The sequence below is a fragment of the Varanus komodoensis genome, unplaced genomic scaffold (genome assembly GCF_004798865.1).
Source record: "Varanus komodoensis strain SLA01 unplaced genomic scaffold, ASM479886v1 scaffold1, whole genome shotgun sequence".
In the NCBI taxonomy this organism is placed as follows: Eukaryota; Metazoa; Chordata; class Lepidosauria; order Squamata; family Varanidae; genus Varanus; species Varanus komodoensis.
Genome location: NW_025335268.1, coordinates 62,013,193 through 62,157,371, shown reverse-complemented (window position 1 = coordinate 62,157,371; position 144,179 = coordinate 62,013,193). Strand labels below are relative to the sequence as shown.

Genomic DNA, 144,179 nt, shown 5'->3' with positions numbered 1-144,179 from the left:
GACCTGCAGTTATACAGCACCAGCAAAGGCTTTCTGCACATGCGCACCAACATCTTTGTGCTATTCTTATGTCAGTGAAATGTTCCTGAGCAACACTTTGCCATTGAAAGCAATTACCGGAGTTAAGCCTTGGCTAGCCTTGATTCAAATTAATCCCAGTATAAATCACTGATAAACGTGGCAGAACTGCACCTTTTTGCTGCCCGCTGTGCCTGCTGCTGCCTGGCTAGAAGTGTGCACACATTGGCAGGAAGCCAATGCTCTGCAGGGTTCCGATGTTGCACACAGTGCTCCAGGCAGGTCCTCTCTTCTTTAGCTTTCCCCACTCTCTTCCATGTATGATTAGATTCCCCATGTTCATACCAGAACCTCAAGTAATTGCCCTTTATTGCTCTTTTTAATGCATTTTCAATTTGATTTTTCATTAGATAGTACATCTTTTTTTCAGGAGGAGATTAGGACGAGAGAGAGAGAGAGCAAGAACACTGAGGCATTCCAAATATCAACGTGACTGCACAGAATATCAAGTGTGTGATAGATGGGGTCAGTCTAGTCAGAGTTCAGCGTGTACACATTGAGAGGTTTGGCCACATAATTCTCCTATTGAAGCCAAGGGGCTAAGAAAATCTTTCCGAAAATTCCTTTTCTATGAGAAAACACAACAAAATTCTTTTCTATGAGAAAACACAACACTAAGAAACTTTTGAAATTGGACAATTTATGAATGCATGTTTAATGATTCTGCACAGTAGAGCAGTTATGAAAGAAAGCCCCCTAAAGAGAGAAATGCATATGAATGCAGTGATGCAAGACGCATGTACGTTCAGCAAAAGAAGGCGCAAAATGCAGCAACCTGTAATTCTAATTCTAATCACACCAAATCACACTTCCGAATGGCCACCCATTGGGTGTTAGGATTCCCCTGAGTCCGTCGTACTTTCGCAGTCTTCCTTTAACTTAAATAGACACATGCACATACCAGGTGATAGACTGGTGAGGGTTTCTGATTTTCCATTTTTAAGCCAGAGCAGCAACAAAAGCTTTTCCCCACCCAAGCTGGTGAAAAGACAGTAAGTCGGAACGAAGCAGGTTGCTCCTAGAGGAAGTGCTCCTAGTACCCCCGATCAGAAGATGTTATGCAGCTACTTTCCCCCCTTAACACATTTGCTGCATTTAGAAAAATTATGGGGAAGTGATATGAAAATTAAGGAAGGTTACAAAACATCACTGTCTGGAACCCTTTAAAATTCTGTGAATGAAGCAGGCAAAGAGCATGATAAAATTCTCATCAGCATTGTACAAGTTTGCAGAAAGTACTTCCATTTTAAAACATATTGTGTGTCAGTTTGCACAAGTTTGCAGAAAGTACTTCCATTTTAAAACGTATTGTATGTCAGTACTTGTATAGATAGTGCAATCTTTTGGATGATCTCTCTCCTTTTTCTATTTTGCTCAGAAGTTAATCTCTCTTTCCCCCTACTTTACTGATTCCCAGCATAGGAACAAACACAGTTACTGTTTATTTCATCTACAGAAGCTTGCAAAGAAACAAAGAAAATGCCCACCATGCCGAGGTTCACAATCTGAAATACAATAAACCATTAAAAGAGAAAAATGTATTGGGTTCTGGAAAAGAAAACTTCAGCTCTCATACCTATTGTTTTCTGAATGACAAAGGATATGGATCAGCAAAGAGAGAGCAGCATTTGAGGGGAAAGTGTCGGAGCAGTGAGAAAGCTAAGCAAAGAAAGGGTACAATTGAATGGATGGTAGCTATTCTTTGCCAGCAGGGCAGAATGAATCCAGAGCAAACAAAACTATAGGTTAGTTGGGGTGGTTGGATCTGAAACTGCCTAATCAAAAAAGCAAACTAAACAGCAGCCATTTGCATTTCAAAATAATGTTAGGTGGCAGTCACGGTGTGTATTTTATCTAACCCATTCAGAAAGACAGACTGCAAATGGCATACTCGAGAGTCCCACTAAATCAAAATTCTTCCAGTGTTTGACAAAGAATGCATTTGAAAGTCTGAACACATTCTTTCCTAAGATGTTTGTTTTTCTTTCTCTTTCCACATTGTTTTCCTGTAGTGCCACACTCTAGGGCACTTTTCTGCTCGAATGGCTGCTATTAATGAAAGACAGTGTGAGAGGGGAGAGCATGCGATTGGATTGCCCACCCTTCATTCTGGCAAAACTCTGGTACCTTTAACTGGTACATGATGGCCAGAAATTTAACAATGGAAAAACTTTTCCACCAGTAAGATAAAATATGTGGGAAACTTGATACGGTGAATTTTGCCTGTTATGATGGCCATCCTACCAAACAGATATACTCTACTGAAATTCTCTCAGCTTGCAACCTAATTGTAACCCATTCAGATATGGGCAATCTACACTGGGTTCTTCATAGGGATAACCTGTTTCCCTCAAACAGCTCTGGGAGGAGCTGCAGACAATTGGTGTTGCATATGATTTGCATGCAGAAAGTTGCAGTTTTTTTAAGTTGGACAGAATTTTCCATTGGACAAAATGCAATCATTCGGGGGAATGCTGGGGTGTGTACTAATCATCTGCTTTACTAGTGATCTGCTCCATAAGCTGCTTAAACTGAAGTGCTTAAACCAATTGGCACCCTGATTCTAAATGTATCAACAGGGAATGAAAATCAATTGAACTTCCATATACCATGCAGAGAATCAGCCTATTAGCATTATTGACTTCAGTCAGACTTAATTGGTTTAAATCTAAGTGGCTTCTGGATTGGACACTAATGCAAATATTTTTACATTCCAATCCTAAACACATTACGCAGAATCCAAAAGTGTAATTATTGGCTAGTGAAGATAAAAGACCCATTCTACAGCCAGCAATAGAAAAACTATGATGCACAGATGGATTCATTCTGCTGGATAACAGCCATTGCATGGAACAAATGCTGGAGATTTCAGAAAATTCGTGAAATATTTCATAGCTGTTCTTGAAGAATAGATATATAGTCCATGCAAGTCAATGGGAACCAAAAGAAAATGAAAATGGTGGCCCGCTTCTAGTTGCAGACATGTTTTGGGGATTAGTGAAAACAACAAACATTTTCATCAGTTTCAGTCAGGAGTGTATGAATGTGGGGATGTGAAAGCAAACATCATTATTTTCCCAGCTTTTCCAGTTCATCTAAAAAAATGTTTTAGTACATTTTAGATCTTAGCAGTGCTGCTGGTTGGTTACTTCTTGGTTACAACAGTGGAACCAGTTGCCTAGAGAGCTTGTAGGATTCAGAGGGAATTCAGGGATAATTTTGAGGGAGATGGACAATTAGGTGGAGTTTATAAACTGCAGATGGATACAGGAGTGAAATCATTCAAGTTTCCCAAGAGGAAATTATTGGTACCTTTAATACAACCTCTGAAAGAAAGGCTGCAAGGTCTATAAGGGTGGAGAATTATTCAACCAGTACAGACAAGTACAGACTGGATAAGCAGCCTGGTCATGATTTGAAGGCCATCAGGGAAACGTAGGATCCAAAGCCCTTATATGAAGTACTGAGGTCATTTTTCACTGTTCACTATTGAAGATACATCTCTGCATCTGTCAAAAGCAAAACTGTTCTCCATCTGTGATGTCAAAAGTGGATTCTGGCATAACGTCCTGGATGAAGAGCCCAGTTATTTGACAACATTTGACACTCCCTTTGGGAGATGTATTGGTCACCATACCAGTGGACATCAGTCTTGCCTCTGATTTATTTCAAAGCAGGCTGACACAAGCGTTGGAGAGTGAAGGAATCTGGGCAATGCTGCTGCTGCTGCTGAAGGCAGTGGGAGGGGGTGAAGGCTTGCCACAAGCACAGCACGACCATAGACATTAACCTATAGCATTGCAGAAAGATGCAGAGAACAGAATATCAGATTGAATTAGGGAAGTGCGAGGAATCAATTCGGGAAGGAAGATCTCCCTGGGTTCCTGGGTTCACTTTCCCACCTTTGCAGCAGCACAGAATCCAAGTTCATGTCAATGTGCCAACATGGGCAAATCTGGTTTGTTTGAGCTCAACAGATTTCCTATCTGATCTGAAAGCAGTCCAAGTCAGGGTTTTCATTTTTAACAAATTTGCATAGATCAGAAGCTGAAAACACTGTTTTAGCATGATTTGTGCAAATTTCACTAGAATGACATAGTGTTTGGCTTCTGGTTTGCACAATTCACTTTATTGCACAAATTGTGCTAGCTTAATTTCCATATAGTGTATGATTTGCACAAAATGTCTTACTTAAAAAATGTGAAGATGGTGACCAGTCTTTAGGAAGGAGTCCACAACTTGGATTGACTTCTGTGATAGTACACTGGGAATAGCACCAGAATCTTTGGCATGGGGATGGGGAATCATGAAAATTCAGCAGATGTTCCCCTCTCATATTCATCAACCAAAAGATGATGTGTAAAGTTCCCTATTTTATTTTATGTATTATTTTCTTTTTCAAAGGTGAAGGGTTGTAACAATACGAAAGAGCAAGAAGATTTAGCTGGAGTGCTTCCTGAGAGGAACAGGAAATGGTAAGGGCAACACCCACCACTTCTGGCTAGAAGAAGTGGCGCCGCTTGAGAGAGTTCTGCGTGGAAGGCCTTGTTTAAATAAAACTTTAAGTTTGTTGTAAAACAGAGTCTGGTTGGATCTGTGGGTTGCAATGCCCCAACTTTGAAACACCTTCCTTGTCTTGGCTCTTCTTTGCATATTGGCCTTTCTTTATTTCTACCTCAATGGAAACGTTTTGTGCCAAAGAAATAAACCACCACAAGACCTTGACACCCCGTTGAAATTGATCTTTAATTCTCAGAGTTCAATACATGGCCCTGTGGAGATGATATATACATTTCCTGTTTCATAGATTCGGGGTGGTGACAATTTAAGTTTAGACTGGTGAGGATGTTGGAGCGTTGCACAATATATTGCCTGACAGCAGTCATAAAAGAGGGCATTTGTTACTGCACTGTGTGCTTCATTTTGGCTAATGGTGTGTCCACAAATGCTTGCGAAACAAAAATACCAATATTTTAATAATGCATCAAATAAAACATTATATCCTGTTGACAAGAAAATATGATCCAGAACAACAGCAGTAGAATTTCAATGGAACGTTTTATAGAAGAGACTAGCAGAGGTTGCATATAAATATATATTCACTGGTATGCCACACTGAAACTATACGCTATGCAGCATCATGGTTATTTCCATCAGCTCCAGATGTCTTAGGCTTTTGCTTGCCTTTGTCATTATGAATGTATAATCACAGTTATGCATGGGATTCTTTTTCTGAGAAAATGTAATATCTCAAACAGGAAATAAATACCATAAAGATGTGGTATTATATAGGTGCAACGTAAAGACAGGATTTTTGCTTTTAAGCATCATCCCCTCCACGTGGAAGGCCACAGCATCCCTTCTCAGGAAGACCCTGTGAATATGTGTCGGGACAGAGGGGTGAGGAGCTGGCAGTTACCCTGAGCTCGGCCTCCATCAGCACAGAGGGTGTCCATGGAAAACTTAAGTGCGCATTGCAGGGGCTCTTCAGAGAAACTGGTATCTGCAACGCACCATGAAGACAGGAAACAAGCGGATAAGTAGCAAGCAGGCCATAAGCGACAGGTGCACATCCTATGGCTGGCCTGTCAAGCTGAGAGGTGCCCACCTGGGGGTAAGGGAAGGATTCCCTTTGTTATTACTAGCACTGAGAAGGGACAGCTGTTTTTTCAGGGGCTGGGGGAGGAGTGTGTCCACAAACTGGTCCCCAACCCCTCCATCTGAACACAGTCTTCGGGCAAAAAGGTTGTGCCCGACCTGACTCTATACAGGTCAGTGGCCAAGACAAGGTGTCTAGGGGTCAACCCTCCAGCCCAACACACAGTGCCTTTAGAGGGCATCTGAAAAAAGCTGATATCACAGTGCTTTGTAAAAGGGACTTAAAAGTGTCTCTGATGTTGGCCTTAGGGATCTGAATTTGTTAAGAGAACTGCAGCAATTCAGATGTCAGGTACACAGATTCAGGAAGAGGGAAAATCCGACCATGATATTTAAAGAGAAATATTATTTCAGATCAATAGCTTTCATGCCCAGTCCTAAGAATTGCTGTGTCAAAATGTAAATGCACATGTTAGGATACATCAAAAGAGAACAAAAGGAATTTATGGTGTGACTTGAATTTTTTTGATTGTGCTCCATGGCCACAATGCTACTAAAGTTAGTCATGTTTGACTCTACCACAATAGAACAGGCTAAAGCTTGTCACAACTAAAGTCTTCCACTGATTTCAGTGTTGCTTCATGGGATTAATTTTTGCTGGATTGGAGCCATTATGCTTATGAAATGCAGTTACTTCTCATGGTAGCAAACTGACAACCACCCTGTGAAAACACATTTGCTGACGTGCAGAGGTTCAGAATATTAAAATGAACCAATGAAACCCACTCATGTTCCACATATTGGAATGAAATATTTATTTATTAAATTTGTATAAAAACTGCCTATTAGCATAATGCTGTCAGGGTGGCCATTGCAATAAAATATCATAGCATTAATAAAACAATACAATTAAATTATTGTAATAAATAGACATAATAGAATACAATATGTATCTCAACAAATGGTTAAAATTTAATAGATTAAATCAAAATTAAATTAAAACCAGTGCTGTCATATAAATAGTTGAAGTATTGCCATGGGTGCATCTAAGAAGGAATGTTAAAATCCAATGAAGTATGTGCCTGATGGATCTCTGATGGCAAAGCATTTCTTTCATACTTGGGCTGCCACCACAGAAATAATTAATAACTGATCCTAGCCTTCATGTTCTGTTCTTTAACTGGACACTGACCCATAAGAGAACTTCCATGATGGCTATGTTTCCTCAGGAGTTTGTGGTGAGAAATTTTGTCAAAACCATTTTGAAAATCCAGGTAGGGTTTATCAAATCACCCCTATCCACATTTTATGGACACTGCCAGTGTCAGAAAACTGATAGTTTAGTGGGAGACAAAGTAACTTTGCAGAAGACATGTTAATTCTTTTTCAGCAGGACTCAACAATTTTCAAAGCATTTTAACTCAAGTACTCTTGGAGCCTGGTCTTTCATCTATACTAATTCTGTAGAGGATTTTGCTCCTTTTGAAGTTTCTAGGTTGTTTGATGCCGTGTCCTCATTTACATTGACACAGAGCAACACTGCCTCCAATATGCACTTCCAAGTCCTTGCTATGGAATTCGTATTCAGAGAAGACTGTATCCCATGGTTTCCATTCCACCAGGATTCCATTACATCCACTACTTCTATATTCTTCTTTAAAACTAAGCACTCTGACTGTTCCCTCTTGGCTTGGAGGCTTCTAATATTAGCAGAGAAACATTTGTACACCACCATCGCATTCCCTCATTGAGACATCTCAGCTTTACTTGGCCCTGACCATGTAACATGGGGCATTCCTGAGAACATTGCTCTGGGGGTCCTGGCTTCCAACCTCCTACATAACTTCCTACCTGGCTACCTAAATTAGACTTCCAGGGTCTCACGAGTATATTTCCCCTTGTCAGTCATATTACTGTATCCCATGATGACTGTCTCTGTCTCACTAGTATCTCCCAGGCTATCTAGATGGCATGAGAAATCTGTCGCTTTGGCACCAACCAAGCTAATCTCATATTACTGACATAGCTGAGAAAGTCCCCCATGTGGTCTACATGCCTATGAAAAATCTATGCCTCTAATGAAAAAATTGCCCACATACAATCCCTCTTCCTCCTGGAAGTACATATATCCTTGAAGTGAGAGGCCATCTGTTAATCCTCAATGAATGGTGTGCAGCTGTGGTGAAAAAGAGGCAAATTCAAATCTCTGGCACATTGCAGTTGAAGTCCTGCATTTGTAAAGTGTACACTTCTGGTCACCACACCTCAATAAGGATAGTGTCGAACCAGGGAAAGCACACAAAGGGCAACCGAAATGATCAGGGGCTGAAATAGTTGTCTTGGCCAGCATGGGTCTTCAGATGTTCCTTGGTTCTCATTCTAGCAACAGGGAACAGATTGATCTAGAACCTTTCTTCCTGATGTTCTGGATTGAAATCCATTGGTGTTTTTACTGGGAAAAGGGTTTTCCAAGAGCGAATATTTGCTTTGTGCCCAATAGCCATAACTGGCCACAATCCGATGCTAAACTGGATTGTAGCTACTAGACATAATCCAGCAAAAATGAAAACTCGCTTTTAATTGCCACTGACTTCATAACCTCATGGTCAATGTTGCCACACTGAAGACAGACATTCAAAGTGCTTACCACTGGCTGAGTCATATACCCACATTCTCTGCAAAATCGGATACAGACATGGCAGTCTAGAAATGATGAAATCTTCAACAGTAGATGGGAAAGCCGTGCTAGATGAGAAAACTGCATGCAAGAAGATTACGAACAAGATAAGGCAGAAAAAGAGGCACACTGCCTGTTTTATATTTTCCTTGGGAAAATGCAGGCTGTTCCTCCAAACAAATCTACAAAAATTCTTCCATTAGTCTCTCCAGGCAGTCCCTGAGGCTTTGTTCCTTGAGTAAAGTTGCTTCCACTTACATTCTCCTACTAATATGTAGCTCACACAAGCTCATATCAACTTTTACATTGCCTCTGTTTCTTGCTTCATAAGGGTCATTTTCTATCACAATTCCCAAATAGTTCCTAAGCAGCAATTCCCTCAGTGCTTGTCATGGCTGAATTTTCCAATCTGTTTGTCACAGTATCACCTTATACAGCTCCATCAGGACTACTAATTGCTTACTATATTTAAAGAGGTTCTTGAGAATTTGCTCAAAGACAATGCACAAGCATGTTTCTGAATTTCACATTGAAGGGGGGGGGGAGGATGTTATATTGATGTATGTGCTGCTTTTAACTAGTAGAAGTTAATTGACTGGATTTTGTAAAACTTTGCCAAAATGGCCATTTGCCACACACACATATTCCCAACCTTTTAAAAATTACATTTTTTCTGCTTTCCCATAACAACCTCCTGTCAATGATTTCATGGTCTAACTTCCAGCTCAGGTAAACAAGAACATGTATGAATGTTCTCCTTACGTGATGACTCAGTTATGATCAATTGAAATTTAGAAGATTTTCAAAGGAAAAAATTCCACTCCAAAAACTTTATTCCTGTGCCAAGTTAAAATGAGTGCAGCCTTTTGAAAGATTTCTCTTCTATTGCACTGAACAGCAATATTTTACTAAAACATCCACCCTCTCCATCACTCAGCAAGGCTGAAAATGATGGCACTAGGCCAGTTTGGTACTATCAATTTTTATTGTCCAAAGCATTTAAAATGTGAGAATATTGTCTTGATGAAGCTGTGGATAAATATACTAGAAGATGCCTAGCATCCTTCTTTAGATGAAAATTTGTGTAGAAATAGGGTGTGTTTACTTGAGGCTTTTATTGTGCAACTAATCTGCCTTATTTACAGAATTTTATGGATTTTCCAAGACATCATCTTCAATTGTAGACTTCTCATGTTTTCCCACCACTTTTTCCATCTTTTATTCTTACTGGAAAAGATCCATTAAAGAAGAAAAATGGAATAGCTGCACAAAACCTTTTGAACATTAGTGCCATGACCCCTCCATCTGGAAAGATCCCTGGTAAAGTCAGCTAATGTTATACCCTGTTACAACATAATGGAAAGGTCATTGCTTTCTTGCAGGAAAATGTAGTGTTACTGGTGAAAGAGACAAAGCCATAACTTTTCATTGTTTCAAAAATATTCAGGGGGCTATGTATGTTCAAGCCACTTAATGTAATGGCATGTGTTCTCAGCCTCTCAATTGCATAAAAATAGAACTTTCCAATGTTGGAATTATAGGGCAATACGTCATCCATCATTAGGGACTGTTCAGTAAGTGACCATAACATATGCAACCGCATTCTACACAAAGCTCACTTGGAGAATGGGGGGATCAACTGAAGGTAAACTGAAGGTATTCTTCCAGTGCCAAAAATCTAGAAGCAGATTGTTGAGGTTAGATCTTTTCTCTAGTGCTGTGCTAAAAAAATCTCTTCTAAATCAATTTTGACCATTCTTATTTAATTTAATAGGGGGAAAAATCCAAGTGAAATGTTTTTTTGAGAAATTCTCATGTGTTTAATGCAAATTCCTTGTGCTTACTTTACTTATGAGGTGGCTGAAAAATATGTATGACTGTTTTTCATTGTACAATTAGCTGCCTGCATGTGAATTAGAGACAAGATGTATCAACAGTCACTCCACAGAAAAGTACACTTAGAAGATCTTGGAGAATGTGTTGAACCCTAAAGAATTACTCTACAGCTGAGAAAAAAAATTCACAGAAGAGGTTTTTCTTGAAAAGTTCCTGAATTTTCTTTTTCTTTTCTTACCTCTGTACAAATAAAAAGGCATTTTTCAGAATTTCCTCATATTTTCTTCCCTATTGATGGGCAAGGCTTGCTTTCTGTCCCCTGAACTCCACTTACATTCTTTCAGAATGATGCTAATATGGGGTATTGTGAAGAATGTAAAATGCCTGCTAACACAGGGACAATTAAGTGCGCGCAGCACACGCACACAGACACCCTTATGAAAAAAGGAATGAAGCCAGACTATAACTAGGGGCTCATGGACTTTATTAAATCCATTCTGTCTTAAATTTGCTGTTTATCAGGCACCACTGTTGTCTGCTCATTCGTGGAATGGAATTTTGAGCAACTGTATTCATATGCATTTGCAAAGACTGGTACTACTGAAAATTCACAAATGTTCATTTTCATCCATTAGTCTTTGGGAGAAAGCACACATTTTTGGTCTTTTGCATTTTTCTACAAATAATTTGCATAAAACTATGGAAAATAAAGTCTGAAAGTCTACAGAATCCTTGCAACTTGGAAAAAGCCAGCCTGCTATAGAATTTGCAGGTCGGATTCTCAAAACCTGCATACATTTGAATACATTGTGGCTTTCTCCAGCATCACTAGTGCACATACATTCTGTCCCCTAGTTGGTGAGAAATGACCAAGCATTGGCAGTAAAGAAGGCTAAGGTATTGGGCTGCTGCTCTGAGTAGCCACTGGGTGAAGACATGACGTCACTTGCACCTCACCTGCCTTACATGCAGGCCTCTTCATCAGAACATGGACAGAAAAGTGAGTCTCAGTCAGTTTAGCAGAAAGCGTGACTCTGTGTGACAGAGAAGGGGTGAGAATTTTGGGAATCACAGATTCCAGCCCATTAGCTTTACTTGAAATCTGAGCCTTTTCACTTAGGAGAACTATGCATTGGGCTGTTAGTCAATACCTTGAGATAAGAGAGGAGACAGAGCTGATGTGCACACTATATATGTAACTGGTAAACTAGTGCAAAGAACCAGCAGTAGCCAAATATTGACATTATCAACCAATTCTGAACTACTCTATGATAAGAAATCCGGCACCTGCAGAAAGGTAGCACGGGGATCTAAGATTGTTTCAGAAATGTCAGCAGGAGCACTGTCACAGCTAGATAAATATCACACAAAAAACACATGGCCATACACTCAGAAATATCTCTGTTTACAAAGATTAAAGTGGGGAGGAGGAAGAAACACCAGGAAAAAGGCTGCTATTGAAAGTCTAAAAGATACTGCTACTTCATTTCCACTGGGGAAATCAATAGAAATCTTAAAAACAAGAGAAAAAAGCAGTTAGATTTTCAGAAAGACTATTAAAAAAACTTGTAGAGAATCAGGGCCAATTTTTTTTAAAAATCCTATGTTGTGAGTTATTGTTGAAGCTCCTCTGGCAGCAGGATTTTCAAAGCCTTTGCAAACTTTCCTGTTGAAAACAAAGAGGGCCAAAACTGAGTACTCTGACTTGGTTATTTGTATGGTCATATAAATAAGTAGAATTTGCTAAGGATGACTCAAATGACCAGATCTTATGCTATCAAAAACCATATTGCCTCCAACACTTTCTTTCGATTAGGGGTGTGGCTAGCTACTAGATTTAGTTTGGACCCCGACACAGTATTTCAGAAAATAGCCCAATTCAGCTGTGGGCTAAGTCTGAAGTGAAGTGCAAAAGTCTGATGCTTCATGTTTCTGATTTACTACCATCTGAAATCCACAAATAGCTGTAACTTTTTAACAGACCTTTATGTTCAGGCATAGACGACTCTTCTGAATGGATGAAACCTGAAATTTGTATAGAAATAGACACAGAAACTTTGACACTAGGCAGTTTTAAGGTTTCTTGTTACTTTAAAGGGAAAAGCCTATAACTTCTTTGTTGTTTTGACAATATTAACAGGGATTAGGTCTGCCCATTTTCAGGCAAATATGTTCAGGAGCTGTGGTACAGGGGAGGTCTTTACAGTTTTGAAGTGATTCAAACATATGTATATGTGTGTAGATACTCAAATCCCCACTATCGTTTGGTGGCCAATTGCTATTTACGTATATATATTGTTTGGTGGCCAATTGCTAGCCTTATTTCTATAACTCAATATAACAAAATTTGGATGGCTATGAACACAGTAGAAGCTGCAAGGCTGCCTGTTGGTAAGAAACCTGATACATTACTGGAGAACAGATATGGGCAATTTCTGACTCACTGGCATCAAAGATAATTCTGAGATGTAAAGAGGAAGTGCAAACCTTGGTTCAAATAAAATCTGTAGAACTCAGGTCAAACTCTATTTGTCCCTTCCAGGAGCTTCCAAGCTGGCAGGCAGAGGATGGGAGACAACCACACACGCTCTGTTGCAGAGGGACCCTTCCTCCTGCTCCATCCCTGCCCGGTCAAGGCTCCTTATTATTTACTCGTGCGGAAGTCCAGGTGTGATGTTAGCCAATGTCATAAAGCTATTGAGGCCTGCATAAGCCGCCCCTTCACGCAGTTTACAAAGCTGGGCTGGGGAGCTTACAAACACAAAATGTTGTAATAGTAAAACATTAATAATACCAAACTAATAAAATGCTTAAAGCATAAAATGGACATCTTTGGCAGAGAACAATAAAAGCACTTAACAGTGCACATTCCCAAACACTGATTGCTCAGATGTTGCTTAAGGCGCAAGTTGTTAAAAGGCCTTTAATAATAAAAAAGATATTCACTGGCACTGAAGAGGTGATAACGAAGTCACTAAATGGACTTGTGTGGAGGTCCTTCTTCCACTGCCAAGAAGTCACGATTAGTTCACTTGGGGAAAGACAGAAGAGGGCCTCTGAAGAAGACCTGAAGGTCCCAGATAAATATATATAGAAAGCAGTGGTCTTTCAGCTAAGTTGATCCAAGCTGCTCAGGACTTGAAAAGGGGAAATCTTCAAAACTGGAACTGGAAATGGACTGGGAGCCAAGGCTAATGAAGTAAGGCTTTTATACAGTAATTCAAATAGACGGCAACTCTAGACTGACTGCAATCTTCAGACTATTCTGAAAGTCAGCCCCATGCATACTGCATCACAATAGTCTAAAATTAATGGTAGCTTTCTCGCATGTTGTGCTGATGAAGTCGTCCTCCGTGGAAAGGTTCTCTAGCTGGGAGGTCAGTCGGCATGGCAACCAATCAGGCTGATTAACTTCCTTCCTTTCTCGTTGCTCTGACTGTGTCTTTTCCACCTGGACCCCCAAAGCTGTTTCAGAACAGAAAATGGGGTAGAGTAGATACACCTCCAAATGTGCAGAACCGTGTCTAGCTAAGGTCAGCTCTCCCAAATGAGCACTTGCGCAGCCAATATTGTGCATGCAACTCATCAGTGAGCATGCGGCCAGCAGCTGCGATGGGTGTGGCAGCTACACGGTTGTAAAAACCCGGCTGATGAGCCTCACATCAGTCACTCAGTGTGATGAGCTCAGCTAGGCAGTTTCACTGACTGTAGTATTTCAGTGATGACTGAGGACAGGTATAAGAGTGATTTATTTCACATATAATCTCTTTCCCCATGACTTAATCCCCAAAAGGACACTTCTGCTTTATTTGTCTCAATGGGTAGTCACCGGAGCTGGTCCTTAGAGTAGACACACTGAAATGAATGGGCCTATGTTAAAATAGGATACAGCCTGATATTTTAGGGGGAAAAATACTATGAATTTACTGCTGGTAGTACATCCCATCGAACTCTGTGCTTCTTATGTTTGAGATACGAAACATAGAATCATGCTCTGAAACCAAAATTCTGTGCACACTTGTTTGAGAGGGCTTTGAACTTTGCACACTTGGCCTCCAAGCAATCAGGCATAGAGTGCAAGTCAACTCCTAGACACAGTCAGGCCTGATGAGAGTGAAACCCAGTGAACTCAGTGGGGTCTCCTTCTGAGTAGATCTACACAAGATTGTGTGCTGATATGATAGAGCATCCCCACTGACCTCAATAGGACTTTCCTTCATGCAAACATGCAAAAGATTTGCCTGTGAGGTGGCAAATCCACCATCACTGCCTGTGCGAATACTGATACTCATAGAGGGTGCTGTGGCAGTCTAAGGGCAGGGGAGAGAGCTCTTTTCTTGTTCATTTGAAACATGTTTGCAAGTTTAGATCCACCGAAATAAATAAAAAGCATTGATTTATGCATGAAGTAAGCCAAGCTACCTCAGTCTAAATGCACAAATATGTAGCTGTTATGTTCATGTAAAACACAAGAGCTGGTAACATAGGTTTGCATGCCTTACATCTGAACATTTAAATCCAGAGGGTGTACTGGGCTGTGATCACGCATTTGTGCTAGCAAGCCACTAGGTTGCTGCTGGTTGCGACCTGTGTATACACTACAGATGCCCAGCCATGTATCTTTGTAGTCTGGAGAATGTTGTCTAAGCAGAAACATATGGGGCCACAACTTTGTCTTTTCCAATAGATATGCTCTGTACATGGTTTACCCTTATGAGAGGGAAGGAGGCAGAAGGGTAGGGTCAAAATTGCAAGTGAACTGGAGAAAAATCCCGGACTTCAAGGTCCTTAGATTTTGCAGTCACTGGCAGCAGTTGCTCTGTCAATCCTTTGTAGATAAGGATGAGAGCCAGTGTGGTACACTGGTTAGGAGTGTGGGAATGGGACTCAGACGACCTGAGTTCTACTCTCCCTCATCCATGCAGCTCACTGGGTGACTTGGGCCAGTCACAGACTCTCAGCCCAACCTACCTCACAGGGTTGTTGTTGTGAGGGTAAGATTGAGAGAAGGCAAATTATGGAAGTTGCCTTGAGTTCCTTGATAGGAAAAAGGCAGGATATAAATATAAAAAAATAGTTAGAGAAGGGCAGCTTTGCAGAAGGGCTGTGTCTTAGTGATAGAACCCCTTCTTTCCATGCAGAAGGTCCACCATTCAGTCCCCAGCATCTCAAGAAAAATTCCTGCCTCAGACTCTGAAGAGCTGCTGCCTGTCAGTGTCAACAATACAGAGGTAGATGAACCAAGACAAGCTTTTATGCAGTAGTGCACTTCTTTTTAAATATTATTATATTGTTTTATTATTTATTTAATTTATATGCTTCTTCATTAGCAATAAGCTCTCTGAGCAGTTCACAGTACCTTGTTCTCTCCAGAAACATTCCATTGCACAAGGCATTTAAATATACGATGGGATCTATACATCTTGCTGGATTCTGAGTATGAAGAGCCAGTTTATACATGACTCAGTTTGCATATAAAATGTTTCTCTTAAAAGTGTAAGGAGGATTTTTCTTCCTGTGGAAATTTATTTTCAAAGAGCTTCCCGCTCCCCAGGGAGGGGGAGGGAATTTCTGGGAAAAAGCAGTAGCAGAAACTCGCCTCTCCTGTAGCACAGTGGTGCTGATCCAAATTGGGGTTGCAACACCAACAGTTAGAGTAAAATGTCCGACAAACCTCAGCTATATAGTTATTGTAAAGCATGGTTAGGCAACAGGGTGCCTATGGGCACCAATGTCTTTTCTTGGCACTTGACATCATCCCCAGCCTTTCCCACTTAAACAACAACAACACCAACAAACTTTTTTCATGGGTTGCTGGACCTGCTGTGAAGTAGTTTCTATTCATGATGAAAACTGGTTTTGAAGGAGATCTGACCTCTGCCTTATGCTCAGTCCTTTGGGCAAGTTGTTCATCCTTTGCCAGGTTTTCACATGGAAGCCATTTTGTGATGGTGCCCAGGTTGGTACATCATACTATCGGATGCACCTATGACCCAAAAATGTTGCTTGGCCTACATAATGTATTGTTTGGATCCCAGTGAGCGATAGTAGATGAAATCTAATTGTGCCTGCTCATCAGTAGAGCAGCTGTCCTTCTCCTTGCGGTCCCCCTGATGTCTTTTCTAGGATTAGGAAACCCTTCAGAGCAGACCTAGGGGCATGAGAGAGCTGCAGGGGGAGCAGAGGACAGACGCATTCTGCTCCGCAAGTGGGGGTCACCAATGGTCCACCAGTCTTTGCTGGACCTGATGATACAGAGAAAAGGCTCTGAGAATCCACCAAAACTGAAAGTGAGACAGTCCCAGAGTGTTACTGTGGGAGGAAAGCTCCTGATTGGGATTAGACTGAAGAAACATAGGAAAGACATTTGGAAAGCATTAGACTGTTGGGTGGGAGAGATTTTAAAATAAAAGTTGCTTGCCAAATACTGCATGTTTGGCTGATTTTTTTAAAGCCCATGCTTGTCATAGAGGTTAATGTTATGATGTTTTCAATTAGTTTAAAAGCTTTTTTTATGACCCATTTTTACTCTAATTGTTTAGCTATTTTGTAACTTCTATTTGGAATAACTTGAAATGAATTAGATAATTTTGAAAAATACTCTGTGTTCTTTTCAAGCAGTCAAAATGGTGTATATGGAGTTTTTATAGGGACTAGAGTTTAAGTTTTTAAAGATAGCTAGACAGACAGACAGACAAATAGATGTTATGTATATGAAATATGACTTGAAAGAAATGTAAGGGCATTTGGAACTTAGCAGATGTTAGCCCATTGATTTGGATGCAAAATTTGTACAATCAGCATACTATTCAGTTATCAAAACAAAATAAACCCTGTGGTTTAATCGCAGAGTTAAGGCTACCTCATTAAAGCTACAAAGCCATGAAATTCAAAGTTAAGGCTGGTATCTTAACCTACATGCCCAATGATCATAATCATGTTGTGCACTGACACAAACTGCTTGCTTAAAACTAACCCTCTGCACAACTTTGAAATACCCTGATTTTCAAAAGGGAACTGCATTATAGTTTTCTAAACAAAATAAAATCACAAACTAAATGCTTTCTCTCTCACACACAGTTCATTAACTGAGTAGATATCTACAAATTTATAGATAGGGTTCCGCCATGTTTCGAGTAGCTTACTACAGAGTAAACTAGCACAAGACTCCAGGTAGCTCCTTCTTTTTCTTCCCTTTGTTCATTAATAGGAGTAATTGCCTCAGCTTTCAAAATTACCTTCCCTTTTCTCAATTGACAGCTTCTTTGCCAGTGTTAGAATGCTGAAAGGAGCAGCTGGATTTAAAACTCTGGAATTCTGGCAGCATACTAGCTTCATTATTAAACTGGGTGTGCCTGAAATGACTTTGCCTGCAGCCGCTGCTGCACAGTTTCATGGGACAGAAAAACCTGAGTAACTTTTAAACTGGCAGTTACAATGTCATCAAACCAAAGGAGAACTCAGCCTCCTGATGGAGCTGAATAAAGCTGAATAAAGTACCTCAGCAGTTTCCCAAGAGTTTGAAAGAAATATATGATATGCTGAGTGGAGTTTAATGTAAAAAGTACAAATGCATCCATTTTCTGCACTTCTTGGTTTGCTGTATCTGTGGCAATTTGTATTTGATTGGCTTGACTGTTTGCATTTTTGTAGACCTAGTCAGTTAGATGATGAATACCAAGTTTTAAGTTATGCTCTCCACAGCTGTCTTTTGTATAAGCAGTTGAATTATGAGGCCTATGATGGTAGACCCACCTGTTTTTGGATGCCTATAATGGTAGACTCACCTGTTCTTGCTTCTTCTACCTTGCTTTTCCCTAACTCCTATGCCCCTTTAACATGGTGGCTTAAGTCCTAGGGCCATTAACGCCCCTTATGGCCAAGAGGGAATGACTTGGAAGGTTAATTAGGGTTGTATTACCTAGCCAGGTAAAGTCCAGATTCATGGGGTGTATTGTCATGAGTGAGAGCTGTAGTCCCACTTCTGTGGGGCTTGGTTGCTCCTATAGGTTGAATCTCACAGTTGTTCCCTGAATCTTCCAACAGCACCTTCTTAGCTAGGGGAATCTCAGCAACATGGTTCACAGAACTGATTCTGGGCCAGTTTGCTATTTCTACCACCTCTCTGTTATTATTTACATCTTTAAGAAAATTGCAGTGTTGCTGATCTCCTTCAGATAAGAAAAGAGATGCTCAAAGATATATCTTACAAATCACTCAATCGTTAAAACATGTTCACAACAAGTGAAAAGCTCATTTTGAACCCATTTTTCCTGTTTTTGGACTACCTTGTGGAGTAGTGGTTACACCCATGCACAGCAACAGAGGAATCTGGAAGGCCAGCAGAGCTGCAATTGGCCAGTACAAATGCAACCCAAACAGCAACTAGCAGCAGCAATGAGAGGAGCTGTAGCTCTTTGTAGCTCAGAACTTACTTCCAAAAGACAGTACTGTTGATTTTTCCACTTAGTTTGTAAACATTAAACAAAAATCACTCTTCCAATCAAACAGGGTTCCCCATGATACTTTTCGTGTGTATGGGGAAGGGTGACATCACTATGACTGAGTTTGGGTTATGGTAGCTCAGCTAATGATCCTGTTCATGTTATGCTCATATTGCTCGGAGGGAGGGAGGGAGGGAGGGAAGGGGAGCCACATATGACACCTGGTGTGTGCATTTGGGAAGGGGAGTCATGAACCCTATGTAGCAACTAGAAAGAAAGATGGGAGGGAAAGCGTTAGGCCTTAATCCTATACTTACCCATCATTAGGCACAATGGGACTCACTTCTTAGAGAAAGGGATGAATTGTGCTTGTGATATCTACCATGAGAAAGGTACAAATCTATAGCTTTCAGGAAAGGATGGGAGCTGATTTCCCCTAAGTAAAATTATTTTTACATTGATTACCCTGGAAATCAGTGATGGAATTGTACAGCACACTGCCTGATCTGGTTTATGGGATCAGTTTTCATTATATGTGTCTGGTTTTAATACCATAAATTAACTCTCTGGGTTGGTGGGCCTGGCAATATGGTGGATCCACTTATACCTGCAGGTGCATTTTCAAAAAATTGTGGCAGGTATTGTTGCTCCCCTGTACAACATTTGAGTTATTGAGTTCCACAACATTTTTCATGCTTTTTACCATCCATGCGGAAGGTTGGCCTGGATTTTGGAGTAAAGTGCTATTGGTATGCTGATGGCATCTGATTCTACGGTATTCTTTTTACCATCTGGATCAGGTGACGCTAAGGAGTGGTCGAACCATATTCGGGGCTTGGTAATGGGCTGAATTGGGCTCAGTAAACTGAAGGTGGATCTTGCCATGACAAAGACCCTCTAAGTAGCTAGTTTTCCAGTCCAGGAAGCTGGTATGCAACCTGTTCTAAATTGATTCATATTCTGAAGGAGGAGGCTTACAACTTGGGTTCGTCTTGGATCCAGCATTGACACTTAAGATCACTTGAGCTTTAGAAGCTTTCACTAGCTTTGTTTGGGTTCTTCAGTTGTGATCTTTCCTGAATAAGAAAACACTGATCCATGCTGTGATAAAGTCCAGGTTGTTATCAGCTATACAGGGAGTCACAGCACAAGAGAGCAGTTCAAGGAAAGGAAAAGTTTAGGATGCAAGGTTTCAAGGTACTGGGAGCTGAAACAAGCAGCAGGTCTCAACTTTAGGTTGTCTAAGCAGGAGCTTTCCAGATTGCCAATTATGACTGATCTTCAGAGGCTTCTCAAGGAAGTCCTCGTAGGGTGAAACCTCCTCATAAGCAGTCCTTTACTTATGGGCATCCCTTTGCACAGGGATTCTTCTGGCCTGCCACCATTTTTGTGGCCTAGGCATAGTGTAGTTTTGTTTCAGAGAAAGACTGTTCTTTCCGCTGCAGGGATGGGCCCGCAGCTGTCTTCGCCATGGAGCCAGGCTCTTCCTTGCCGTATGGTATGCACTGCTCCTTGATTTCTCTGCCTCTAGGAGCACTAACCAAAGAGGATTCCTGCACTGTAGGCAGGGCACTGTAGAACAAGAGAACAAGAGGTTAGATATTGATGTCATTAGACTGGGTGCAGGGCAGGGAGAGAAATTTATGAGAGAATTGACTAAACAAAAGTATTTTTAGTGGATCTCTTCATGTAGTTCACAGCAGTCAATGAGAATTTCATCTAGTATAAGCAGTAAACATGAAAGAACTTTGTAGCTTTGCAGAATAGCTGGGTTTGTAGTTTAAAACAGTTTTAAGGTAATGAGGACAGTTTTCCATTGAAAGCAAGAGTTTTAAAAGGAAAAAGTGCTTGTACACATTACAATGCCAACTTGGAGTGTCTGGTGTGCTTGTTGCGCAGAAGGTCAAAATTTTTAATTTGACTTCTGAACCAGAAAAGAACTCCTGTGGTAAATGGTTCTCAATTCAGAATACAGGCATGCATTCTGAACTGAACTAATGTATATTCAGAGCAATCAAACAATGAACTCTGGTGGCTTCACTTTGAAAGCAATTGTTTATTAAAGCTGGCTTTATGTTTCTAATACAAACTTTAAAATTCAAAAAATATTAGAGGTTTGAAATGGGAAGAGACTAATAACTTATTTCTTTGTTTCCTTTCTCCCCAAGAAGCTCAAGGCATGGCATGCAGGATTCGCCTTCCTTCCATTTTATCCTCACAATACCCTTTGTGAGGTAGGTCCGTCTGACTGGCTCAAAGTCACTTAGTGGCTAAATGAGGACTGGAACCTTTATCTCCTGAATCCCAGTCCAGCCCTTTGACTGCCACCTCATGTTTCAACCAGGCATTCTGGATTTGTTTCTTCTTTTGCTGGAAGCAAGCAGAAAGCTTTCTACTTCTTTTATGCAACATTAACATCCAACTGGAAGAAGGAGAAGCTGTGCTCGGCTTTAACAATGTTGATAGGTACTTGTATTTAACAAAAGTAAAACATAAGAAGAGAACCAGTAATGAGAGGTTCTGATTTCACATGAATCCCACTGAAAATAAAGGGAGTTCCATAAGAACAGAACTTCAGAGAGAGTGAAAAGTTGTCAACGCTATCAATTAAGGCATATTTTTAATGATTCCCTTTTCCAAATTGCATCTCAGTGGCAAGGTGACTCAGAAAAAGAAAAAAAGCATTTCCAATCACAGTGTCCCTGTTAAATTCTTTAGCATTCTAATTTTCATCCACAGAATATAAAATCAGATCACAGAGCCACAAGTTCCCAAAGGGGGCAGGGCAGCAGGGAAGCAGAAGGAGAGAGAAAAGAAGAGAAAGACCATTACCAGGGGAAGCCATGTGTCATTAATTCAGTTATAAATTATTAGCTGAAAGCAGCCTCTCAGCATTTGTATTTGATGAACAAAAATTGATTTCTTCAAGGGCATTTCAATCCTTTTGATGTTACCATCTTTTAGTCTACCATGAATCTGAATCCTTAACAAAATGATTATAGCATTATAGTAATCCTAAGGGCCAATATTAAAGGATTTAGAAGAGCAACAGAGATCAATAGTTTGAAAAAAGAATGTCTTTTTGAGTTGACAGAGCTGTCTAGTCTGATGGTGAACCAGGAAAAATAGATGGGGGGCAAAGTACACAAGCAGCCATGCAGTCAGCTGGCTCTAGGATGAGGTGATGAGCTATTTCTCCAAAGTGCTGAATACATCATGGAGGTTGGAATACTTCCATGGGATTTAAGCAGAACTAAGGGCAACCAAAAGATATTTTGCCGACATTGTCCCCCAAAATCTTTTCAGACATATGTTGGGAGTGTTTTCGAAGTTTTATGGGCTATTCTGAAGATTGATTTTTTTCCCCAGCAAGGTCAACATTTAGACTTTGGCATAAAGCCTGAGTTTATTTGAATTGGGATTTAAGGTAACATGATTGTCTTTGCTTTTAGCTGCCTTGAAATCCATTATCTGGACCATATTCTAACACACTGATGAAAGCCCAGTCCCTTCATTGACTAGATTGTATTATGACATATTTACAGTAGACAGAAGAAATGAGAATTCTTACTCCAACACATTTTCAGGAGTCAAAGGAATGGTTAGACATAGTAAATCATACGTGAGGTTCATCAGATGAATGCTGAGTAAAAGTGTTTGGGTAATGTGACCAAGAAAATGAATGCCTCTTCAGCAGCTCAGGGATTAACATAAAATTATTCTGTAGAGGATGAAACAACAGCAATGCAACAGTGGAGCATTGTTAAAGAGCTCTTGCTGGATTAGAAGACACACACCAAATCCCCTCCCCCAAATATTTAAACAGAAAACTGGACTCCTGTAAAGTTTCATTGATAGTTCACAGTTCCTTTGGTGTCCTAAACAACAGATTGACTTGGTTGCATGCCAGTAAAAAAATCAGAGAACTTCATATGTGACATCTGGACAGCATCCGATAGCTAATGATGAATGAATGACTAAGTAATCTCTTTCTATGGCAAGACATGGGTTGGTAATTTATAGTTTGCAACAAGTGCTGTGAACCAGTCATTAATTCTAACATGAAACCTTTTAAAATAATTATGCAAAACATAAATATTCTGCTCTCAATAATCACACTTCTTTCATGAGACATACCTTATACACATACAGTAAGAGGACAAAGGCATATAACTTTGCAGTTTTTAAAAAGTGTTTTAAAGGTTCTTATGATCTTCAATAACAGGTCTAGGGGGAAAAGTGAAGAGTGCTCTTTTTAACTTATTACAGATGATTTTTGTCATGGGCCATAGTTGTGTGTGAGTGTGTGCTTGTGCGCACATGTTTTAGTGTGGCTTATGTTTTCACATCTGAAAGAGTGGCACAAATTAAATACACATTAAAGACACAGTTTTGGAGCATTGTGTTGGAACAGATTCAACCCATTTATTTTGAAGCTGTGCATGATAACATGTGATCTTTAAACTTAACCTTTATCTCAAGCTGTTTAAAATGTTTTGTAGCACCTATTGTCCAAGTGAATAAAAAGGAGGATAAGCAGGGACAGGCAGAAATATAGGTGCTTTTAAACAGACAGAGGAATTGATAACTCTACAAATGGTAGCCACCTGTACCAGTAAGCTAACAGGAAAAGGATGCATTACTTGGAGTAGAAGGACTGGAAACCTGATGCTAAGATTAAATATAAATGAAAAAATGTTTTTCTAAGCAGTAAGTGCCACCAGTAACTAGAAATAATCACTGAGAGGTAACAGTCCTTCAAGTGCATAATTTATTCACAAAGTTATTGAATTATTTCCCAGTTATAAAATGAAGAATATTTAAGAGGAGAGATCCTAAAACAACTTATTGTAGGTTCTCTTTCTTCCCACATTGCTACTGTAGTTGCTGTCTAATAAACAATGTAATAATAAGTTGTGTCAAATTTATACTTATTGATGTGCCCAGTGTGCAAAACTGACCTTGCTAACTGTAGTCCAGAGCTAACACCAGGATTTATTTTCATCAAAATACTAAAATGGTGCTGCAGTCAATGTCCATTTGCAAGCCTTCAAAATGTTTCCTGCAGAATTTGGAATAAATGACAATAATCAATATTTGATACAAAATACAAGATTCCTTCATTTTGGTTGTGTCTTCACACGGAATGAGCCTTGTGAATATAATCTTTCAATATATGGCTGTTAAATAGGTTCTACTGATTCACTTGGAGCTGAAGCCAGCGCGGCCGTAAGCAGCTGGGAAAGAATCAAGTGGAACAAAGCTATCTGAGAAAATCTGATGAAGGGCAGCTTTCCAGACACCATTTGTTGCAGATGCTCAGTTTTCAGTTTAATTTTGACCTGTGATTTCACTGTCAGAAGAATCAGGTTATGCACATCTCCTTTAATGTGGTTGCCCTTACAAACTCTTAGTTTACTCTTAGTTCAGAATCTTTATGCCTGTGTGGAAGACATCTATATTCGTGAAACAATGCCTGGCAGAAAGTTCACTCATGCTGTGTGTGACAATACTTACAAGTATATTAATATGTTCAACTGTAAACCTTGTTGGGCAGAAAGACTGTGATCTCACACAGATGGCAGGCTGTATATGTGCTTTTCCTTGCAACGTTGTATGTGATTTATACATTATGTTCCACTGTGCCTTGCTTTTCCTTACCTTTATCTTGCAGGATGGATTGGAAGCAGTGGGGTTCCGGGGCAAATACAAAGGCAATGTCATGTGTTGTGTTTTTGTATTAAAACAGCGAGGAATAAGAGCAGAAAGGGACATGGGCATGGAATGTCACTTAGAATATTCTGGGGTGCAGCATGCCGGACTCTCCATGAGTGTTTAATCCCCACGGAACTGCCTGGTGCCATTTTGAATGTACAACACCCAACCAGGCTACCATGGGTTATGTGATAATTTATAGTAATAATATATGAGGATTTTTAACCCTCAAATAATCCTCCATAGTGGATTTGCACAACATGAACCTCTACAGACAATCGTTCCAATCAGGGGTTGCCTTTGCTCCACCACAGCCCATGGTTCAGTAACAAGCCCCACTAAGGCCATATGTAACCTTAAGTATGGCTGGGTTTGCAAAACTGTGGAAGGAAAATTGGCTTCTTTTCCTTCCCCGGTTGCATGAAGCCACTCTATGCCCTGTCGTGGGAATGTCATCACTGTTTCATATCCTATTTGAGAACACTTACTGCTGAATTCAAAAGACAGTTACACTTGCTAAACCATAAAATACAGAGCACTTGCTAAATCATAAAACTGCAGAATTTTGATAGCTGATGATCGATTCATTAGCAGTGCATGCAAGACCATATTAGAAATATCAGTATTTTTTCTGTCACCCAGTGGAGGTCTATAAAACCCACAGAACAGGAATAGTCCTGCATAGTTGCTGAATGGGTGGATGGTTCTGAGCTGGAAGAGATGTCAACTCTCTACCCTTCTCTTTCTTTGATCCCGTCCTACCCAGCCCTGCCTCTCTATCAATGATTTGATATAAACTATCATTTATGATCAGAGCCTCTCAGTCAGTGTCCCCTGAAGACCCTTTTCTGCCACACTCATTTGCAGTATTAGGGGCAGCTCCCCTAGTACCACGCAATGTCCCTTCTTAGATTAGATTTTAAGGGTTGGGCTGCCTTTGCATGAAAAAATGGTTCAAAGCAGCTTGTAATATGCAAGCAGAACACAATATTTCTTTGATTTAAATCAAACCAATGCATTTTGACAAGACCACACTATCTTTACTTTATGTATTTTATTTTTTATTTTATAAACCATTTATTTAGTTTTTTTTTTAATTTTGTAAACCATTTTGAACCAGCACAGCTCTGTGTAAGTGGCTTTGAAAGAATGAGCAAAAGTATCAGAATGGGCTATCCAGTATGTGTTCAGGAATCCAACTCTGGAAGGACTCCAACTTCAGTCACTACAGGTAGTCTTTTCCACCCACGTCTATATAAATTGCAGTTGAAGGATGCAAGCCAACAATATTACGTTGACTTCTTTGAGAATAAATTCCCTTTAAAGCACTTCAACTTTAGGTAGGTTGGTTCCCCACCACCTCCCCAATATTTCCCAACATTTTAAATCCAGTCTTGACTATTTTAATTGCTGGTTTCCATACTCCACAATTCTGTTATGAAAAATCTCTGAAACTATCTGGTCATCACTAGCTGGCATTTCGTGGCCTTGCTGGAAATGATGCAAAAAGAGACTTTCTTGTGGTCTTTTGAAATTTATTTTCCTGACCAGTAATAGGAAGTGGAAATTAAAGTCTGCTCTGTTCTGTACCTCAACAGAAAAGACACTTCAAGTTTTGGGAAGGATTTCAGCTACATACTCTTTCTTCCAAATGATTGTTTCTAACATTCATTCCATATGTTTCCTGCATCTGCTACAACTAGCGTATGTATTCATCAGTATGCACCAAGGAAAGTATTGCTAAATCCCATGAAGTGGTGTACCACCAAAGCAACCAAATATACAAGGAAAAACAGCCACAGTGTCGCAGCCTCCGCACTCACACCAGCATGAGTGGTCAAATTTCATGGCTGGACAGCTCATCAGTGCAGAGGCCCTGAGCAAAGATAAATCTCAGCCCAGCATTGCCAGAAGAATATCCTGCACAGCTTTTATGCACAGAACAATGAACTGACTGGGAAAATGTTTGTGGTGGGGACCAAAGTGGGAAGCCCAAAGATTCACTGTTGACCTCTCACAATTCCAACTTACTTCTGAGAAAAGTAATCCTGATGCATTTAGTGGCCATTTTTAGCTAAGACTTCTTGAAACTCCCATTGTGTTAGATTCTGACTTCCATCATTCTCAGTTACTCAGGCTGGGGATCATTGGAGAAGGTACCGTGCTGGAGAAGGCTGGTCCAGATGAAAACTATTTGTGGGGACTGTGCCAGAATGCATAGTTTCTGAAGAAATTATGATGATATACATTTTAATCTATTTTATCTATTTCAAAGGATAAGGATGGAAACAATACACTTGAAATGGAAAATAAGATGGAATCTATGCAAAATCAGTTAGATTAAATTGATTAATAAATAGATCTAATAGATTAGATTAGATTAAAATAGATTAACCTGCTTTAATCTGTTAAATAAATCCCTTATTTAAAGGGAAAGCTCTGCAGCTCTGGACAGAAGGAAGTCATATTTTCATTTCCATCATTTAAAAATGGATGCTTTGAACATTCCTTCCTTCCTTTCTTTCCCCCTCTCTTGTTAAAACCATCGATCTAACTTTCCTCAGATCTGTCAATGACGATGTTAAAATTAGGAAGGATAATTTGATCAATTAGAACCATATGTGCTTTGATTTATAACCACAATGCCATATCTCAGATTTAGTGTATACTTGAGCCTACGAAGTAGTTTTTCACATAGACATCAGCACTAGAATAAAGGAGTCCAGGAAGAAGATCCATGGGTGGTCATCTTGATTGTAATTACTTGGTTATTACAAGGGAGAGAATTTGGTTCCAGTTTTCAGCAACAAACTGTACTTTTGCTCAAACACACTGATAAATGCAAAAGGTTATGGTGCAGCTAAAGAGATGAAGAAAGGACAAGCTGGACCCAGTTGCTAGCCAAAGAGGTCACACTTCTTGTCACTTAGCAGTACTATCAGCTAGAGAAAGATCTTGCACACTACCTAGTTATTTTAAACCAGCTTTGACAGATTCCTCTGCTTGTGACATCCTTACTAGGATCATTACAACTCTTCTAATCTAGGTTCTATGTGTGTGAGCAGGCAAACCCCACCTTTATGCAGGTGGCTTATGCATCCAGCATAATTTCTGCTTGTGAGAGGGAAGGAGGAACACCTAACAGCACAGCCTTGCTCAACAGGATACCCTGCAGTTGTGTTGTACTATAACTCCCACTATTCCAAGACAGCATGGCCATTCTGTTGACAAGAGCTGTTGTTGAATGACCGGTTGGAGAAAGGTGAGCAGAAAGGAATAGTAGATTAATGAAAATGAAGAATTTTTGAATGAAGCTTGCTATATTTTTCTGAAGAGATGCCTGTCTAATTGGGTAGAAGGAGACGCGAGCAATTGGTGCCTTGGTGCAAGCCACTGCAAAAACAAAACAAAACAAAACAAAACAACACACCTAAGCAATAGTATTAGCAGTGTTACTCTGCTTGTAGCATGTGAATTGGACACAACATGGGCAAAGCTTTGCCTGTGGAACTCCTTCGTGTCACACAGCTATGAAAGCCACAGGAGGCAGCCTGAGAAATAGCTCTATTTCTATGTAGCCCTAACACATCCACATGCAAGAGGCATATTGGCTGGGCCCATGGAGGACGAAAGAAGGTTCATAACACTGGCCTTGCTGTGTGCATTACTGCTGCTCAGACATAAGGCAAGCCAGTAATCCAAGATCTCTGGCCCAGAGCTAGCTAAACTCTAAAGCTGGTTTTTGCGTTTTGTGCGGGAGGGATTTAGGAGCATTTGACAAGGCTGCTGTACTTCTGCTCCCAATTAAGTAAGAGGGAAAGCTTGTTTGAATGGATCAAGCTTCATCACAGAGTTTTTCAGGCCCAGAAGGAACTTCGTGGCCTCCTAGGTTCAATTCATCATTAGCTTAAAGTTATTTGTACTACATTCCCTTTCATATCAAGTCATTGAACTCAAGGCTGGTAACTTCTCTTTTCCTCTAGCGTATGGAGACCTCTGTAATTTATATGGTTGCACAGATGCTAAAGTATATGGATCACCATTCTGTTACACATAACTTGTACTGTCTGTGGAAAATAAAAAGATAAGTGCAATCCATATTGCGCCAGCATCACAGCATGATGAATTTGCTGTTTTTTTCCCAGGTAATGCATCATCTTTGTGGAATTTATGTTGCTGTTGCAATAATGTCTGGTGGTGCACACCATGAATAATTTTGCACTAATTATATTTGGATTCTGGAGCTGAGACTGTTTATGAAGACAACATTATGGCACCCTTGATTACAACACTAAAACAGATACCTTAAGTGCAGGGTCTGGTGAATGCTAGTAAAATCAAACTAATGCATTTGAGCAAAATCAAGGCTAGGCTTTCATAACAAAATGCATTCATAAAACATTCTCGTCTGCCTTCTCCACAACCCCTTTCAAGCAACATATTTGGAATCTGGTAGCAATAAAAGTTGTTCTTGTTTTTAAAACCAATTGAGCTAAAAAGCAATGTAAAAACAAAACCGTCATAAATACAAGCACACAACCAGTAAAAACAAATTGAGAGTCAACACCCTCAGCTTAATTGGTTGATCCAGCAAGCTAGCAGGGGGAGGGGGCTTCCTTACCCCTTCTTCCCCATGGCAGTCATGCCAGCCTCCTGAAAACATTGCCCAGGGGGTCAGGAGACCTTGTTGAACGGACAGAGCTTTGATGGGGAATGAGATGCAGAACCACCTTCCATGAGTGGAGCCCTTCTGTGAATGGACAGCAGGCCCTAAAAGCAAATCTCTAATCTCAATTCATTTAGCAACAAAAATTCAATAAAATGGAGCCTCATTTCATGCAGGTTGTGCGAGTTCCTGCCTTTGGTCCAGTCCCACATGAGACTAATGCCGCTAGTATAGGAATAAGTGACATCTCTTACCTGATCAAATTTGTCAGTAATCCAAGATATAGGCAGATATCACCAGAAAAATAGATAGAACCATTCTTGTTTCTCAGCAGACTGTGCAAAGGGCTGATGGACTGACCCTTGTAGCAAAAGTAATCCTCTTGCTTGAAATGAATGAACACACACACACACACACACACACACAGCAAATTAAGCCTTTTTAAAAAGGCACTGAGGAAAAATGTAAGCAAATAAATGTACCAGGCACCTAAATGATCATCATGATTTAAAAGTCAAAAGCTTGCCAAGAACTTGGGAGAAAGGCGAAAATCTCTCCTACATTCAGAGCTGGGTATATGTGTCAGTACAAAAGTTGAGGGAGCCAAAAAAACCCCTCCTCAGCTCCTGGAGGGTGGCACATTCATAGCACACACACAGCAACAAAACCCTATTGATGTGGAGTTGTGCTAACATGAAAGCAAAGGATCAACCGGCTTCATTAAGAGTCCCCATGAAAAGGGAAATAACATTCAGCTATGTACTTCTGTGAATGGTTTTATGATAAATAAGCACGAGCAAGTCACCCAAATAAGCCACAAAAACAGAAACTTATTTGTACTGAAGTTTGAGGAAATTAATCACTTTTACTATGTGTGCATCTTCCCTTTCCTCACCCAGACACCATTCACATTCTTGACTACACTGTGTTTAGAATTCCAATTTCTCACTAAATGCTTTGGAGGCAGGAAGAGTGATGCATATGCTATTTAAAATGCAAACCATATTGCAATGTGTTCTGGCCCCTGTATTGCCTGCAATTAAATCAACTGGCAACAGTTTAAGCAAATTTTTACCTTCTATGAAAGCAACATGATGGGCTAGGAATTAATTAATTCACAAAGTGCTGCATTATGTGTATTTCAGGGCACTCAATAAAAATAGAACTTGAGGTCTGCCAACCAGAACATTTTGTAATAAATCTCAATGCCTTTGAAGACACCCTCTGCAGCCCACGAGCACAATGACTGTCCTTTCATCTTGTGTTTTGAAATAAAGTTGAAGTGAAGGTTGAAGAGCACTGCTGCCTCAAAATGGCTCAGAACATTGAGGTTCACAAAATGGAACCAGAACTTCTTCTTGGTGAGGAGTAGGCTATATAGGCATTAATTCAGCCTCCGAAAAGTCTTGGCCAGAATGATATAAATGCAAGTACTCCTAGGGATGTTTAGTTAGAGCAAGTCTGGCATAACGGATGGCCGACTGAGCTGCAGGCTAGCACATCCTTGGTTCACATCTCACCTCTGCTATGGCAGCAGCAGGAGTTTTATGCAACTCAGGTGCACCTAGAAAGCCTAACTGGAATGTATAAGGATAACAACAAACCTCTAACTGTGCTGCGTGAATTTGTGCATATTTTTTTCAAATACGATATGAACTCCTCCTAGCATGGTTTCCACTTTTCGTACTCAGTCCTCCCAATGTTGGCATGTTTCCCATCAGGCACTGTGCCTGAAATTCAGTCCCATGATGGACGGCTGGAAAAACCTCTGCAGTTGCTGATGTTCTTTCCAGGGTACGCTGTGGTAGTCGTATGCTAGGACTGCAGAAATCATGATGAAGTGTGGAAACCACAGAACAGACTGTTGTTTCTTAAGATGGTTTCTAAAAACCTAATGTACTGTTCTGAAATACCATACCAGGGTTTCAATGACAGACACCATCCTGAGCAAGAAATCATTGTGGCTTCTCAGTACACTGTCTCTGGTCTTTAAAATGGCCTTTTGATTATTCATTCAAACTCATTTCAGTTGGGAATGGGCAAACTGACAACTCTATTGTTCATAGTTGGTTTACCATGTTATGAACCTACTGTTTTAAGTTAGACAAAAATTTCTCTGCGGGGGTTCTCTGCTAAATTTCTCTGATTTCCAGGGAAGAACAATTTTAAACTATCAGTAACATTCAAAATGTTAACTTACAGTAACATCAAGGCCGTTTTTCATTATTTTATACAAGTTCTTGAAGGTAGAAGAATATGTGAGCGTTTTGGAAGCATAGTGTCACGATCCGTGTTTGTCCCTCTGAGCTGTATCAGTCTCACCAGAGTTTCCTTGCTTAATGATCCTTGTCGTTACACAGAGGCCCCTGAGCACTCACAGAGTGGAGCGCTGGCCCCTATTAACTGTCCTTCTCCAAAGCTGTCCTTGTGAGCCCTTCGTGTCTCACCCCTGGCGGAGGCACACCCTGGAGACAGGCATGCCTGCGCTCCTCCCATTGTATCCCCAACTAGGCCTCCCTCTGGGGTTGGCGACAATCCACCAGGTCTACCTCCTCAAGGGGCAGGGGCTGTCCATTGGAGCGATTTTGCGTGGCAGCGTCTCCTCCTGCGGGTTGTAACTCTTCAGCACTCCTAGGGTCAAGTTGATCTATCTCCCCATCTGCCCTTGAGCTAATCTCTTCCACTGCCCCACTTCCTGTTGGACCCCAGGGCCTTGAATCACAGCTGGAGGCGGTGGTGTTTTGAAAACAGTCTCATCCTCAAAATCGGAATCTGACTCGTCCATGCACCTGGCACAGGGAGTCTCCCATGAGTGTACCTGATGTTTGTCAGGACATATGATAGTGACACAAAGTCCCTGCCAGGTACCTTCGAAATGGGACTGTCATTGTCCTTGGACATCAGACTACATCCTCATATAAAATTGTTTCCAGAAGCAGTACAGAAGAAAGAAAAAGCTGGTAGTGCCCTGCTTACATAGCACCATTTCCCAACTTTTCCCATTAATCACACCTAACTGGGGTGTGCATTTTCCCTGCTGTCCTACGTAGAGGCACAAGATGCTTTCCCGCTAAAGAATTTTTGTTTAAGTATAGAAGAAAGTGTTCTAAAAGGCTAGTGTAAGTTTACTAAGAATCATCCCCACCAAATTATGCAGACTACTGAAGGCCAGCACAGAAAATACAATACAATTTGAATTAAGTTGTTTTAACATTCATTGGATTTAAAAGTCAGACTTTTATATATTCAATAGTACCAGCAATGTTATAAAGTGACTAATTTTGAGTTTCAGTGGAAGCACTAATTTCATCTGCCCCAGGAATATCATTTTAGAGATAACCTTGATATAATCCTTATTTATCCATGCTTGTATCATTGGCTTTTCCTTCCTCTTTGAGAGGAATTCAAGCACATGCTTGTTTCTTTTCTTTTCCTTTAACATTTTTTTAAATGTTCTTTTTATGCATATTTGTTTCCACATCTGTTTGTTCTTTTGCTTGCTTTCTGTTGTTTGGGGAAATCTGATGTCATTTTTCAGTGATCCCATAAGGAACTTGTCTGAGAGCCACTTTTTATGAATACCAAAGCCAATTAATGCCGGCAATGCTACCATATCTAATGGAAAAGTAACAATCACGATATGCAATATGTAAGCGATACAGCAAGTAGAACTGTATCAAATCTGCACAACACTGCCATAGTTTATAGTGCAATTGTTTACATGTCTTGGCAGAAGTAAATCCGGTTAGATCAGTGGAAAGAAAGGGATTCAGTGGGACTTACTTTTGAAGACACATACTTATCTTATTTAAAACATTTGTATTCCACTTTCGTGCCTTATAACAGGCCTCCGCACAAGCTTATTATTTTTTTTTAAAAGGGTTTTAAACACACACACACACACACACACACACACACAGCATTATTCTTTTTTTAAGATCCCATGCTACATGTGCTGCTCTGATATGCTAAGTGTATTGGATTTATCCAGAGAGGAAGCAGCTTGTTTTGGTTTCAATGAGATTTTTATTTCACATAACCCCTAAATGAGCACAGGTTATATCTGGGTTCCCAGCAAGGTACTCACATGCTTCTAAATGTTCTGTTGGACTGTGCTCACAGTCCATCTTTGCCATTGTGCTGCATTATGTCCAGCTACATAGCATTATCATCTGAACTATACAAGCTAGCTTGCTTGCAAGTGGCAAAGTTGTGTCCGACCCTTCACGACCCCATGGACAACACTCCTTCAGGCCTTCCTATCCTCCACCATCCCCCGGAGTCCACTCAAGCTCACACCAACTGGTTCAGTGACTCCATCCAGCCACCTCATCCTCTGCCGTCCCCTTCTTCTTCTGCCATCTATTGTGCCCGGCATTAGGCTCTTCTCCAGCGAGTCCTTCCTTCTCATTAGGTGGCCAAAGTAATGGAGTTTCATCTTCAGTATATGGCCTTCTAAAGAGCAGGAACAATACAAGGCAGCCTATAATTGCTGACAGATACTGATATTCTAAATGGCTGCAAAGCCTTTGTACCTCTGGGACAGGGACAGGAAGTCCTTTCCTTCCTTTACTCAAATCCTACATTGCCATAGAGTGGCCCTTCCCAACCTGGTGCACTCCAGATTTTTTGGACAACATCTCCCAGCATTGTCAGCCATTTTGGAGTGGAAATCCAAAATTATTTCTTCTGCCATAGAATTCACATTCGTATTAATACACTCATATTGTTCATGTTAAGATATAGACTAAAGGTACCATCCAATGAGGATGGTGCACGTGCTCCTCCTTCCCTGCAAAACACTTAGTCAGTTCATTTGGTCATCTCAGATTTTGCACCTACTCATGAGGAAGAGAGGTTGAGGTGGAGCCCTGATCCACCCCCACTCCCAGCTCCAAGGTTAGTCTTGCAGTCATAGAGATGCAGCTTGTGCAGGAAGAAAGACGCCGGCTCTGCAGGAGGAAGGAGGGAGCTCCACAGCTGGAAATAACAGTTCCAAAATTGGACCATATTTCCATGTTCGAAGCTGGAAATTGACCCTTTCCTATGGCCATCTAGATAGAATATTTTAAGGTACAAATGCAGTGTCTAATATACACATATAGTATCAAAAGTGACCTTAAAGGATCCTGAGTTGCAACCGATCTCTCAAATGCTGCTAATTTTGGCACAGTTTTTCATGCAGTGCAGCTTCCAAAAATAAGTTGTCTTGATATATTCCCAAATAAACTCTGAAGGCACTGAACTTTTCTTTGTTTTTTGAGGCAGGCAAATGTGCACTACAGAAAGCTAGCGGAAATCTTCTCTAGGAACTGCAAATAGCTTCCCGATGGGGTGCCACGTTTTGCCAAGATCCGTTTTAAGACCGATATTGGAGTAAGCTCAAATTAAGCTGCCATATGGACTTACTACATTTACCAATTTGCCCAAGAACAAACTTGAATGAATAATCTTATATACCAAATTCCTCATCAATGATTTGTTTGTATTTTTCCCACATGGTTCCAGGTTCCAGTCATAAACATCATCCCGATTCATTCAGAATGGAGAACCATGAAACTCCCAAGGAGTTGTACTTGTAGTCTGACTTTTCAGAGAATGCTACAAAGCGTAACCATATTCTCCGATTTGGACTCAGGCTGCCTCAAAGCTTGCAGACAATTGCAGTTTAGCATATTTACTACCGTACTTCGGAAGATTGATCACAGGAAGCCAAGGCTATTCTGTTGTCGAAAATCAAAATCAGCTGTTTTTCTTGGAGCAGTCTGCCTGATAACCACCCTAGGGATCATCTGGGCAATTCTTTTGTGATAAACTTGTCTTTTTCTGTGGCTGCAAAACAGCATCCTGGTAGCCTCAGGAAGTTGCCTCTAAGTTGGCACAACCCTGTTTTCAACCCGTATTACTACTTAGCACATGGGCCCAGCTTTGTAAGAGTTGTAACTGTCCTCAGTCTGGTGCAGTGAAGACTTCAAGCAGTTATGCAGCTGTTTGGGTTGGATACAGGGGGAGAATCCAACAGAGAGATGCACTTCTGATTCTCTCAAGCTCTGCATGGATCCTGTTCTGCAAGCAGTGGGTTCCACTGATTCTGTTGCACAAGTGGAATCACGACTGGCACAGCAGAAGTTCGCAAGAGGAAGCCCTAAAATGAGGGGAAATGCCCATTTCTCCATCGGGTCAGGTTGGCAGAGTTCCCTTCAGTGAGCTTTGCTGAGCTGCCCTGCATTTTCACTCATTTCTAATTGCCTGCAAGCATTCTGTCACCATTCTGCAAGCCGTGGGTGCAGTTTGCCGGTTGGGATTTTGGGGATGCAAACCAGCGAAGCAAAGGGGTGCCATACTTCTCACCCCCTCTGAGTGAAGCCAGACCTGCTGCCACTTCGTGGGGCAGCCCCTCCCTTGGGACATACTTTTAGTACTCTTCCGGTGCAGTACATCCCCTATGGAGAGGTGAAGAGGAGAGCTGTGTCACTCTGCTGTTCCAACTGTTCTCTTTTAGCTTTAAACCGTGCTGACTGTGAAGCTATTCACTGGTTAGAGAAGTCTGTAAACTAGTAACTGAAGAGGCATTGCAGGCTTCAAATGCATGGACACATTTCAATGAATTATGGTGCAATTCTGACATTGTCAGGAGGCCATAGGAATATTTGGAGTGACCTTGGAGTTGAGACGGCACAGCATATACCCCTGCCCTACCATGCAGCAGCCAGAGGTCTAATTCATGCGAATACGCAGCAAAACCAAAACCAGAAACCAGCTTCCCTGGCTGGTGCCATGCCTGACCTGAACTGCCTTGCCCTGTGCATGCTGCCTAATCATCTTCAGGATGTGGGCAGGGCAGACCTCCTGTTCTGCCCTGATGAGGGATAAGTAAACTGCTACCTGCTTTTGGTGTCACCTCAGGTGTGTGGAAGGCTGCACAAGCAGTTTTTGCACGTTTCCAGCCTTACAAACCAGGCCTCAGGACCAAGCAGCACCACTGGTAAAGCCCAGCGTGCGAGATCTCACTGTTGCTAGCTGTCGCTGATGATCCACGGCTGAAGCTATGTGGCAAAGGGGCACAATCAAGTGATAGTCAGTGCAGGGATAGTTCAGGCATGCGCTACTGCCCCACACTAGGAGGTTCATGTCTCCATGGAAGCAGCCATGTGTGAATGGGACAGTTTGCTCACCTCTACCGAGTTATTCGGTTAAAATGATGCCAGGACTGCACCAACTCTAAAAAGTCCTGGCATCATCATGGGAGCACTGTAATGGCAGTCCTAAGTTGATGCCACGTTTTGGCCAAAGCAAATTTCCAGATTCCCCCTAGGGCAAAATATCCGAGGAAATCTAAAGGGAGCAAAGAGAGTCCTCTAGACAAACTGCAGTGTGTTTAAATTCTCTTTGATGCAGGTACATACAGCATTTCTGCTTCACCTCCACCCATGTGTACCCCTTGCCACCAAATCTGTTCTGGAAGACATGCAAGGACTCTGTCTGTGATGTCCATTTGACTGGTGGTTGGCTGCAGCTGGATACAACTCTGAGGTTCCACACCTTTGTATAGTTCTTTAAATGGCATCGTGATTCATAAGGGGAAACACAAGTAGTGAAAAAGTCTCTGGGCAAATGAGAAATGTTTTGCTGTAAGCAGAATCAAGAAACCAGACAGAGACTACATAGTGGCAGCTGTATTTTTTAAAGAAAAAATCTTCACATAATAAATACATCTTATACACATTGACTTCAAATTTACTTCAGAAATCTATTTACAATATAAATAATTATAAATGGGAACAATTTTCAAGATATTGGCAACATCGCTAAGTTGAATTTCCTACATTACATTCCAAAGGAAAAGTTCAAATGACAGATGTGCTACAATGTCACTAGAACCTGGACATTGTCAGTCACAGTATTTGTAACGCTGGCCATCTTGTACTTCTGCCATCCATCCATGTAAGCCACTTTGGCTCTCTGATCCTGAAATGCATTTTCTCCAGTCCCACAATGGCACAGATGCTCTGAAGTGCTCACAAGAGCTTCCCCATGCACTTCAATGTATGCTTCCTTCACATGCACCGAGCATCCCTTCCATTGAAGTGAAAGGAAAGCCTGTCCATTAGAAGTGCCACATATGCTGTGGGGACTTCCATAGAACCCTGGATCAGTAGATGCCATATGGAGAAAAACCTACTGATTTCTGTGGAACCTATTTCCAAATAAACATGATTAGCATAATAGCCTTACAGGCTGTGCCAAGCATACTTATTTGCAAATAATTTCCTTTAGAATGAATGGGACTTCCTTTGAGTGAATTAAGGCACAACCTTATGCATGTGTTAGACTAAAAAAAGAAGCAACACTCCAAGGATGTTGGGACTTGTAGGCCTTTTCCAGTGAAAACATGCATATGTTTGTGCCCTTAGTGTGAGAACAGTCTGCTTTCTGTCAGTCAAAACACAAACATAGAATATATCATTTGGTGAGGAGTCTTTTTAAGCATAGTAATACATTTTAGACCTTTTAAAATCCCCCCTTTTGAGGGAAATAATTAAAAAAAAGTGTCAATACTTAACAGAAAAAAATTGTGCATAAGTTCTTTATCTTTTACAATGTATAACACTGCTCTTTTAGAATTAGCTTAGGTACTTGTTTGGTTTTAGAACATTTTTCCACTTGAAAAGTAAATCACATGCATTAAAATAAATAATAGTTTTTAACATGATTACAATAATAATTGAACACGCTTGCTTTGATGGTTAAAAGATGTTAGTAGTAGTGAATGGAACTGGAAACCTTGCTCCTTCAGCCTTATCCATCCTTCAGCAACCTGCTGCCCTCAGATCTTTTGGATTTCAGCTTCTGTCAGTCTCTGCCAACATAGCTAATAGTCAGGAATTTTGGGAGCTGTAGTCTAAAACATCCAGCAGGCAACAATTTGGAGAAAGGAGGGTTAATCCTATGCACATCATACAACTCATATCATCTGTCACCATAGACTATGCTGGCTGAGGGAATTGTAGTCCAGCACATTGGGAACGCCACAAGATGTCTGTCCCTGACAGAAGACAATTGACTTCAGTGGCTTAAGTGCTCCTCACATAGAAAGGATCAGGGTCTTTGGCTTGGGCCCAACTTAGGTTCCCTTCATGGATTGGGGCTGTCCTACCTTCCACTTCCTTCTGCACACATGTGTGCATGCAAACCTTCCTCCTCACAGCTGAGCGATCCCCCAGAACAAATGACACACGAACACCATGGCTTCTGGATTCAAGGGCTTGCCGTGAGTGTCAAATTTGCTCTTTCCCATGGAGAATACCAGAACAAGAGTGATTAATAATCCACAAGATTTCTGTGTGCATGAAATTAATGGCAATCATTGTTAGAGAGATCTTCTCACTGAAGGAAAACATGGAAAAAATTACACAGTAAATGAATCTTGGGGCAGTGGGAAGAGAATCCTTGCAGACATAGTAGCTCAAAATCCAGAGAAAGTTTAAATGCTGAATTTCATATTTTAGATTCATGTACTGTGTACAGTTTAGTATTAGGGACAGTTTTTGGTTTTCACAAAATACGCTGTATTAATGTTCAAACTGTGGTAAAAACTTTGTTTCAGTGAAAAGCATTTGAAATCCAAATATCAATGTTAAGTTGCTCCAAACATTCCCAGGGATGTTTCCATATGAGAAAGAGCATCACACTCAAATGTATTTTGTAAATTTAGTAAGTGCTCCAGAATCACAGCAAATGTAAAACCCAATTTAGGGGGTAAAATCTTAATTCAATTACATGCAAGATGCAATATAATGAGATGTGATATTAATATTATTATTAATAATAAAAATAAATAAAAGCTCTGAGAACAAGCCCAACAGCATTTCTGTGTGAATCAGCCCTACTGGTTCAGTGCTCACCAGCTTTTTTGGCCTGACTGCTATACAACCACATGTAATTCATCTGTAGACCTTTAAGAAAGCAGCATGTTTATTTCAGATTAACAGTCGGCAGTCAGTGGGGGAGACATTTCATGAACATTTCACTGTGAAGAGATCTAGCTGAGGGTTGAGCAGGCAGGCTTCCCAGCTTGCACAAAATGGATTATCTTTCATGCCTCATGCAGACCCTAAAGCAGGGTATCAAACTTCGATGACTTCTCTTGGCTTCCTTAGAATCTCAGCTTTTATTTGCATAAAGCACATGACTATCACAAGCCTAAAAATGCATATAGCTTGCAAGGGGGAGGGGGGGCGGACGACGGGTTGGGATTAGAGTGGTTTATCATTTCGTAAGAAGGTTCATTCCAAACACTCTTGAAAACACTTCACACAGGTCATCCCTACTAAAGAACACTGCGACATGGTGGAAAGAAATTCTGATCCAACGTAACTCAGCTGACTAGTGGCGTTTTTTCACAGTGATGTATACAACCACAGTGAGTGGGTCCACACACATTGACAGGCCATGGTGGAAGCCACTGTGGCACAGCTTCTCACTGTGTGTGAACTCAGCCAAGGTGGTGAAATGGTCTCGGAGGAACCACAGAGAGAAACAATGGCTTTACCATGATTGCTTGTGGTTGTCTGAAGCCAGCGTCCATGTTTCTGTGTGATTTCCACATGTCTGCCAGTGACTTTTGTGGCAAGAGCAGCTGTGGTTGCAGCAGCCTCTCCAGCCTACCCTCTCTACTTTCCAGTTCCGCCTGCTGAGGCAGCCAAAGCCATGCTGCGATTGGCCACTCTCTGCCTGAGCACTGCCTTCCGAATGCCCACCTGCAGCTTGGGCATCCTGGGGCAGCAGGGCCTTGCGGTGCACCGCCTGCGGTGGCAGCAGCCGTGGCGATGGCTGCGCTCGGCACGCCTGCCTGGTTGCTGCAGTTGACTGGAGTGGCACACTGAAACTGGTGCGCCCCGGTCTACCCTTAGAGGCAACACTCTCCCTTTGTGGAAGTTGCCCTACACAAGAGAAGCACACAGGATGTTCTCCGGCATTGCCAGCTGGGCACTTGCTCTGAAAGCCCATATGTCCCACCCTCTCTCCTGCCCTTTGCTCTTGCTCTGTCAACAAGCCTTGCTGCCCCCTTACACAGCTGCAGGACTGACCCAGTCCCAACAGCCAGCCAGGAAACCTTCCCAGCCGGTTGCACACATGTCCTCCCTCGGGAAATGCTTCCCAGCAGGGCATGCTACCTCTGTCCTTGGCATGGGTGCCTCTGCTGATGCCCTGTGTGCACCTGGCTGCAGCAGGAGGCAGCCCGTTGCACCAAGTGCAAGTCTTGTGCACTGGAGGACAGAGGGGCAGGGATGAGGTATGGGGCTAGGGGGGGTGTCTGCACATTGGCTTTGCCTGTGGCAGCAAAGGGAACTGCTACTCTAATGCTACTCTGTAGCAACATTGCTACTCTAGAGGGTAATTGGAAGGGAGGGAGGGAGGGAGGGAGGGGAGAGAGAGAGAGAGAGAAGCTGACTGATCCCATACCCAGGGGAGTGTGTTGACCAATAAAGGAAAAGCATGGGACACAGGAAGAAGTAGAGCACCTGGGATTGATTTTCAGCCACAGGGCCTACCGGCCACCATTAGGAGTTAAAATGGAGAAACGTGGAAACCAAGCATGCATGGAAACCACAGGACTATCTGAAGCCAAGATCCAAGGTAAGAAACTAGGTCATGTGGTAACCAGGCATAATTTAGCATTGTGTGTGAATGCACTCAGTGTGTATGATTGGGGAAGCTCATTTGTGTTCAGGTAAGGCTGTACTTGCCAACATAGTAACCCACATTCAAGGATTAAGTGTGGGTTGTTGCTGAAATGAGGGTTATTGTGTTTTCTGAATCCAACTGTACCAACAAGCCATGAACTGATCCCATGGCTTGCTATTGCTATGGATTATGAACTCTGGGTGGCTCAGCATGGCATTTTATCTTGCCTAGGTTCGGACCACATGGTAACCCAAAAATGACCCATAGTTCAACAATATCCCACATTCAGCCCTTGATCATGACTTAATGTATGCTGTGAACCCAGTCACTTCTTCTTGCAAATGACTGCGGTGTCCCCAGGGATGCATCACATGGTGGATTTGGAAGGTTCGAGCAGGGTCCCCATCAGAGTGCACACATTTTCAAAGCTAGTCCAAAGCATGGCATCAGTGGAGTCCTTCCCCAATTAGAACCTATCCATTTACCAACCTGTGTACAGAGGAACCATGCAATAGAGGAAGTAGTTCTCTTGAAGAAGAAAAGGAAATTGTTTCCCTACAGTACAGTGGAAATGATCCTTACCATGTATGCTATTGGAAAAGAATAAGCAATGTGGTATCATTATATGCTAAAGGAGGGGTGTTGAACCTAATGGCCATAGGCCAGATCTAATCCTCTAAGTGACTTCAGTTGGCCACACCCCTTCCCTGTCTCCACATGATTTTCCTTGACAGCCAAAATTTCTCAGGTAACAGTTCTTCCGACAAAATCCTGAGATTTTTCTTTTTTCTTATACCTCCAGAAATGGAAGAAAACTTTACTGATTTATTATGGTCCACCATTTTCTAATAGTGGATGCCATTTTCCCACCATAGTTCCCTGGACTGATTCTATATCTGGGACATTGTGGAACATGCAAAATGCTGGCCATGTTATCAATTCAGTTGCTGCTGTTACTTCCTTGTGCAGCTGTAGCAAAACAAACAAACGGCTTAGGAAAAAAAGAGCCTAAAACAATTGCTGTTGCTAATGGTGAGGCTCCCCCAGGAGAACCACTGGAGATTTACTATAAATTCTGGAGGAACTTGGTAAAATGGTCACACAAACACACCGGGTGGAGAATTTCAAGAGGCCATTTCTGCACAAGAGGCCGTTTGTGCACACATCTACTTTAAACAGATGTTCTGTTATGAGATGGTTCATACCACAAAGATAAAGAGGAAATTATAGTTTAAATGTACAATACTATCTAAACAGAGGACTGATAATTGCAAACAAGAAGTTGAGTCTTACAAAATGTAGTCTCACATTCATGATGAAAGTAGCATAATGTACCCAGTAGCCTTTCACCAAATTCATTCAAACATAAATGATTGCATGATAATACACACCTTTGCCTCTTTGTTTTTATTATGTGGATTGCAGTGCTTTTAAAAGCTGAGAAGATATTAAGTCAGATATGTTAATTCAGACATCGCACTCAACTGTCCTCCATAAACAGCGGCATCACCGCTTGGAATTCATGCTATCACTCAATTTGGCCTAGAATATCTTCTATTTTCTCCCTCTCTCCCTTTCGCCCTTTTGACTATAAATGTGCATGACATATCGAAATCATATATTTCAATGGTAGTGCTCTCAGTATGGGCACAAAGGTCCCCAATAACATGCATAAATTTCACGTTTATGAAATTTGCACAAAGGCCAAAGTCATGGAGGGGCACCTAATGTGTGCCCCCAGGATAGGCAGATTTGGCTCACAGAAATGGTCACAGTCGTGTCTACAACCCGCATGATACCCTTTGCACACACGGGCTGCTCCATAAGCCTCAGCTACTCCCAAACAGTCTTCTGGGCTGCCCGACAAGAGGACTTGGCATCTTCCAGGGACTATACAGTTCATAAAGTTTAGCAAAGTTCATTTCCAAGCCTATCAAAGATCTAAGCTGGGTTAGAGAATGAATAAGAACAAAATCTATCAGTGCCTCTAATGGCAAGTATAAATGTAGTACCCCCACCCCCACCCAAACAAATTTTGCAGTTAGACCTGACTGACTGACCAAGAGCTACTACTGGCTCACTAGAAAATACAGCCTGCTACCCTTTTACTTACTGGTTAGCTTTTTAGTGAGCATATATTTCTGGTGCCACTTCCAAAGTGTTGGTAGAAAGAAGGGTAGCTTGATCTGAAATCGGTGGAAATCAAAAGTTTGTAGAGAACTCAAATAACTATCATTACTTACATCATGTTGGAGTGACCTGAATTTAGAATCCAGGTGTGTGAATTAAAGCAGCCTTGTGCCTTCCAGACATATTTGGACTGCAACATCCAGAATTGCCAAGTCAATGGCCCTGCTGGTTGGGAATTCTGGGGGCTGCAGTCCAAATGCCTCTGAAGGCCACCAGGTTGGGTAGGCTGATCAACAGTCTTGTGTTGATCTTGGAAAAGCAGTAACTACTACTGCTTTTCCAAGATCAACACAAGACTGTTGTTTCAGCTTTGAAGGACACACCCACTGCAACTCTGTGCTGGCTTTCTTATCCATAGAATCACAGAATTGTACAGCTGGAAGGGGCCGGAGGACCATCCTTCTCAGATGTCTGTTCCATGCACAAGGATGGAGAGTGGGGATGGACAGGTTGTCTCTGCCATACTCTCCTGCTATCCTTATCTTTAGGCTGAACTTCTGCAGCTTGCACATTGGGAGGTGCTCCCCATCGGTCGTCTAGTCTGGGAAAAATTAGAGCTGTTTGCTGCAGCTCTATTTGGAGCACCCATGGGCATACAGGGTCTCTGCTGCAGAAGTTCACCCTGACCCTGGAAAGGGTGACAACAATGGGGACAGAGAGAGAAGGGCTCAGCCAGTATACTTACCTCTGGTCTTCCTTACATGTAGAGCAGCACTGAGTCACTGTGTGAGGCCCAAGGACTGTTTTTGTCCCATGAATTCCCTCTTCCCTTGACAGGGCACCCAAATAACTTCATTGTTCAGCAAAATTAAAAATAAGAAATGGTGTCCATTGTGGCTAAAGGGTAAAAATCAGTTTGTTTGCAAAATCGTACTGTAGCTCTTATGGATGCCTTTCTCTACCCACCATGGGCAATCTGTTACCCACCACTAATGCAGTTCCTACCAAGATAAGAAAGCCTTCGCAGGGCTTTTGTGTGTCACATACATTAGTGTGTAATCAGACCTGGGTCCCCTATATTGAAGTGTATATATGTTGCCCCATGACAAGAAGCACAAGCATTTCTGATAAATAAATGATAAAGGTATCTGCTGTATATGGATAGCTTTAGCCTAATAGATCCTTATGGATGTTAACAGAAATAATTTCAAGCATTTCAAAATAGCTTGTCTAATTATCAAAGCAAAGCAAAATATAGTAATGTCTTTGAGAGATGCTGCTAAGTTTTAAGTCAGACATCAGGAGTAAAATATGCCATGTAAAAGAGGGAGGGAGGGATAGAGAGAGAAAGAGCACTTAGTTTGTCGCATACAGTCTGTGCATTCCAAGATGGAAGTCTTAAACACATCGCCTTTGCAATAAGTTTCTTTGAAACCAATGGGGCTTATTTCTGAGTAACTGTGTGCAAGAAATCTCAAGCTGCTCTAACTAATGGTAGTGATGCACTTAGAATGGGGGGATGATTTTTTTGGCCTTCCAGATGTTGTCAGACCCTAAGTCCCATCAGCATGGCCAATGGTCAGGGCCACATGCTCCTTATCGCAGTTCAGAATTAAGTGGCACAGGAAGTGTGCAAACACCTTGGGAGAAGAAAAAGGCTGGCAGGTGTAAGTGACACCAAAACCCCTGTAACCAGGAACTGAGCAGAAAGCAAGAACGAGGGCTGGCCCCACCATTAACAGTTGGGAAGCAGAAATCGGCTAAGGTGGAGAGTGGTGAAAAGGTGTTGAAGGACAGAGTTGCGTCCTGCACTGCCCCTAACCCAACCTCACCTACAGCCCTCAGAGATGCTGTCCCATTATCATGGCTGAAGTAAACTTTAACCACCAGTCCAGTTGGCACTTGCATATGGATAGAGCAGGGTGCCATCTTGCTCCTACAGGATGCCCTTTCTCTGAAATAGTATGGTCCGTGAAGTCATTTCTGGCAGCCAGGAGGAGATCAGAAAACTCTGATCGCTGCTAGTATCCATTTGCCCTCCACTCCCCATACCATGAATCCTGGAGGCAGACTTTAAAAGCAGCAGCCAGAGAGATCAATAACACTGTTCTGACTTAGGTATTGCTCTCACTAGATCAAGACAATAGTGTGCATGCTGTATCATTAAACAGCATAGATGTGAATAAGAACACTGGATAATTTATAGTACTGGCAGTTATTTAGAAATGCTTATTAATTTTAACCTGCCATTTCTACCACATTTTCCCATTGTCTGGAGAAGTCTAGTTAAGAAAGGTGAGCACTGCACCACTGATTCCACTGGGAGAACTTAAAATATAGGTTAAACTTCCCATTGAAATCAGTGGACAGTTTTGGCTGAATGATGCCTAGTATGATTCAGCTACAGTACTAAACACACATACCAAGAAGTCGCACTGAACTGATCTCAAATTCAGCTTTCTAGGACAGAGATAGAGCTCCTAATCATATCTAAATTTGGGGGGGAAAGTCTGCCCAGTTACAGAGTTAATCCTGCTAAAACAGAAATTCTGGGACTCAGTCAGTTATAAGACAGAAAGTATACAACAAGTAATATCAGCACATTTACTTGGGGAAATGTGCTAGGACGGCACGCTGTTTGCCAACGCACTAGCTGACATCCTCAACAAATGCAGATATGTATTTGAAATTCAATTTTTCTGGTTGTTCAGCTTCATGCTGCTCAGTGCTGAACTGTACATGTTTGCAGATCATTACAAAGCACTCGTTTAATGCTATTAATAACACTAATCATGCAGTTGTAAACATGTTTACTTCAAGTAAATCTTATTATTTTCCATGAGATGTGCTTCAGAGTTAGTGGCTTCAGGATTACAGTTACAGCACCAGCTTCTCTGCACTGGTTCGACACATCCCATCCCTTGGTGCTCTCTCACATCTGCTTTTCATGATACTTGAAGCCACCCTGTTGTAACCCACATTGCTGACATTTGTATTGAACAGATCAAAAGCTTTTGGCCAAGTTCTCAAAAAAAAAAAAAAAAACTTTGACAGGAGAGTTTTCATCAAGTTTCGCCTATTTCAAGGATCTTTCCCAGATGCCTCCATTGGGTGTTATATTAATTGCCTTTTGGTTCATTGTATCTCTTTGATACCAAGATTTTAAGACATACCCTTACTGAAGTTTCTTCTCCTTTCTTTGGCATTTTTCCCAAATCCCCCCAAAAACCTGATCCCCCAAAAAACCTGATCAAGTCTTTTTTTGTCTCAGGATGTTCATGTGTGCATGTGTGTTTCTTGCTGAGGTGCCCAATAGTGCAATATCCAAACCCCATAAACTGGAGGGAAGCCTTCCTGTAAAGGAAGTTTTCCCATGACAGCTGCAGGTCTTTTTTGTCCAAACATGCATAGGATTCTGCCTTTAGACAAGCACATTCTGCCCAGCACCACTGCTGCAATTACTGCCGTGCTAGCTAGTATTTATATATGAGCTGAGTTAGATGCATTTTCCCCAGAAAAATCCCAATGACACTGCAATATCAATACTAGGGGGAAATGATAGTCCTGAAACTGGAGTCTACTTTAAAGGAAAAGACTTGGATCCCCTACAAGAAATCAGCAGCAATCAGCAACAGCACATATATTGAGCTAAAGATTTATTGACCAATGGATTCAATGGATTACATCCAATATTAGTCCAACTTAGATTAGACCCACTGAAATGAATGTTAAGCTTATGCATGATTAGCCTAATTCTTATTCATTTCAGTATGTGTAGGACTAACACTGGATACAGCCCAATAACTTTATGTTGTCCCACCTACGGATATGAAGGTCCAGGTGGAATCCAGCTTTTTTTCTTCACCAGACTTCTTTCCCATGCTCAGCTCTGGCCTAGGAAGCAAGATAAGCCAAGTCCACAAACACTCTTTGCACTGAATTATGCTTGCGTAAAGTACTCAAAAACCAGCAAGTCACTCCAGTTGCACAGCAGGCCTGCGGGCAGTGTGTGCACCAGTGGGCCTCACTGGATTTTCTTGGATTCAAGAATACCTGGGTTCACTTGTACTCACTTCCTGCCAGAGGCCCGTGTGAATTCTCAACACAAATTGAGCTTAGGGCAAAGAGAAAGTGGACCAGAGTCTGAGGAGCCTAGCTGGGAAAATGTGACGAATTCTCATCTCCAAACTGGACTCCTCACAATTTGCTGGTCCTAGCCATGATGATGTTACAGGAGTGAGCAGTCCATGACCCTTCAGAAATTGTTGGGCTCTCACTCCCAGAAGTCTCAGTCAGTTGACCAAGAATACTGGGAACAGGAGTTCAACATTATCGGACCTGCCACAGGATTCCCCACTTCTGTGCTACTCACACTTTTTTTTGTTTTGGTAATGACATAGGCAGAAATGAAAAGAGCAGGTGCCCATGGCGTGTTCACTGATCCAAACTCTGATCCTAACAAGCAGCACTGAAACGAATGAGTTTGCCTTTCAAGAAACAGGCCTAGGATTGGAGCCAGTCCTGGCCCTAGGCTTTCATGAAAACTTGTCCAACTACCTCCTCTGTTATGTTTCTTAGAATCCTTTGGTGTACTTTCAGAACATTTTGAAACTGAGTGAACCAACCATTTAGTTTACCTTTGTTGGCTTTTCCTCCTCTTTCTCTTGTCATTGCTCGGGTTATGTTCCTTCTTTCAACAATTGTCCACCTGTGCTTCTGACCATCTCACCTGTTCCATCCCTTCTTGGCTGGACTTTTCCCAGTTGCTTGTTTAGCAAGACAGGGAGCTTCTACCACCCAGTCCTGTCCCTCCACCTGTCCTCTGAATATACTCAGTGTTACACTGGGAACAAGCATTCAGTGCATACCAAGCTGTGGGAACTGAGTCCTGGGGGAGCACTTCGTCCTTCTCTGCTTCCCTACCATTTTTTCTTCTTCAGTACCTAACCTCCTTTCACAAGCTGATCACAAATAAAGTGCCCCTTCCCCCTAAGCTATGCATTTACACCTCTTCCATTACTCAAGCCTGGATAAGAATACCCCACTGAATGTTTGTCCCTCCCCTCAGAATACGGCCTGAGCAAGCAGCCCCTTTCTGATCAGGTTTGCTGTACAACATAATGCCTCCAAGTCCAGCACCACTATAGCTGTCAACACCCCCGCAATACTGTCATTCTCTGACTTTTGTTCAACAGTTCTTTACAGCCGTTGGGAAGCAAGGGCTGTGCAAACATTAAACAACTGCTTTGCATGTCAAAATATGCATGCCACTTTCTTTCTCTCTCTCTTTTTTGTTGCTTGTAAAGAGTGCATAGTGGTTTTGTTTTACTAGGGCTTGGGTGCACCAGCAGCTTAGACATTTCATCCTGCACCTTTTCATCATAAATTTCCACACAATGGCCACAAAGCAATTGCTTGGCAAACCACAGCTGCTCCCAGCTTAGAATTCCACCACACTGGGCTGCAAGCTTTGCGGTTTAAGTTTGCTTACAGTAATCTTAATGCCAGTGCATTTGAACAGTAACTTGGATAAACCAACACCTCATCCACTACCTTACAAGAACTCCTTCTAGTGCATTGTAGTTTATCGAATGCTGGTAACAACAAGGGTATTAAAACATGTGTGTCTGCTGTTATTACTGCAAAGATACCTTCCTAGCTTGAACACATCTGTTGAAAAAGAAAAGAGGACAAAACACCTATCAGCTCCCATTGGTTATTATAACGGACGTCCCCTTGTGTCCCTGTGCTGGATCTTGCTGCATCCGTAGGTGAGACGTCACGTCAAAGTGTGATCCGTTGCACCCCAAAGAGTAGTTTCTAATGGTTTCGCTGTCATAAAGGTGCTCCAGGGCATATCCTGTTAATGTGTACGCATGCTTATCGAAGTATTGCCTGTGGGAAGTGTAATAGGTTGGGGACCCCGCCGGGTTATCCCCTGGAGTCTGATGCGGAGACACTTCGGAATGCAGGTAGTCTTTAGCTAGGATCAGGCTTGATTTGGAGATTCGGTCAGAAGTGGGGCTGCTGATTCTGGAGAGTGTGGTAGGACTGTTGTCATAGTCGTTCTCCTGTGGGCTCAGCATCTTCCCATCCCGCTGCTGTGTGTGTTCACAGGGGGACGTGTTGGTGATGCTAGGAACTCGGCAGACATCTCCTCTCAGCTGTTGCTGCTGCTGGTAGTTTGCAAAACAAACAGAGTGTTTTTTCCCAGCTCCATTAATGGAAACCAGCTGATCGGGAGTCGATTTCCGTAACTGAAGCCTGTTTTCTTCTTCTTTAATCATTTGCTGAGTTGCTCTGATTAGAGTTTCAATTTTGCTGGGTTCATGTGGACTTCCCTGATACTGCTGCTCAGGGTGGTATCGCTCACCTGACTCACTTGCCGAACCGGGGTCTGGGGAACTAACAACACTCTCTTCATCCCAGTGCCCTCTTCCTAGACAGTGAGTAAAACAAAGGAAGTCAGCAATCAACACTTGGCTGTACACGGAGTACAGCGAAATGTTCCCAAAATACGTATTTCCATGGATCCTAATAACTATAAGAATGTTACAGCCAAATTGAGTTCCACCCCCATACCTGATTTTGCCCTTTAAGGCTCCTTTTCCCTAGCAGCTCACGACACTGCAGACTCGGGAGAAAATGTGGGGGTGGGACACTCCAGGTCATGTGGGCCAAATCTTGGGCTCCAGGCCACACAGTCTGGCCCTCTGAACTCCCCAAGCCACTCAGCCTTACCAGCGGCACTCTGTGCCACATGAAGCATCTTTTCCATCCCGATGGTGGAGGGAATGTTGCGCAAGTTGGCCTGGAGGCATGTGGGTTTCCCTGCTTTGGGACACTTCACAAAGCTGGGAGTCCCATCCATGATTCTGTCCCCATGGCTGGAATAGGGACCTCAGTAGGAAGAAATGTTCCTGACTCCTAGACTGCAGGACAAAGCCACCTTGTGTCCTTCACCTCTCTGTTTTCTTCCTCTTCCTGCCTCAAGGTCCTATACAGAGCTCACCCAAGGCCTATTTTCCCCTTGCCATCTCCCTTCTTCAACTTAATGCCTCTATTACCCACCATTTCTCCTGAGAAATGCTGAGACCCTCACATACTTCGACCCACTTTCTTCACCTCACCCAGAAATGGACTACCTGTGGCCCTTCAGTTGTTGCTGGACTGCAAGTTCGATCAACCCTCAACGTTGGCTCTGGTTGCTTAGCCTGATGGGAGTTACATTCCATCAACACCAGGAAGACCACATTCCCCACCAGCACAACTTATCTAGCCTGCCTCCTGGCTAGTCTCCTTCCTGCGATTTCCTTGCAGTGACACTTCTGCAGAGTCCCCTGTCTGATCAGGTCTTTTCCTTTATCCAAGTTTCATGGTCTACCAGCTCCTCCTTCAGATTCTCCTAGAATAAGCGCAGCACTGAAGTGGTTTCACTCCAGGTCAATTTTCCTTCAACAGTTGATTGAAAAGGCAGGCATAGATGCAATGTATCTTGTCATTGCTGTTATTTGGATTCACAAGTGAATGAAATTATTTGGTGGCTGGGGTTCAACACATGATAGACTTAATGGTCCATGTTGGCTGAGCAGTATATGAAAATGAAACTTGTTCGAGGAACATTGCTAGTGAAATCCATTTTCAGGTTGGACCACTTCAGTTCCAAAGCCTGATGACTGCAGCATGCAAAGGGTGGATCCGCACTGGACAGTCTCCCACTGATTTCTCTAACTATGACCAACTCTAGACCAGTCCAATCTACCTTAGAAGCAAATGCTACTAAATTGCATCCACCTGCTCTTTATAGCAAAGTTGCTGTTCCAGACATATTAATGGTACCGCCACTCTTTTGCAGCAATGCAACAGCCTGGGGTGCTTGAAGCACAGTTGATGGTCTTGTAACAGCAGAGTCACTACCACGCTCTTGCCTGACCACAATAACAGCAAAGTAGCGGGCATTTAGTGCAGAAATGCTTCCTGCTTTTAAAGATAATTTACGCCACAATGTGGGCACACTATTGGGAGTTTTGAGTGTGGCATGGTGGTTCGAGTGCTAGACAGGAGACCTGGGAGAGCCAGGACTAGTCCCCACTCAACCATGAAGCTCACTGGGTTATTTGGGGCCAGCCCCAGATACGTCAATGTCATGATCATAAAATGGTTCTATGTAAGCTGCCTTGGGTTCTTAGCAATGGAGGGAAGGTGGAATATAATACAATGAATACTACTACTACTACTATTACTATTACTACCACTACCACTACTACTACTAATAATACCACCAGTAAATAACTGGCAGCTAAAAGCATTTTATGTAAGCTGTTGTCTTTTAAAACCAGTCTCTCTCTCTCTCTCTCTCTCAATCTCTGGTGCATGCATGCACACACACACACAGCCTGAAAACTGACTGTATTTTACCTTGATAAAGTTTCACCCATAAATGTGGCCTATTAAAAAAAATCAAGGAGGGCAGTTCAATTCTTCATCAGCTTATATAAAAGACAAGCTGAAACAAAGTCCCCTGCTACCATGTTTTGCATTTGGACCAATCTGAATCCAAAAAACCCTCTACCTTGTATTACAGCTATGACATTTTATCCCAGCTGAATATCTACAGCTGCCATACTGGGTAACTAACTCTTTTATTATGTTGTGAGCCGCCCCGAGGCTACGGCAAGGGGCGGCATAGAAATGTTTTAATAAATAAAAATAAATAAAATAAATTATCATTTAGGGGACAGAACCTGAATGAAAAATGTGCAACAGACATGAAGAGCAGAATGTGAAGAAAAAAGTTAAGTTGACTATAAGAAAGAAAGGCACAGATGAATAATCAGTAGAAAGGGAATAGGAGAATGGAAGATCATTGCTGAAATTTCCCTATAGATATTCTTATTCAAGTTCCAATAGAACATTCCAACACAAAGCCTACACTCCCTTCTTGTAATGAAGGTACTTATCAAGAAATAGATGTCTCCTTGCTTTGTTATAGGCTACATAAATAAGCAAATCAAGCAAAAATCTAGATAGGCCTTTGAAATGTGTTGCTAACCCAACTTGCCTACCAGCAACTTTTTTTTTTAAACAACTTACCATGGATCCGGTGAATGGAAGTTATGTGTGGCATGCTATTTTCATATGCATCTCTGCTTTCAGGAGAAGATTTGGTCAGGGGGAGGCCAGAACGAGAGCTCCACCACGTTTCCCTTCCAGGCTGCGGTGTGCCAAGGAAGTATCGGCCAGCTTCACACCGGCCACCTTCGCAGGCCTGAGTATGGAAGTGTCTGTCGTCAGCCAGCCTGGAATGGTCAAGTGCAAAGCCATAGCAGAGCGCACTGCGGTCTGAGTACTGTCTGTAGGCACAGGAGATGTCATGATGCTGGGAGTTCGGTCTATCAGCGGGATCCATCAATTGTGGTGACGCAGTGTCAGTCAATGGGCTTCCACCCCATTGACTTTCATGGTCAGATTCAGACCTTTCAGTATGAAATCCAGAATACTGTGATAGAAAAAGAAAAATAAGAAATCAAGCATGGGATACAATCTGTTAGGCAGTTCAATTTACGGAAGGTCTGACTCCAATCCACAAATCAGTGGAGACTGATAATTATTTAAAAAAAAAAAAATCATATGGGATTGAAATCAGAGCATGTTCTTCAGGTCAAGGGGCAAACACATGGAGGTTACCAACTGAGCTTCAGCTGCCTTTGGATCAACAGAATTAGTAGAGATGGTGAAACTATTTGTCCACTATGGAAGTTCTTTAGTCTCATGTTTCTTACATCAATTTTCCTATGATTTCCTAAATCTGATTTGTCCAGGAAAATTATAAGATAAAGATTGGGACAAACACCTTGTTTGATTTGGCCTTGAGTTGTAGCTGAAATCAACCATCATTTTCCAAAAGTAAAGCAACTACTGTCAGTAAAGAGATGGAGACTTGTTACAGCCTATTTATGACTATTTCCAAGCATCCCGAAGCTGCTTTCTGTCACCCCTGCTGGATTCTGACAAGCTCAGATTAAATGCCATGATGGCTGCTATTCCATATGATGTACTGCTATTCAGTACATCAAGAAACTGGGAAGTAACCAAGGAAGAGTAACTAGGGTTTCTTGGTCCCAAGAAGAAATTCAGTCATGCTATGGAAATCAACAGAACTGATTCGGTGCACGTAAACTGGGCTTCACTAGTCACAGAACCCAGTAAACCAAACACACAGGGCCAAGCTACACATGGGGCTGGTCCATACATAACAATAATCCAGAATATGGGGTTTGGTTGATGGGTGGGCTGTCCCTCAAGTGTGGCTTGTTCTTACATGCAAATCCTGCATTATGACTTAATTTTAAGTTGTTAAATATGAATACCCCAATATCCAATTTACAACCCAATAGAGACCCTCCTCCTCCTCCTCCTCCTTTGTGGCTAACAACTCAATGTTTAAACCATAGTACAGGATTCACACATAATGGAAAACAGAAATTCAGTATCAACCCCTGACTCCACCACCACTTATTCTCATACTTGCCTAGGCAATACAATAACCCACATTCAAGGATTGAGCATAGGCTGAAAGTGGGTTGATGACCATGAGTTATTGTTGAAACATGGGTTATTGTTTGCCTGAACCCAGCATGCTGGCTAGTCATAGTTTTTAACCACTCTTCATGTACTGTTCATGATCATCAAACCAGAGGTGGTTAGTTTGTCTGAGTTCAGACAACACAATAACTCGCATTTCATCAACCACGCACAGTCAACAGCAACCCACATTCAACTCATACTCAGACTTATTGCATTGTATGAATTTTGTCTCAGAGTTGTCATTAGAGGTGGCCCAGATCATGGTGTTCATTGTGTACTTAAACAATACATTATTAAGTGGATCACTCTTATTTTGAAGATAAAGCAGCAATGAGCTCAAACCTGCATTCACTGCCGGCTGCATTCAACAATTTTCTGCTAGAAATCACCTCCAACCTGATTGGCATTTGCCCTGAGGGTGCTAGAGAGCTTTAGCATTGGGGCAGTATAGAAATGAATGAAATAGTAGTAGATGATGACAAAACTTGGACATTGGAACGTAGCCTGGAGTGAGTGATTCCATCACATACCCATGTAGGGCCCCAATCTATATTGGGAGCACATTCCAAATCAGGGATCCATGAATGCATTTCCTCCAGCTAAAAGTGACCAAGCTATATATGCTCTCTTCAACACGTGGCTAATGTCATGTGCCATTTGACCTAGCTACAGTGCAATTCCTTTCATGGTGCTTGTGCAGAAGGAGAGTGTGGAGCTGCAGCCAGAATGATACTGAAGAAGGACAGAGGCACACAAGTGGTTATCTTCACCACAAGAGAACTTAGAAAAAGGCCAGTTTCCGTTGTGCCTGCAAGCCTGAGCCATTTGATCTGAAAGGTTTGCCTCTAGCCTCAGATGGAAATGTATGATCATTATGAAATATCAGGTATACTCAGAAATACCCACTCCGGCTAAACTAATTGAAGGTCAATCCCTGGTATTAGGAACACATTTTGTAGCTGGTCCCCTGACTCTAAAGAAGTTCTGCATTATAGCTTATTTTAAAAAATCAGGTTCTTTATAGCTCTCCCTGGCAAAACCCCCCACTCCTGCAATGAAAGAACTGGTCACAAGAGTCTAAGTGGTCTCTGGACTGTGGCCAAAATGCGGTAAAAAGTCTTTCATGGTGTCTCTCTTTACCTAAGCTTTGTATAAATATTGAGGCAAAAATAGGAAAGCTGATCCATTTTATGAGGGTCTAGCTTTCCCCCCCTTCTTCTTGTTGAAAGAGCTCTAAAGCTCACACTCTGCAGCTCTTACAACAAGAACGGATTCAGTAGAATGTATCAGCTTACCAGTTATGAAGCTCAATAACGCTTAGCTTAAGAAGAGAGGCCAACGGAGCTTAAGCTGCTCAAAGTAGACTTCCATGGACTTAAGCATGTGCAAGCATGTCACTGGATTAGGGTGCACATTCCCACTGGGTAACGTTCAGCAACCGTACACAAGCCCTCTGTACCTCCCTGTCAGGCCTTGCTGTCCCCTTGCTGCCAACGTCCATCCAAACAAGGACAATACCTGACTCTACCCCCAGTGCCTGATGCTAAACAAACTGAACAGATGTCTCAATCCCTTATCTCCATCTCTGCCAACATGTCGATCAATGCAGAGGAAAACCCCGTCCCAGTCCAGCCTCCTTTGCCATTAGAAACGTGCTGCATTGGGCATTTGCAACTTTCCTCTTGATTTGTGTCTTAAACACAAGGGAGGTCACAGATGCAGTCTACATTGTACTGAGAACATATGCATGCTTTTAAATCACTTTTATCTTGCTTTTTTAATGTAACCCTGAAATATAAAGTATGTTCTTCTTGCATTCACTGTTATAGCCAGAACAGATGGTGAAAAGCTTAGATTAAAGTAATACAGCATGACCATTAAAATAACCTCTGCTCCTGATGAGTCTATGCCAGTTTGAAAGTTACTTTTAGAGTTAAGGTGGGTTTCCCCCATCCTTTCCTTTTCACTGTCAGGCAAGTCTGATAGGGACACTCTGGTATGAAATCTAGCATACATGTCTACTGAGTTCAATGCAAATTATTTCAAGGTAAGTGTGCGCAGGACTGCAGCCTTCTAGAGCAAACCTGTGCATGTCTGCGCCAACACTGTTATAGCCAGAACAGATGGTGAAAAGCTTAGATTAAAGTAATACAGCATGACCATTAAAATAACCTCTGCTCCTGATGAGTCTATGCCAGTTTGAAAGTTACTTTTAGAGTTAAGGTGGGTTTCCCCCATCCTTTCCTTTTCACTGTCAGGCAAGTCTGATAGGGACACTCTGGTATGAAATCTAGCATACATGTCTACTGAGTTCAATGCAAATTATTTCAAGGTAAGTGTGCGCAGGACTGCAGCCTTCTAGAGCAAACCTGTGCATGTCTGCGCCAAAAAATAACAGAAATAAAAATTGTACAGCTCACAACATTGGGAGATAGGGATGCAGATAGTTGTACATGTTTTTCTCTCTAAGCAGGCATAAGATAGCACTACTATATAATTTACAGTATATAGTCCTTTTTATCAATTAGAGACATGCCTGAATTAAGGAAACAAGCAGCAGAATGACTCTAGATGGGTATTTTTGAGAGGGTGAAAGAAGGTAACAAGATCTCAATATTCAACATTTTATGCATTTATTTAAAGTCTTTCTATACTGTGCAATTAGCATAATGCTCTCAGAACATTCAATTTCACAATTATTTCATTGCCCATCATATGACAAGGTGATTATTACAATAAGTACGTTTGGAGCTTTGGAGCTACAAATAAAACTCCATCCATTGCTATTAAACCCAGTCCTGCAAGAATGCTTCAAAATGAACTAAAGGAGCAAGCACTAAAGGCGGAATTCTACTTGGACCAAGTGCTTCCATTACAGAAAGGGCAGCTTTCAGTATGTGACTGCCGTTAGGAAAACTCGGAGCATGGCTGATCATATGCTTATCAGTGCTCTTGCTCTTCCTTCTGTACAAATGAAATCAAATGTTTTGGAGCTTTTGGAATAAGTATGATCGAAAAATATGAATACATTATTAAATATAACTAATTATTTAATAATAAATTATGAGATATTGAATAAATCAGATTGAAATGTTGTGCTCCTATCAAGACAAAAATGATGGCATCTAATCCATTAATACCCGCCAGTTATATCAAGCTACTGTGACTGAAGACAACTGCAAGCCATTAATAGCAATGGTGCTAAACTCTGCTAAATCTTCTGTTTAAGGGTTGAATTGGCTTTCTTGGAAACTTTGTCTAAATATCTTTTAGGGGCCTGACTCATCATATTATCCCTCTTATAGAACAAATAAATAATGAATACCATTTGTACCAATTTCAGAGAGTACACGCAAAAAGTGTTCCACATTGTATACGAAACTGCTACCATGATTTTGGAACCAGGATTGTCTTGTTTTTTTTGTTTCGTTTTTTCAAAATGATTTGATTGATTTAATACAAACATTTGATCTTGCTTTCAGTCTTAGCAAAGAAAGGCAGTTCATATAGAGTGCATATTGAAGGGTGGATACAGAGTGAATCTAACTACTGCAAGTTTTTTATGATTGCTACACTTTCTGCTACTACTATTGTTGCACTAAAACACTACAGCCTATTCTGGCTTGCTGCACATGAAGGGTTGTTGTGCTAGGTAAGCCCATACTGACCTCCCCAGGGTGGTTTGTGCATGGGCAACCAGCCATCCCAACAACCCATGGGCTGCTCCGGGTTGTGTACACACAATGGGTTGTAATACCATCCTGTTTTTGGTTAGGATAGGTTAATTATTTATGGTTAAGAGCGCAAGATGGTTTTGGGTTCTGGTCCCCACACAGCCACAGAGTCCACTGGGTGATTTTGGGCCAGTCACAAACTTCCGGGCCACCCTTCCTCACAAGGCTGTTGTTGTGGGGATAAGATTGAAAATAGTAGGAAGCGAATGATGTGAGCTGCTTTGGGCTCCTTTAAAGCAGGATATAAATCTAATAAATAAATATTCCATAAATAATGCATAAATAAATAAATATGAATGGGTGAAGAGAACTGGCTAGTGATCCCCATGAAACAAACAGAAAAAGCACTAACTACACTTCTCATGGGGGGTACTAGGGGGACACAAGCACTAACTATCCCCCGCTCCCCATTCCTAACACAACCATGACTATTTGGAACTTGTTGTGGCATTTTTTCATCAGAGATCATGAAAGGTGTCTGTTGAGATGGCTTTTGTGATCCCTGTTTTGACAACAGCTTCATCTTGGGGATGGGGGTGGGGGGCTGCTCATGGTTGCCCAGCATTTTTTATAAACAATATTCCTTTTTAAAAACAATGTTCACACACACACACAATATGCATACAGTTAATGCAGTTGCACACCTGCCATCTTTTGCAGTAGCCTCAGCTGGGATAATGTCCAAATCTATTTTCTGCTCCTTTAGTTCCTCTTGACAGCTCACAGAAGGTGGATGATTTTTTTTGCTGAGGATGGAGTATTTTGGGGGTGATTTACATCCCAAGTTTTTCTTTCCCCTCACTTTAATTTTCCCCAGGAGCTCCCAGATGCTTGGGAAAATGCAAAAATGCATCCTCCCAGCTTTTTCCTGGGGAGAATTTTGACCACTGGGGGCTTTGAACTGAGACATACACAAACACATCCTAGTTCAAAACTACCAATTAGGACCTCCCTCCCAGACATTACCCTAGCTGCAACGACACATTCCCAGTGCTACACTACTGCAAAAGATCACAAATATGCAACTGCACTGTTTTTACACACTGTTTTGTGCACAATGTTTTAAACAATGTGAGGCAGCCATGGACAGACCCTCCAAGAACTGTCAAAAGGAGGATCACAAGAACTGTTTTGACAGTTAGGTTCTGTGACTTCCAAACCAAAAAAAAAAAAAAAACAGTTTTGCTCTGGAGATCATATGACAAGCCCTAAACAGCTTGAGGCAGTAGTGGTGGGTAGGGAAAGCCTTTTCTTCCTGCAGTGGCTCCTAGTGTCCGTGTGGAAAGACTAAAGGGAGAGGAGGAGCCAACATCTCATGGTACGTCCTACTATCTGTCAGGTTCGTTGTGCATAACACCCAGCCCACCATTGCTAATTGCCTGGGTGGGTTAGCATTACATGGGAATACACCTGCTGTATCCATTCAGGCAAATCAACATCAGTAGACAATAAGGAATTCATAAAAATAAACATGAAGTATTGGCTAGCGAAACATATAAAGTTATCTTATTGTAAGTGTGATCCTGGCTTCATCCAGCCCATGACTGCCTATTCTATCTTGTACAGAGGCTCTTTCCTAGTTTTATTACAACAGTCCCTCTTGTCCAGAAAACCAGGAATTGAAATGTGAGGTTTCTGGATGCAAAACTACTGCTCCAAGAATGAACCAAGGATCTTCCCAGAGAGACCCAACAGTGTACGTGCCTACAAAGATAACAAGAGTTTCTGCACAAGGTGACTCTGCTCTACATGACATTGTCATCCTTCAGGCCCTCTCCTGTGCTTGCTTTTTATGAAGAAAATCTAAGGTGATTAGAAAAGTCTGGTTTATCTGAATGGTGGCATGAAAGTCTAGTGTATTTATGCCATTCTTCTGTGCTGCAGCAACACCCAGTGGTTCTGTAATGGAAGATACTGAAAGGTAGAGAAAGAAAAATCCTGGGGGAGGGGAGGAACCCCTGTGTAAAGGAGCCTATCTTAAACTTACAAAGACTTTGGAAACAGAAGCCTTAGTAAAGTGGCAGGATAAAAGCTTCCTGTAGCAATCCTTTAGACACAAAATAAGGCAGAATTCCTTAATCCAGTGTTCTCCAGATGGTCAGAAATGCTAGGAGTTGTAGTCAGAAACATCTGGAGGGTGTCAGGTTGGGAAAGCCTGCTGTAAGACATCTTTCAAAATTCAAACAGGGCTTTGAAATGTGTTTGATGTGCACTTTCATTTGAAGCATGCACGAGATGTTTGGGACCTCAGTGTTTCCTTTGAAAAAATGGGCTGTTCATGGCAACCCCCTCACAGAGTCAGGTAATCCACGAGGAGAGAGCAGAACCATGCCTGTCAACTCTAGTTATGGTGTTTCTGCCCCTTGGGCAGCTTGTAGGATGATTACCTGAAAGGGCTTGACATCAGTGCAGCTGGGAAGCCTAATTGGCCCAGGTTGACCAATCACTTAGAAGAGCTGTCTGCTTACAGGATCCCTTCAGATGAATGCTCCAGATGTGTGGCCACTGAAAAGGCGTGTCCAGCAGAAGCATTTGCATCAGAGGCTATTGTGTGGGCGTCTGTTTTAACCTTCATGGAATACATGGGAGGGTTGGATTCTTGTGAACAAGTCTTTTGTCTGAATGAAATTGGAGGAACAGGAAAAAAATGTTCCTCTTTCTTTTTTGGGAAGCTCCCCCAATTTATATGCCCGCCTGCCCCTGGAGATCAGCAGGAGAGGCCCTTCTCCGGGAACCCTCCGTGAAGGAAATTAGGAGGGTAAGTACTCGGAGGAGGGCTTTCTCTGCGGTGGCGCCCAATCTATGGAATGCACTCCCCAGAGAGGTCTGCCTGGCACTGTCATTATTTGTTTTTCGGCGCCAGGCGAAGACCTTTTTATTCAAATGTTATTTTAATTGTTAATATTATTTATTCATTTTATTCTTTGGCCAGGGCGACTTAATTTATATTGTTAATTTATATTGTTTTACTGAATTCTATTTATTTATGGTTGTGAGCCGCCCCAAGGCTTTGGCGAATGGGGCGGCATAGAAGTCCCCTAAATAAATAAATAAATAAATTTTGTTCTCCAGTTTTTTAATCTCTATCGCAAACCAAAAGTAGTGTATAAAGTCTAAATTTACCTTTTTCTTCTCTCCCCACTAAGTTCCTGGCATGCACACATAAGTAATGACTGCATGGACTTGTACAAAGGCACACATTCTCCTTGCAAAGTAATAACCAACCAGGTTCTGGCATTCAGAATTTAATAGCCAAAAGCCTGACACTAAGCACATCTCTTTAGCAGTTCCTTGATTTCAGCGGAGCTTTTACCTGGTGTGCTCGTGATCATGCACAGCTGAAGGACAACTTCAGTACTTCCATCGGAGAACCAAAAGAAGACCTATTTCCCCAGCGCATGCTTCCTGCATAGCACTTGAGCTTCTCTCCCAAGTGCCCTACAAGAGCTCCACGTGCATCTGAAACGTGCATCTCTCATAAAGGCAGAAAGATATGCAAGATCCTCCCTTAGTCATCATGTGGCAGGTATAAACACAGGGTGCACAAGTCACCCGTCTGGTCTCAGTCAAGGCACCTTTAGCCAGCCTAGCAAGCCTGGAGGTGCTATGCTTTGAACAACATCTTAGGCATTTCTAATATTCTACCAATAAACGAAACGTTAAGTACAAGGAAATGGTCATATTGTCCCTACCTGTGGATATGGGGATGTCCTAGATTTTGACTTTGTGCTTGAAAGACGGGATTTGCTTCCTTTTCTATTGTCAGTTATAGCTGGGGTTGAGTTTGCATATGAGAATGATGGCTTCGTCGCTGAAACCTGATCCAGTGAGAGCTGTAGTCCTTTGTATTCGGTATCCCTGGATAAAAGGCACAAAGCATGTTTAGCAGTACCAACCAGCACAAATCCTGTCTAATGTGTTTGGCTTTCATCTCATGCAATGTCTAAACCTGTTTCAAATAAGTGTCCAAACTGCAGATGAAAAGAGGGGAAGGCACCAGAGCACAAATAAAGTAAGAAGCCTCAAAGGTGCAGCTGAACCAGGTTATATTAAAAGGCTGAGCACATTCTGGCATGGAACACTCGGCTTCGGGCAGAAATGTACCTGATTCTGCAAGGAGCAGCAATGGCAAATTTAAATGTGTCTTACTGCCCCTTGCAGCAATTGGCTCAGTTGCCCCAGGAAAGAGTCACACAATCCATAACACGTGGTTCCTTGTGCACCTTTAAGGTCTCCTCTTCTCTTCCTTCTTTTCCAAGCTGTTACTAAGTATAAACATTACATAAAGAGTTCAGATTTTCCAGTTGAATGATTTCATACATTGTAATAAGTCCAGGTCTTGGGCTACACACATACCCAGATTGGATCCCACACCAGGCCTTTGCCTTTCTAGGCCAAGGCCAACTCTAGAGTATATACTTTCAGGAAATATGACACGCTGGTAACTATAAGGATGGGATGTCACACAGTCTATTTTAGCCATATGAAGGACCGTCTTGAAACATTTTTCAGTGTTTGTAGCACTATTATTCAAAATGGCAAACCACCTACTGAAATTCATATTAAACGTTCAATTTAAAGGTGGTAGTAGTAATGTAGCTCATGAAACTGCATATGCAAGAGTTTTGGATAGCACATGTACTACTCATGCAAGAAAATTATCATCTGCAAAGTTGGTGTTTTCATATACATGTTGAGAAGCAAAGTAGTAGCATCCTTTGATTGTGGATTCACAATAGGAGTTTTATTCTAAGATCTGTCACAATATAGTGTTGATTACTCTGTCAGAAACTGTGTGGAGTAAATATTTATCACCTCTGCCAGACTAGGAGCACAAACAGTAGCAGCAGCATGAAATTATTGTACAAGTGCTCTTTTCAAATGTTTCATCACTAGATTATGAAAGTTCATTTAATTGAGTTAGTCACATCAACTCATATTTTCTCCATGGCAGGAGTTTCAAAATAAGAAAATGTACGCTTGCAAGGGTCAAAATTATTTAGTTAGTTATTAGATTGACTTACTCCTTGAAACAGATCTGAAGTGCAAACATGTTCAACTTTTTAAAGTTGATTGGAAAACTTGTATTAATATTAGGGTTTAAAACAAACAGCCTACAACAATGCATACCCCTCTTGGAAAACTGATCTCCTTTCTGTGACACGAACCCAACCAACATAGAAAAGAAAGAGGAAAGAGTGTGGGTAGCAGGGAAAAGTGAGATGGGTTATAAGAGATAGCCCAAAATACCAATAAAAGCAAGATTCAAAGAGCTTAAAAATAAAAATCAGTGTAAGCATCACACCAGTTAAATGACATTCGTTTTTTACTTGTAAAATCTATAAGGTTCATGTCTGAGGGACTCAATGCTTTCCAGGGTCAAAGATGAGACATGTGGACATTATGGCAGCTTTCAAGATCAATTGGTTTTGACATAATGGGACCCTCACAAATAGACAAGAGACCTACCAAAGAAATTTTATGATTTATTATGATTTATCTATTTACTATCAACCACATCCCTGGTCATACAGAGCCAGCAGGGGATCTCATCCAGTGATCTCAGTGACTGGACAGGTTGGTAAGGTGGAAGGAGCTCTTTGCACTCTCCTGGGCCCCAAGTTGTTGAGGACTTAGACACCAGTGTGATCAAAGAACTGGGATTACTGAACCAGTCAAAGTAGAATATCTTTCCCACGAAACAGATTCAGAATATATTCTGTATGCTTGCATGCTTACAAACCTAAAGTTTAACTGAGACACATTCGATACAGGTTCCTGTTGGAATTATAGCATGAAATGCTTGTCTTCTTGTTCATTGTTTATGTTTGTAAGCCTGCAAGAGTACAGATAAAATGGCGTCATTTGGGACTTCTTTTAGGAAGTATTTTCTACTTTCACCCTTTTTGTTTATTTCAATTGTGCTGTTGAGAAAGACCTTTTTATTTCAACAATATTTTAATAACTTTTAACATCAGTTTATAGGTTTTAATATGCAGCCAGGGTGGATCTGGATTTTATTTATATTATGTTTTATTTTATGTAAGTGGTCCCGAGGCTATGCGATGGGACTGCATACAAATACTCTAAATAAACAAACATTCTGATGGTTTCTCTTTATCTGTTTATTTATTTCATTTTTATCCTGCCCAATAGCCAAGGCTCTCTAGTTTGTTTGTTTTATATACCAGTGCCAAATCTTAAACCTCACCTTGTGATAATCCTTGTATCCTCACCTTGTAACAAAGGTGTCCAGTGCACTTCCCTCAGCAAAGCACTTGCATGCTGAAAAGGCGACACTCCCAACAACAGCCAATCGTGCACACACCCTGCACTGGCTCCCGCTCTGGACCAGCTTTACGGAGAGTCCTTCCCCACCACATCTTGCAGCAGCAAGTTTTGTGGTATAACTGAGAACTGGTCTTCACGTACAATAGGGTTCTGAAATATTAGAAAGGGCTTCTTGGCTTCAGATGCTGGAAAAACATCTTTTGATGGCTTGCCAAGAAGAAACCTACTCTGCAAGCAGAATACAGCTTGTCCCCACTTTCCCACACAGCAGATTGGTTGGTGCTACAGCTGGCAGAAGGAGGCTCTCCACACATCACAGAAACACTTTTAACACTGGCCTCCTTTGTTGTAAGGCGAGGTTACAAGGATTGTCACAAGGTGAGGTTTAAGGTTTTGGCACTGGTATATAAAACAGACAAACCAGAGAGCCTTGGCTATTGGGCAGTATAAAAATGAAATAAACAAACAAACACAAATAAACCATAAGGATGTTCTGTCTCATAGAAATTATGGAAAAGGGTTGAGGAACAGTAACTGTGGTGGGCTCACTGCGGGAGGGGACTGAATGAACAAATCATCAAGGCATATTGTGGATTCGTTTCTGCCTTTTCAGTATTTTCTTCCTTCCAGAAATGGCACACTGGAAGCTGAATTTACATCAAAGGAATCTCAAAAAAGGACAGTGTAACTAGGTAGCAGCCCAGAAAGTTAGCTGAAACTCTGGCAGGACGTTATGCTATTGAAAGCTGACAGAAACACATTTAAATTTCAACACCATAAAGGTCAGTTAAGAAGTTAAGTATGCATGGAGAAAGACACAAATCATATGAAATCCAGCATACACTTAGATGTCCTTTTTCCAAAAGGAAGGATGGGCAAATAGTGTGCCACAATAGTGTGCCACAAGACTAGTGACTCTAGTCTTAGTTTCTTCAGAAAAGAGGGTTTTATGGCCAATTGGTGGTCCTTCATGCAGAAGCAAAAAGATACAAAAACTTGCCATGCATCCAACTTTTTAGACTGCCTTGAATAACTGGCCCTCCTCAAATTTTGATATCACCTCAAGGAGCCACTGTTGTTTCAGTGTGACAAGCACAAATATATATAGGAAGGAAATTCTTACAAACAAGGAATTCTTACAAAATTGCATGTACTGACACCAGTGGCCAAGAAGTATGTGAGGTGGGGAGGGGGAAAAATATCAACTTTGGCATTTTAGAGACCTGTGATGAATGATGGCCATTGTGATCTGATATCAGGTTGACGTCTCAAAGCACTGAAAGCATTTCTAGGTTATATGTATTTAATTGTTTTGTGCAATAGTCATTTTAACTTTCTGGAGAAGAAAAACAATATTTCAGAGACATAATTGCCAAAGATTTGATTTCAAGATAAAACCTGAAGTTTGTGCTTTAACACAATGAGCAGCATATTAGTCAGATATACCCTATGGATCTGTCAGAGGAAAACAGCACCATGATAGTTGGCTGCTAAGCCTGAAATAATTTTTGCATGAATTCTCAAGGCTGCCAAAGCCTAAAAAGAAATTCTAAGGGCCACAGAAGTATTGGTTATCAGACAATAGATAACTTTTTCTGGAACAGACTGTGGCTCTAAATGGGCTAAATGGTGCCAAGAAACTTAGAGTACATGAAGTGGGAAATCTTCCAACTTGGAAGCTCCACAAAAACAAATTCACCATACCAACAGAATCGGGTCATATCTGCCTTCAGTCCTAGAAGTTGGCATGGTTTAAAAGTCAGGAATAGTCTGGGATGGAGGAAGTAATGGAACTCAGAGCCCCTTACTATTATACTCATATTTCCTAAACCAGCTTGAAAATGTGATTTTAAAAATAATTTGCCTAACCAACAGGCTCTCTTGGTAAAAAGCCAATCTTAGAGTTGAATACAGTTCTGAGGAAGGACCTTGGATCTGCTGGAACGGAGTAGGGCCAATGTAGCATGTCCTATCTAGCAATCCAACATTTACTAGTTCTGTAGCATGCTATAATGCAGTTTTGGAAAGTGGCTATCCTGGGGTATCTTTCAGTTTGTTCAAACAACTGAGTACAGTATTGTATGCACAAATTGTAACTAAAGGAAAGCCAGCCTTTGTCTGAAGCAAACCAGCTTAACCTCAGGAGGGAGAACTACTTTTTCTTAGTTATTCTTTTTTAAGAGTTCCAGGTTTGCAACCCTTTAGGGCAACCCTTGCCTTCGGGTCACAATGCTAGGAACCGTAATAAGAGAGGGAGAGAGGGGATTCTGTTCTTGGAGAGAGCTGTCCAAGCACAGATATTGCCAGCCCACCTCTCAGCTGCTGCAGAAGCTTTTGTGGCGGTTCTTTTCCAGCCTTGGGACTCCTAACATGAGAAGGGATAAAAGGAGGTACACCGGGGTGGGGACATAGTAGGAGAGACTGTGGACCTTAGTTGCAGTTCTCCTGCCTTCCAGGCATACCATCTAAACAGTCTAATGATCTATGTCACTGAAGAGCTGGGGTAAATAAGCTCTTTTAGGAGGGAGGGAGGACAAAGAGGAGAAAACAGACATGCCAGTCCTTCCTATTTCTCTTCCCCACTGCCCGGCTCACACAAGCACAGCTTTGAATGTGCCACTGCAAGGGCAGTTACACTCCTCCTGCTAGAGTAGTAAAATGTTAGCATTGTGCCTATATAGTTCCACAAACTGTGGATGGTATTATTTCTGCATCAACCTTCCAAGAAGTTGTTTCACCAAAACATACCCCCAAACAGTGTTTTGATATTGACCAATGAAATGTGTTGGAGTTTCTTCCAGAATATCACTATGTTTTTTTAAGTATTTATGGTTACATTTTCTTTTGTATAATATTCTCTTCTCTGAAATAGCTCCCTCATTAGGCAATCTATGGATGTAAGATAGTACAATAATATTATTAGCCTACAAGAAAACAGAGACTTTACGGGAGGTGACTGAACATGGAAGAAAATCTCTATCAGGTAACCTCACATTATGTCATGAAGTTAGATACTGATGAGCAATTGAGTTTTTTTCACCCCACAAATGATTAGAATAGTATCTGTCATGCAGTAGTATAACCCTACTCTCAACCTGGTAGTTTACTATTATGATGTCCCTGAAGATGCTTGCTGACATTAGTATTGTGAAGAAATGTAACAGCAGCAGCAACAACTGGCTCACTTGCATCAAAGCCACTTTCTATCAGCTGAATCCAAATTTGCAGCCAAATCTACAAAAACAATGTGTAAGCATTCAGTAGTGTGCTTAATGCAAAATGCTAAAGGTTTATGCATTTATCAGTTATGCACTGACCCCTTTAAAATCTTCCTGGTTAAGGATGGATAATCTAATAATAGTCTTCCTGTTCTTCCATCTCACTCATAAATATTTTCCATATTGCCTACAGGTTCTCTGCATGAGACATTTAAGCCAGTGCCTCATGGAGTCTCGATTTCCATTTTCTCGAAAGAGAGCATCAGTTGCACATGGTGTTTTCCTAGTTTTGCTTTTCCTGCTCCCTATATGTCGCATTATGCAACCACAAGATGGTGCTGTGGTACTGAGCAAATGCAATAGCTGACTTACACAAGCCTTTATTCTAGTTTGCCTCTCCTTTAGAATATATTACCTCATGGTCTTCACCTTTTGAAAAAAGCTGCAAAACTGGCTACTAAATTGGGGAGAGGCTTTGGAGGACGACAACTTCATGTCAAGGACCCACAAACTTCTGCTAGTAAGGATCATGAGCACACAATAAATGTTCGCGTAGAGAATGCAGAAGTCTGATCAGACAGTCATTACCTGGGCTCAGTTCACAGCCCCCTAGTAATTTTGCTTTGTTTTCACATGGATTATGCATCCAAGTAATCTGCATAAATAGTTCAGCTAATATTGATTTCCACCAGTCAGAGAAGTGCTTACAGAATTCCACATGTTGTACGAAATACTCCCCAGATGCCTTACGGGATGAAAAGGAAGTAACAAGGCCCCTTGTATCTCCTACTGTGACCAGTAGTGATAATGCAGGTAATTATGTTATATTTAAGGAAAGGATCTGTCCACATTCAACAGAGCTGATAAAACCAGAAGCCTCAAAGATCTTTCTGCAATGTGCAGGCCAAGTCTTTGTAGGAATCCGTGTACCTACTGACATTATTTAAGCAGCATACTACTTATTATTAAATAATATTATTATATTATTAAGCTAAAAACTACTTTTTCCTCTGCAGTGACTAATGCTAACTCCATCTCCTTTCATTTCAAAAGCAACATAGGATGTATGCAAGAACACTTGGAGGATGAATGTTCAATTAAATGTCCCACTGCACATTCATGCAACTGGCAAGCATATGATTTTAACTTTTTTCTGGGCATCTCTGAATGTATGGCTGCCCCAAACATTTTATAAACTTTTATCATATCAAATTGTTTGGCAATATGCCAGAAGGAATCTGAGGCGCTAGACAATTGCTTGGTAACATACTTACAGTATATCACTGTATTTTTCGCTAAGGCTTCCTAAGAGTGACTCATGAGTATTTCACCGATAGAGGAATGTAAGTGAATGGGCTACTGGACTCTTTCTTCTGTTACATGAATCCCATCTAAATGGGTGTGAGCATAACTGGAAACAGAAATTTTAGGAAAGGCAGTTAAGAAAGTGTTGATAGTAATTGCTGGTACTGGCGTTAAAACTATGAATACAAGGGGAAAGGAATGAGGCTGCAATATAATCAATAATATTAGCACATGGATTACTTAAGTATGTCTGCATTTCCATGGATCTATCATTTATTTTCATGGGCACAGATCAGGTGATGCAGAGACAGGGATTCTAAGCACTTCACACATGCCTTGTTTAGAATTTTGTTTCAGGAAACTCTGTCTAGAGAGAAAGAGGCCATAACACCATCAGGTTTTTAAAAAAGAATTTCCTCCAATCCAGCAAGGCCAGTCTTCCAATTCTAATTTATTATTGTTTGGGATATGTATGCTGTATTTATAGATTTTACTGTAAGCCGTCCAGAGATGAAAGTGATGGATGGCCTAGAAATATCCTAAATAAATAAATAAATATTCTTGCATTAAAGTCTCCACACAACATCAAGTGGGCTTTAATAGATTGGGATTTGATGAGTAGGTTTACAGAGACTACCCCAATGTTATCACTATTGGTTTTGAAATACTGAGGGGAATATAAGTATATTATCCTCTCTTCTTCTTCAACCCAGACTGCGGTACCCCGAATAACAGGCTCAAGTTACAGGAAGCCAGATTCCAGTTAAATATCACAGGGCAAAAATCCTGACTTTAGAGCAGTATGACAATGGAACCAATGACCTAGGGAAGTTGAGGGCCTTCCCACATTCAAGGCATTCAAGGACAGCCACCTGAGAGGGATGGCTTAACTTGGTGTCCTACACTGAGCAAGTGGTTGGCCCCAATGGCTTTCTGTCCCCTTCCCACTCTACTATTCTATGATTCTATGGTTTATAGTGAGGATGCCTAACAGTTTAACCTAAAATAAAAGTACAAGAAGCACTACTGTTGGAACTACCATGCAACCTTGCCTCTTGCCTCTTACCATGCAATCTTAAATGTATGCATGCAAAACTAAGTCCCACTGAGTTCAACTGGGCTTACTCCTAGGTGTCTTTGCATAGTTTGCTATACTCCTGTGCAATTTACCTGGGGGTAAGCCCCTGTGAAATCAGTGGGGCTAGCTGCTGAGTAACCACATGTGGAATTCCACTGTAAGTCTATTAAAATCTATGTAAATTTATTCAGGCCACTGCAACCTTGTCCTTTCCAATGGGTTTTAACCACAAGCTCTGTAAAAGAGACATGTTCATGAAGAGAAGGAGGGTTTAGCTCGTGGTTTGAAGTTGTTTGCAAGCAGGAAATGTCTTCTTTTCTTTTTTGCAGCAACGTTACCAATTCTGCATCGTATTCTTTCCTCAGCTCATAATGTTGGGAGAGATCAGATGCAATTACATTCCAGTTCCTACCTCCATATATACACCCATTTTTGCGTAAGAGAACATAAAAGGGAACAGAAATATTGTTTATCTGGAGCTTACTTTCCAAACTGAATTCACAGGGCTCAGGGAAATGTCCAGCAGACTGTTCTTCCTAAATGGGAGGCTTGCAAGATGTGTTCTCAGCAGGGGCCCTATTCAGGTGTGTAATTGTGTGACTGATGCCCTGGCAGGAGGTCCCACTGGCACACAGACTGAATATGGTCCATAGTCAACAGATGACAATGGACTTTGAATATCTGAATTAAGATTTGGATTCAGCCCCTGAGCTGAACTGGGCAGTCTCTCAATCAGCCCAAGATGAATGCTGTAGTCAGTAAAGATTCCTTGTATTCTAACTTCTGACACAATACTCCAGATCCATGCTTCTTATAAATGTAGTAAATGTATAAATAATCAGAAAGCACACCCTTGGCAATAACCCACAAAAGGCACTTAAGCTTTAGAATTCACTAAAGAATGGAAAAAGTTGGCTAACGGGGGAAGCTGTGTGAAAAGTACCACGAGAACTCTCAACCTCACCTTGGATAGGCCCCAAGATATAAAGAGGGAAACTTGAGTCAATGTTTCCTTTTCCAATAAGACAGTTTTAACAGCACTGAATCCCATAGCTCGATCCTGCCATATCAACACCAGGCATGTTAGTGTGTTGATTTATTTCTGAGAGCATCATTTCCCATTACTTTAGATTCACAGATGCTATCTGGCAGCGTGTCCACAGAGAACATGCTGAAAGCCTATTGAGTGAGAGCTAAGACAGTTCATTTCCCTCCCCTTCCCTTTAACAATGTGTCTTCTCAAAGCCACCCTTTGCACTACATTTCCACCTTAATATCTGAGCATTTATGCATCAATAGTATCTCTTATTTGTATTAATGGCACAGAAATGTAAATCCCCACATGCCAGTAGGAGACCGTTCTCTATGATATGCAAAGTTAATAGGGACTTCCAACTGTTTCCCAGGCGAGACATTTTCATTTCCATCTTCAGCACAATCCATTTTTCTTTCTCAAAAATCAATCAATAAACAATGTCATTAATACCAGTGACACTGCACTGAGCGTCACGAGATTCAAGTTCAATTTCCCAGGCGACTACCATAAAAATTCCATATGATCTTGAACGAGTCCTTCTATGTGGAATCTTTTTCAGAAGCACTTGACATGAAGCTAACCTGGGTTCCTGGCACAATTGATGGTTAAACCTACTGAGAGAAATTTTGCCACCGCCCTTGACGGAAAAGGGAACTGAAAGCCATTCCTGTGACACATGATTATTGTGGGCCAGTTTTAATGGTGAGCTGGTTTGGAATCTTCAGCTAAGAAACAGTAATAAAATCAACTTCAGTAAGACGTTCAAAATGTAACTTTTACATTTCAGTTACACAGAAGTAACCAGGATTTAGGTCAGTTCACTTCAACTGGATGAAATCTTCAGGAAAGCAAATGTGCTTACATGAGTTGGAACTCTTTTCCGGTTAAGCCAGTTAAGGGCAATACAATCCCATTGGTTTTACCAGTCTAAATCACCTTCAGTCCAAATAATGCTGTCTTAGGGGGATTGTGTACTGCACTGTCTATTTCAGATCACCATCTCCAGCCTGGGAATGGCCATAATCTCTCGTCTATAGCCATCTTCCAATAGCCAGATATATCTATTTCCTCTGAAGTACATTCTTAGCTCAAATACTGTTTTAGGGATACATCCCAGTAAGGTGTTAATCCTTTCTTTAAATCATCTGCAACACCCTTGACTACCAGTATATTATCTGCTGCATCCCTTAATTGGGCTAGGGAAACAGTAGAAGTTCAGAACTTAAGTGGCTTGTTTGGACCTGATGCCCTGAAGAGCACAACACAGACTTGGAGAATTAGAACTATGGTTTAGTGGCTATCCCAGACTTCTGTACTGAAGTATTCCTTCCCCTGACGGCATGTCCAGCCTCCAGCATAGGACTGACTGCCATTTCTGAGTGGACCATTGACATTCAACAAGCAGAAAGTATGAGCACTGAAAGTGAATGATGTGTTTTATTTCTTGAAACTTGAAGAAATTGGGAAGAGGGGGTTAACAACGCACCAGTTTACCAATGCGATCCTTTTTATTTTTACTGTGAAAGAAGCCTCACTGTGTTCAGCTGGGATTGCTCACTAGGAAGTCTGCTTGAGTGCAGTCTAACTGCCATATAACAGGCATCCCTGACCTTCTGGACCTTTTGAGAAACTGCTGAAGGCCCCATGGAGAATCTAGCAAATGGGGGCCGGCTAGTCAAATGGGTAGGGGAAGAAACAGCAAGGCTGGAGGAGGAGAGAAAGAGAAGAGAAATGGGTGAAAGAGCAAGGCTACAGATAGGAAGGAACAGAATGAAAGCTAGTGACAGAGAAGGAGAGAATATGAAGAAAGGGGTTTGAGGGGAAGAGAAGTAGCAAGGGTAGAGACCCAGGACAGAGAGATGAGAGTGGAGGGATGAGGAAAAGTCTGTGAGACTGGAAGAAATTTGGGTGGGGTCAGGAAGCAACTCGGCTCCTTCCTTGTCTTCCTAACTGCTGAATGTTGAGTTTTTAATTAAAAATATTTTTTGAAGGGGACAGGGAGTGGAGAGTTGGGGACCTATGTCATGTAGGATGCCGAGATTTTTAAGGCCGATCATGTGATAGACCATCAAGTTACCCTCGCCAGTAAAAAGTGAACTAAACAATGGACAGGGACAACTTGCTGATAACCATGCTCTGGACAATGCCACTTTCCCCTACACGTGACAGAGCCAAGCCTGATTACAATGAATTAGGAGGACACCTTGTGAGCAAAACATATAAGCAATAAAAATAAAAATAGATGTAAGGAACTTTGCATTGTTCCAAGGTGATCTTATGTGTGCTTACTTGGAGGTGGCACCCACTGACTTTGACAGGTTTTATTTCTTAGTAAGTAGAATTAGAATTTCAGCTTTTGTGTCTAGCTGAAGGAAGGCCACGATACAAGAAAAGCATTATATATTTTTCGAAACATAGAAAACCATAAGCCTATCCAAAGAGAGATTATTTATCCATCTAGCTCAATATTGTGTACACCAGAGTTCCCCCAATCTGCTGTTCTCCAGATGTGTCAAACCCCCATCATCCCCAGATTGTTGGGAATAAGCAAGACAGTCGCTCTTGGTCTGCTGATTGGAATTCAGAAGAGGAGGAGGGGACCTCAGAATGTGGGTCAATTCCAGATGTTGAGGTGAGGGTAGCAGAGGCATTTATCTCAGGGCTGGCTCCCCAGGTGCACAGGCAGCCTCGGAAAATAACCGAGAACTACAGCTATAGGGAGGGGGCTTGGAACAGGGATGTTTCTCAAAGAGAGAAGAAGCAGGTACGGTTTGTGACCCACAATGTCACATTAGTGGGGGGGGGTACCTTATTAGAGGATCTGCATGCAGAGAGGAGATGAGAAGACCCAAACATACTTGTAGGAAAAGTACTAGATTGGGTTCAGTGAGCCACTCTGCATGCTCAGAGATTCATTCTGAATTATTGTATTTCAGGAAAACACCTTGGTGAACAAATGACCCTTTTTTGCAAAGAAGAGGCTGTGGCTTTGAATGTGTGAAGGGAGGAAGCTTAGCTCCCTACACAGAGTTTACACAGACTGGCAGGCTTTCAGACGGGGGCTTTTCCCAGCCCATTGTGGAGATGCCAAGAACTTATCCTGCGACCTGCTGCATGTGCTCTGCCAGAGCTCAGTCCTTCCCATTAGAAGTCTTCCTGTGTGAAAATTAATGGGGGAGAAACAGCACTCCCTCAACAGTGATGCACAGAGAAGGGGCAGCAGCTGAAAGGCATGTTTGGGCTGAGTAGAGAAAAGCCAACGGTAAGAATAATGCCCAAGGAAGCTGTAGGGACAACCTCCTAGAAGGTTTTTGAGACAGACTGAATAAACATCCACGAGACCCGACTTAGTTAATAATGTCGGACTGGCAACCCAGGAGGTTCATTGTAGCTTATGAGGAATCAACAAAAGACGCGTAATAGCACTGCAGCCATTCAGAGAATGCAGCCCTGATTAACAGTTATATTTATCGATATCAATTCAAAATCTCTACATTGTTAGCCTAAATATTTTTTCACTCCATCTTATATATTTGATCCTTGATTAAATCTCTTGTTGGTACCTTGCCATTAATGGATTTTTTAATTGTTGCTATGCAAACAGTTCATTTGTGTCAATGACCTATCAAATTTCACAGACATGGTCTTTAATTGGATTCACTCATTTCTAATCTGCTTAAGCCCTTGATGCTGTAATGCTTGACTAAATATACATTCGGCACCCTTGTTTAAATGGGTAAAAGAAATGTGAAATTCAGCCTTTGAATATAAACACATATGCCCTGTTATTATGTAGTTAACCATGGAGTAGGGGGAGAATAAGAGAAATAATCTGAGAGATCAATGTTTTGTGTATCCCTAGCAGCATTTATTTATTTGATTCATTCAGTGCCTCATAAAATAAATTTCTATAGGCATTTTACAATAACGATAAAAAATAAAAGAAGAAAAGGGAAGAAGAATTAGGAATGAGTGATCACCATAATTATAAGGCAAACATTTCAGGAAAACTCTATGGCACATGTCATGCAGATGTCTGTAGGCGAGAAACCTGAAAAATATCAGAAGGATAAGGTGAAAGGGGCTAGGGCTAGGTACTGGTGTTGAATGAAAAACAGCATAAACTCTCTCTTCTGTACCACTGGCACCAAAGTGACAGAAAATGTAACAGTACAGTGGTGCGTGATAGGTATGGAATATATAGCAGCAGGGGTTAAAGAATTTGAACATGCAACATTTTACAAACAAGCACACCATGTTATACTCTTGCAGGTCCCACAGATATCAATATTTATTTATTATTAAATGTCTATTCCAGCCCTTTGCCAGAATGGTTTTTACTTTTTACTCCACTTCTCTCTACTCCCTTTTATCACTCCTGCTCCTGTAAGAGAGAAATAACAAAGACCGCTGAACACTGGGATGGGTCCGTGATGTATTAGTTCAAATATCCTGCCCATGAAGCACTGAGACCAGACCGCTCAAGTAAAACAGTCCACTACGACTGGGTGCGAGGGCTGTTAATCACAAAATGTCCCATCCTCCCCTTCCCTGGTGTTTTCCATATACGGAGATCCTGGGAAGAAATGCATCATTTTTTAGAAGCACAGTCTCTGACTGGATTCACATGACACTGCAAGCCATTGTGACTTAGCAGCCATAGTGGGTTAGCATGTTGTCCAGACCCTCCCGACACAGGCTGGCTCCTTTGTGGCTACAAAACCACCTCAATAACCCATGGCTTGTTGTAGACCTGGACCTGCCACGTTGTCCAAACCCAAACACAAAGAAGCGCAAAAGCCTGCAGAGTTGCCACCTTTGCCAAGTGGCTCCAGTGACAACCACCCAAGGGGCCCAAGCAGCACTTTGGGCAGCTGTCATTGACTTCCTTGGCTTCTACTGCATGAAGCCACCACGATCTCCATTCAGGGCCTGAGGAGGTGGCTGGCTGAAGAGAGGACTCCCTCTGCCAGCCACACCCCTGCCAGCCATTTTGACTGGAGGGAAAGAAGAAGGAACCTCTTCCTCATCAACCTGGAATGGCAAGTGGAGCCAGTGGGAAAGAAGAACAAGTTTCTATCGGCTCCTGGCAACAGAAGGACAACTGAAGCTGCACTTCTCTCAACAGGTATCTACTGAACACAGTAGACCTTACTTCTGAGTAAATATACATAGGGCTGAACCGCACAATGTGTTAAAAGGCAACAGATTCACATTCCGCAACCTTGAAGGTGCAGTCTACTAGCATCCAAGCAGAATGCCACCTCTGGCAGTGCCTAAATAATAGCAACAATGGGATAAGAAGTGTGGGGCAAAAGTCAGTATCTTCACTGCTCTTTTCCTCCAGCTCTCCCCGTTTTTATTAGTTTGCTAACTGAAGCCCTTCTGGTCACTCCAACCCTGTCTCTCCATGTAAGGCTCCATTCCTTTGAACAAGAAAGAAATCACAGGGCTTTGATAGAAACTCTGGATAAAATTAAGAACTTCAAACTTCCAGGTTTTTTTTCCCCTTTTTCGGAGAAAAAGAAAAACAGATGTCCTGTTTGTTAAGTATAAATAACTCCGTACGTTGAAACCTTTCTTTTACGCTGCATTAAATTTTATTTAATGCAGGGTGCCCCTCCAACTGTGAGAAGGCAGGGAGAGAGCAAACTTGGGCAGTGGCAAAGCTCTAAATCTTGTTCTTTCTCCTCTGAAGAAATAGAGAAAGACAAGAGGGGAAAGCTTTCAGGCAGATGAAAGATTCTTACCAAAGTCATGAAGCAGAAAGAAGCAACTGAAGACGTGAGCCAAAGAAGGATGGGTTTGGACTTCCCATTCTTCCAACCTGGGCAGGACTGAAATACTGGCCCCTTTTTATGACCCCACTTAAAGCACTCCCCCGGCAGGCAAAAGATAAGAAGAGTACCTTTGACGGGATCCATCAAGGACTTCTCCACCAAACTCTGCAACGGCCCCCACATGAGACTTGTGCCCCCACAGAAAGGGGGTGCATGAGGCCCTCAGTGCTTGAACCAGTCCACATGAGCCCTCCGTTGGGATGCAGCAAAAAGCCCCCCGGGACTGGCACTTACGTGAGCACGTAGTTGACGCTGACGATGCAGTGGGGCCGCGAAGACCGGCTGTTGTGAACAATGGTGGCATAGCTCTGCACCCAGACCCAGCCGCCTTGCTTGGCCAGGAAGCGGTAGTATTTCGTGGTGACCTGCCCTTTCACTAGCACTGAAAAACAAAGACAAGCACAGCTTTACTGAGTGAGTGGACACCCCGCTTCTGTTGTGCTCTCAGGGAAGGAGAGCAGCAATGGCTCCATTTCATTTGTAACATTAATTTTATTAACTTGCACCCCCCCCCCTTCTTCTTTTCCAAAGGTTCAAGGCAGCTGGGTAGTTCCCCATCCAGATCTCCTGCTCAGGGCTGGCCCAAGAGATTTGGCTCTTCAAGGCAAAGCTCAAGATGGGTGTCCCACAGGCCCACCAACCCTTTTCTCATGCAAAAGCTGGACAGACTAGGAGCTGACCTCGTTTTGAAACTGCCAACGAGGTGGTGTACCCCAGAGCACCTGAGAGAAGCAGGTTAGCTTAGAGAACATACAAAATTAGAGTCCTGCTAAATTCTCCGGTCCCTGAGGTGGCTGCCTGAGTCTGTCTAACAGTGGGGCCATCTCTGCCCTAGCTTCAAGTAAAGCTATGGCATGGACTACCCACAGTCCAATCACCAGCCCTCATTTGACCCATTCACAGAAAACTGCTTAAGGAAAGGCCTTTAGGGTTCTTGCTAGAGACTAGAAAGTGGCTTTACTAGGTCTTCGTATGGTTTATCTTGCTTCGCCTTATGTCTGACCATTGCATTAACACCAGTACAGACAGACCAACCGTAGGTGATAAACAGAAACAACTCACTCATGCACATTCTGCCTATGCAGAAGTGGGAGCATCGCATCCACCTACGTGTAGGAAGCTTCACTGGGTTCAGCTGAGAAGTAAGCCTCATTGAGTTCAGTGAGTCTTACTCCCAGGTAAGTAAGTGTACAGAAGACTGTCCTGCAACCTAAATCCATTTTTCATCCATGCCATCAATCCAATTTAAAATGAGGTTCTAGAGAGAAAATTTGGAACCTGATACTAATGGCAAAACAGGCAGATCAAGACCAAGTAGAAAGTGATACTTCATATGGAATATGGCTTCCATTTATTTCTTGATATTGAGAAGAATGACAGATCTCCTAAGATCCCTGGAACTCTTTGACATGATCTATGGCAATGAGAAGTCAAGAGTCACAACTTCATTGGATAATCTTGCTTCTACCAAATGGAGAAGCTGAGAGAGCAGAAAGACTGTAAAGAAATTGACCCCCTTCTGGTGCACTTAAGCATGTTAAGTGTTTCATTGTTCCTTTGAAAGCTGTAGTTGAAAATTGTAATATAAACTACTGAGTTTCTCGTATGTAATTATTATATTACAGTATTCATAAGCATTGGCAATTAGATTAAAAGGCACTGTGGTGTGGGGGTTAGAGCCTTGGACTGGGGACCCAGGTGATTCAGGTGCTAGTCACACTGGGCCATGAGGCCCACTTCAACCCTCAACCACAGGGTTGTTGTTATGAGGATAAAATAGAGAGGAGGAGACCCTTGTAAGCTGCCTTGGGTTTCTTGCCAGGGGAAGAAAGATGGGATATAAATGTACTATACTACTACTGCTACTGCTATAAGTTATGCTTAAAAGCACCATATGAAGATGGATGAGCTGACAGAGAAGCGGGTAATGCTCCCCAACCCAAAATGCCCATTGAGAAAATAAATGTTTTAAATTGAGAATTCTCAATTATCTCTCTGTAATGCAGATACAGGTGACATATCCTTGTATTCAATTTTGCTTAAAATGGAACATTCAAATGTAGCTTTATTTTGTTGCATGGGATCTGAATGGGCTAAAATTAATACAAATCTTTTGCAAGTCAGTCTAAACCTCATTTGCTTAACCATCTCATTGATTTCTCTGAAGTTGACTTTCAAGTGCACAGAATAGCACCACTTAAAGGCAGAACAAGCACTGAAATCAAGATGTTTTGGTTTAATGGTGTTGGGCCTGAAACTCTGTGGACCTCAAAGCAAAATTCTTGGATTCATTGGATCTGAGACTTTTACAGCACAGTCCTATACATGCCTACTCAGTAATAGGACCCACTGACCCACAATAGGACTTACTCCCAGGGAAATGTATGTAGAATTGCATCCTACAAGTACGCAAAATCCCAGCCTTCTTAATTCTGTGTGCTGCCTTGATCTTAAAAGCAATTATGTGCTTCTATTTGCCCTGAAGTCAATAGTAGGACGCAGGGCTATCTTTCTGCCTAGAACAGTGCAACTTTCTCAGCTTGGAGAAAAGGTTTGCCTATTGAAGTTCTGCCTGTCAAAAGAGACAGAAGGCACAGGAAGGGGGATAAAACCAAGCAATAACCAGGGAGTGGAATTTGCCCCAGAAAAAAATGCATTCCAAGGTTCTGGCATCTGAATATGCCTTTAAAAAATACAGTTAGGATCAGAACACAAATTCTAGACTGAGGTAGAATTCAGCACCCTTGGTCCAAATACAAGTTAACATTTCTGAGGGTGGGAAGCAGTAGGCACATCCCACCAAAATTTCCAGTTTGATTTGAAGAATTCTGGATTAAACCCAAAGGATTGTCCTGTTGAAGAATCTCTCACTCATTGCAAGCCTGAGAGATGATTCTGTTGTGGCCTGTTTCCAAACCATATCACTTCTTCATGCCAAATGTATTCCATCAACCACCATTATCACGTCGTAAAGTAGTAAGGGCTGGCATGTTGTTCCTGGCTTTCTAAAAATAACCCTTTTTGAGGGGTGGAGTTAGATACTTTATGACCTTAATAGGCCTGAGATTCTTTTGGATAACATGCTAAGGAATCACACTGGAAACACAATTCACGAATCCTCCTATACACAAGTCATTCCTGTTACCCATAAAGCAAACATTTCAGGCACCAAATCCCCCCTCAACACACACCCACAGCTATCCACTTCCGGCAGGAGGCTTGGAATGAAAAAGAATTCCCTTTGAACTCCATTGGGGTTCACATTGGTGTGAATGCACATATGTAAGTCCCACTGATGTCAGAAAGGGCCCTCTTCCGAATCAGGGCCCAGCCCCAGAGTAAGTAGAATAATAAAGGCGTGCATCTGCTCATGTGCAGAGGGTGAACAGTGCACATATATAAGGAAGCGCAAACTTCTGTGCTAGGCTGGTGTGTATGATTGTAGCCTTGGTCTGTATTTTAAATCACCACCTGTAGTAGCTCAGCCTGTGTATACTAAAGTTAAAGGAAACTTCAGGTGAAGGCTTACCTACTACTACCAGCAACTGTACCAGTGATACTGAAGCTTCAGCAATCAGAACTTCTGCTGAAAGAAATGGCATTCACTAGTAATTTCCATGAGCCACTGCCCCTGAAACTTACTGTAGGAGACTCCGGCTGACCTCTTCTAGTGCAGAGGAGGGGATGGTGTGGCTCTCCAGAGAGTGCTGGCCTACTGCAACCCATCAGCCCCAAGCCAGGTGTTTTATTTATTTATTTAAAACATTTCTATGCTGCCCCATTTGCAAAGAGCCTCGGGGCGGCTTACAAAACAAACAAATGCACAGCTTTTGCAGGTGTTGCAGCTCAGGACACCTGGAGGGCCACACAGTCCAGTCCATCTCACTCTCCTGCTGGTAAAGTAATAGCCTGAAGGGGGATTCTACTTCTGGCCTTCCCCTACTTCATGCCTACAAGATCACAAGATTACAGGGAATGAACAGTGCCGGATACGTTCCAGTCACTTCACGTGTTGAGAGAGTGGAGGAAATCCGTGCTTAACTGCATGTATGACAACTGCAGCTTTATCTGATTTAAGCGGAGACAACTCTCCACTCTCCTTGTGCTGGAGTGGGTCCCTGCCTTTCCTTCCTCTCCCTCATGTCCCTCTGTCAGCAGGGGAAAGGCATTTCATGTTTCAGCCTCATGGAAAACATGCATCAGTTTGGTGCTTTCTCTCTGCCCCCTCTCAGAATGAGGGCTGCTGGCGCCATCGAATTCTTTGCAAGCAACTGCAGCTCTGCTGCTGCTGCTGGACAAGCCATCCTGCTCGGCTCTCTGTGTGGGTCTTTTCCGAGTAAACCTGCTTCTGCTGGGGCTTCGAGGGTGCAAGGGAAAGAGGCTCCTTACACAGGTGGTGAGCGCAGCGCAAGTGGAAAGTGTCGCAGCCGTGGACGTGGTGGTACAGCGTCTTCTCAATCAGGTCCTGAGGCTCGTAACCCGTCAGCTCGGCTACCCTGCCAAAGAGAGGAGGAGAGGCGGTGGCTGCATCGCTCTGGCTGGGCACGGCCAGGCAAGAGCAAAGCAAGCCATGAGGCCACCAACCGTGAGTCCAGGAAGATGAGCTTCATGTCCAGACTGGCCCGGAACATGAACATGTTGCTGTGCAGCTTGATCTCTGTCACGGCGCTGGGGGGCAGAGAGTGGCCCACGGCCACCAAGCCCACGTTCTGGTAGCAGCCATCGAAGGGGGACATGTCTAGGCTGTACTGGCGGATCTTCAGGTAGCCACTGCAATGAATTACCTGTCCAGGGCACAAAGGTCCATTCAAGTCGATTAGACTCTCCTGCGGCCTGTCATGTCCGCCATTTGCCAGCTGGCTCACACACACAAATAGACATGGCTTCCATTGCAATCCTAAGCATGCTTATTTCTGAGTAAACGCCACTGAAATTGGGGTGGACTTGCTTCTTAGTAAACCCACCTAGAATCACACGTGCATGCCATGCCATGCCATCCATTTAAAGTTTGTAGATGCTGTCCCAGTATTAAAAAGTCTCTGGATGGCTTACAAAAAGCAAAAAAGCAGAAAGCAAAGCAAACCATAACAACAACAGACCATCATTACAGGACAGTGATGGCTTGCATGTTGAACGGTTTTTATTTATACCCCTGCTGAAACAATACAGACAAAAATGTGGTGTCACCTCCTCACTTCACATCTCATGCCTCTCCATGGAATCCGCTTGCACGCAATTCTGAGACATTTTAGCTGTGGTATTTTAGTGAAAGGCATTGCCATAGTATGTTTTTTCTCCCTTTTCTCTGTATCACTATTTATCATCCTTACCATTGATTATGTTGCAGTTACTTACATGGCCACCCTGCTGCACCAACTGAGTCACTATGGTCTTTTGCATGAAATCAAATGACATTCAGCCAGCAGTCATCAGCCATGCAATATTCAAGGGATGGACTTGCATGCCAAGCCAGCCCAAGACTAGTCGATATCCAATGACTTTCAGGTCATGTGCGACCCACAAATCTCTATTGAAAAATATTGACTGCGAGGTATGTGGAAGATGTGGAAAGTTTCCGTCAACTCAGAAATAATCTGAATGATTTTAATAGGACTTATTTCCAGGAAAGTGGTTTGGCAACACAGCATAATAGTGCTCTGCTACGCATCCTGACTCAGAAATAAGCCCACTGAGTTTCATGGGTATTACTGTCCGGTAAATATGCAAAGTAGTACAGACTAAGTGTGCCCTGAATTCAGTGGGTCTCTCCGTTAGAAAAAATTGGACTAATGTACAAAAATCAATCTAATGTAGCTATATAGTCAAAAGACAACATATGTCAAAAGACTCTGGTTGTGGCAAAATCTGATGCATATCTACTCAGAAATTAGTTCCTGGAAGTTTAATGGGACCTATTCACAGGAGAGTGTCCATGAGATTGCAACTCTAAGCAAACCAATAGCCAAACACCTAAATATGCTTATTCTGAAATATCTCTGAACACCTCCTTGGGAATATGTGACCTTGAACTCACAGGATCTTACCTCCAAACAAACGTCCATACTAGCATCTTCTGCCAGGTCTGGTGTCCTTCATTCATTTTGGCTTACAGTTCTTTGTATCTGTGACCGTTGGCCATGCTGGCTAGGACTAGTGGGGGCTGGAGTCCCAAACATCTGGAGGGCACCAGATTGACGAATGCCACTCCATACTATCAGGAAGCACTTCCAGCGATCCTTACACTGCAAACCAGGGCATGTGTACTCAGAAGTAAATCCCCTCAATGTTTCCCCTGGTAAGTGTACCGAGGATCGCAGCCTCGTTTTCTATCTGCTTGGGATTCACAGCCTTCCTTGAGTTTAAATCCTATTGAAAGCATTGGGGCTTAAATGGATTTCAAGGGGCTTATTCCCAAATATGCAGAGGATTGCATCCTTCAGAATAATCCTATGCATGTTTACTCAGAGGTAAATCTCAGTATGAGGGCCTTTTCCTCAAATAAGTATGCACGGAATCTCAGTCATACTTGGAATTACCTTCCAGGGGAAAGGATGTGCTTATTGAAAAGTAAGTGCCCTTCAAATCAAGCTATAAATGAGCCAAAGCACACTCCAGCCACTAGGTTCAATTATCCATATCAGTGCGGATGTCACTGCACCCGGCTCTTGGTTTGCTGTAATGCAGGACACATGCAGTTCTTGCATCAGCCACTAGTTGGCGCTCTTGTGCCCACCCACCTTATAGCCGCCGCAGGTCAGACCTGCATTCCTCTTTGCCAAGACGCATTTCATCCTCAGAAAAAAGGACCGCTCAATCTCATACTCTGGGAAACAAGAAATACAACACACATGTCAGGAGAGAGGCAGCTTTCCACTGCTGGCTGCTTTTTCCCTTTCCCGCCCGCTGCTTTACCCTGTTAACTTTACCCTGAACGAAGTGGGAATGGTAGGGCTGATGGGCGGTGAGGACCGCGGTCATCTCGTCGTGATCGGCTGGGTGGATGTACTCGTAGATGCTGTTGCCGGTCAGCTCTACCTGCAAGGGAGGAATCGGAGAGAGGAAGGGAAGGGCAGTGCATTTGTATGACTGTTGACACAGCGTGCCTGCGTGATACCCAGGAGATTGCACCCATCCAAGACTCAGATGCAGCTCACAGCATATGAGCCCTTACATTCTTGTCTATAGTTTTGACTTTGGAGCATGCGCAAAGGCCACAGATTTACATGACCGACTGAATCCCAGCAAGCTACTTCAAACCATAAGTGGTGCTAGGTCCTGCAATGAACCTGGGTTCAGGCCAAAGGACAAAAACATATGCACACATTTGCATATGCTGATTTGTATACGCTCTAAAATCTCTCTCTCTCTCTCTCTCTCTCTCTCTCTCTGTGTGTGTGTGTGTGTGTGTGTGTGTCAGGGTGAGTGTGATATGGACCCTGTCTCCTAAAAATTCCCCTCTGTGCAGAAAGCAATGCATGGACAGAGGGAGAGGATTTCAGTTTGAAAAACCCCTCAGGCGGAATGAAGTGTGGCCAGTGTGAAGTGAAGCCCAAATGGGCACAAAGCCAGTTAACTCAGGTGGATCAGATAACAGAGATTAGAGGCCTGAGCCTGTTTCTCTGTGTGCCCATGGACAAGGGCAAATAGCCTCCCAGAGATTTGGGGCAGCAAATGAAAGATGCCACACTCCCGTGCAAACATGGTGGATTGTCACCGGACACCACCTGTACTCCAGATCAGCTTGGTGGTCTTCCTGGGCCCTTCCCTTTTCTTTGCAAATGGGTGCTTGCAGCAGCCTTTTGCAGATGCCATTGGAGCTCAGCTCCCAGCCCTCCTGACACTATTGACCATACTGGCTTTGACTGCTGGGAGCTAGAATCCAGCAACGCACAGGTTGCACACCTCTGTTTTAGACAGGTGTCCTCCATCCCAGGGCTCTCCTGGGATGGAGGACGCCATATATTTTAGACTATGATTCCCATCAGTCCCAGCCTGCATGGGAGAAGTTGTCTTAGAGTGAGCACTTAGCTCTCAATCTTAAGAATATGGTTCTTGAAGTAAGCATGCCTGAGAATGGCTATGAGGAGAAAGAACAGCTGCCGTTCTGGGCACCCATTAGCCACACCGAACAAGTAGAAATTCAATAAGCGAAACTTTTCACTGGTGTAATGCACGTGAGGGGTCAACGCTTCATGAGTTAAATTTCCTCCTGTCATCCTTTATCTGGTCATGCACAGAAGCCCAGTCAGAAAAAGCAGGACACAACGCTAAGCAGGAGGGCCTGTCTCCGACCCTAATTCACTCCTTTATGATAAGAATGTGTGTGCTCCCTCTTTCTTGGTTCACTGGGCCTGTAGGCAGACTCTGTGCATGTTCATTCAAAAGCCTAGCTTTTATCTGCAGCTATACTCGGACCATAGGGACTGCAGGTGGTGCAGTGGTTTAAACCGCTGTGCTGCTGGGCTGGTTGATCAAAAGGTTGCCAGTTTGAATCTGCACAGTGGAGCGAGCGTTACTCCGTCCCAGCTCCGGCCACATGACCACGGAGACTGTCCGCGGACAAACGCTGGCTCCCTCAGCTAGGAAACGGAGATGAGCACCGCCCCCTAGAGTCAGGGGTGACTGGACATAATGTCAAGGGGAAACCTTTACCTTTACCTTTTATACTTGGACCATACCACTTCAGGAGGCATAGGGAAGAGGTGGAGAGAGGCTGAAAGCTCCTGGCACATCCCCCTTTTGCAGTCTGTAGTTGTTCAGCCCAGATACAGCTAGGGCACTGGGTCTGCTGGGATTACAGCAGGCGCAATGTGCCTAGGACAGTATTTGCAGCAGCCCTGCAGCTGGAGTGTAGGTCTGTTCACTGGGGCCAGCAAGTCCCACCAGATGCAAAGGAGCTCACTCCCAAGTTTCAGTCTCAGTGTGGCCTCCTGGTGCTTCTGCTGTGTGGGGCTCTGGCCTTCAGCCCCCAAATGCTGCCCGGAAGGCACCACTGCCATGAAGTTGCTTCCAATGGCACTAAAAAGCGCCGGCCTATGTATGCTTATTCAGAAGCAAAGCTTACTGAGTTCGATGCACTGATTCTCATAAATATGCACTTAAGAATTGTTTACCTGGATGTAATACCTGCTGAATCAAGGGTACCAAGCAGTTTTTTCTGATGAGGCTTACTCCCAGGTAAGTGTGCACAGAATTGCAGCCCAACAAGTAAAAGTGCTAGTTTCACTTAGGTCCCATTCTTTTCAGTGGGTCTATGGATTGCTTTCGCTTTCTTCACAGTGGATACCTGCTCCCCAGATATTTGACACTGGGTGCAAACATCTCCCATCTATATATCCTTGTCTTTAATACTCTCCCACAATTCTTTATGTTGGCTCTGCCAAAACCCATCACATACCTGCGACAAACCCAAATGAACAGAGGCTGTCTCGGAGATGTACATGATCTTGCCATCTGGAGCTACCACAAATATGAAACCGTCCAAAGTCTATAAGGAAAGGGATAAAAACAATCAGCTCTGATGTTCACTCATTGGTGGCTCCAGCCAACCCTTTCCCCCTCTTCCCAAGGAGTTAAAGGAGACTGGTTGCAGTGATATTTAACCCCCAGTGAAGCTGGACTGCAATTGTAGGGTATGCGGCAGCCATTTTGAATATGGAAACTCTGGGTGTTGTATGGTGCAAACTCAGCAAGTTTTGCAAGGGTTAAACAAGCCTCACATAACTCTGAAAGAACCATGGTGTATAACCCATGTTCACCGGGTTCACAGGACACAGACACCTGGCATCCGTGGGTTAAATGATTTGCCCACAGCATAAGAATCAGTGTTGTGTGGAGGCCGGACTGCTGGACTGGGTCCCTCAGGAACAAGTTCTAGTCCCCACTTGGTCATGAAGATCACTGGGTGGCATGAACCAGTCACTGACTCTCAGCCAAATCTACCTCACAGGGTTGTTGTGAAGATGACATGGTATAGAGAAGGGCTATGTAAGTTCCCTTAAGTTCCTTTCAAGAAAATGGCAGGATATAAGTGCAGTGTGATGATGAAGATGCAGTCTGAATCTGGTCAATGAGGAGCAGAGGAGCACAAGAAGATCTTTTTCACAGACTAAGATTGTTTATTAGGGCAACAACATGAAAAACAAGTGCAAAAGACTTGCCCTCTACTTTCAGTGCCACCAACAATTTAAAGCCTGATGCCAGAGTCTCTTGAAGGCTGCAATCTTACACACACTTACCTGGGAGTGAGTCTTATTGAACTCAGTGGGACCCGCTTCTGAATAGGCAAGTCTAGGATTGCTCTGTTAAGCTTAATCTACAGTGACTTGCAAAAGTTTTCCCTCTCTTACCGCTGACTTTCCTGTATCTTGTTGTGTTACAACCTAGACCTTAACTGGATTTAATGGGTATTGTTACCACCTGATATATACAAGATCCACAACACTTTGGAGGCACACAAAAGTTTAACAGATGAAAACAAACTAGCATTTGTTGGTTGCAGATGCATTCACACACACACATTCAGTTCTTGGCAGACACAGCAATTACAGCTGCATGTCTTCTCGGGTAACCTCTATCAACTTTGTGCATCTGGATCCTCTTGTGTTTGCCCATTTTTCCTGGCAAATCTGCTCCGGTTCTGCCAGGTGGGATGGCGACCACTGGCAAAGAATCACTCTCAAGTCATTCCAAGACACTCAGGTTCTCGCTTCCAAACCATTCCAGTGTTACTTTGGCTGTATATTTAAGGTCATTGTCCTGCAGCAAGGTAAACCTCTGCCCCAGACTCACATTCTCAGGGTGAAACAGGTTTTCCTCTAGAATTTATTTATTTAAAACATTTGTATGCTGCCCAATTGTGCCATAGCACCTCCAGGTGCCTCACAACCACAAGAGAAAAACACAATAAAATATAATAAAAACAACAATAAGATGCAGGAAAACCAAACCAAACAAAACCAAGGTCTTATGGCAATTAGTTATTTAAAAGGAAGGTCTTCGCCTGGCACTGAAAACAAAGTAAGGAAGGCGCCAGGCGAATCCCCTTGGGGAGCGCAGTCCAAATATGGGAAGCAGCTGCAGAAAAGGCCCTCCTCCTAGCGGCCATGCCTCTCACCTCCAAATTGCCCTGCATGTGGCTCCATCCTTCTTGCCCTCGGTGCTGACTAGTCTCCCCGCTCCCGATAAAAAAAAGTATTCCCACAGCATGGCAGGGCCACTAGCATGCTTCACTGTGGGGATGATATTCTCCGGGCAGTGGGCACTGTTGGCTATTCATCATATATAGCAACCTGCATCAAAGCCAAAGAGTTCAGCGTTGGACTGATCAGACCTCAAATGGCCTCAATGTGGATGTGTTTCAGCGATGGCTTTCTTCTCACCACTCTTCCAGGAAGCCCAGCTCTGTGGAGAACCTGGGTGATAGTTGCCTTGTGGACATTCTCTCTCTCCCTCATCTCTCATCACACCTGCAGATCTCTCTAGTCTAGCGCCTTCAGAATTGGTTGCTTCTCTTGGTTGCTTATCTGGTGTTTTCCTTACCCAGTCAATGCAACTTGATTGGCAGCTTTTTCTAGGCAATGTCATGTCTGTGCTACATTCTTTGTGGGAGCTAATACTCTATCCCTGATTGGTGGTTCTGCATAACCTTATCTAGAATTTTGATAGCTCCTTAGTGTTCATGATACTGTTTTTTAGATAAGTTCTCCACAAATTCTGGGGCCTTCCAAAAACTGCTGTATTAACCCAAGCACAATGTAGCACTAGAATTGCACACAGGTGGACTCTGTTCAACTACTTGTCTGGGCTGCAGTGTGTTTCCCCAAAGCTTAGTTAGACATATCACAGCAAAGGGGTTACATACATATGTGACCAGCAAGTTCCAGTTTGTTTTGCACTTTTGTTCCACAATAAAAATACTGTGCACTTTCACAGTGTCAAGTAACTTGCAGACATCAAGTGGTAACGATGCCTATTAAATCCATCTCAATTCCAGGTGTAACACAACAAAATGTGGAATAGTCAAAGGGAATGACTACTTCAAGTACTGTATGCTGCAAGTTTATTTTGCTAGGTGAACAAGCATCCCATATTCCCAGAAAAAGCTGAACACTGCAAACTGAGGATCTTTCAGGACCAGGACTAGGCAATCTTGTGCTTTCCAAGTGTTCTGGACTGCAACTCCTGTTAGTTCCAGGGAACATAGCCAATGGTCAGGGATTATGGGAACAGTCATCCAAAGGATTTGGTGGGCACTAGGTCACCTACTCCTGACTGAAGACAGACTGTAACTGGAAGGCCGAGACTGAAACCACTGTATTGGTTTTAGTTGGAATACAGTCAGTACTGGTACTGAGTGGATTGGTCCTGAGATTGCTGAGTTCCAGTTGTATCCATGTCTATTTCTTCTGCTTTGTGGCCTGGGTTTTATGTCTTTTACTGCCATTAAGACTGCAATGCTGTAAGATCCCACTAAGTCAATGGGACTTCACTTCTAAGTAGCAATGGATAGAATTGCTCTGTAAATGTATAGACACTACATAAGAATAATTTATTGGAACAACTCTTCCTGCCAGACTTCCAACTTCTCCAAACATCACTAAAAGAAACTCTCTTAAACCACGTCAGATTACTTTTCCATCTTGCTCAAGCTTCTCTATTCTCACTGGTAGTTATGCTCCAAGTTTAATTAATATTAATCTATCCTACCCAACAGCTGAAGCTCTCTAGGTGGTTCACAACACTTCCCAGGGAGTTGCCACCCCTTGCTGCTACCTCTCTTTTGAAACTGGCGATGCCGCAGATTGAATTCAGGATGTTCTGCAGGGGAAACAATCAAGTACTTGATTGTACATGCAAAACAATGTTCCTCTTTGCCCTGATATACAATCCTCCACAAATTCTGGAGCAGAGCTACCCAGAGGCCACACTGAAAACAATGGTAACGTCTCCAGCTACTTGTTTTAATGACCATTTAATAAGCAATGGGGAAATGACAAAAGGACAAAATGCCCATGATCCTGCAGATGTTTCATCAGCAGTAAATAAGGTGTGGGCAATTGGTAGCCCTCAAAATTTTCTGGTCTACAACTCTCAGGACCCTTCACTATTGACACTGTTAGGCTGGGTGGATGTTGTAGGCTGGTGAGTACTGTAGGCCAAAACATCTGGAAGGTCAGAAGTTGCTGCCCCAATGTAAATGTTTGCTCTGATTTGAGAACCCAGAATAAGATTAGCATCAATCTTATATACCAGCGTTACTCCAACCTGGTGCCTTCCAGATGTGTTGACCACAGCTCCCATCTAACCCAGCCATCAGGGCTGATGTCAGGAATGCTCTGTATTACAGTCCAAGACATCTAGAGGGCACCCAGTGGAGGAAGGCTCACCATTATGTACATTCCCAAGAAGAAAAGCGTGATTGGACCTGTCAGAACTACCTGTACTGAAGAGCTGCTTTCCAGGGTTCTAATACCTGCAAAAGATGGGATCCCAACTCACGCCCAACATTGTCCAAAGGACTGGTTCGAGTTGAATGGCCCCAGGCTTCTCCAAGTCCTGTTGAGACATAAGAAGTTAGTCAGAAAGATGTGGCATGAAGATCTCACATGGAAGTTTCCGGAGTTGTTCCTAGCTCTTTAGAATAGGGATAGATGGAGGCAGATGTTCTGGCATGAAGACAAAATCTCTAGTGCTAAATATCAGTACCCATAACAGCCTTTCCCAACTTGGTATGTTCAAAATGTGTTGGGCTACAACTCCCATCATGCTGGCTGGAGATGAGGAGAGCTGTCATCCACCACATTAGAAAGGCACTAGTTTGGAGAAGCTGAGTTATAACTTCCATACTTGGGTGTAGTTTGGCTGAGGTTAGGTGTGCAGCCCATTCCTATGCATATTTACACACAAGTAAGTTCCATTGAGTTCAATGAGACTTGGTTCCAGGGAAGCATGCCTCGAATTGCAGCCTGAGGGCACAATTCTCTGCATGTTTAGACAGAAAAAGAGGTCAGCTTGAGAACTGAAAGCCTTTTTTCTGACTAAACATCCATAGGATTGTCCTTAAATGTGGGGAAGTCAGTCACTCCAACCTCAAAGCACCCTCTGAAACACCAATTCTGTTTTAAATTTCATCCACTTTTCTATTAGGGAGGATCTTTAAAAGGAAGATTTTAGTGGAACAGTACAATAATTTCTCCATTGGCCAAAACATCCTGAGGACTACTTATAGCTCACCTCTGCCACAAAAAATAAATTTGGGCAGTCCAACCCAAATTCTGGTACTGCAGAGAATGTAATAAACCAAACCCATTCTGATTCAAATGCCCTAGAAAGACAGAAAGCTTGCAGAAAGTAACATCAAACACTTTTCCTTTTAACTACAAATTTAAGCACTACCCTAAAGTATGACGCTCTCGTGATCTGCACATGTTGTAAGTTTGCCACTCATTTGCCCAAACAACCTAACAGCAACAGCAAAAAAAAAAAAAAAAAAAAAAGTGATGATCATTCAAAAAACTAGATCATGCCTGTTTACATGATCTAGTTTTGCAGAGCTCACATCAAAGGAATTTTCTTCCAATTGGCATGGTGCGGGGTTTTTTTTCCCCCAGTGGTGGGAGCGAACTCTCGTGCTCCCTGCCTGGGAGAACTCACATTGCTTCAGCGGAAATTAATTCAAAGTAAAAATCATAGGATCGGCTTGCAAATCTCAATTAACACAGTGGGATTGTCATCTGAGGAGCCATGCAGAGAAAGAAACGTACATCATTCCCAGAAGAGGAACTATCCTATAAAGGAAGGATCGCGGTGCCTACCTCCATATTCTGCCAGGCCGGCGTGCAACTTCCACTGACAGCCACATACTTGATTTTCTCCTTGTACAAACAAAGGAAACATTTGTATGGATACCCCGCACACCGGACTAAATCTGAATGTCCTGTGGGATCGGATCCTTGCAATCTCCCCCAGGAAGCCCACTTCTGTTTGGAGGCAGGGCTTCCTTCTTCACTGCCTCGAAGAGAAACCGGCCTCTTGAGACGCCTCATCATGCCAGACGGAGTGGGGAAACAACGACCCCGGAAGGAGTTTGCTGCCTGAGTGAAACCAGGAGCTCATCACGGACATCAAGCAATTAATCCTGCTTCCCACCCTGTAAATTAACTCCCCCACCCCTTTGCCTCCTCCTGCTTCTTTCCCCTGAAACGTGGCTGTTTTTATCTGATTGTGCCTGTCCTGAAATTTTTGCAAACCTCTTTGGTTGCTCCCAGAAAGGTTGTACAGAAGCACAATAAAGAAAGAAAGAAATGCACAGTCACCCCATCCACTTTCTTTATTACTGTATTTGTATGCAGTGCCTTTTCTACTGTTATTATTTCCATATTGCCCAATTCTGCCCCCCCCCCCTTCTAAAAACCATTCAGTTTTTGCTTTTAATGAAATGTCTACAGCAACAAGGTTCAATCAAAACACCTGGGCCTGACCTGCTCCAATCCCAACAAGAGTAATTTATTCTGAATCAGCTTCTAGTACAAATAAATAGGACAAGTAAAGCAGCACTATTTCTTATTATTACATCGCATTATCCCACCTGTTTCCTCTTATGAGAACCAAAGGCGGCTTACATAGCTCCATTTTACCCTCACAACAACAACAACAACACTGTGAGGTACATTAGACTGGGAGTGAGTGACCCAAAGTCTCCTGGAGAGCTGAATGTGGACCGAAGCCCACATCTTCCAGCTCCCAGCCTCGCACTCTAACCACCATGCCACACTGGCTCTCTTTAGTGTGTTAAACTGGTTGTACTTTGATGAGATTAGCACCAAAGACAACTGGGAAACTATCACTGAAAGTGCATACATTTCCTTGAAATTCCTGAGAAAATTGAAGTGCCAAAGATTGAAAAACACGCAAGCTTTTGTTTTTGCTTTTTGTTTGGTCGTGGATGAGGTTGGATTCCAAAAGACATGTGTGTCATGTAACCTCAGCAACTCTCCCATGATGCTCTAGACTTTCACATCCCGGAAATCTAAAGCACCATTTCTTGAACGTGAAGCCCTATTGAAGTTGTATCATCCCATCACATTCACATAAGTGGGTTTAACCTTGGCAACAAGAGCCGAAAGAGCTTCCATTTGATACTGATGTACCTAAATCCATCTAGAGCCTGCCTTTGATACACAAACACCAGGCCTTGCCAGAAGCCCTCCTCTCCCTTGTTTCCCCCTCTCACTTCCCACAATTGGCCTGTGGTGCCTTCACCAAAAAGCCTGGCATTTCCTTGCACTGCTCACTTTTACTAGCGCATGAGAACCACCAGTTACAAGCTGAGCTATTCCATACTGACTCCAGTGCTTTATCAGAGGGGATACTGTAAAGCAGAGCCAGGTTCAGATTTGAAACAAACATGTTTCTTTCTCTGAAACCATGAGATCTAGAAACATACCATTTAAAACAAAATGTTCCAGTATTGTCTGGACATTTATCCCTACTGCATTCTGCATAAAGCTGTGTGAGAGAAATGCAGAGAAGGGAAGACAAGTAGAAATATCTGGAGTACACGCTTGGAAGACTTGAGCAGAAATACCTGCAGCTGCATTTCCGGTCATGTGCCGCTCCAAATCACGCACCCATCCTTTCCTCCCTTTGACATCGTCACCCTCTTTTCCATGTACCCTGCAAGCAAGATAAGACTTTCTTGGATGTCCCATGCCTATCCCTCCCAAACAGCCATGTCTAGAACGCAGTTAAGGAGAAGACAGCACAGATCTGAGACCAAACTCAGATTACTTGGAAGCATGCTTTCGTGGGAACTGCTCCCATGCAAAGAAAAGCATGCATGGGATTTCTGTTCTAGGCTGCTGTCCTCTACCCACGACCTGTAGAGAATGTCCTATTGAACTCCAAGTTGATTTTCATACGGTGTTTTTAGTTGCTTTTCACTCTTCAGCTTTCTTTGTAAATGTGTTACAGGTTTTTGTTTTGCTTTTTTTTTTGTTTTGTTTTTTTTTTTGGTGGGGAGGGGTTACACTGCTGCTGGCTTGCACTCTGTTTTTTTTACTTTCTTATGCTTTTTTTTTTAATTTTAAGGATTTGTTTGTTTTGTTATGTTGCATCTGGAGAGTTTTAAATTTTTGTGATCCTCCCAGAGACCTTTGCCTATTAGGCAGTATAGCAAGCAGTAAATAAATAGCAATGTGCTTTCTGTTGCATAGTTTATACACCCATAATCTACACTGGTATTTCAGAAGGATATACATCCAGATGTTTAGAGTCAGGAGCTAAACAGCTGAATTCTCCGGTGTAAAATCAAGCCATTTGGCCTTTATGGTTTATTCTTGCTTTCCTGAGTGAGATAGTAGAACTAGGGATTGCATCCAATGTTAGTCCTACTTAGAGTACAAACGAGTGGGACATAAGTTAGACTTCTACCAGACTCATCCCAAGTCCTGTCTGAAATCCAACCAGCTTGGATCAGCTTATTCTTGGCTTTTGCCCAGTTCTGAAAGAATGTCCCACTAGGATTATTTTGAAATAATCACAAAGGTAGCATCCCCTCTCCCAAAATGAATTGTTTTGCCAAAAAGCTGAGGATGGATAAACAGACCTTAAAGGGTCCGGTATAAATTCTTATTTAATCTGCTTGGACAAATGCTAGAAGCCTGTCCTCTCAGAAAGCCTCAGCACACACGGGATGGATCAGATGGGAATCTGCTAGGATAGTCCACCTGCAGTGCAGTGCCTAGAACAGGGATGGATAGAAGGTAGATCAGCAGATGTTTCAGACACCAAAGCCCAGCATGGTCAGTATGAACAGGAGGGGCTGTAGGTGAGTAGTAGAGCTCGTGTTGACATGTCTGAGATCCCAGGCTCGATTCTCCATATCACCAGGGAGAGCAGGATGATCTCCCTCAGTCCTCAGAAAGGCACTGTCAATCAATGTGGACAATACTGAACTAGATGGACCAAAGTTCTGGCTCAGTGTAAGTGAGCTTCCTATGTCAGTGACTGAGAGCTGAAGTCCAAAACATCTTGAGATCTACTTTCGGCTTGGAGTGTTGGACTAACTAAACTAAATCCAATAAATAAATAAATATACAGGACTGGAGAGATACGGGTTCAGATCCTCAGCTATGACACTCAAGGGAGGGAAAGTCAGTATCTGTTAGCCTAAACTTCCTCACACATTTGTTGAAAGAAAGGCGAAAATGGATGCTGCTGGACGACCTCGTAGGCTCCCTTTGGGAAAAACTTACACGTGTACGTATTAAGTGCATGCATGTAGAGGACACGGTCTACCACTGCTACGAGGAACAAACAAACATGCCTTACAAATCCACCCCTTGGGTCTGACTTTGGCACGTCTTCCAGAATTCTCAGATGACCACATTCATCCTGGTCCGTAAAGCAGCAGAGATTTCTGGCTCCTGGTTCATTAAGAGAAGGAACAAACAGGCTTCACTGCCACATTGGGCTGCCCAGATGTGAGCCTGGTCGGTGGGGAGAAAACAGGTTCTGTGAAAACACTGCAAGCTCAGTTCTGGTGCCGAGCAGGCTTTCCTGGGCTGAGCATGTGGTGGGGGGCAACCTGTTCCTTCTCTGGGTGCCCCCACTCCCAGCCGCTGTCTGATGCTTGGCTTCTGATGTTTCCCAGGACTTTGGGGACCCGAATAGGAACACAACCAGATTCCACCCGTCTGAAGCCTGCCCATCCCGGCTACTCGGAAGTCGCACTGAGTTGAATCGGCCTCTCTCTCAGGGGTCTGGGAGAAGGTTGCAGACTCAGTCGCTACGGGTGCCGTCCTACGCGCGCTCCCACAACTCCCGGCATCCACGCCGGAGGACCGTTGGATGGAGCACTGAACGCCCCATCGCCCGCGCAAGGAAGCGAGAGGCCGTGGCGCTCAGCCATGCTCTGCCGCTCCATCGGCGGCGGCAAATGTGCGGAGGCGGCCGACTGGGCCGGCCTGAAGCACGAGTAGGGGAAAGGTGGGGAGGGCAGGAATCCCTCCTCCGGTTCTTCCGCTGAAGATGTAAGACCAGTTCAGGGGTCTCGCCAAGTGAACGGTGCTGATGGGTTTATTCGGGGAGCAACGAAGGAAGACGGAGGGATGGATTGTTAGTTATTCCGCGGTGGGAGACTGTAGGAGAGGGCCCGAAAAGAAAAGACAGGGTGCGTGGAACACTATTATGTACACGCACACCGCTGACCCTCATCACACTCACGTGTGCATGCTCTCGTGAGACACACTTTTTTAAAACTTGCATTGCTTCTTGAGAATCTTCCTGTTATGGAACCGGACGACCCAGGAACTTCCTTTCCAATCGCGGATTTCATCAGGTGATTGTTAATGCAAAGGTAGAGATGCAGCCTGTGTGTGCGTGTGTGAGAGACAGACAGGCACAGAGAGAGAGAGAGTTGGAAGCCCACTTCCTAGGCTGCTAAAGGAGGAGACGCAGATCCTGCCTGTGCAGGTTAATGAACCATTTGCTCGCGCTACAGGTTCACTTGGGCTAGAAGCGCGCCAGCCTCCCCTCGGTCACGCCGCGCTGCGTTCCGCGCTTCTGCTCTCGCGGGCGCGCTGCCTCCAGCCACGGCGCTCGGGCGGAGTCCAGATTTTCCTCCCGTCGCGCTCAGGGCTACGCGAGACGCGAGGGGAGACGGTGCGTGCTGGCGAGCGGGGGGGGGGGGGGGGCGGACAAGCCTTGGGAAGCCAGATGGATGTCCCGGCCCTTTCCACTGGCGAGCTCCTTTATTCTCCGACAACCTCCTGACCGCGCTCCCGTCCTTTGCCCCCTGGAAGTCCTTCAGTTCGTGCTTTGACAGGTGGGGCGGGGGGGGGGAGCGCGCTTCCCAGCGAGACGCCTTCCCAGCGCATCCGCTTCATGCCCTAGCAAAAGCCAAGCCCTTTCAGGCTGCAGTCCTGCCCTCACTGACCAAGCTTCGGAAAGCCACCGAAGCTTAATCCTGCGTAGAAATAAACCGGATTGTGCTGCAAGTTTGAACTGTGTAACCCAGGCCTATCTGTTCTCTGTCTAGCTGCACAACGATTACCCGATCCTAAGTATGTTTCCTCTACAGTACGCAGTTCGACTTACTCCGTGCTAACAGCTCCTATAAATGTCTACTCAGACGTTAAGTCCCACTGAGTTCACTGGAATTTTACACCATATGAATGCGTAAAAGGTTAACCTGAGTGTGCCTTGCAGCCAGAAATATTTATCCAGAAGGAAGGTTTCCTCTCAAATAGGATAGCAGTCCCTGGATGGAAGGCTAGCAGTATACCATTCATATGGTTTAGCTGAAATCAGTGGGTTGGAAAACCCCGATCCTAAGGCTGAACCCCTATATGCACACACAGTGACCTGGGAGAAATTGCCTCTGAGTAGGCATGCTCAGAAGTATACTATAAAACAGCCTTTGAACTGATGTGAGGTACGAAAACACATTTATTTTACATAACAGCTTCAAAAGAAAATGAGGGTAGAGGCTGGCTGCTAAATCAGAAATCAACAGTCTAAATTCTATTGCCAGAGGTTTGAATCGGCACCGTGGATTTTTATTGCACCACGTATGCTATTTGACTCACCTAATGCCAGGACGTTTGTGTTCAGTAGCAACTGCACCATAAATAACCACTTCTCAGAATGCAATTGTCACCATCAGTACTTTCCGTACTGCGTCTCCATCTGCGCGCACCGGTTACAATTGTCTTTTCCACCCCTCTAGACCCACAGGTACATGGGGAGGGTGAGGATAGGCACACACAAACAGAAACTCCCCATAATACTCGATGCATCTGATAAACCGGAGCATAGTGCAGGAAAGCTCATGCCAAAATAAGTAAATATTCAAAGTGCCGCAGAAGTTGTTACGTTCCTTTGGCATCAATGGCGCTTACGAAATATCCTTAAAATCGGCTTAATTCGACTGTGTTATTTACAGCCCGTGTGCGCTTTTTCTGGGAAGTAAACCCCACTGAGTCCAGTGAGACTTTCTCCCAGTCGAATTACACCTCAGTTGTACGACGCTTGAGGCTTTTCAGTACATGTATAACCCCTTTAACAATCAGTGGAACCAGGGCGATAAACTGCTTTTTTTTTTTTCTTTTGCACTTGACCTACCGCAGTCAAATTTTTACAAATCCTCTAATTGCCTTTTTTTAAGAAGAAAAAACAGAACAGTTCTCCCTTTTGCTTTTGGGATTAGACCAGTCCGGAGATCTAAAGATTCCTCTTGTAATACGGGGAGCCCAAGAGGAGAAGGCGCAAAAACTGGAAAAGAAGGAGGAACTCGAGTTTGAAGGGGGATTTGCCTGGCTAAAGCGGCCGAAAACAATAAAGAGCGGGGGAGAGACCCATCCTATATTTTGGAAGATTTCCAGGCCGCGCTACATTAACCTTCCAAGATCAAAAATAAATGCCCTTTCCGCGCCCGCCTCCTCCTCGCCCAGCCGAGCCCGGCTTGCCACATTTACATAAGTAGCTTTGGGAAGGGGCGGGGGATGTATCTATTATGGATCGAAGGCGCTCACGTTTCGCTCGCAAAGCCGGGCCAAGTTCCAGCGCCGCTTTCCCCCCGATTTCCATTTAAACACCAGCTCCCTCCCGCCCCCGCCCCCCGCCCCCGGATTACCTTCGCGGCCTGCCCACGGAGGCTTTGTAATTTCCTGAAAATGAGATTTCGATTTCTAAAACAAGAAAGCAATTAGTAACCAAATGAGGCGGAGGACATCCACTCCAGCCGCCCTAATCCCGCAGGCCCCGTTGACGGCGCGGCGCGGCGCGGGCGGGCAGGACGCCGTCCCTGCAGCTGCGCCGCTTCCCGGCCCGGACCGGCCCGGCCGAGCGTCGCCCGCGCTTGGCGGCCGCGTCCTCCGGGCGGAGCGGAAGCGCGGCCCGCCTGGGCACCTTCCGCGCCTGCCTCCGGGGCGCCGCCCTCGCGGCCCGGGGCAGCCGCTGCGCGGCCACCGGCTCGGGAGGCAGCGCCCGGGGCCGGAACGGGGCCGGGCTCTCCGCGGCCCGCCGGCGGGGAGCCCCAAGCTGGACCCTCCGTGCACCGGCGGCAGCCCCCAGGAGGTACTCCGAAGCCCACGAAAGGGGGGGGGGGCTTCAGAGGAGCCCGCTCGAGGTGGGCGGGCGAGGCTCAGAGACCCCCCACCCCACCCCAGGCAGTGGATCTCACCTGCCCCCGTCCAAGAGTCCCTCGCTTTGTCTCTGCGGGCGCTGGAAGGCGTCTGACAGCAGCCGGCAGGTAATGCCAAGCCAGTGCGGACCACACAGTGGCGTGGGCAAGGGGCGCCCCTCGCAACTGCACCAGCCAAGAAACAAACAAAGGCGTAAGATCTCATTGAACGAGACGCCTTCTGATAAAAGAAAGACGGGGGTTGCTTTATTCCAATGCAGCCTCATATCAATGCAGAGACTCAGTGTGATTGGACGGCCTAGAATACCCTAAATAAAATATAAATAAAATAAAATATCCGAGCAACATATAAACAACTTGCGCTTGCATTAAGGTAGCAATCATAATAGAAAATGCTTCCCTATATTGGCTATTGGATGGTACAGAAATTAACATTTACTATGATTATAATGGACAACTCCTACCAGCCTGTACTGACGATAAGATAGTCTTAGTACCATTATAGTACTAAACATTACAACATGTTGTAAACTATCCAGAGAACTTCAGCTATTGGATGGTACAGAAAATATAATAAAGCAAAATATTTTCTCTTAGATTTGTGACTTTCATGATGCAATCAATACAAACAGCAAATAATACCTAGGTGAAACCCAATTGCAATTTTCCAATTGCAACCTGGGAAAATATGCAGGTACAGGGAGAACTGTATGGTGCTGCTTATAGTATGAAACTACTCACAATTTACTACTTTCACTACTTTCACTAAGTGAATGTTCTTGTCCTAGGAAGATTGTTTCCCTATAACTATTTCATAAGATGCACTGTAGTATGTGCTACAGTATTGGAATACAGGAAAACTATACCATTCTGTAATCTGCCCTCCAGTAGCAGTGTCAGTGAAAATGGAGCAATAGCAAAAGAAGGTCACAAGCATCCTTGATAAATCAGCATCTCATGCAAGACAGTGTGATTCTTTTTGGCATCTTGATGCCTTCACCCCAAGCAGCTTTCTGTGGAAGGCTAACTCTGCCTCAATATGTTATTTGACATTATCACTGCCCTACCCACTGTCTCTTTCATCGGGCACACACTTTCCACCCAACCTGAGAAATTCCAGATATTGTCACCTTGTGAAAGCGGAGCTTTGTATATGATCACAGTTTAGGTATTACCTAGACATTTTTCTGAGTTAATTTCAAAGTTTTGCCATTGTCATTGAGATCTATGTACAATAAATTAAGGAATAAATCGTGCTAGTACACCAATCCAGACACCATTTCAGAGTGCATTTCATGCAGTCTACTCAAAAGTAGGTTACACTGTGTACAGGAGAATGTACTTCCTATTGAACATAATAAGCATGTAATATCAGTCCTAAAACAATAGGAATTGGATCAAATGGGGCCTACTCTCACAGAAATGTGCATAGACTGATGATTTAAACCACTACCCAGACCCCAATTAAGCCCAAGTACCAGATTTAATATGCAATTCCACATATTTTGAGCGGAAAAAACATCCTACAACTTCCAGCATTCCCCAGCTGGTAGTGCTGCTTGGGGAATGCTGGGAATTGTGGCACTTTTCTTTCCCATATCAACATGCATTGAGTGAGCCTGTAAGAAGTAACTTGGACAGGTTCCTAGACACATACTTCAGAAGTCGGCAATGGATCTCTTCTGAAATGCATCCTATCCACTGAGAAAGGGGAACCCTATCCTTTCTCTGCACTATCTTCCCAGGCTGTATAAACATACAAGTGAGAGTGGATGCATGTTGAGCATGTTCAGTATTCTGGAGGGAAAGCGCTTCTTCCAACATGCCTGGGGATTTGACCTGAGAACATGAGCCCTTGTTTTCAACTGTTATTTTATTCCAAACCCACAATTCCTTCTTTTAAATTACAGTTTAGGGGGCAAACCTCCTCAGAAACACAAGAAACACTTGTACTCATTTATGCAGGAGGAAGTCCCATTTAATGCAAAGCCTATTTCTCAGGATACATGCACAGAATGGGGCTATTAAAAAAGTTTTCTAAGAAATAACAGAAAATGAAGATTAAAATTGCATGTGAAACTAGGAAGCAAAAGCATGTTTTGAAACATGACTTTGAATGGTAGCCTTTTTAAAGAGCAGAAAGTGGACTCTAACAAATAAAACAGAGCTGTTTTATCAAAGGGCAACATAAATCCTCTGGTTTGTGTGGTTCCAGAAACAGGAAAAGACTTCACATTTCTGTAGTATTTTGTGTGTTTCAATGTGTTCCACATACAACAAAACCATAAGGCTACCTTATATATTCATGTCTTCTCCTCAGCCCCCATGCACAATGCCAAGCTAAAATCTTACACTTATTATTTGGCCAGGGAAGAGTGACCCCATTTCCTTCTATATTTACAACAATAAGAAATCTTAGCACCAATTCATACCCCATGCAACTTTAGAGAAGTTATACTCTAGATTTATGCTGAAGACTTTACAACCTCATTTCCCCACGCCACGCCTTTCTAGCTTGCAGATCTTTTTTTATACCTCACTCCTGAAATAGCACCTCCAACGTTATTGATAATAATGATTACTACTAATAGGTCTGTCAGTTACGTTGCTCTTCAGTTTCATCAGCAACAGATGGGCCCCTGCCTCCAAGGAGCTTACCGTCTAAAACAGAGGTTAGACAGAGGTGGGTGAGGGTTTCTTATGAGATGAACAACAGAATCCTGCTGCAAACCTTATTTAATTTGAAATGTGCCTTAGGGGGAGTTGGATCCTGCAGTTCTTCTCCAAGGCCATCCCTTTGTTGAGCAAAAATTATCTTACAAGCATATTCTTCGAAAAATGCAGATCACAAACCAGATAAGCCAGGATATTTGTTTAGCTGATCTTATACACCTACTAAAGTTACTGGAACTAATTCAGTGTAATTCTTGAGTTTTATTGAGTTGATAAACCTGTGCCTGGGCTGTACCACTTCAGACTTTTAGTAGAAATTAACCTGATAGAACTTCTCCAGGTACCAAGAACTATCTACACACAGTAAACTCAGTAGCTCTAACATGATCACTTTCTACAAGCAGGTGGCTTTCTTTTCCAAATGGGATATAAATAGCTAGTCGAGTAATCTCCCCTCCACACATGGAGTTTCTAACGTGGTACAGTCCTACCTCAATGAGTAACAACCCTTGCCTGCTGATTTAATTGGTTTCTGGATTCCACTTCTATCCAGAAAAGGACTTGCTAGATTGTCATGAGGATCACAGTCTTAAAAGTGAGCCATCTCAGTTAGAATAAGGAGAAGAGATAATACAGGGCAAGGAGATGAAGTGGGTGCTACCTGGATCACACTTGCTTCCCTTGGTCAATTTCTCAGTCTACAGAGGAGCTTGCTTTGGCAATCAAATCCACAAAGCTGTCCTGAAGAAACTTGGAGGTCTACATATTTTCCAGTCCAAGGTTGTTGACTCAAGTGGGGTTCTGGACTGAGCTGCAAAGGTCACAGCATCCTTCTGGGTTCCTCCACACACAGGCTCAGCCCACCTGTGCAAGGCTGACAGCCATCAGCCAAGCTTGGATTTGCTTCTGGCTGCCTGGCCCTTCTAAGTGAGCCCCTGGTCAAACACAACCTTGAGCAGAGGGTCCAGAGCAGCGTTCTTCCTGCTAGTGATTAGAGAAGCTCAGAAGAGCAGACAAGATTCATCCACCATATGCCTCAATCTGAACCCAAGTATTGATAAAGCAGGCATTACTTTAAACTCCTATCCACCAGTTCCACCATTAAAATGAAATAATTTTGAAGTAAGTGGTGGGGAGAGGGAGATGTTCTGATCTCAAACACCACCTGGGCGCCTGTGTTTATTCTACAGTAAAACTGAAATGAAGCAAACAACACAACAAACCAACCCTTTCTGCAGCCAACATGTTCTGCTACATTCTAGGCACACATCTGTTTGGCCTTGATTCAAGTGCTGTGGTCAAGGAAAGAAAAGGAAGGTAAGGACATATTACATTGGCTCTACCAACCCGCATGGGGAATGTGTTTAGACCCATCACCTTTCCCACCTGCCTCATCTACTTCCAGCCTCAGCAGCACCATTAGAATCATTTCATGTGAGTGGGTTTAGTGCTTGGCTTACTGTCACCCATTGAGATCCACTGATACAGGTGCAATTCACAAACTGGCGATTGTTGCCAGCTTATTTACAGCTGAAGGTACAGCTGTGTTTTACTCCAGTATGAATGCTGCTCACTGACTGTTGAGTGAACGGTTCCCTCTGTGATAAGGCAACGATCTCAGCACCCTTCAGGCTGAAACCCTGTGCCCACTTAACCCTGTACATGTCCCCAAATTCACATGCAATCTGAGTTCAGTGGGACCTGCTTCTGACTAGGTAGGTACAGCAGTAAGTGGAGAGACTTTAGAGGAAAGGAAACATGCTTAGGGTAGGTTGATGAACATGAAACCAGATGGAAATCCAACAGGCACATTCCTTTTGCATGTAGGAACCGAAAAAATCATATAACTGCCAACACTCCCCTGCCAGCCTGTGATAGGACTTTTCCCTGACTAAACACATGTGAGGGATGGTGGAGAACAGGAGAGCCTGAAGGAATGTTGTCCATGGGGTCGTGATGGGTTGGGCATGACTTTGCGACTAAACAACAACAAAACACACACATAGCATTGTCTTCAGATATTCATTTCAACTTTTTGTGTAATGCTATACAGGTTTACTCAGAATTTAGTGGGACTTACTCCTATTGGTAAGCGTGTTTAAGATTGTAATCTAAAGCTCAGGTTCTAGGAGCCCCATTTTAAGTACATATGGATATGATCGGAAGGACCAGAGAACCAGGAACAAGTCTGAGCAGGCATCTAACGGAGCTTTCATTTGTTTCAGTGCTCAAACAAGTTATTGTCTCGCTTCTTCTATGAGGTGAACACTCTATTGTTGTGACCTCTCCTCTTAAAGAAAGGCTCCTTCTGGAGATGATCATGTATCAACCCCGATGGCTTTAAAAGGGCGTCAGACCAGTTCCTGGGGGAAAGGACTCTCGAGGGCTGCTATACGCTCTACATGAGTTGTCCGTTGCAGCTGCTTGGGGACACGAGGAAGAGGGCGTGTTATTGCGCTCATTTCCTGGTTGATCCCCGAGGGAACAGATTGTGTTGCACCAAACAGGCCTTCGGTCTGCCCCAGCGCGGGCTCCTTCCGTGCTTAGTTCAAACCCGGTTCACATTCATATTTCTTCGATTTCTGTTGTAGAGAGAAGCCCCTAGTGAAACCCAAGAGTTGCACAGAGTAGAGCTGATTATCCTTTCTGGCGGAAGCACAGAGACCTTCTAAAGAGCTTTCGCTGAAGGTGCGCCCTGTGCAATTCGGAACTTTGCCCTCTCAATATCGTACCGGAGACGTATCCGATCACAACGGCTAATAGCAATAACAGCAGCAACGACGACAACAAAACTATTCCGCCCTAGGTCTTCCGCATTCTCAGATTAGAGAAGCCCGCGAGGAACAGCGGCGGGGAACTCGGGCGCGCCTGCACACAGCCAGGCCCGCCTCTGCGAAAGCGCAGAAGGAAAGGCGCGGAGCATGGATGGAAAGCGCATGCGCTCGGCTTGGCCCGGCGCCTCGCCTCGCCGCAGGGGGGCCCTTCAGCCCACAGGGGGCCGCCTCTCCGCAGGCTCCCCTTGCTGCGTGCGGGCCTCCGCTCGCCTTGGGGCCGGGGGACGGATTCTGATTTGGCCCGCACCACCCAGGAAAGCGAAGCCGTGCGCCATGCACCGACTTGCAGGAGACAGGTCCAAAAGGACGCAGCGCCCTCCCTCCCGAGGTTGCTTAGAGCCGAGCGGGCCCGTGACCGGCCCGATGCGCCATCCTGTGAACTCGTGAATTGCCTTTGCGGAGGCCTTCCGCTTTAGGTAGAGGGCTTGACCTTGGAGTCAGCCCTTTGAAATCATACTGTAAACGAGCTTAGTCGTGGGCCTTCAACCGGGGTGGGGGGCTTACCCTCCAACTTTAATTTACCGGCTTAAAAAAACAAAACAAAAACGAACGAATGATTTAAAAGCAATGGGTAATTTGATGTTTAGGAGGCCTGCAAACGAGATAAACTGCCCCTACTGCTTTCTGGTGCCTCCAGAAGTTTTGGGCCGGCCACGGATGTGCTTAGAATCTGGCGTGGTGTACATTCTTCCACCTAACCGGTGGCAGCAAGTGCCAGCAAGACGACTTAGAATCCGGGGCGAGGTGTAAGACTGGAGGAAATCAAATCATGCAGAACAAAACCCAGAACTCAACACCAAGGAAAAATGCGTTTTCGGCAGACTCTGTTTTTGCTATCCGCAACTTGCACTGGATAGCTTACTTGCATTTCATTGGCTCAGCCGCAGCCTTAGGGAACCTGACATTTTTACCGACCTAAATAATGATGATCGAAGTATTATCCACGCTGCAACCCATGAAAAAATCGGCTCTCGGTTTCACATACAAATACGTATTTGAACACGCACTTTTACTTTCACTCATTCACTCTGGCTCAGTCCGTCTTACAGGGACTGCTATTCAGTTGTCCCTATTTAGAACACAGTTAATCCAGGGGCTTAATGCGCTATTATTTCAAACAAACAAACAAATAAATATCCACGTTTATCTTTCTGCAAAATCGGTTTAATCCAAACTAACCTTGGCATTAGCAGAATCATTGGGGAGCAAATATGGATTTATCATTACAGAGCAGAATCATAATTTGCCAGAAAAATACACAAACCAATTTCATCAGGCTATATAATGTTATGACTCTTGTTTTGTTTTTTTATAACAACAACATAAAAGGGAGAGAATTGTTCACATTTCAGACCAACATCCATCACAGGGAAAGGGAGGGATGCATTATTTCACTACCATCTGCAGCCATTATTAGTATTATTAATTTGATTTTTATTTGTCATTGCTTTACTCTGATAAAGAAGTTTTTTTCTCAAGAAATTATGGTTTTGCCCATCAGTCTGATTTGTTTTCCTCAGCCATAAATCTATTTCTGCAGCAGTTATGTGGGACTTTCGTTCTGCACTTCACATTTCAAGTCCACATCAAAACTGGAATTAAACAAAGGGAGGCAATTTAAAGGCTTTTAAATGAGAAAAACGTCTGTAAGAAAATAAACACTGAAACCCAATGCTCAATCATTTTCCCCAGCAGCAAGAAAAACAGCTTTAAATCATCAATCCACGTGGAAACACGGTTGTTTTTCTCCCACTCCCAGAAAATAAAATAAAATCTTGTTTCCTTGTTGAAATCCTAAGCAATTTTAAAATGTTATTTCTTTTCAAAAAATAGTTTAAAAAACCCAGTTATGTAATATAGAATGTGGCTATGCGTGCCTAAGTGGTTTTAACTAAACCCACACAGAGATTGGGACTGCAATCCTAGGCACATTTACTTGAGACTGAGCCATCAGGAACTCAGTGGGTCTTATTTCTGACTAGACATGAAATAGATCTGTGTTGTCATTGTAGCACTGGGAATCGAGCTACATGGAGCGACTCCCATTGTTCCAAATTTTCAACAACTAAATAGAGTGTCAAATGCCTTTTTAAATACTTTTTCCACGAAGATGTTCAGTAGGAGTTTCTTATTCTTACACTTTCCAATCAAATACTGCACAATGTCTTAAACAGACAGGCAAATGGTATCACTCAATTGGCATAAGAAGCAAACCTGATAATCTGGCCAATTGAAATCAGTCACAATTACTGCTAGAATAAGGATTACATTGTCAATCTCTTTGACTCTTGTTTTAAATCGCATGCTTCTTTTTAAAGGACCACAAAGCAGTAAAACAAAGTACTGTTCAATATGGGACCTATCCTAAAAACTATTACTGACCCACCCCCTTCTCTTAGTAGTTTTTACTTAAGATCGTTTTAGAGCTGGCCAGCCAGCCTTTTGTAGATGTTTCTCTGCTAGAGCCCTGAGAACCACCAATGCAAGTCAGGTGCAAAAGATGTATCCTTAGAATAATAAGAATTAAATAATGTTGAGCCCCAAAACTCGTTTTGCTTGATTTCTACAACAGAGTGGAAATCACAGAAAAATCCACTCTTGGTAACCCAAAACTATTGTCAGTACAGATATATGACTCAGGTTGGGAGGGGAGTCGATTTGCTGCTGCTATTGTTAAACAATTGGGAGTCAGAAATCCTCACTGATCTGCTGCAAATCACAAAGAAATGTGCAGATCTACCATCTGCACACTCCGGCTTTAGAGAAGAAATTAAGACCAAAAACATTCTTGGCTTGGTGGTGGCTATTCTGCTTCCCAGACTTTCCAGCCGCAAACGACTCCTGTCCTCCAGCTTCCTCTAAACAGGGATTATTTCAAAGTTTTCCCTAATATCTTCTTTCATTTCTCAGACTGCTACATGTCGCCTGGTGATCCATCCCTCGATCCCTTCACCTGCGCATTCTTCTGTTGGGCTCATACATGCAATGCTGTACTACAGTGTGCTATGCAAACCAATTTAACTGTGTCTAGAGAAAAATAGGGTTGTTTTTTTTCCTTCAGGTCCCCATTTAAATCAACACCATACCTTCTTAGGAGAAAACCCCACTCGTGTAATTGAAGTAGACATATTTAGCTGGATGACAGTGCATTCATCTCAGTGGGTATCTGGGTAGCTAGGTCGCTATGGGCTAGACATTTTCGAGTTTCTAGGCATGTATATGCTGTGTTTTCTAAAGTTTACCCATCCAAAAAGGGCAAAGCCATCCGTCTAAGCACATGCAGGTGTAACACCATCCTTATACTGTAATAGCCTATGGTTCGAAGCAATAATTATTATACGTAAAGGCTGCTTAGAAAATATGAGGCAGAGGCAACAAGATACATGCTCCTACTTCACTGAACTCACATTCTGCCCAGAACTGATTTACCAAGTGATAGTGGTGCAGGCGCCTCTTTGAGCAGGTCATCTTCATCCAGCCAAATGCTCTTCAGATGTCTCAGACTACAACTCACAGAATGCTTGAACCTTGGCATGCTGGTTGGGACTGATGGGAAATGAAGTGGCAGGCAGCTGGTTGTGGGATCTAATACTAGCAGTTCTTCTGAAGAAATGATCTAGGGAGTCTATATAATGGCCTTCTGGTTCATTTCAGTCTGAAATGAACCAATACCAGCCCTTTCAAGATGGTCTTTTTTCTGCAGCAAATATTGAAATAGCTCCATTGATCCCCCAAATAGGCTAGTTAAGGTGAAAAATCTCCCTCCAAAAAGGGTGTTACTGATGTACAGAGACTAGTCAGGCTTGGCCATTGTGTCATGGCCTTGTTTGGCCAGTCACTTCCACCCCGTCTTTCTGTCATTGATTGCTTCTCCAAAGGCAGGAAACCAGTCTACACCTCTCCAACTTAAATGCATATATATAATCGGTAAGGCAGGTGTCCATCCTTGTGTTAGGAGGGATGCCCCCTTTCTATTCCATTGATAATGTAATTAAGACCACATCTCTCCCATGAACATATTCGAGTCCTGCAGCTGCCCTCTGGTCTCAAAATCAGTGTAGATTAGAATTCATTATGATCTATGAGAACTGAGAAAGGAAAAGAAAAGCTGGAACATATTCTCCTTGCCTTGAAAGCTTTTGTAAGACAGCTGATTCATGAAAGGCAGAGTACAGAAAATCAACACTGCCAACTCCGTAGATAATAGACAAGGTAACATCTATGGGGAGACCCTCTCTGCCTCTGCCCCACACATACATATACAGACTGTTTAACGATAGTGTCCACTGCTGGCTGATGCAATATCCATTCTCATGACTCACTCAAGTCCCATTTCCAGTAAATGCAACTGTTTCACTCATTTATGGGCTGGACCCTTAACAAGAAATACAGAACTGAGGAAATCTATTTACCTGTCTTCAAAAACCAATCAAAGAGACCCACTGCAAACCCTGAAACCACTGGTGCCCCACTTCAAAGTGACTCCATTGGTACTCGGTGGCCCTCTGCTTACTAGAGAGGGCCCCACTGAACCTGTAATCCGATACTCTCCCGAGGGAAGCCCCATTGAACTTGATGGAGGTTTATTTCTGAGTAAACATGCATTCCGTTACAGCACTGTAAATCTTCTCAAATGCACTAAGCCATATGAGGTATTTGAAGAATCTGCTTTTGCCAGGTATTTAAAGATTGGGCCCAGGACAGTAAAGGGAAAAGAGATTAATTGCAGCCCTCAAAATAATTTAGCTTCAAAATAATTTGAAGCTGTTTGACACTGGTACTTCACTGAAAATGGGTGGTCTTCTGTTAACTAGGCTGTATCTTGCTAGTAGAACATCTGTTTTGCATTGAAAAGGTTAACTCCACAGAATCTTCAGTGGGGCAAGGAAGAGGGGAAATCCTGCCCAAAATCCCAAAACCTGGAGAGCTGCTTCTCATCAGTCTCCACCATACAAGGCAGTTTTCTTATGTGCCTAACCTTTAGAATCTAGACATGTGACTAGGTGCAATCCTAGCATTCCCCAGCTGTGAATTTTAGGGCTTTTTTCTGCCGAAACGTTCCTAATTCATGGGTCTCTTCCTTGTCTTATGCCCTTCTTCCAAACTTTCCTCTTTCCTGCATTCATTCAAGTAGCAATCCAGAACTTAGTCACTGCTGAGCACTCCAATAGACAATTATGAAAGTACTTCCATAGATACACTGGAGAGTGTTACAAGCATTCTGAAAGGCAGATATGAGTAAAACCCTACTTAGAAGCAAAAAGGCTTCACCCTGCTTAGTTCTGGGTGGCAGGGTGAAGATCCTTGTTCAGAAGCAGGAAAGCTGCCTGGAAATCCATAGGATTTCCTTCACATCAGTGTCCCGAATGTTCTTTGCAGCTGGATCCTATGCATCTCTTTGCTCCATTGCGATGTGTCTTGATCTACACAAGCTACATGAGCATCATATCCCACCAACTATCCTCCGAAACTTGGGGCTGGGCTCTGGACATGCCCCCTTTTCTCCTGCAATCCTTGATAGGTTGCCCAACATCCAATCTGGGCCCTGACTGCAGAAAAGTTGTGCTGCCTGCCCTAGCCCAGGGATGAGGGGCACGTGACCCTCCTCAGGTTGCTCTGCTGGAACTGGCCTTGTGTTCCACTGCTGGTCCTGCTGGCCAGGATTAATAGTGGTTGAAATCCAGCCGCTTCTGCGGGAGGGTTCCCCGTCGCTGCCTTAGAGTAAAAGGGGAGGGGAGAGTGCGAAAAGTGTAGACTGCTAGAGCAAGCAGCTGCAACCTAGAGTAAGATGTCATAGGTGCAAAGACGGAGCATGGAAGAGCAAGCAGAAGAAAGGGAACAATGGAACACAGCAGAGAGGACATCCCACACCCGTGTAGACAGCAATTAAATCCCGCGGACTTCAGCGGGATCTATTTCCAAGTCGGTCTGTTTCGGACTGCAGTCTCATGATTTCAGGGGGCCTTGAAGCTCCTCGGGGCGGATCGCGTCCAACGTGGTCAGGATCGAGATTAAGACTAGAACTAGGGCGGCGCCTGCCACAACCCCCTCGGGGAAAAGTACCGAAGCGAACCGGGCCAACTCGAGCTGTCCTTCGCTCGAGCCAGCCGCCTTCCTGGCTTTTTTAAACAGCAGCAGCAGCAGGAGGAGGAGGAGGAGGAGGAAACACGGACATTTCGCCGGCTGCCTCTGCTAAGTCTCCAAGTCTGGCATATGCCGTGGCCAAGACCAGCCGCGCCACCCGCTCCCCGGTGGCTCCGCGCCGCCCCTCCCGCCTGCCCTTCGCCCCAGACGCGGGCGGCGCGGCCCGCCGGGGAGCGGGGCGCCGGCTCAGCCTCCTCTGATTGCGGCCGCCGCCGCCAAGCAGCGCCATATGCTTCTCCCGGTCAAGCCCGCCCGCGAGGGAGGCGTCCGTAATTGCCCGGCCCCGCCGCCGCGCACGCCTCGGAGGCGGCCCGCGGAGAGCGCGGAAGCGCGCAAATCGGGGCTAATCAGCCTTGCGGGAGCCCCGCGGCGCCCGCCCGCCCGCCTCGAGCAGCTCCGCGTGGCCGGGCGGCGCGGGGACCCGCCTTCCCGCAAGCGGGGCGCCGCAGCCCGGGCGGATCGGCCGGAAACCCGCCCGGGCGCTCCGCGGCCGTGCCGGGCAAGGGACAGAAGGCCCCCTCATCGCCCGCTCCCTTGCCCGGCTCCGCCGGCGCCCCGCGGGAACAGCGCTCGGCCCCGACGCGCGCACCTTCCTCGGATTAGGTGCAGAGCGCGGTCCCGACACACTTAAGCGCCTTCCATCCCTCCCCCGTGCGAGGTGCTTAAATTGAGCCGGATCGTATACAGGGGGAATTGGAAGAAGTTCCGTTGAAATCAAGGGGCTTTTTTCGCCAATAAATGGCTTTCTTGTTGAATTCCTTTGATTCCACCCGCGAAGCTGTATAAATACGTTTCGTTTCGGGGTCTAAGATGCCCGGTTGTGCGGCTACAGTCTTCAGGCTTTCAGAGCCAGAATTAATCCTATTCTAAATTGCCTTGATTCACAGCAAGTCCAGAAAAATAAACGGCAAATTGAATTACATATTATGAAGTATGGGTAAGATCCACCCAAGATGAGCACAAAGAGCCCTTTACTTTCCCTTGGCTAATCTCTGTTTAACCATGTGTTTAAGTCCCCCGCCTCTGAAATAGACAGGGTTTAAAGAAAATAACTTGGATTGTGCTTTACCTCAGGAGCTTAATTTGCATATTTAAAAGTTGTTTTGCGTATTACAAAGGAATGCACACCCCGATTCCATGCCCAGCTAGTTTGAAGTAACAGTTTGCCTTCCAACGAACTTACTTTTAAGTAAGCACACTTAGATTACAGCCTTTCTTGGAAAAAGTTCCCTTTAAATGGATTTAAATGTACTTCAGGCAAATACGGTCGATTGAGGTTTCTGTAAAATACCATAATAATATTATGGATATAATATCATCATCATCATCATGGCTATAATTCTGTAAAAATGAACTGGATGTCATTTTCCTTTAACAAATGGTGAAAACAAATAAATTAACACTAGTTTTGTCCTCTGTTTCACAAGCAAAAATCATCCTGCCAGCTCCAGGATTTCATACCTATGATATGTAATTAAACCTACAGCTATAAATTCTAAGGATTTTATTTCACTATATCCACCAGGAAAATGTTCCTTTGCAAGTCTTCCTCTGCCCCACCCCCACCCTTCTCTATTTTGCAGTTCCTGTTTAATCTGCATAACATTCTCAGATAATCCTTAGTCACTTTCCATTCTTGCTTGAAAGATATAAAAATGCACAGATCCTATCATGCAATAAATAGAATTGCTTACTTTCTTATTTGCCAGAGTTCCATCAGTGGGGAAATATCTTACAATTCTGAACCCATATAAACTTACCTGGAACTAATTCTTGATTGGTTTCAACAGAACATACATGGGGTACCCTTCCAAATAACAGCAAGAATCTATGCAGGTTTAGCTAAGTTCAATAGGATCTATTTTCAAATCAATGCAGATTGTACTTCAGCCCAAATATTATCTGGACGAGTTTGCTAGGACAAACTTGTTTTAGTTACATTTCAATAAATTCAGTGTAATTGATAGTAATAATATAATAAAGCTTAGGCTGATAAAGCATCACCCTGATCTTAAAAACAAAAACTAAACTAAACAAACAACCCCCACCCCAAATCAAGGCCCTATTCTTAAATTCATTCTCAGAGTTTAAGATCCGAATGGGTATTCCTGATTCCACTCTCTCTTTCACACATTTGGAATTTACCACAAGGAAGGGGAAAATGCCTCACCAGGAAATAATACAGTTATGTTCCCCATATTAATACTAACAAAATTTGGGAAGTTTTGTTTTGTAAACATGTCCTTTTGCACGTATACTTCCACTAGCGTTTCACATCAACTTGACTCTTTTCTTTTCCTTGCTCAGCCCACACCTCCAACTATGGTTTTGATTTATATTCCTGATCAAAACTGAGCTGGTAGACCCCAGATCCAGATGTGCCCAGTCCATGCATATTCAAGATAGGACTTGAATTCATTTGCTTCTCCTTTGCCCACTGCTGGCCCTTTCTCCAGGATACATTACATCTGTGTCTGGCTCCTTTGCTTGGTACAGAAGTCAGGGCTGTGCTTAGATCTATGTAAATATTTAGCTTTGTATTAATTCATTTCCTTCTTCTCCCTCCTCCTCAATTTATCTATAATAAATAGGAGAGAACTACCCTTTTGGGTAATACACGTGGCTGTTGTGGGGGAGGGTGGGCGATGCATTGTTTGTTTTAGCGGAACTAGCAGCTGAGCTCCCAGCTTTGAGGTGTTGACAAAGGCGCTGCTGGTCCCCCAACCAAACACTTCCTATGTACCAAAGGGGAAAGTGTTTAGGGGGCGGCAAGAGAGAGAAGAAAGAGGAGGAGGAGAAATCAAAATAGGGGAACAGCTCTGGATTACTTGCTGTGGAAAAAAAAGCATACAACAGGAACTTGTGGAAAACTTAACAGGGCTACCTGCCCGCTCCCCACCCCGGAAATCTTCTGTGCTTTAACTACTGAGCCAGATGTCAGGAGATGAAGAGGGCAGCTTTGGCACCAGGGCCTAGGCCTCCCCTGCAATCAGACCAACAGCAGCAGCAGATCCAGTCTGGGTTGACAAGAAGGGGAATCCCGGCGGAGCTACCTACCTTCTGGGAAAACTACACGCATTTTTAAATAGCTGGTGGTGAGTCTGATGATGGATGCCTTGTCCAGCTGCGAGGTGATGGCTGAAGGCAAAGGCAGCAGTTTGGCCAGTTCATAAAATTCACTGTTCTCTTTCTCCCGTCTTGTCCGGGCAGCATTTTTGGACTTCTCTTTCATGGTGGTTCTTTCCCCCTTCTTTTTGACAACGTAAGCTCCACAGATTCATCCAAAAGAGGGGACCAGGGGTCAGTTCAAGCAAAGCATTGCGGTTTTAATATATATGTGTGTGAATGTGTGTGCTGTGTTGTGTTGTTTTGAAATCACAAAATCATCTTTGCAAAACCTCAGACATTGCTTTTAAAATGCAGAGGAACAAATGCGTGTTCATTTTTAGGTTAGGGATTAGGAATAGTAATAAAACCATCAATAAAAGGTATATGTATCTGAAAAAAGGAAGCAAACCAACCCGAGCTGCTTAGAAATGGACAGAAAAAAGTTGGGCATCCAGAAGAAATTGACGGAGAGGAAAATGGTGAGGTGGATTCAGATCTCAGCAATCCAGCAGTGGGATCCTTGAATCTATGGCTGCAAATGTAACTCCTTGTAAAAGGGACATGGTAGCGCCCCTCGTTTGTTCATTCTCTCTCTGGGAATCTTCAGGCCTCTTACAAAGAAGTTGCCAGCCTCTGCACTGCTGGCCTTCAGGAATCTGCAGAGACCCAAGCAATTTCCTCCAGGCAGCTGCGAGAAAATAACAGGAGCAAGATGGTGAGACCGAAAGGATAATTCTCAGCGGCTTAGAAACATTCTTGGGTACTTGATCAAGCCTTTTCTTAAAGCAACCTTTTTCAACCTGGTGCTTTCCAAATGTGTTTGAGTACCAGTCCCATGGTTGATAAAAGGAGTTGTGATCCAAAGCATCAAGAAAGCACCAGGCTCAGAAAGGCTGCCTTAGAGAAATGAGGTCTGCGAATCTATATCCACTTACCTGGGATAAGGTCCTCTGAAACCATCGGGATCTCCTTCTGGGTACAATATGTAAGACTGCATTGTTCAGCTGCAATCTTATATATCTTTACTTGGGTGTGATTGCTATTAAGCCCAGTATGGGGTCACTTCCAAATAAACAGGTATGTGACTTTCGTTGCAAAAATAGCCAATGTGTCTTTTTTAATGACTTAAAGGGATCAAATAGAAGTCCATGGAAGAATGCCAGGTGGGCATTTAAAGTTGTGCTCGTTCCTCTCCTACAAAATCAAAACACAGGGAAGGAAAGGATGGGTATTTATCCCTTACTCTAGGAGGATTCTGATAAGTATAAACTCCACAAAGGACACAGCACAGCTTCAGTATTTAAACAAGGAAAAAATAGTAATTGTTCTTTTTAGAACTACTCAAGCTTTGTGAATAACAGTGCAAATGAGCAACTTCCATTTATTTCAAATGGGGCTTGTGCAGGAAAAATTCTCACAGGTTGTGGACTCATTCTTTATTGCAATTACTTTGCTGCTATTTAATATGGCAGATACTCTTAGTAGCTGCTGTTGCTTCGGTGGTGGTGGTGGTGCTCTTTTGGAGAGAAGGAATACAAACTGATAAGTAACAACCAAGCCATGATTTCATCCAACGAACACAGCTCCTTTGCAAAGTGTGCTTCCAGTTCAACAAATCGGTTAGGCCGGGGCCCTTCGCTTCACGAAGTCTGAAGTCTTCTCTGAAACCCGCTGCAATGAATCAGGCCCCTCTGACTTAAACGCTCCAAGGAAGGAGACCTCAAAAGAGAATGACAACTCTCGGACCCCTTTCTTTCCACGTGGGCATCATTCTCAGGATGTGCGGATGGGATGGGATGGGATGGCGGAGGTGACTTCCGTCCCCTGCCCATGGAAAGGTTGAACCATAATGCAAGGGATCACATTTCGAACTGTGCTTTTTCCCCGAGTGGGCTTTCTAACATGCTTCTTTTGCCACGTTAACCGGAGACTTGAAGAGAGTGTCTGTGTCCTCCCGTCCCGCTCCCTGCGTGGAAACAGATCTGCGCTGCAAAAGAGCTCATCCTACGAGGAGACGCTTCCACCTCGCGAAAGCGGAGGCCACCCGCTCCCGCGCCGTCCCGCCCTCCTCCCAAAAGCCCAGCCTGCACTGCCCCCGCTCAGCCTCCAGGTCACTCGTCTCGCGCGCGCGCACGCCCACTGGGTGCCTCCCGCCACCTACCTTCGGTCCCCGCTCCTAAGGTGACAGGCTCGGGGCTTTAATGACAATCAGGAAGATCCGCCAAAGGTGGAAAAGTTTCCGGCCGCCGGCGGGGAGGGAGATTTCCTCCTCCGCACCTCCTCTGCCTTCTTCTCGGCCTACGGATGAAGCAGCTCTTAATGAAGAATCCTTAATTTTCAGGCTGAGAAATGCCTAATAAACTTCTTTGATGACCAAAAGGGCTTTTTAGCACAACTTCGTTCCTCAGCCCTGCGTTGCTCCAGCCCGGCCTTAATGCCACTCACAGCGCCAGCTCGCTTCCTATTGGAACAGAGCTCCGCGAGGGCGGCCGCTCACTGGCTGGGCCGCGGAGTGGCGTCACTGCATTCCGGCCCCGCCCCCCTTCGCCCTTGTGCGGGCCCGCGAGCCGCCGGCGCGCCGCGCGTGGGCTCGTGACCCTCGGTCCTCGCGAGCGGGCGCGGGGCGGCGCGGGGCAGGGGGGGGGGACGCCCGGTCCGCGGGGGCCTCAGGGAAAGCCCCCGCGGGCGCGGCGCCCCTTCTGCAGCCCGGCGAGCCGGGGCGCGCGGGGCCGCCGTGCTGCGGAGCCAGCCCGCTTCTCGCGGCGGTGGATCCCGCTTTCCCAGCGCCTTTCCACAGCGGCGCAGTGCTCGTGCGTGTGCGCTCGGAGGAGATCGGGCGCAAACGACTCCCCGCTCTGCAGGAGGGGGGAGCAAGAGGCGGCGGGAGGCGGGGTTCCCGGGGGCTTTCGATCTGGCTGCGCTCCTTCTCCACGTGGGGAACGGGGAAGAGGGAACACATGTCACAGCAGAGCACCAGAACCTCGCGTTTCAATTTATTAGGTGCACGTATCTTTGGTTCAAAGTCTTCTGGAGTAGCGTGTAGCATCGGTGTTTCCACTCCAGCTGCGAGGAGGGGAGGGCACGGGACGGGACAGGAAGGCTAGTCCTAATCCTAGACTTTATTTCAGGCAAAATTGTATGCCTCGAGTAAATAAGTTTAGGAATCGAAGTACAAAATTATACAGGAATTCATACCGGTGCTCGAAGCGAATGCACAACCCGATCTTAAATACTTGGAGGTAAAGCCCATGTAATTTGGAAATAAATTTCTACGAATTTCTATTAAACTAACCTCTATGCAGGCAATTGAATATAAGACTTGAGGGACAAGCCTCTTCTGGGAACAACCGTGCGACACAAATTGCTTTAAGACTTTCTCAATATGATCCCTCCTGAATTCGCTATTTGGAAACTCTCTTGTCGATTTCACTGGCAGTCCCTCCTACTGATGCGCTGGACGATTTAGAGGAAAAATGAAAATCGGCTCTAAATTCTCTGTTGGCATGAAACGAGGCTCAGTCCAAGAAAACGACAAACACCCTTGCGAGCTGACGAGTACAGAGGCGGGATCAGAGCTAGAAGGAAAGGGGACACGACAGAAAATGGGTGATCGGGCCGAGCTGTTGGAGGCAGAGGCAGGCGCAGCGCCCTCCCCAGCTCGCCGTGTCCTGAGGAATCCCATCGAGTCCAACGGGATGTATTCTCTCGCAAGCATGCAGGACTGCAGCCTGAACGAGTTCCGAGGATCGCGACTGCGACGCGCCACCAGCAAGACCTCCTTTGGCCGGTGTTTTCGCGCGCAAGGGGATTACTGCTTCGCTCTCCAAATGGTCCATCGTAACCCTCTCCCGTCCAAGTCCCACTCATCTTGAGTAATTAAGTGGCAGCAAGAGAAAAATGAAAGAGCAAATATGCCCATATTCTGAGAGAGATGCCTATGTATGCAAAATACATAGAAACTCTATATACGCGCAGGTATACTTATGCGTTCACACACGCATCTGGGCGCATTTCGTTTTCTTTCATGTACTATCCGCTTGAACAAATCTAGTCCTTGAAAGCACAGTCTAGGGCCCCTTCTTTCCCCGAGGTGTACCGCTCAAAGCCGCCGCCGTCCCGCACCTTTAAAGGAATGGCCGAGGCGGGGCAGGCCCTTTGCCTTCGAGAAGCTGAGCGAGGCGGTTGCTTTACGGCGACCGAGCGCCGCCGAGGCTGCAGGGTCTGGCGTGTGCACGGGGTGCCTACCTGGGCCAGGGCTGCTAAATTAACACGAGCAGGTATTTCGGCTGGCTGGATTGTCAGCTTCTGCGCCAGGAAGCGTTTTAGAAAAATGTCTTTGCAAGGTGTGCGCGGTGGATGCTCGCAAGCGCGGGGGATTCTGTATCCCTAACGCGTTTCTTGCGAAGGTCTTTATGCAGAGAAGCCGGCTGAGATGAGCTGGAAACCCTTTCGGTGGCTCATTTAGCGGTTTATCCTACGCTGGCCTAATTTAAGCCCCCTTAAGTTCAATGTCCTACAGGTAAGTACAGCTAACCTGAGATACAACGCGTAGGCTGTAATCCCACGCAAGCTTTGCTAGCAATACGTTTCCCCGAGTGCAACAGAGCTCGCTCCTGTATAGACACGCATAGGCTTGTACCACGAACGTATCAATTTCAAATCTGGATTTTGCCTTTTCTAAATGGCACTCGCCTGGAGTCTTAGGAGACAGGCAGGGCTAAAAGCCAAACAAATCCATCTCAATAGCTCTATAATAATGCAGCTGTTACGCCTCCAAAGATACATGAGTTCAGATAGCCCCTTCTTGTCGCCCTAAGTGGGTGGAACAAGTGCAAGCTGCAAGCTGAAGTCCGCTCTCAGGCACGCTGGTCAGCTGTGCCGGCCTGTGGCGGGCTCATTTCGGGTCTGCCTTTCAGAGGAGCGGCCGTCCCGGTTCCAGGGGCATCCCGTCTAGGCGGGCGCCCTTCTGGGGGAGCGAAGTCCGCGTGACTTTGTGGGACTTCTGAGTAAATAGAGTTAGGGTTGGCCTGCCCTTCCGCAGGCTGCAGCCCCTCCCAAGGGAAAGCCGGTTGATGAAGAGCCTTCCTGGCTGTGGCGAAAGTAAGCGCAAAGCAACATCGCTGGCCTTCCCGGAAAGCAGAAACGATCGCGCGCCGATTGCAAGAAGCTGGCAGAGCAGGGCTGGAGAAGGGGTGGAAGGAGCCGAGGCAAACGAGGCAGCTGCTTGGCTGTGCTCGGAAACCGGTTCCACAGAACTTGAAATAGGTCTCTCCCCATCGGAAGAGAAGTGGGTCTCCTTCTGAGCCGCAGTGTTGTCGACCGCGGCACGAACACCCCTCGGCCCTGCTCAGATCGCGAGCGTCGGCCCAGGAACGCTTCGGAGAAGGCGGTTTCCGTACGGCGCGGGGAGCAAGGACCATTAGCCGCTTGCTCCCCAGTGCGCCTCCCGCGCAGGCGACTAAGGCCGCCGGTCAAGGGCGGGAGGCCGAGAGAGGGTGCGAGAGACGCCCCTTCCCCTGTTCTCCGGCTGATCTCGGCGGAGGAACGGATCGCTCTCCCCATCATTCGGATGTGGCGCCGCTTGTCCATCCGGACGGCCAAGTTCAGGAGGCCCGATCCAGACCCAGCCGCCCGTCCCTGGGGCTGGCGGGCGGGGCGGCCCTAAGTCTGTGCTCTGACGGTCTCTCAATTCAGTGCGAGCGAGTAACCAGCGAGTAAGCTCGGCATTACGGCTGATTTCCACCCAGTGCCCCTTAAGCGTTTTTTGTTTTGTTTTTTAAATGAAAGGGCTTGTCTCTCAGGCCAGTTTGCGCCAGATCCCAGCCTCGGAGGACCGCTGGATCGGCTTCACCTGGGATATTTTCACCGTCATTCGCACCCTTGCCCAACCAGGCAGCCCCTGGGAGTGTGAGGCTGAAGCTCCTGCTGCCCCCACCCCATAGCGCTGCTGTGCTGAGGGCAGGTGGGGCGCACGCGGTCGGGAAAGGCTGATGATCGGCAAACAGGGAGGTGTGTTGAGTGTTGCATTCCGGGGGGGGGGGGTCCTTCACTATGGGGAGGAGGAGAAACAGGCGTTTGGGGTCCTGACGCGTGCGCCTCTGCGCAATGCGGGAGATAGCCAGCCCTTGGCCAGACTGGCTAGGAATGATGGGAGCGGCCCTCAGCGGCGGACACCTGTCTCATTGGTCGCCATTCGTTTGTGCGCAGGGAGGAGGAGGAGGAGGAGGAGGAAGAGGAAGAGGAGGGCCCCCGCCTATGCCTGACAGGCGCCAAAGGGGAGCGTAGTGAGCACGTTCGGCTCTACTTTGGGCGCAGTCCTGCGCAAGTTTGGGTCGAAAAGGGGCCTGCACTTCCGCGCATGTCCCAAGTAGCGCAGGATTGCGGCCTTAGTCTCAGTGTGGAGCCCCAATGAAATAGAAACTGAAGAAGTGCTGAGTCCACTCTCTAACTGCGCAGTCTTACATGCCTACTCAGAAGTAAGACTCACCATTTCAATATATCCACTTATTCCTAGGTAAGTGGATATAGGAGTACAGCCTTAATCCTGAATCTGTCTACAGTGATGTTGATACCTTGAGTTCAGTGGGTCTTGCGCTCTGGTAAGTCAGGATTGCGCTGTCAGTCGCCTCCTTCCGACCCACAGCATCGAGCGCTGCCACTAATGGTGCGCTCTCGCTCTCTCTCTGTGTGTGTTAGGCACTTACAAACTGGAGATGAGAGGCCATTTGTATCTTATCAGTGCAGGAGCGCTATGGATCTTCTCGGGGAGTCCGTTGCACCAAAGGTGGCGGGGCTCACTTCGGAGTAAAGCTCCGGATGGGGAGAGAGGGCGCCTCGCTTCGGGACTGCTGCCTGTTCCTTGCGGTGTCGGGAAAGGCGGGCGCGCGCAGTCCTGCCACGCCGTCCCGCCTTCTCCGTGAGGCTACGGAAGATCTGCGGTTCGTGGTCGCTGGGAGCCCAGGTATCTAGTTTGCTGGTCACTGGTCACACGACCCGGCCTTCCCCAGGCTGTTGGATTCCGACTCCCATCGGCCCAGCTAGCATAAGCAAGGGATGAGGGACGCTGCGGTCCCAGAACAGACGAGGACATATTGCCACGTACCGAGAGAGCGAAATACGTGCGCCCGTTTCGAAGAGGCTTTCCTTCCTTTGGGGCTACCGGAACGACCCTTCAGTTCCGCCTCCGAGGCCAAAGGTTCCGCACTCTTGCTCTAACAGCAACATGGCCAGTGGTGGGTGAAGATGGGAGCTGTAGTCCAATACTTCCTCAAAGGCTACAGGTTCCGCACTTCTGCCTTATCAGCTGCCAGATCTCCGGGCCTGGAGGATGTAAAGGCGGAACGTTATGAAGGGCAGAACTGGAACAATACAGCGCTGATGCCAAGGTCTGGCTAGAGAAAGGGGCACTTCCGCCCGCCTCCTGGCTCCAGCCCGGCGCTGAGCTAGCCGCAGCCCCGGCTGCTCGGGCAGGGAAGAAGGGCGCCCTGGCGAACGCGGCGAGGCCTGGCCGCAAGATCTCGCCCAGGTTTAGGCTGCTCCCTAGAGGCAAGCCCGCATTTCTCGCGCAAGGCCCGGAGGCTGCCCGCTCCGCACCGGCTTGTGGCCGGAGCCTGGTGCCCGGCAAAGCGGCGAGGCCTTCCCTGCGAAGAGCCACAGAAGCGCCATCCGTTGCGTCCGCTCCCGGGAATGGGGCCCGGCCCGAAGGAACGAACGCCACACCGGCGCCTCCTTCCACTGCCCTTCGGAGCCGAGACAACGCTTCTCCTTAGACGCTGCAGCACCTCCGCGTTTATACAGACCTCCCTTCACGCGGTCGTTATTTGCATCCGCCGCGTTTTACCCAGCAGAAGCACCCATTGCACCCCGTTGCCCCACGACAGGGCCGAGGCGCGTCTCCTCAACGATACCACGTGTATTCCGCTTTGCTCCCGTCCGTATGAGGCGAATTAGGACAGTACCCAAAGCGGTATACAGTTAAAGAGAAAGAAAAGCCCACACGAGCATCTCGTTGCAGCAGAACTTCAAACGGGGGACTAAGCGAGGCGTTTGCAGCAGCATTTCGCCTCGGGATCCTGCGGCTTTACTGCTCAGTGAAGCCAGTGAGGATGGGGGCTAAAATTCTGCTTTGTCGTAGCACGAGCTTTGGCTGGGCGAGAGCGATGGGCTGCAACCGTGCTGTGCTCGCTTACCTGGAAAGGAGCCAAGCTTACCTCTAAGTCCATCTATATAGGAGCGAAGGCTGGGTTCCACTCCTCAGTGCGTTTCCCTGGCTGCCAAGGGGATGGGGACCCATCTTGAGCCTGCTGTGCTTTTGCCACTTGCAGCATCATTATATTCCACCAAGCATTTGACCTGCGGAGTTGTAAATGGGTTTAGGTTTTTTGGAATTGTTGTTTTTATTTTTACTTTGCTGACCCTGATGCTTTAAAAATGGTTTTATTACTTATACTGAGAGAGAAAGAGAGAGAGAAGTTGTTTTAGTGTTACATTGTGAACCACTCTGAGTACTAGTGTTTTAAATAGAAAGTGGTGTATAAATGTCAGATCATTGTTAATGATGATCTCTTCTCCAATCTACACAGTCACTCAATGTGCATTAGAGACATCCGAGGAGCCAACCATGCAGTGCAATCCCAAGTGGACAAAAAGAATAAAGGCAATTTGGTCAGAAGAGTTGGTGGGCCTTGGTGTGTCCACACTTGTTTCTAGCAAGTGCCACTGTTTTTTGGAAAGGACTGTCCCTTCACATCTTGGTCTTTTGTCACACTTTTGAAAGAGACGTCAGGCAAACAGACATGGTCCTGTAGCTGCAGCATAAAGACAAGCTCCATTGGTTGCTTTTCTGAATGTCCTACAATTTAAAAAAAAGGAGCAGTCATCTCAGGTCTAAAGCTTTTGAGGGGCCTTGGATAAATTATTAACTTTCCCAGAATGTTTTCCCTCAGAAGTCTTTTCTTTCAGCCTTTGGAGAAAATATGGCTACCGGTTTAAATATTAGGTGGGTTCTGAACCTCCTCTTTGGACCCTAAATTCACTCCAGAGCATGCTTTGCTCAAATTAATCAAATTATTATGTTGCATCTAGCTGCATTTTATGCAGCAAAATTATGCAGTATTATAAAGTTAATATTAAAAAGTTTTTACTTGAAATAGTTGTCAAACCCAAAGACTTGAAAAGTTGTGATCAAAACAGTATAAAAAGAAGATTTAATAAGAAAAAAAATCCATCCAATTCCAAAATACAAAATTGCAACCTTCCTTTATTTAGTTTAGGGATAGAAAACCTGGTCAATTAAAAAAAGCTAAGTCATTTTACTAGGGTTGCAATATTATTAAAGAAATGTGAATAGAAACTCATGAATTTTAGTTGCTTAATCCATTAATCTGTTAAATGTTTGGACGGGTAAAAATGAAATTTCTGAAGCAAGAAGCACAGTTTGATTTTAGGTGATGTACACATTTTAGAGGGGTGTGGGAAAGACTGCTTCTTTTGAGAAGCTTTATTTTGAAGCTTTATTAGCAGTTGTTTATGTGTGTACACAACCAATGGACTGCATTCTTTCTTCACCCCACCCGTCATTCTGTTTACACACACACATGCATGTACACACATGTGCACACAGAGAGTGAGTGAGAGAGATGCTTAAAACTGCTGCTCAATTAAAAAGGGACACCTTTTCAGTTGATCACAAGTCATGGCCCTCATGGAGACTGGGAGACTTATCTGATATATTTATATCTCCAGCAACTTACTTTCCCTGCAGCCCTCCAGATGTGGAGGAACTGTTACGCCCTGTGGAATATAGGACTTTGGTTGGAGTTCATCAGTTGGCTGGAGCTGATGGGATATCAAGCCAACAGGTGGAGGGTCAGATTACCTCAGTACTGCCCCTGGATAAAGATAACTCTGTCCTTCAAAGTCTTAAAATAAATCAAGCAAATCAATTGATTATGGCTCCAACCCTAGGCACTTGCCTGGGAGAATGTGCCAATGACTGTAGTGGAGGCCAGTTCTGGGTAAAGACTCATAGTATTGCAGTCTGGTGGCCTACTTTAAAGGGACTACTGAGTAGGGGCATGTAACACTGCAGCCGTACTTTGTATGGGGAAATCAAATTGTTGTTGGTATGGCTGTACCAGGGATGCTGTCATATGATGAATATAAAAGTTTGCTGGGAAAAAATCAATAAAACAGTGGGATGCCAGTAGCATAAAAAGAACTGTTTGTTTTCTGATTAAACCTCCCTGCCTGGCACTGTGTCAAAGGATGGAGATTAAAAGACACACCTCCAGTAACTGCTCCTGGAGCCTTGGCTGCCTCTAGGAAGTGCTGGTTGGCTGGAAAGGCGAGTGTACAGCCCAGCTGCTATGGGGCAGGAAGAGCTCTAGCTGGAGACGCAGCTAAAATTTTGGGACATTCATTCATTCATTCATTCATTCATTCATTCATTCTAACTATGCACAAATCCATCAGACATGCAGAATATAAAGAAGAACAACACAAGTACAATCATGTAACCAACCTCTGATAGTCCGTAAATGCCAGCCATCCTAATATTCCGACCCTTCCATGGTGGAAGTGATGGACTTTTCTGGGGATTGCTTCTTGTTGTTCCAGAAAGGCTGCGACTATAGGCTCATCTCTTCCGATCTTCGGATCTTAATTCTGACAAGACAGGAGGCAGCAAGCCTAGGAGCCAATCCCACCTCAGCTAGGCCCTAATTCAAAATCCAATGGGACTGTGCATTGCTCCTCTTCAGGTCTGTGCTGAAGTCCCATCAGCTTAAGCACGCCTGCTTTCATCTGAATTGCACCCCTCATTCCTCTAGGCCTAATTTTATAGCCCAAACTAAGGATGCCTGGCTATGTAAGCAAGGCCACCAGAAAAATCTTCCTTGGTGGCTTTTCAGTGTGGTGGGACGAGACGTGGCTTCAAACTGCCGTGCATAATCACTGGGTTATTCTGGGCCAGTCACTGCCTCCTTGCCCATGAGGCTGTCATGAAGATACAGTGTGACACTCTGCTTCCATGACTTCATTGGGAGAGACATTATATTTATTGTTAAAACACAGTGTGCCAATTCGCACCATAAAAAATAAGCCACCGTGGCCTATTTAAATGATATGTGTTTTCAGGGTGTTTTCCATCATTACTACTAGGATAGTGCCTGTCATGTGGCTAGCAAAAGCACCACCACAGCCTAGAGCAACTTCTTTTGACGGGGCAAACCAGGTCATCATAGACACCAGACTGGAGAAGCGGGAGTTCTCCCTGGGCTGTGTGCATCATGATTCTCCAGCCTCAGTTCCGCAGCAATAAAATGGGAACAAAAATCCAGGCTGTTAAGAAGTTTCTCTTGAGGAAAGGAATGTGGCATCCAGCATAATATGGTTGTTTAGGCTCTGAAGTTTGGAATACTGAGAGCGAAAACCACAACAAAAACTTCAAACAAATATCTACAATTTGCATTCTTCTAACCTGGAGCTGAAAGTTAGTTTTGAATGGAGATTTTAGATTTCTAGACTCATTCCAGATGTACAATCGACTTTGCCCCTGTGACAGCATTTCTTCTACTCGGCTTCTCTTAATGCTTTTGGCAGAAATGATAATGAGGAAATATTCCAGCAGGAGGAGCTGGTTTAGAAGCAAATAGATTCCATGGCAACTCCTGACTCTGCATGACACTGAATAACAAGACTCTGTGTTGGAAATTGCTTGCATTATCTTTCTCCCCAGATCAGGTCTTTATGTGGGGGGTTTCCTTATTCTAAATCAGAGTTGCTTTCACGTTCTGTGCGTGAATAAGCACAAGAGGTAGCCAGTCCAAAAGAATGACAGAGGCTGGGATCCCTTGAGTTGGCTTTGATTTTTTGTTTGTTGATTTAATGCGGATTTCACACACACAGAGAGGGAGAGGGAGAGGGAGGCTGAGAAATACACTGAATTTAATCCCTATAATTATATGCAACTCTGAAGCAGCAGAAAACAGAAGAGTTGAGGGAGAGCTGTTACACATTCACATTGTGGGTTTGATAAGCAGTCCCTGGAATAGGAAAGTGCAGGGTAAGAAAAGATACTCCAAAGGCAGTGTCCTAATCCAGCATAACAAACTGCCAGAATAAAAACAATTAGTGTTTCACTAAGTGGGGAGTTCAAGGAAACCTAAGGGGAGAGGACACTGGAAGCAGATAGTACTTCTGCAATAATCTGTTTATTTACAAATGTGCAGACTGAGTAGGCATTACAGGGGCTGCTGTGAAGATACCAGCAAACAGTGCTTGTTTCAAAGCCAGATCACAGTAGTAGTTAGGTAACCCTCCAAAGTTACTCTGTCCTAACATTCCCATTTTTTTAATTACCTGGACAGGAGTATTTCAGCTAAGGAATGAGAATACACTGTACCTTTCTGTCCCACGTCCTACTTGATCCCTCTGCAGGGCTGGGAGTTGGTTCTTACATAGCCAAGTGGTGGCACCCAGGCCCAAGAAGAAGGTATCCATAGGTTTGTGAGAGCTTCAAGAAGCACAAAGTAGAAAAAACCCTAGAGAGGTTTAAAAAAAGTGATGCCCAAACAATCCAGTGTGGAATAAGCGTGCTCAGTGGGTTCTGACTGTTCGGAAGGGGAGTGGAAAACCTGGCACTGAGAAGGGGAATGAAATGGAGTGGAATGTTCTGGAAGAGGCCATGTTGTCAAGCTGCAACCTTGAACCGGGACATCCGTGCTGCAACATTTTTGTTATGGGTTCCATTTGTAGCTCTGTACTGGTACTTTTGTACCATCTCCATTCATTATAGTAAGAAAGAGCAGTCACAATGTCCATCAATGGAAAAACTGTGGGTCACAACTACGTCACTGGTGGGGAAGCCTCGTTTAGACAGGGAGAGGTGCGGTGGTTATTACTAAAAAAAAAGCTGGGGCACAGACATGGACCTATTTCCATAAGCTAATCTGCATTTGATTCCCAATACTGTACTTTACAATTTTATGAAGTATACTTTGTACTATACTTTATACTATATTTTATACTGTATACTAAATTACTATAAAATGTTGTAATTTTTGTTTATTTGCTAATATCCTAAAACCTACACCAAATGCTGCAACTTTAAGTTTCTAGCAATTTCCTCATCAAGAGCAGGTAAGGTACCAAAATGCACAGGTGGAGAACTTTATGAGCATTATCACAATTCCTAATACTTCCTAATCAAAATTCCTAATCCCAACTGTGGATCACATTCTGCTGCTGATTTCTTATGCACTAGCAAGGCTACATTTACTTTTGGTTTAATTTTAGTTTTACAAATTACCAAAATTACCATGGTTATCTATCTTCAGCTTTCTCTCCAGATCTAAAAATTGGAACCATCTTCATGGTGAATAAAGCAAGTTACACCTCTGAGCACATTTACTACAGGGTAAGACTTCAGTCCTACATACACATTCCTGGAAATAAATCCTATTGATCTGAGGGCACATTTAGGTCTACTGGGTAAGTTTGAAGATGAAATCCTGACCATGTTTTCCCATCCACAGATCTCTCTGTCACCCCAGTTGTTTCCCTACTCTGTATAACTTCCTATACCATCTCAATTACCTTTTCCAATCCTAAAGCTTCTATAGTCATGACCCCAAAAACATTTTGCTACCCGAGGTAGAGTAAATGGCTGCTCCTCCCAAATCCAGTCAAGCACAGTAATGCTCAAAGCTACTCAAGTTGTCTTGGTCCCCGAGGCAGAAAATCTCACCTCATCTCTCTCCATCCCTGCCAGTGAAAATACAACAATAATTAATAAACTGAATAATGAATAAATTGCTGCTTTTTCATGACCTCCCAAATTAGCTCTCTGGAGCAGCTACCTCAGGCACTAAAGTCTCTCCCTCTCCCTCTGTGTGTGTGTGTGTGTAAGTAAAGAACCCTGTCTCCTAAGGACACTCCTATTTGTACAAAGGGATTATGGACGAGCAGAGGAGGGTATTTGATTTCAGTGGGGGAGACACATAGCATGAAAGACAGAGAGGCAAAAGAAAGGGAAGCACATGTGGACGAAAAGCCAGCTAATCCAGGGAGATCAGATGCAGCAGAGATAACAAGGACCCTGCACCTTTATTTCAGCAAGTGTCATTTTCCTCCAGTTACATGAAAAACAGTATCTTTCAAAATAACTTTCTTCACCTTGGACTCATGTCCATGAAAGCTTAGTATGCCACAGCAAAACTGTGGGACTTTAAGGTACCACGGGGCATTGTGGACACACACACAAAAGAGCTCCTATCCTTCTGCTGTGTCTATTACATTCATCTAGTTTGCAAGCTCCTGATGCCAAGGAGGTTCATGCAAGAAGCGGGTGCTCTCCAGAAAGATGCTTGCAGAGCCAAGAGCTCCAGGCACACTCAAGCAAGCCAGCAAAGCAGGGCAAACGTTCTTCACTCATACATTCACTTGTCCCGTATGTTCACTTGCCTGAAGATCAGACATAGCTGCCCATTCAGATCCTTTTTGCAAGAAACACACTTCTATTTCCCTGCAAGGCAAGAGGTTGTGTCAGCTTGGAGGAGGCAACAGATGAAGAAAGCCTCTGGCATTTGATCTGACATGTGAGTAGCCAAGTCTGTGCTCTTCCTGCTGTCAGGCAGGGCCTTGCTGTATACAGTGCTGAGAGCAGAAGTAGGGATTGGCTGGGCAGGGCTCCGTAAAGTCAGGCACACTCTCAGAAGGCCACGTGACAGTGGTGTTGTTAGGCAGGTTTGGTCTCTGAACTTCATGAAAATAATGTGCATGCCTAGGTGAGCCATTGAACATCATTGCCTGCGGATGGCAGGGTGATGAGGCAGATGGACTTCCCGGAAAGAAGACTCAGCGGTCCTGTCCAGTGGGCCATCTCCTAACATTCCTTTAGCTGAGTACCTATTGGTTTGGAAAGAAACACTCTCACCCGAAAAGAACTTAGTAATTTCTTCGTATTTGCAAAAGTATAATACTGAATGAAAATGAAAATGATGTCAGGCCACACTTTGAAACTAGTTTCAGGGATGCAAGTGAAAGGGAAAGTCACCTTTCTGAGAAATGATGTCCTGTTGACATCTTATGCACACCAAGGAAATGGAATATAGCTTCCTGTTGGGAAGCTGGTTGAAGAAGGAAGACTGGCAGTACTATATGCTGGTTTAAGTGAAACTGAGGTGCAGCCTTAGGCAAAAATGAGCAGTTGGTTCTGAGAACCATCTTATCCTTGTGTAAGGACAGAGAAGGTGGTTTGTGTAATGGAGCAAAGAATTCAGTGCTCTGAGCTAAAGTTGGCAAGAAATACATTTTCCATAGTTAGAAGGTGGAAGCCCACTCTGGCCAATAGTTCAAAGGGCTTAGTGTTTAATTGAGCTAGTGGCACAGACAGATTCCACAGGGAAAACAAGCCGGTTGGTGGTGGGTATGGGTTAATGTGGCCCTAATCAATTGTTTTGTTATGAACAGGAGAAAAAGTTTAATCTGCTGATGGTATTGTGTTAGGCGAAGTCACTGCCACATAGAGGGCTAGACTCTTTGTTTTTCATGCTAAGAGGAAGTTCAATATACTGGTATGACCCAGGAGGTGGGATCTTGCTGTGTATGGAGAGCAATGTTCTGAAATGTCTTCCACTTCAACTTCAAGCAGAAAGTTTGTGGGAGGACATGCACCAAGGTGAAAAGAGTATACTGTTGAGTATTCTGCTCACTATTAGATGAAGGGACTCTAGATAAGGATGCCTGATCATTCCTTCATTCACTGGAATGAATTCTGGGCTACGTGGAAAATGGATGATTGTATGGTAGGAGACTAAGAGCAGTGGTACAAACCATAATTGTCAGGGACACCATTAGGTGAGTAAGATACATGGTACCCCACTGTCTTGAATCTTGTTTACCACTTTTATGCTTAGTGGGGAAAGTGGGGCAACAAAGGTTAGTACTGGGAATGGCTCACCCCACCCCCGCCAAAAAAAACCCCAAACAGTATTACAAGGTAGATACCCCAGACTCTGAGCAGGAAGTGAGAGAAGAGGCAGGGTCAGAAACCTTAGCTGAGCAACCACATCCAGCAAGCTTTGAAGTAAACCAAGAGACTGGGGAGAATCAGAGGAGCTCTAGCTCAGAGAGAGAGATGGTGGAACAAGGAGGGCCAGAGGGGGAGGAATTTAACCTAATCAGTTCCATTTTTTGATGCCAGGTCAAGAGAGCTAGCCCATTAAGTAATACCTAGCTTTCCTGCCATCTGGCCCACCAGCAGTGGGAGGGTCCAGTCCCTCCCCGAAAGGCAGTAAAGAGAGCAGACATAGCTCCACTGTGTGTGCTCTGCCAAGCTTTTAGTTTGAGGCTTGTGAGGAGATCAGCAGATTCGCATCTAAGGGTCGTCCATCCCACTCCCCATTGCCATGTAGACACCATCTGGACCTGGTGATTTGTAATTTCAATGTGTCAGGAAGGCCTAGAACTTTATCTCTTGCCACCACTCTCTGCCTCAGTTCTTCGGACAATCTGCCTGATAAACTCAGTTCAGGCATGACTATTTGCCCTACATCTTCTGTAGCAAAGACACGTACAAAGAATCCAGTCACACTTTTCTGCTATCTACTCTGATTATCAGCAGCTTTCCTGGGCCTCAAGACAAGTCTTCTGCAGCTACTGGAGCTGATTTAAACAAACAAAAAAGTAAAAATGTGAAAATACCAGGAATTTTTCTGGGGACCTGTAAGTCATATATTGTGCTATCAAGACATGTCCCCAAGTGGTATAATATGTACTTAGGGGTTTTAGAAAAACACTTATTTAGAAATTCTATTTTGTTGGACACTTGGAATGATATGCAAGCGTGAAATGTTTACATAGAAAGAGGCTCTCCTGTACCCGCCCACACATCTTCTTGTGTCCTCATCTGATTCCTACACAACAGTTTTAGCAAAATGTTACTTTTTAATCACCACCTAGATAGTGATAACACTGTCAGTTACACAGAATAATTAGTCCCTAATGAAGTAGATTTCCTGCCTAATAAACTAAGTTGTGTGAAAAACACTTCCCAAGCTTCACCATCAAAAGCTTGTGCTAAATGGAAGACTTTAACAGTTACTAGCAGGGGGAGAGAGCATTACAAACACACTGTAAAGGCATCTTTCAGTTTAATACTATGTGCCAATTAATGAGCTACATGTCTGGTTCAGGGACTGAACAATACTGTTTGCACTAATTATTTCTAATATGTTAATAAACAGTGAAGAGAAAAAAGTGGTTCATTCCCTTCAAAGGGGATATAATAAATGCTACTCAGTTCGAATCCAAGGCAAACCATTCAACATCGCAATAGTCCAAGTCTATGCCCCAACCACTGGTGCTGAAGAGGCTGAAGTTGACAGGTTCTATGAAGGCCTACAACACCTTCTAGAATTAACTCCAAAAAATGATGTCCTTATCATCATGGGGGATTGGAATGCTAAAGGAAGCCAAAAGATAATCAGAATAACAGGCAAGTTTGGCCTTGGAGTACAAAATGAAGCTGGGCACAGGCTGGTAGAATTTTGTCAAGAGAATACGATGGTCATAGCAAACACTCTTTTCCAACAACCCTAGAGACAACTCTACACACGGACATCACCAGACGGTCAACACAGATATCAGATTGACTATGTGCTCTGCAGCCAAAGATGGAGACACTTTAAACAGTCAGTAAAAACAAGACCAGGAGCTGACTGTGGCTCAGATCATGAGCTTCTTGTTGCAAAATTTAGGCTTAAATGGAAGAAAGTAGGAAAAAGCATTAGGCCACTCAGGTATAACCTAAATCATATTCCTTATGAATACACAATGAAGGTGACAAATAGATTTAAGGAATTAGATCTGATAGACAGAATGCCTGAAGAACTATGGATGGAGGTTCACAACATTGTTCAAGAGGTAGCAACTAAAACCATCCCAAAGAAAAAGAAATGCAGGAAAGCAAAATGGCTGTCTGAGGAAGCATAACAAATAGCTCAGGAAAGAAGGGAAGCAAGAGGCAAGGGAGAAAGGGAAAGATACACCCAATTGAATGCAGAATTCCAGAGAATAGCTAGAAGAGATAAGAATGCCTTCTTAAATGAACAGTGCAAAGAAATAGAAGAAAACAATAGAATAGGGAGGACCAGAGATCTCTTCAAGAAAATTGGAGATATGAAGGGAACATTTCATGCAAAGATGGGCATGATAAAGGACCAAAATGGCAGGGACCTAACAGAGGAAGAAGAGATTAAGAAGAGGTGGCAAGATTACACAGAAGAACTATACAAGAAAGAGCTTAACGTCCCTGATAACCATGATGGAGTAGTCACTGACCTTGAGCCAGACATCCTGGAATGTGAAGTCAAATGGGCCTTAGGAAGTCTGAGCAACAACAAAGCTAGTGGAGGTCATAGTATTCCAGCTGAGCTATTCAAAATCCTAAAAGATGATGCAGTAAAAGTGCTACATTCAATATGCCAGCAAATTTGGAAAACTCAACAGTGGCCACAGGATTGGAAAAGGTCAGATTACATTCCGATCCCAAAGAAGGGCAATGCCAAAGAATGTTCAAACTACCACACCATTGCACTCATTTCACATGCTAGCAAAGTGATGTTCAAAATCCTACAAGCTAGACTCCAGCAGTATGTGGGCCGAGAACTACCAGAAGTACAGGCAAGATTTCGAAGAGGGAGAGGAACTAGAGATCAAATTGCCAACCTACGCTGGATCATGGAGAAAGCTAGGGAGTTCCAGAAAAACATCTACTTCTGCTTCATTGACTATGCTAAAGCCTTTGATTGTGTGGCTTGCAACCAATTGTGGCAAGTTCTTAAAGAGATGGGAGTACCAGACCATCTTATTTGTCTCTTGAGAAACCTATATGTGGGTCAAGAAGCAACAGTGAGAACTGGACACAGATCCACTAACTGGTTCAAAATTGAGAAAGGAGTTCGGCAAGGCTGTATACTGTCGCCCTGCCTATTTAACTTATATGCAGAGCACATCATGAGAAAGGCAGGGCTGGATGAATCACCAGTTGGAATTAAGATTGCTGGGAGAAATATCAACAACCTCAGATATGCAGATGATACCACTCTCATGGCAGAAAGTGAAGAGGAACTAAAGAGCCTCTTGATGTGGATGAAGGAGGAGAGTGCAAAAGTTGGCTTGAAACTCAACATTAAGAAAACGAAGATCATGGCATCCGGTCCTCTCACTTCCTGGCAAATAGATGGGGAAGAAATGGAGGCAGTGACAGATTTTATTTTCCTGGGCTCCAAGATCACCGCAGACAGGGAGTCAAATGCTTTGGCCACCTAATGAGAAGGAAGGACTCCCTGGAGAAGAGTCTAATGCTGGGAACAATAGATGGCAAAAGAAGAAGGGGATGGCAGAGGATGAGGTGGCTAGATGGAGTCACTGAAGCAGTTGGTATGAGCTTGGGTGGATTCCGGGAGATGGTGGAGGACAGGAAGGCCTGGAGGAGTGTTGTTCATGGGGTCGCAATGGGTCGGACATGCCTTCACGACTAACAACAACACATATTGTTGAGTGGAAATAATGGCTTAGACTTTATAACATTAATTTGTACCCTATTCTTCCCATGCTTCATTTCTGATTAGAAGATAAAAAACGGCATACCTACATAAAAACAGCCAAGTATTCTAAATTACAGAATGTCTTCTGGATCTAATAGGATTAGTTTAGAATAAAAATGGGCCATGCAGTGGGAAGGCATCCTTGAACACGTGTCTGAGAGCGCATTTCAAGCCACTGTGCATGTCCTCTAGTCAGGTCCTGCTTGTGGGCTTTTGGTACAAGCAAGTTGCTGGATGATACAAACCTTTGGTGTGAACCAGACCAGCGGGACTCTCCTATCCTCATGCACAGAACAAGAAAATGATTCCTTGGGCCTTGCCTAGAGGAATTCGTGCTTGGAGCAAAACTTCACAAAGCATGTTATGATTACCCCAGGTAATGCCAAAGCTTGGTGAGGTCAGGACCGTCTTAACGCACTTGCCCCTGGGCCCCATACTAATCTGTGTATGTTAACGCTTGGAAAATTGGAAAACTTTCAAAATTAACAGTAGTTGTAGTTGTTGTAGGGCCCAGTACACTGCTTTGCCCTGGGTCCATAATGCCATTAAGATGGCCCTGGGTGAGGTATTTCTTAAAGAACAGAAGCGCTTCCAGAGAAATATTCATCTAGAATGTGGTAATATGAATGAGATAAAGGAGTGTTTTCTTTTACCAGAAGACTTAAGATAGGAGAATCAGGAAGAGTCATGCTGGGTCATTCCAAAACTCAGTCTAGAGCAGCATCCTGCTTGCAACTTGATGCTGGGAAGCAAAGAAACACAGCATGAAGGGCAAAGCCAGCTCTTATCTGTGTTCTTAAAAGCTGGTGTTTACATGCCTCTGAACACAGAGGTTCTAAAATATGTGTCAGGGCCAGGATAGATCTATTCTCGATACATGAAATAGTCCTCAAAAAGTATGACTTCTGAGTTGTGTCAGGAAGAATGGAATGACTGTTTAAACCTGCTACATATCTGTCTAGTCAAATATGCACCAACTTAAACCATCTCAGCCAAACAAAAAATCAAAATGATTTTTCCATCTGATAAAGTTCACATCTATTTCAGTGACCAATCAAGACAAGACCAACCAGATGAAATAGAGGCAAAAATTGGGATGCGTCTTTTAAAATTATAAATTAATTGCAAGCTCCTAGTCATAATTTGAAAAAAAAAATACTGGCTCTTAATTGCAGGTATTAAAATCAGTAGACTATTTCCATTATAAGGGATGTTCACAAATGGTGCTACCGTGTGTGTATTTGATAAGGGCAGTATTAATGAAAACCATGAAGCAATATGAACTGCAGGAAGAGGTTTGATCTTCCTTCTGTTGCCAAGAGCAGAGAAGATTGCAATTTTCCAGGTATATGGAATCAGAAAAACGCTTCATTAAGAGGACTCATCAACTTGAAGAATGCAGGAGTCAAGTTACAATGAGAAGTCTGGAGCTTCATTAAGAGCTATGAGCCAAGTCACTTACAGATATACTTGTTATGGAATATAATCACTGTGGAGAATCTTCACTATATAGGGGTTATTTCCTCTATCTCTAGTAAGCAATTCTTTATAAAGTAAATGACATACAAATCTATGTAGGAGTTTGTTAGAGATCCTTCTCAAAAAAATGCCCAGCTCAGAAATTATAATCACTCATTTAAAGGTATAGTGCTTTAACCACACACAATTGCGTTTCTGGAAAATTCAAAACTCCTCAGTAAAACCATGTATTATAAATTTAGATATTCTGAAGTGGAGACTGGCACAGTGTCACAGACTTTTAAAATGCTAAAATGCAAATGTTAACTTATTAGTCATGGCAAGCAGACAGGCAGAAAAAACAGTCTTGTAGCTGTAATAATGTGGTGAACACTGATTTACTCATTCAGTACACTACGGCACTTAACAATTCTGCTACTTTTAAGAAGCATCCCTCTGTTCCACATTTACATTGAGAAAATGGATGTGCCATGCAACAATTATAGCTTTGCTTCATTGTCCTCATGAATGAACTTAGTCTTAGGTTCACTGGTTCCTAAAGTTTCAACTTACCCAATGCAGCTGGTGAAACTCTCAGAATGAATCTGTAATCTGTTGATTGGTTTTAATTTTTCACATGCAATGTACATTCCAAATGTTATTTCTCTTCATAATGTAGCATAGGTTGAGATGCTAATAAATTTTACATTTTAAAGTGTTACTTAGGATTCATGGACAGTATCCGATGCTACAATAAATGGTATAGAGCTAATGTAAACTACTCCAGCACAATGCCAATAGCGTTAGCTGGTGCACTGATTAGTTAGGGGAATTATGTTAGCAGTTGTGCCCCACTAGATACTGTGCAGTATTCCAAATCAAAATGTAGATTAACTGTAAGCATTTTAATAATCATAGTTAGGTTAGCATGCAGTGTTGACATTTTAATCTGAAATCCATGTTGCCGTAATACCTCTATTAGGTCAACTAAGATGATCACAAATGAATAAATAATTATTCACAAGCGTTTGACATCTCCAGACCCTTTTTTCAGGCAAGATGTTATAACAGGCAGGTGAAGGTGATCTGAACTATTGCAATTAGTGTGTTGTTGGTAATAGTAATAGTGGTGCTGCCAACAAAGAGAGGGATTGACTATCACTATCCTAACTTCCCAGGGGAATAAGACTGTGCGTGGTTGGACAGAGAACTCTTTGATACAGGAAGATAGTTTGATAGTTTATCAAACAGGTTACTTTAAAAACAAGCAAAATGCACACTGTTCTAAGAATTAGATTAGGTGGACCAGAATGAAAAGAACCTTCCCTTAATTGCACACACGTAATCTTGAAGGATCTGCTGTCTCACACGCTACCCAGTGGCCTATTTGGCCCTGGATTTCCCTGTTACAAATTATATGTTTTCTGTTCAAAGCATGATTGTAAGGGTCCATGAAGTACTCTTTCACTTTGGAAAGAAAGTTCAAATAAACGCATTCTCCTTACCAAAACCCAATAAGCATCAAATGTTACAGTACATTTTTCAAAAGAAAGGTTGTTATCATTAAGCTTGGGAACCATGCAGGAATTCCTGCTTACTACGATACATTCTGCTATCCCCTATTGTCCTCTATTCTAGACACAGTTTTGGAATCTAACCTACTCCAGATATTCTTTTTGCTGGGTCTGTACTATACCTGCCAAGCCATTGTGAGTAATGAGCCACAGTGGGTTGCTGTGTCATCTAGACCAGAAACTCTTTCTGCAGGGTGGCTTTTTGGCAACAAACTACTCTGACAACCCATGGCTTATCCTATTGGTTGTTTGATCCACAGTAGTTGTTGGGCCATCCAAAAAGGGGAGAGCAATTTCATTGTGGTTTGTGGGGATTGGCTAGCAAGCCGCTCAGCAAGGATGGTAACCCCCCGTGCTCGTCTTCACAATTTTGCTCTTTCTGTTCCCAGGAACAGTTCTCTACTGATGCTGAAACAACACTTAGGAGGGACTGTCACTGGGTCATCACTGGAGTTTCTTCTCCTTTTGGCCCCAGAAAACTGCATGATTGAGGTCATTGTTTTTTTTATTTGTAATTTATTATTTTGTTGGATTTTGCAGGTGTGCACTTACATCTTTTATATATTTATTTATTTGAAGATAGATTTTTATATACCACACCATTCCCATAGGCTCTGGTCTACAAGCGATAAAAACCAACAATAGTTAAAATGTCAACTAAGAATAAGCTAAACAATTAAATAAAACTAGTCTGGAAGGCCTGTCAGAAGAGATACATCTTTGACTTGCTCTTAAAGGTAGCAGTCTGGAATATCTAACATATATTTCCTGGCTGGCTATTCCATAGTTTAAAGGCAACCACTGAGCAAGTCCCTGGGTAGTTGACATTAATCTTGCGGAAGCAAACTTCAGATAATCCACAGAGGACCAGGGTTGGTGAGGGCGTATACAGGGGCAAAGGCATCCATGAAGGTATTTTGGACCTGAGCTTTGAAGGTAATTACCCACACCTTGTACTGTGTCTGAAAACATATGGGCAGCCAGTGCAGAGACTTTAATATTAGGGATGCACATTCTCTTCATGATCTGGCTGCCATATCTTGTTCTGCTTGCAGTTTCTGGTGTAGACACAAGGGTAGCACAAGTGTATACAGACTTGCCAGACTAATTCCCTCATCTGTTTCAGCTGTCAAAGGAAGAATCAAAGTGGAGTAGGTAACATACATAGAAACTCATTTCAGCACAGTTGTCAGGGTTCAATTGCTGAGTTGTCAATTATAAAGCACTAATAAAGAGAGAAAATGTGGTGAAGGAAGGGGCATCAAAAGAGGGGGTGGAGCAAGGTAATCCTCTTGATTTCAAGCGTGGAACAGATGCTTTGCAGTCTTCCCCAAGTTTCTGCCTCATCAAAAGCTGCGAGATACTGCTGCCCCTCATTTCATGACACCTTTTTAGCCCACGGACTGCTGAGATTGCTTCTGCTGCTCCCCAAAATTCTGAAACAATGACCCAAACTCTAAGAAAACTGTTGAATGTGCCCCATTTGCTGCAGCTTCAGGTATTTTGCTTTTTAAAATGCTGGGAATAGTCATGCAATATTTTGGCCTGGGAAATATATGAGGATTTAATGACTGGGCAGTTTGTTCCAATTCAACAGTTGGGAAGTAACCAAAGGAGAGATTTGTGTCTCTGCCTTAGCCGAGCAGGTACTGCAGGTGCACAGTTTTATGTTCCATTTATTTCCTTGCCATTTAATTTGTGCACATTTCTGATTTGTTTTTAAAGAATGTCAGGAAACGGCAATAATTGCAACTGGGAGCAAGCTGAATAGGAGTAATGAAAAGCAGGGGGAGTTAGTATCTCTCCTTTCTGGCCAGTATCTATTCCTTTGTAATTCTTGCCTAAATAGCATTAAAATAACAGCACTTCCTTGACATTTTCCAGTAAATGGAGATCATCTTTCAGTTGCATTATTTGCAATTTTTTTGGTTTCTAGTTTTACTTCTTCTGTCCCTGCTTTTGGCTGTGTGAGTTCTGTAAAATGTAGTTTCCTAACAGCAGTTACCTTTTTTCTCGTCATTACACCGAGTTACATCACTGTTCCTTAATTCCTCATTCTTTGTCCTAGATACTTCCATAAATTTTCAAAAAATGTCTGTTATATAATATAGAATTGCTCTTTTCTGTTGTCTCTAGCACATATGGTTTTAACAGGGGCTGGTAAAAAATGTATCTTACAACATATAAATAACCATCAAGTTATTTTTTGGAATGTATCTTTTGACATCCTTTCGTATCAGCCAACTTGACCATTTGATTGAGACTGACTGTTAAGTTCAATCAGCTGTTTGCAATGCATCACATTTTTGCATAGGAACATTTTTAGATAAAAGTCAATTACAGTCCATTTTCTTCAGTTCCCTTCATGTTGTAGACTCAGAATTTATTACACAAATTGAGTTTTTAAAAACTCTTCAGTATTTCAGACATATTTTGAAATTAGCTCCATTGTGATAATTAACCTATCAGGCAAACACAACTAAAATATGCAATTAAGATCTGACATACCAATGGAATAGATATTTGAGATGGAAAACTCCACTTGGTTGACAGTGTAATTTCATATGCAGAAAACATGCATAACTGAGGAGCACTAAATATGAACCTATAGAATGTAGCTTACGAATTGGACAAGAACCAAAGCCACTATTATTACTGGCTTTTGAGGGTTGTCTCATGTACTAGGGGGGAAAAACTGGATGGTTTTCTTCAGCCCCAATGCAAACAAAAACCTTCAGGCTACATACCCACAGGATGTTTCTGCTGGAGCAATGTGGTGTTGGGGGAGGATATTTGTCAAGCTTTCCTTTCCCCTGCAGCCTCTTAAGCATGCCAAAAACTGCTCCAAAGGGTTGGGGTCCTTCCAAAGCACGGATGGCTTACAGGAGCTGGGTGAAATAGTGAACATTGCCTGTCCCCATCCTGTAGCAGAAAACTCCAAGGAAGAGACTCCCTTCCTTTGAGTGGAAGAAGGCTGGGCAAGTCAAGTTGTAACCCAGTGTAGTTTGGAATCAGGGGGACTAGAAGGAATATTAACTGTTTGAGCCACTTAAACAGCACATGCTTAAAATGAGGAAGATAAATGCCAATAACTCAGTTATTACCACCATTCATATAATTGTGCTATCATCATACTGACTCCACTCCAATGCAGTTGCTGCACTGAGGATGTGGACACAGTGATACCATTCTATTCATACATTAGAAATATACATTTGTTTGCAAGTTAAACACAAAAAGTATCTACCTATCTTTGAGAATGCTCGGGATGGCTGGATATATTTTCCAAATATTCTCAGAATTGAAGCTATTCCAACAGAATTGTTATAGAGGTGGACTCTGAATATATTCCTTGCCACTTAACGTTGACTCTTTGAAACTATCCAACCCATTAGCTGTGTTGGAATAAAATAAAATGAGGAACAAAATGGAGTTTGCTTCTGCTGCCATGGTGCCACACACAATTACTTGGTAATAAGCAGAATTTTGTTGCAGAAAAGGAGAATATATATTTAAAATAAAAATATGAAAATGAGCATCTCTCGTCTTTGGCTCCAACTGCCAACCTGGACTGTACTGCTGTTTTTGCTGACCACTTGAAGCACTCCCTGCTCCAGAAAGTAACACCATGAACAGATATATGTACTTTCAAACTAAGGAACCATCCACAAAACACTACAAGTCTGAGTGTCCAAAGATAATATCTGAGCTTCATTGTTATTATGTATTACATATTACATAGCATCATTCCCAAAGCAATTTCTATCCCAACTAATATGGGCAAATGACTGTGACATTAATATTCATATTACTATAACACATTTGCATTAAAATCATTTTACTGCAACAGAAATGATAGCAAAGATGTTAGAAGTAATACTAGCAAGTCATTCTACTTACTAAGGTTTTATGTTTATATTTACCATAAAAATAATGGCAAAGTTTATTAAGCATAACTGGAAACCAAGTGAAATTTCTGCAAATAGTGGGAGACCTTAACACTGAATACTGGGATACTTTCTTGACAGCTTATAGCTGTCTGCTACGTCAGGCTTGTTATGTGGATAAAATCATAGCTGTGAGTTTGACTGCTATATAAGCCCACTAAACACTCAGTAAACAGAAGAATTCCAAAACTGCTTAATATTTATCTTCAATCAGCAGTAAACAAGACCTTTCTAAATACTTTTAGAATACAGAATGTCAGGCAGAATGATAGTACAACTCTGCACAGAAGAAAGTGCATCCACAGTGTACCAAATCAATGGTAAACCATTCTATAGAAATCAGATATGCACTACAGACTTTAATCTATGGTTTGAAGTTTTTTTGTTTAGTCACAAAGCCGTACCTGACCCATTGCGACCCCATGGACAACATTCCTCCAGGCCTTCCTGTCCTCCACCATCCCTCGAAGTCCATCCAAGCCCACACCCACTGCCTCAGTGACTCCATCTAGCCACCTCATACTCGGCAGTCCCCTTCTCCTTTTGCCGTTAATCATTCCCAGCGTCAGGGTCTTCTCCAGTGATAGTTTGAAGTGGGAATGTCTTTTTATTCATTGCTTTAAATTTATTAGATTTCTTCTCTGTGTTAAATCTTTTTGTAAACCATCTTGTGTGGGCAATGTGTCCCAAAAGGTGGGTTAGCAGTCCTTCTAACAAATGATAAATGATTGTTTCTTTGCCTCCAAATATGGGCTTGGATCCCTCTTACGTAACTTGAAAGCCAGGGTATATAAAAGTACAGTGAATACTGAAATTATTTAAAAGGCCAGGGGGTACAATGAGTTTTCAAACATACAGTGTGCTTTAAGTGCTGAAGTTTATTACTATGTTCGATACATTTACATAGAAAATTCTTAGATGACGGATGTGTCACAGGTATGTCATCAGTACAAAACCTTGCAATATATCCCAGCGATGTATCTTTCCTATGTCTCATAAATTAAAGGAGGAAAGGACCATATACACAGTCACTGTGATTGAAAGGCATTATTTGTGCATATCCATGCAGCTGACACTCTCCTCTGACCAAAGCTTGCCTCTGTAAGTGTGGAAAGCTACTGCAGAGAAATCTCTAGCTGTACATTCAGTCCCTTACTCAGACATAAATGTCATTTTTGAATCACAGAAAGTGACTACAATAATGTCATCCCAGACATTAATGGAAATGGTTTTAGCAAATTAAATATCTAGTCCTTTCATACAGCGATTTGTTAAAACCAAACTGTGGCATATATATATTAATAGCAAAACAGGGTCACTTTACAAGAAACCTACAAAATCATTTTCTTAAAAAATGCAACCCTTTTATCAGGTAAAAGGCCACTGTGGTTAACTCTGTCTTATCAGAATCAATACAGCAGTCATTTCCAATTTCCTGGATGTCAGAGTTGGATGCTGATTGCACTAAGGCAAACACAGTTCCACTTTCCCAGGATGAGCATGCTCGCACAACCTAGTAGACAGGCCTTGCTATTTCGGACCCGGCTCATGTAAGGCATCTGCGATGGGTGCTGAGGTCCTAGCTGGCAGAATGTTCAGGTAAATGTCATACTGCTGGTCCATTCCAAGGTAACTGTCACTCATCAGATACAAGGTGTAGATGCACCTGTAAGATAAAAAAGGGCATACATTGTTTTTCCACAGAAGTTCTCTCTCTGCCCCCCCCCCCCACATCCTCCCGCCACACCTGCTTTGTCTTACTTTCCAGGAATTTCTGGAGTGTAAAAAGCCACTGAAATTGTATTCTGATCTCTGACATATCCAATTCTTTTCAGAGCAATAAGTTCCTTTTTGTCCACTTCTCCTAAAATCAAGAACCACCCTTCATCTTTGGTCTTAGGGAATCGAGGTGCAATGGCTTTGCTGTCTTGTTTGCCCTAGAAGGAAGAAAGTGTAACATATGAGCTTTATACAACATATTTTTCATAGTAAGAACATGTATTTTAACTAGGTCTAATTTGCAATGAAAATGTTTTAGATGTTAAACTGTTTTATGTTTTTGTACACTGGAATGTTATACTGTCTTTCATTGTATTTTTTTGTATTTGATTAACTGTTGTAAACTGCCCAGAGAGCTTTGGCCATTGGGCGGTACAGAAACAAACAAATGCAAACATGCTTGTGAAGTGATGCATATTGATCACTTTGCATGGTCTACACTCTTTGCATTTTTTCCAGGTGTGATGAAGTAGTAGAGTTGGTGCAACAGTGCAACCCCAATGGCTTGACACTTGTTTGGCTATGACCACCTGCCTAAGGTTTATGAAAACTAGAGTTACAATCTGAGAATTACCAGTTCTCACTATGTGCGTTTTGAAGCAATATATTCATATGAAATTCATATGAAATTAATCTGATGACATCATCCTATGCTGACTTTAATATATCCCCAAAAGCAACCTTAGACTGGTATTGGAAAGCATGGCTAGAAATAGGAACACGAAATAGTCTACCTTGGTATAACCAATATGTAATCTCTTCAAGGTTATCTGGAGCACATATTCTCGATCTGCATGCAGCTGCACCCACTTTTTGTCATCCCTGACATTCATTGCCAACAACGTGATAGGTAATTCTTTCTGTTCTTGAACTGCATCATCCCAACAACCTTTAATAGTCATATTAACTTCTATTACTGGCAAGTGTGACAGGAAATTCCAAGCCTGCGGAAGAAATACAGAAATTAACATAACACCCAACTTCAACCAATTTAGGTACACTGAAAATAAATCTGATTCTGAAAGCTCAGCTATGTTTTAACTGGCTTCCATTATTTATTTCATCATAGGACTTAAATATCAAACAGCTTATTTTTGAGGAGACTGTTTTGAGTCATCAGCCTTGGATATTTTCTTTGGTTTAACAGATCAAACTTCATGACAGTGCAGAAAAAGCACACAAAGTTCAATTTCAGCATCCATATCACATCAGGAGTACTCAGTATTCCATGTGGCCGGTGCTCAACTTTTCTTAGAGCATGGAATCCATGGGGTTAACAACAAGACAACTGCAAGTGAGGTGGTAGAAAAATCTCTCCCCTTCAATTTTGGTGAAAAGACTAATTTGCACAGTTCATCATGTAGCGCTCTGCCTGCAATTCTAATCCTGCAGGTAAATATCTGAAAGTCATTTCTTGTGTTTCTATATAGGAAAAGCAGTGGATTTTGCACAAAAGTCTACATATAATTTAGGGTGTAACATGTTTGTGTTCGTTCATAGTACTATCATATGATTAAACAAATCTGAGACATGGATCCAATGGCCCCTAAGAGATTGCTTTGGATTCCCAGCTCCTAGCTTGGAAAAGAGCTCTGATCTATGAGCTGGGGAGCACACTAGGATCCCATCCCTCTCGTTCACCTGGCAGCTGGTGTGGAAGGAATTAAGCTGGATGCTTCTTTGAGGTCAGAAATTAATTTCAGAGATGGTGTAAAGAGGGGGTTCCAAGAGGAAGGGAGGGGAGAAGATATTGTGCACCCTGGTGTCCCTCCAGCCTCCTTCCCTCTTAGGCCAAAGCACCACAGCTAAATGACTGATATAGGCTAGCTGATTTGCACTTCTCTCATGCACAGAATGCCCATTGACCTGTGAATCTGGAGGCTTATGAGCATCCCCACTGGAATGTGCCCTTATGTGACAACGGGTTATATCCAGTAGTTGCACTGCTACTGCTCATACAACTGTGCTTTTTGCCAATCCCCTTGAACCACTGCAGTCCTTTCTACCATATGCCATTGGTGAAAATTGGCCATGCCAACTCACGGGAGTGGAAGCCCTTTCCACTAATGCAATTCTACTATGGCTGCAACCCAGTGAAAGCAGGATGCCTTTTCCGTTATGGTGCCTGCACTTTGTATAAGTACTTTCTTTAAAAATAATTGAAATAACTATAAAATATGAAATATTTTAAATAAAAATTCCACTTAATACGGGAATTACATTTTAATTGATTAATGCAATTTTTAACAGATTAAACTAACCAAATGATCAACTAAGGTTGCAGCTCTGCATTGCATTGCATTGCATTGCATTGCATTGCATTGCATTGCATTGCAATACAATACAATACAATACAATACAATACAAATATATTATAATATAATCCTGGTGTATAGATTGTGATGGAAACTGTGGAGGACATGCATGAACTACAGAAGCTCCAATTGTCCCTCTGCAGCTGTGCCTGCTACTCTCCCAGTGGAAAAGATTTAATTTAAATCAAATGTGGACAACTTCTCAAGTCAGGATAACAGGATGTTCTGGCATTTACTGTTTGTGGGGCCAGTTCATGTATGAACCGGTAGAATGGAGACTTTCAACAGCACCTCAGGCACATTCTAGTGTGACCCTGTGACTCATGCCACCTCTCTTGAACTTAGGAGGGTCTCCAATATTAAGAACTAACTGTACCCGGTGTCTGTTCAGACAGCATGATCATTCACACTCCCTCTGACATATTTCTTTAGCTTGGGTGAGCATACCTTAAATATTGACAAATTGGAACCTAGTAAGCAAGCTGAGAATAAGTCACTCTGGGGAAGATCTGAGAGGAAGGAATCTTTAAAGGCATACAAAATGAATGAGGCAAAAAGACATGGCTTAGATAAAACAAAAAACAACATCTGCAACATATAAAAAGAACAAAAGAAACCATGCTACAATCCCTAGCTGAACTAACTTTACCTGTGGCATGATTTAGAGCC

The 144,179-nt window shown here is 43.4% G+C and overlaps 2 protein-coding genes across 3 annotated transcripts in view; both read right to left on the bottom strand.

The window, feature by feature from the left end:
• Positions 1–48,519: 48,519 nt before the first annotated feature.
• On the bottom strand, positions 48,520–112,951 carry SIM1 (SIM bHLH transcription factor 1). Its single transcript, XM_044449238.1, has 11 exons — positions 112,777–112,951; positions 89,396–89,478; positions 85,319–85,408; positions 82,848–82,956; positions 82,659–82,744; positions 80,506–80,705; positions 80,311–80,417; positions 76,156–76,303; positions 60,846–61,011; positions 51,926–52,331; positions 48,520–49,271 (listed from the first exon to the last, which is right to left on the bottom strand). The coding sequence occupies exons 1-11, from the start codon at positions 112,949–112,951 to the stop codon at positions 48,535–48,537; spliced, it is 2,307 nt and encodes a 768-aa protein (XP_044305173.1). The 3' UTR covers positions 48,520–48,534.
• Positions 112,952–140,274: 27,323 nt separating this feature from the next.
• ASCC3 (activating signal cointegrator 1 complex subunit 3) overlaps positions 140,275–144,179 on the bottom strand; it is a 258,311-nt gene continuing 254,406 nt past the window's right edge. For both annotated transcript variants that reach the window (XM_044427352.1, XM_044427362.1), the window contains exons 40-42: positions 141,930–142,139; positions 141,178–141,353; positions 140,275–141,082 (exon numbers count right to left, since the gene is read on the bottom strand). In XM_044427352.1, the coding sequence (XP_044283287.1) occupies positions 140,947–141,082; positions 141,178–141,353; positions 141,930–142,139 (522 nt within the window). In that variant the 3' untranslated portion in view covers positions 140,275–140,946. The remainder of the gene's footprint in view (positions 141,083–141,177; positions 141,354–141,929; positions 142,140–144,179) is intronic.

What these genes read in the sequence shown, in the direction of transcription:
- SIM1 (XM_044449238.1), bottom strand. Translation starts at nt 112,951, where the DNA reads ATGAAAGAGAAGTCCAAAAATGCTGCCCGGACAAGACGGGAGAAAGAG. An exon ending in CTCATCTTCCTGGACTCACG is followed by an intron (nt 80,418 to 80,505) that starts GTTGGTGGCCTC and finishes TCTCTTTGGCAG; the next exon opens with GGTAGCCGAGCTGACGGGTT. An exon ending in GCGCTGCGCTCACCACCTGT is followed by an intron (nt 76,304 to 80,310) that starts GTAAGGAGCCTC and finishes TTTGTTTTTCAG; the next exon opens with TGCTAGTGAAAGGGCAGGTC.